The sequence below is a fragment of the Mytilus californianus genome, unplaced genomic scaffold (assembly GCF_021869535.1).
Source record: "Mytilus californianus isolate M0D057914Y unplaced genomic scaffold, xbMytCali1.0.p SCAF_10, whole genome shotgun sequence".
Lineage (NCBI taxonomy): Eukaryota > Metazoa > Mollusca > Bivalvia > Mytilida > Mytilidae > Mytilus > Mytilus californianus.
In genome coordinates this window covers 32735337-32874078 of record NW_026262582.1, presented here as the reverse complement: position 1 = coordinate 32874078, position 138742 = coordinate 32735337, and the positions used below count along the sequence as shown (strand labels likewise).

Sequence of the window (138742 nt, the reverse complement as noted above, 5' to 3'; positions counted from 1 at the left end):
ATGCAGGTTATGCTAATTTTAGAAGAACACACACACAGATTTTTGTAGAAAAGGGTGAAAATGTTGTCCTCAATTTTACATGCAGTCTGCATAATGAAAGTTCATGGTCAGGTCCAAAAATATCTTCAATTACAAAAATGGATAAATATGAGGAAGAACCTTATACGGCTGGCTTAATTCACAATCCGAAACTTAACGACTTGAACATTAATATTATTGGATATAATGAAAACGATGAATGCAGTTTGGTTGTCAGAAATTTCTCGGACTTAGGTGTGGGGAATTACAATTGCGAGCATTGGAAATCTGGAATAGTTTACATACTTGTATTCACCGTTGATCTAAAGAGTAAGTGTCAATATTTCTTTAAAGGTTTATTAGTTATACTACCTCTTTGGTCTGGTTCATAGAAAACTTATCTGATCGAACTCAACAAGATAGTTGCACTATCGGATACTAGTAACATTATTAAATTACACAATTTTACATTCACATTGTAATAATCAATTGGATAGAAGACATTTTTCTGTTTTCATAAACGAAACGACTTTTTGGGAAGTCACCAAATAACTACACATGAATAAACTTTGTTTTTTTTTCTATCATATAAGTCTGGATGACAATGATGCCTAAAAATCGACATTTTAAATTGGTCTCTACACCATCTAAACACTATTTTATTTTTCAAATGGTATTCAGACTTGATTTGTCTTATTTGTAAAGAAAAACATATTTGTAATTAGCATATTACATGTATTTACATGTATTTACAGCAATTCGTGTTTACACGAATGTGTTATAAATTATTTTATAATGTATATAGTTAGGTTCATCAAAAAAAGGCAAGTAGTATACCGCTGTTCGAAACTCATAAATCGATAAAGATAAAAACAAATCCGGGTTACAAACTAAAACTGAGTGAAACGCATCAAATATAACCAAACAACTTGACTTTCCTGAATACGTTTGGAAGGAGACACCAGAAACGTATTCGAGGAATCGCAGGACATAAACTAGATATAGTTTGTTCTGTAAACAGCGGTAAACCAACAGAAACTCTCTCTTTAACTGAAAACGGTTCAACCATTCAGAGCGATGCGAGTAGTAATATAGCACATTCGTTTGTTCCAAGTAAAAAGGACATTTTGAAATCATTTCAATGTTCTGCCGTCAGTACCATGTTAGAAAGGCCATTGACAGATACAGTTATACTGGATATTCGATGTAAGTATAGAACAATTTCGGAGAATTTTGAGCTTCCCTGGTTGACCTGGGGTTCAATTAGAGTAAATTGTGTCATTGATAATTCTGGTTGACTTACTGAAGAGTAATAACATAAATATTGTCACATTGAAAATGTACAGTAAAATTCAAGAATGTTGAAGTTGTCTATTTTGCAAAAATTTAATAGCAAAGCTTTTCTTATTCTAATTTTCTTTTCAATTTAGGAAAAACCCGTGATTAAAATAGTAAAAGATTAATTTTACAACATCATATTATGTTTTAAGTGTCAATTCTCTGATTTTCGATTGTGAAATTTTTATTGAGTAATATTTGCACTGCGATGCTTGAATGTCGGAGAAGGTTACCCTGTCGATGCATCCGAATATTCTTTTTTTCAAGTTCATTCGATGCACGTTTTGTTTTGTTTGATCCCTTAAATTGTCGATATAGTTATGAATATCTATTTACTTCTTTAATTTAAATTGAAGTTGACCATATTGACGCTGTCGTTCCTTTCGTAAAGATATTGCTTAAATCTATGAAGCTAATTTCCTAGCTAATCTGGTGCTGTTTCGATGTGTCTCCTTTTACTGTTTTTTCAAATTAGTTTATGCGACCATTTACGAACATAGATCTGCTTACCCTTCCGGTGAACCTGAGATCATCCCGAGTGATTGGTGGGATTTGTGTTGCTTAATCAAAAGTTTTCTATGTTGTATTTTGTGTACTATTTTTTGTCCGTTGGTCTTGTTTTTTAGCCGTGATGTTCTCAGTTTATTTTCTACTTATGAGTTTGAATACTGCACATATATATCTCGCTTTTGTTTTATAAGGTGAAATAGTGTATGTTTCCACGCATCACCTAAGACAAAATAGGTGTAGTGCCGCTATTGTGTGAGAAATGGTGAAACAAACTAAAACAATTTTTACATTTATTCACTATGAGTATGTAACTTTGAAATGGGGCATCATTGGAAATGAGTCAACGATCTATAGAACAAAGAAACAAATATGTGAACGTACAATTACAGGTAACTAGGACAGGAAAGAATTCATATTCATAATTTGGGTTTCAATTTATTTTGCTTCACGTCACAATGCCGGATTTTGATTGGATAATACGAGAGTGATGATTTATCATACCATATGGCTCAGCGGGAGACAATGTTTTGAATGTCACCCTCTCGTGCAGACCAATAGAAAATCGAAAATTTAAAGGACAATGAATTGGATTAACACGTATGAATTACAGACAATTAAACAGATCAAGGTTTACGTTTAGGCATCGAACGAACTTGTTCTTAAAATGTCATAATGAAAACAAAAATATCTTGCCTTCATTCTGTTTTTTTTTCTTTTAATAACTGGTTCTTTGTTATGTGCAAGACGTCAAAGTTAAACAGTTTTTTATATTAAATTTAACACATGAAGCCAATAATAATAAAACATTCAGTATAGTATATTGAATTCTATAAGACATAGCTGTGAGAGCTGATTGGCACCATTCGAAAAAGCATTGTCCACCTTGGTCATGCCTCAGTTGACAATGTTTCCGCGTAGTAAATATCTGCTCTATCACTCTCTCAGCTATGTGTTATTTTTATATTGGTATGACCTTATTTGAAAATGAGGAGCAAATGTAAATTGATCAAAGTCAAGCTAAATGAAGACAAAAAAAAATATGTCTTTCCAAAAAACTGCAGATACCACATCATGTTTGACATTCAGCCCAATCCATCGTACTAACACACGAATATATACATGTTCAGCTTCAAATGAAATTGGAACATCGGAATCGTATATACATATCAAGGTTCTGTGTAAGTTTTATTATTAAGAGGTATACTATGACAAAATATATAGGATTGTCTACATAAGTGTACTATATGCGATCTACTATCATATAATCCCACTTTTAAACAAAACAAAAGATTTCGCAAATCTTATGCATGACTGACATGACAATCTTAGTGTTTTAGAAATGTTGAAACCCAAATGCAAGATTTTATTAATGTCAATATATGCAGAAGTGTACGCAAACGAAATAAAAGTATCAAATCTAAACCAGGAGTTATTTTTTTTAAAATCTATCCCGTTGTAGTTGTAGCAGCAATAAACATATTTCTGAATGTACATTATTTGTAACTTACTATATTTATGAATGTACATTATTTGTTACTGACATTGCAGTAATTTGAACATTAAGACTTAATATGTTAACCTAGAAATATAATCATGATTTAAATAATATCAAATTATTAATATTTTACAGACCATCCATTAGTGAGTGTGTCGAACAGCATTATTGGTCAAACTATCAATATAAATTGTCATCCGAAGGGTGAACCTAACAATTACACCTTTGCAAAATGGTACTACCTATCGGAATTCAATAAAACAATTCGTAAAATCGAAGGAACTCAAACCGGAAGCCTTACGATAATAGCACAAAGCAATAAGACACTTCTTGAACATTTTGGCATTTACGTACATGTATGTAGAGTATCGAATGGTATAAAAGCTAGAAATGGAAATTTGTTTCAGGAAGGAGCAGTATCTGTTCAATATGAAGGTATATAAAAAAGAAGATGTGGTATGATTGCCAATGAGACAACTCTCCACAAGAGACCAAAATGACACAGCAATTAACAACTATAGTATATCGTACGGCCGTCGACAATGAGCAAAGTCCATACCGCATAGTCAGTTATAAAAAGCCCCGAAATGACAATGTAAAACAATTCAAACGAGAAAACTAACGGCCTTATTTATGTACAAAAAAATTAACGAAAAACAAATATGTAACACATAAAAAAAAACGACAACCCAACGATCCCAACCCTCCCCTAACCTGGGACAGTGGTATAACACTACAGCATAAGAACGAACTATAAAAATCAGTTAAAAAAAGGCTTAACTCATCAGATGGACAAAAATACAAGTGGACGTGGCCGGGTACTTGTACATCCCAACAATAAAAAGACACTAGGTACAGATCTGAGAGTACTCGCAGTTAACTGACAGCTAGTTGAAAGCCATTAACAACTAATAAAAAAATCATGCATCTTAGACTAAATTATCAATCCGTACACATCCAACATCAAATGGATTTAGTGTAAAGACGTCATAAACAGTCAGATAAAAACATGACCTTGTGCAATGCCAAGATAAAGGTATCAACAGATTGTAGATCCATGAATGCACATATGTATATAGCATACTAGTAATATTTAGTTTGCTTTTAATTTACTGATAACAAAATCAATATTTTTACCAAAACAAAACAGTATTCAATGATCTTATTACAGTGTTGAATTGGTAACCTTTTAGAATAAATTTATTTAAAGGAGCGATAAGTTTACAAGGATCATTTCTAAATTTCCGGGCACGGTTAACAATATTTCCGTAAAAATGAGGATGTGCTATCCCGTTTGATATACATTTTCTAAAGGTACAACCAAACTTCAAAACCAAATCTTTATATCTATGGAAAAATTTAGTAAAGGGTTTAAGTGATTTATGGTAACGAAATCCCAGGCTTAATAATTTACCAGTAATACATAGATTACGTTCGTTAAAATCAAAAACGTCACAACACACACGGTCATAGCGAACGAGCTGTGATATATAAACACCGTAAGATGGTGCCAAAGGAACATCACCATCTAAAAATGGAAAATTAACAATAGGGAACGAAAAATCGTCCCTTTTGTCGTAAATTTTAGTGTGGAGTTTCCTGTTTAAAACCGAAATATCTAAATCTAGGAAAGGAAAGTTATTACCGTTTAAATTTGATTTATTTAAAGTAAGTTCCTTGGGGTAAATGTCAGCAGTATATTGAGAAAATTCTTGATTATTTAACGAAAACATATCATCAAGATAACGGTTAGAGTTGTTGAATTTATCAATTAAATGCAATTTCGACGCGTCTTTACTGAGTTTAGTCATTAACCGTAATTCATAATAATACAAAAACAAGTCTGCTATTAAAGGGGCGCAGTTAGTGCCCATAGGGATATCTACAACCTGTCGATAAACTTTGTTGCCGAAACGTACATAAATATTATCAAGGAAAAAATTAACAGCTTTAATCATCTCAACACACCTCCAGTAAGTATATCTAGCATATTTACCTTTGTCATTAGAGAAGAAGGCTTTAAATGAGTTGCAGCAAATATATTTGCATTCAGATTTTCAAAACGACCATTTAATTAAATAGGAAAACTTTTATTAAATAAGATAGTGTGGAAGTGTAGTGTAAAGAGTAGAAAACTCAAAACTGTCAACAGAATCAAAAAGACAATCAAAAGCACGTCATTTATCTAAAACATCCAAAGACATTTTTTCAATCCAAAAATAGTTAATTCCGTTATGTTCATATATGTTATTACAATAGTTTATGATAAGCTCTTTAATAGTAGTCAGGGGTCGAAATTAGCGCTGGTCCAGTGGTCCGAGATCAGTAGAGTATGCGTCGGACCAGGAGATTTTGTCAGCTGGTTGTCCGGCGGACCAGTAGAAATTTGATGATAAAAATCACTGAAGGCATCGCAATCTCGTTTTGTTTACCAAATTTAACCTGCAAAATCAATTACAAGGTAATGGGGGTGTACTAAGTATAACAATTGATTAACTTAATTAATATCTCAGGTGAGCTTCCTTCACAACAACACAAAATGTTGAAATTTTTGGAAGGAGTTAAACCGCCGGATAAAAAAAATAAAATAAGTGACATTCAAAGGAAGATCGGAATAAAGGAGGAAACGTAAATATAAAAAATCCTGGGAAAAAGATCGTGAATGGTTAAATCATATAGTAGATCGCGATGTAATAAATTGTATTACATGTGAAAAATTTGCAGTGACAGATATAGATAAAAAATGTATTTTTGTAACGGGATCTTCAATTTTCAAGGTAGATTCTGTACATGCTCATGAACAATCAAAACAGCACAAAAAATCTACCATTTATATTAGCAATTAAGGACCAGTAGATTTGGAGCCGGACCAGTAGATTTTTTCAGTCCAATGGTCCGACTGTCCAGTACACAAAAATGCTTAAATGCGACCCCTGATAGTAGTTAAGGAACTTGTTAAAAGCACTGAAAGATTAGTTGTAGAACACTGACTAGAGGCCGAGATGAAACGATATTTAAATGTTTTTTTGTGTAGTTTAGGTAAGCAATATATATAAGGGACCTTCAAATGTTCAGAAGAAGCCTTAAGCTTTGATGTGGTTATGATATGTTTGTTTACTATATGACTCTCTGTGGAGCGCATGGACTTGAAAGTAGATGACTTTAAAATTTCATTCTTAAGAACGTCAGTGTAGTACATACCACCACCACATTGTTGGCTGCTTTGTCGGTCGGTACAAACACAAACCGCTTTGAAAGTTCTTGAAGTTGATTTCTTATTCTGGAAATAGACGTACTATGTACTCTATTATTTACTTCTAAATTATTTTCAAAATGTAATATTCTATTATCTACCACATTCATACATTTATTTAAAGAAGAATCAAGAGATTTTTTATCAGATTTTTCCCGTTTACACCACTTATTACAAAAAGAGGAGATATCATCTTTGGTGACTTAACGACACTCTTTCCAATCTATTTTAGATGGAGGACGATATGTTGTTCTTTTTTTTTTAAAAGTGTTAACCTCTCTGTCCTGGACGATATTGAGGTCCCCTGTAATAACATGGCCATATGGAACATATCTAAACTTCGACGATTCACAGTTTCACGTTAAGAGAGTATTATTTTCTACATTCACGTCTGATGTTACAGACGTATATCTATTTTTAACTTCATTTCCTTTTGTTTTCATATAAATATTTTTTCTTTGGTTAATGTGTTTTAGAAATCGAACATACCTAACATGCATTATCACCGAAAGAGAAAAGAAAGATACTAGAGGAACAGTCAAACTCATAAATCAAAAATAAACTGACAACGCCATGGCTAAAAATGAAAAAAGACAAACAGACAAACAATAGTAAACAACACGAACCCCACCAAAAACTGGGGGTGATCTCAGGTACTCCGGAAGGGTAAGCCGATCCTGCTCCACATGTAACACCTTTTGTGTTGGTCATGTTATTACACACCCAGTAAATAGTCTAATTAGGTAGGTCACATTCATGAAAAGAGATGGGGATTGTAGTTACGACGTAAGAAACATATCCGATATCATATGTGAAACGGTTATTCCATAACGGTCAATCTACTCGTGATGGCGTCCGTAAAGGGATGATTTGAACTTCACCATTTCGAACTCTTGGTTTTATAACTTCCTTGTGAGCAGCAATCCTCTATCAAGGAAATCAGGATAGGAAATACAAGTTCGGGAATATCGTATTAATCGGGAGATATATAGATCGTATGCAGGCGCTGCTTGGTTTAATAGCGTCCGTGTGAGCAGCAACCCTCTATCAAGGAAATCACTGAACTAGTAAACATTGTGTTAAGGGCCAGCTCAACCCTGCCTATGGATGGTGTAACACCACCATTGATTTTTCACCAAACGTCTTTGTTAAATTTGCACTTTTCGAAACTATTGTACTGTAATTCGGTGATACAATAGAAGACTTCTGTGATCAATAACCTGAATGATATTTTGGCCCTTGTTTAACTAGTTACATTTGTATGTCAAGCATTACTTAAGTTTTGTCATAATCAGTTCAATAGTTTTAGAAAAATCTAGTATACTTAAAGACGACATCTACAGCGATTTATTTAGGGTAACTTTAACACATTTTTTGAAAAAAATGAAATAATAAATGAGTAATTTAAGTATACAAGCTGACTGAACCATCCACATACAAGTTTACGGACTCCAAGAAGGTTTAAATCAGTCTTTACGTAAAACTGAAATTTATGCCACGTTCCAGAGAGGGATAAACACAGCTTCCCTTTAATTTAATAATGAGTTGTATCTGGTTAAAAAAGTAATTACATTAAAATATAAATGATTTGTTATTAAATTATTACTAAAGAACAAGTTTTCTATAATGGAAAAATATACGAAATAAGGAGACAAAGTCAGAAAAAGCTCCACAAAATGCTGAGTATGGCTTGCTATGTCTATTAATATTCATGGTAGAGCCTATTTCAAAGTAATGTTTTCATAAAATGTGTTTTTGAGACTCATTCCATTCAGAATATTTCATATTTGTAATAGTAATGAGTAAAGTTTTATCTGATCAAGTACTATAGACAACATTTCATATTATGTTTCATTGCCTATAAGAAAAAACATAACTAGAAGTTAACCAATCGGATTTCAACCTTTTTCGTCTTGTGTACATGCTTTAACAAACATGTGACCGTCAGTTTCCAAAATATTAAATAGAAACACCCAATTAAGAAAAAGTGGTGCTTTGAAACACCAACGATAAATGTTATCATGGTTATGACACATACTTCTTTCTACTGCAATGAATTCAAGGGAATATTATTGTCGACCTTTTTTACTATGCAACCGGATGTGACATACAATGAGTTTGTGGTATTTCTACTCTGGGTGTTGGGTTTCTCATTGTTGAAGACCCATTGGTGGCCTTAGTTCATTGTTTTTCCTTTAGTCGGGTTATTGTCTCTTTGACCGTGTCCTATTTCTTTTCTCATTTTTATTCTATTTAATGAAAAGCTCTAACTATATCTTATAAAGATTTTTTTTCTTGTAGTTTAGATAAACGTACACATTATTTTTTAATGAGAAATGAGGAATATGATTATTGTTTAGTCAAGACAATTTAATGAAGACACACTAGAAATAATTTTACTATCATATGAATTGCATTGTTGTTATTTTATTAGCACCGCCCATCTTCATTTCAACAAACAAAAGAGTGCAGTTTGGGATATATAGATGTGAACTGAATATTACTTTCATTTTGCACAGTGCACTTGATATTATAAGACTTAATATATCAAATCATAACAAGGTTCTACATCCAAGTATTACGACGAGAAAGGCGCATATTTCAAGTATATTTCATGGTTTCAAAATTATTGTACCTGAGATAAACAGTTGTTGTACATCTTGGCGTAGCGACTGAGGAAGTCTTTGTAAATTATACAATAGAGGCTTGTAACATAAAAGGGTGTAATTCATATACTGTTTACCTAAGATCAGCCAGTACGTATCTTTTATTTTAATCTTTGACTGTACATGTTCAACTTGCAACTTGTAATATGATAATGGAATATAAGAACAATACTAACTTATGATTATAAAGATAGACAAGGATATCCCTAAAATCTGTGTTTTATTGTAAAATATAATAATTGCATTTAAATCTAAATGTCAGTTCATTTATCAGTAGCAGTTTTCTAACTTAAATGTAGGTCCTTTATAATTTGACCAGCTCTGCCACTATTGTAGTATGTTAATGATCTATAAATGTATGGCCTGATACATGAATTACCAAAAGGCGCAACTAAACATGTTTGTATCATTAATGAATGACAATACTGACGTTCGATTCATATATATGTATATAACGGTTTACTTTTATAAATTGTGACTTTGATGGAAAGTTGTCTCATTGGCACTCATACAACATCTTCCTATATCTATATAATACAGTGTACATTTTGTTGTTGTGTTAAGTTGTAAATTGTTCTTACTATTAAGATAGACCAAGAATCCAAAAGACCTAGAAAAATATATTTGCAAGCTTTTTACTTTCTATTTATATCTATTTTTATGTTTATATCGCCTGATCAGGTCATATCATCGTCGGCAGTCTTCGAAGGTCACCGGCATGTTTAATAAGACGGCGTCTAGACTTAAATATACACAAATGTGGTATCTATGATCGAGTACATGCGTCGTTAATTGTCTATTTTATAATTTATATTGTTAGGATTTACGTTTGATTATATTATAATTAATTCTTGAATTTGGGTCAAAGCGGTGAACTTGAATTTGACAGTTAATGACTATTGTAATAGTGTCATAATTGTTACATTACCGTCTATTTAAGACTTTGCTAATTTGATATATAAAAATATTATTTTAGTAAAATAATCTAATATTTTGGTCACGTTTTTTTTCTCAAAATTCTATTCTGCGATTAACTTATGCATGTCTTGTTTGTTATTCTGATTTTTAAATTTGCTTGATTTTTATACATGTTATAATACAGTATACATTATGTTAATGTGTTAAGTTTAAAATTATTCTTACTATTAAGGTATACCAGAACCTCAACATTATAACAGTGGTTCAATACGAAAACCATATAATACTGTCATGGATTCCAGGTTTTAATGGCGGATTCAATCAATTATTCTTCATACAGTATCGAAATATTGACAGAAAATGGTGGACAACCACAGGTTCAATAAAAGATATATTGGAAAATGAAATAAAATACACTATATATGAACTGTTATCAAATAAACAATATGTTGTGCGCATTTTTTCTAGAAATGTAATTGGAGATAGTGAATATACAAATGTTACAGAAGCTAGAATTGTTGGTAAGTACATAATCGGGAAGATTCTGGTTGGCTAAGTGATCGACTATTATGATTCTGTGTAAATGCGTATCTGACTTAAGTGTAATTACTTGCTTAAAATATCAGATTTAATTTATTAGTTTATTATAGCGTGATCATATAAACTCAATATTGCAACAACCCCTAAAATGAAAGTTAAACAATCAAATTTGTAAAACATTTTGAGATCACATGATGAGACTCATAACTGTATTCGTAATGACTTTGACACAACTGCTAGATACCATAGTTGCCTATTGTTAATTTTCCCTTTTTTATGGTGATGTTGTCTGTTGTGACGTTTAAGATTTTAACATAATCTTTGTATTAGTCGTTAATTATTAAATCAGGGATTTCGTTACCACCAATTACTTAAAACTTTTACTAAATTCTTCCATAGATATAAACATTTAGTTTAGAAGTTTGGTTGTTCCCGTCAAAAATTTACCTCAAACGGGATAGCACATCCTCATTATTACGGAGATGTGGTTTACTGACCCCGGTAATTTAGAAACGATCCTTGAAACAAACAGTATTCTAAAAGATTACCAATTCAAGACTGTCATTGGATCTTTGAACATTGTTTTTTTCTAAGAAAAAAATAAAATAAAGTATTTCTATATCATTAATAAATATTGATTTTGTTATGAGTAGATTTAAATGAAACTAAATATTATTGTTATATACATATGCACTTTCAGTGATCTTCAATCTGTCGATTGCTGTATCTTGGCATTGTACACGGTCATGTTTTTCTCTGACTGTTTATGACATGTTTACACTAAATAAATTGTATGTTGAATGTGTACTGATTGATAATTTAATCTTAGATATATTTTTGCTTCTATAAGTTGTCATTGGCTTTGAACTAGCTGTCAGTAATTGCAAGTACTCTCAGATATGTAATAAGTGTCTGTTTGCTTGTGAGATTCACCCGAACCTGGCCAAATCCATTCATGTTTTTGTTATATGTTTTTCTATTCTTAGCCATCTGATGAGTTAAGCCTTTTCAACTGATATTTTGTTGTTATGTTGTATTGTTTCGCCATTGTCCCAGGTTTGGAGGAGTGTTTGGATTCTGCTCACACGTGTACTCCCGTCACATTCTGTGTGAATCAGCCTGCTTAAGTTAGGAGCCTGTAATTAAGTGGTTATCGTTTTTTGCTGTTTTACATATTAGTTTTTCGTTTATTTTAAATTAATTAGACTGTTAGTTTTCTCGTTTGGATCGTTTTACATTTGTGATTTCTGGGCCTATGCGGTTTGGACCTTTTTCATTGTTAAAGGCCGTACGATGATCCATAACTGTTAGTTTCTGTGTATTTTGGTCTCTTGTGGAGAGTAATCTGATGGGAAATCAAACCACATCTTCATTTTGATATATAATCAAAGGTTGCAAGAAAAACTCACTATAATATGTTTATATAATTGCAGTTTCTTTTTTATTATTTTATTAAAACGTATGCTGACATGGGCTCTTGTAACAATGAAAAATAGCCTTTAACACATATTCCATAACGGGACGACTATTTTATTTTTTGGGCGGGCTGCTAAATGAATATTCTGTCCTGTTTTGAACAAATGAAAACAAAATAATCTTGCATAAACTATGATGTATATGAATATTACTTGATCAAAACAATGCAACAAATTAAAATGAATAGCCAATCCGAGGAAAGCTGTCCTCCTACTACACTCTGGTTACCAAATGATAGTCTCCTAAAAAATACAATTGAAAATCAATATTTTGTTATACAACATGTAAAAGCATTATCCTTGCCAGAAAATCAATTGTAGTAAACTCGCTTGATAATCTCGTCTTACAAGTAGAATAAGTAGTAGTAACATTAAACTTTTTCAAAAGTTCAGTAAACTGACAATCAAACGTGCAAGAATTAAAAAGAAATTTTTCTTTTTTTCAGAGTATGAACTTATTACGCCTACTGCATACAATGGTTGCACGGTGGTTATTGGAACCATTATCGGAGGAATGCTTATATGCTGTATTGTCTCACGTATGTATTGCTGTTTGGTCGACAAAGCAGCTCCAATGCGATGGTGGAAATCACTTCAGAAGATCAATATGATGACATTGGTACAATAAATAATAATAATGTGATTGTTGATCCAATAAGTAACCAAGAGAACAATGACAATGTATCAAATGACGACGAAAGCAATGGTGTTTTGTCAAGAGTTGATGGAGAAAGCTCTAATGCAAGCTCTTTTATAGGACGACCTGGTGACAGTTATGAAAATGCCTATCAGACTTTAACTCTTTCAGTTATCAAAATGCACCAATACAGTGACATCATCCCAAATATTTATCAGAATACAATTACATTACCGACAAGCGCAGTAACAACATCTGCAGAGTACATTAATACAGCAATTGATAATCACACAAAGTCCTAGATTGTTATATACAAGATGATGCAATAAACCTGAACTAATGTACGAAAATAACTGCGTAATGCACTTGTTTTTCTGTACTGAGTTTTCTGAAGAAAGTGAATGATTAGTTCGATCTAAACAATTACTTGTTGGATAGTTTAAAAAATAAAAAGTAGTATAATCATGTATTTACACAAATGTGTACATAGATAAAGATTGTTGGTATTATTTTTCAATTAGAGTCATTGGGAAAAGTTCTAAAAGTTCAAATCAAAAGGTTCAAATGAATTTAAAAATACTGTTCTAAAATTAATATTGCATTGTGGAAATACAATAAGAACTTATTTCTTTTTGTACAGAGAATCATTCTTTCCATATTTAAATTCACATTTCAAGAACAAATTAGTAACTTCCAGTTTCTGAAGATCGTTTGAAACCGATCTAATGCCAAAAGCTAAAACTGTTTGACAAAAAATGAAAAGAAAACAACTTGTGGTCTATATCAAGAAAAATAATTGTTTTTTTTACTGATAGTTATCGACTGCAGTAAATTAAGTACTGTACAGTAGCTGTAAAAGCCAATCTAGTTTATTGTTGAGCTGTACAGGTAAATATCAACTACCGAATAATATGTTCATAACTAAGTGGATCTAAAAAGACTGCAAACAAAATTTAAAGCAGGACACAATTAACCGCAGTAATTAACATTTACAATCGATGATACATACTCAGTAAATAGTTTCAGTTTGAAAATTCCAAAACGAGACATATACCACCTAAAAAGCAAACAAAAAAAGTTAGTTCTTATTATTCAATGATGCAGCTTATTTGCTATTTACGGTTGACTTATTATTGTTATGTTCATTTTCTGTAAATCTTTGTTGATGTTATAATGACTTATTCAAAACATCAATGATTTTACACCAGACACCAAGTATTACATACATTCGATTTGGAATTCTAATTGTAGTGATCAAAGCGCCGATGAATTTGTAGCCGACACGAATGTCATGCGTACTGAATTATAAGCCTGGTATTATTGGTGAGTTTTACACAATGTTATTTCCTGTTTTATAGGACAGTTAAATATAAACTGAATTTAATTGAATAGTTTGCTATATCGTTTGTCTGATTGAATGATTTGCTACTGCCGGCAAATTCAAAGTAATTTAATTTTCGATATCAAACGATAAGTCATACCAAAATGAATCAAAAAAAAAACGCTTTCTTTGAACTATTCCATGAAATCAGTGCTACAAGATTTCTCTTTGTTTGTCGTTGTGCTACTATATGTTTTCAGTCTTTATATTTGTTACGTAACAATGTATTTATGATTTTGATTTTAAGTGCTTCTGGGGCAGGCGAATCCCGAGAAGCTATTTGGAGGCAGAAGCGTTTTTTTTTTTTCTCCATTTTGTAGTGTTATACAATTATATTAATATTAACTTGATTTGTATTTTATCAAGAAGGCGTGTGTTATATATATATATATGGTTTCTTTGTTTATATAAAAAAATACTAATGTTTTGATGTATCATTTACAAGATAAGGAACGGGATTGTGATTACGACATTTTAAACATTATAAAATTTCTTTTGGAGATCGTGTTTTACATATAATGTCCGATCAGTATTTTAGGTTAACCTGTCGTCATTTTTAATAGTTATATTGTCCAATATTAGAGAGGTAGACACTTTTTTAATTATCGAAGTATGAATTGATACCTTCGCGGAAATAACGAGTTTACCGGCATAAAGCAAATTGGATGTTAAATACTAAAAAAATAATGATTTTAACAAATTGAATTACTGTTAAAACAGTTCCCTAAATGGACATTTGATTTAAGCTTTGATACAATTTCATAAGAAACGACTTTACATCATGCATATTTTACATATTTAAAGTAGATTCATGGTATACCGCCATCTTTGATTGTACTATTGCAGTACACAATCGGTCTAGATATTTGCCCAAATCTATAAATGTGTAGACAGATATGCAATTGTATTGGTAAGACTGTTTACTTATATGAAGAAAAATTTGCTGATTTATTGCATTATCCAAAATATTTAAACAAACATACCAAACATCTGTGTTTTTGAATCAATTTTTCAACTGAGCCATTTAAGAGGAAATCACTCTTTTAGTAAAAAAAATATACTGGTCTGATAGGGATTTTTTTTTAACTTTTACTTGTAGCAAGAAACAAGTGCGGTGACACTATTTTTTTCTTTTTATTTTCTTAAAACATATTATAAAACATATCTTTCCACAATTTATTTCAAAATTTTATCTCATAGATTTCGTTTTACGCACAAAAATGTGGTTTATTTCATGATCATTCTAAGCAAATTAAGGCTATTTTCAACGACTCATAGCTTGAAAAAAAAGCACGGTGACCCATCCTTTTTATTATATTTGAAAAGAACATAGTAAAAACTTTATTTTAGCACAATATAAGAAAATTCTATCTCGGGAAACATATATCTATGATCTACCTTAAAGAAACAAAGATTGGTTATACAGCGTGTATGATAACTAGATTAAAACTAGGTTCGTGTATTGGTTTAATTATACATGTAGCTATAAATATTTAAACGATTCGTTCGTTTACAAAAAGAGTTCATGTTATGGTTATTCTGTCAACCGTTGTATTCAATCTAACAGCATGTATTTGATCAACTCATTTTGTTTTCCTTACTGCTATATATGCTTGATTGTGTATTAAAGATGATAAATAAAACCCGTTTGCATTTTGCGTTTATTTCACTTCACAATAAAACTAACGACTATGTTGATTTTCATCGTAATGTACATAAATAATAGTCAAAACAAGAAAATGACTTCGAATGCTTTCAATAAAACCTCAATTATAAAGCTCAATTGGTTTAGCGATGCAGAAATAACGACAACAAATAAACAATACACGTCATCAAACTACTTTAACATAATTGTTAACCCAACTTTATATCCTTGTTTAAAAATCTACATTTTTGCAGCCAGTTTGAAGTCAATTATCTGAATAAAACACTTGTCAATATCAATCAATCTTATCATCATCGTAATACTTGAACTACTTAGCAAACACTCAAGAAACAATAACTACTTACTATTTATTTATGAAAGTTATTGGTCACACTATGTAGTAACGGCCAAGTGATTGTTTACTATAAACACATGTCTGTGTTAATACTAAGCACGTGTTTCGTGTTAATGACCACGTGGACTGTTGTGAATTGGTTCCATATACAATGCTGCTTTAACGGCAACATGCAACCCGTGAGATTCGCATAGACCATGATTAAGTATTACTTTAGGGGTTGGGTGAAGCATACATATAAATGTATATAAATATGTATTTTTCTCTTTTTGCCCACTGTCCTCAGTTCCATAGACCATTTAATAACGGGGCCTAAAATTTCACTTGCTGACTAGTGGTTTGATTTAGAATATATTTCAGTTTATTATCAGAAAAGGTTTTGTTTTCAGTTTTTAAATCCTAAAAAAGGACATGTCTTAAATCATTATTTGTTTACAAATTTAAAAGAAATGGGATTCATCATCCAGAACTTTGCACTTATTACAGTCTTTGAGGGCGTGGAATATGTTTATATCTTCCAGTTTCAATAGCCATGGAATGGTCACTAATTCTAAATTTGCATTTAAGTTTTCGTGTATCAATATATAAGGGTATTTCAAATACAATTCTTCTTTAAATTCAGTTGTTATTTGCTTTAAACAAAAGAAGTTTGCCACTTTGGTCGAGAAATGATATCTTATTGTCAAATATTTCATTATATATTTGCTGAAATTCATTTTTATATTATTTTTTACTGAAATTATTAGAGTTTCTGTTTTTGTTTCAGTTTCATCTTTGGGATTACAAATATTATTGTCGGACCTAATATGATTTTCATATGAGTACCATGAGTATATACCTTGATTATGAAGTGATTTTGAAGAAGAGTAACACTCTTTAAGTAAATCAGATGAGTTTTCACTCAAAAGTCGGTCTTTATACAAAAGTGATTGTGTGGCAATGACATAACAAAGGGGGAATCTTCATAATTCAGATCAAAAGCAATACTACTAGCACATGTTTTTACTTCGAGTGTAAATTTACAAAACTTATTGTGAATTTTTTTAGGAGGATTCTTATTTATAAAACTAAGTTTATCCAAAGAAGAAATATATTTTCTGGCTCTAGCAATTGCATTACAGTATAATTTGTGCACATCAGTATACCGGATTTCATAATTGTATGTAAGAATAGGACGAACCAAAGAATCAAATAAACGAACAGCTAGATTTGCAGTTAATTCGTTTAGACCACTCATATATCTTTTGACGGAGTACATAACTTTAGTAGCTTTTTTCGAAAGTGCTACAGCAGAAGACAATAAGTTTCCATTTTGTGAGAGCAAGTTGCCCAAGAACTTATATTCATTTACTGATTCTTAAACAGTGTGCTTGTAATTACATTTTGTTTGTTGCGATATGTTATATGATGATAACCAATCACCATAGTCTTATTCTGTTTACAATAACAGTGAGTTGCGATTTATCACAGTAAGAAGACAATTTATTTATACTTTCCTGAAAACCTTCTTTTGATTCTGAAATTATTATTAATAAATCATCTGCAAACATTAAACTTCCAAAAAATAGAACTTTCTAAAGTTAGCGGTTGACAATCATTTCCTGAGAATAAATTTGAAACATCATTTAAATCAAAAGAGAAAAATTCACAACAACATTTATGGTAATGGATTTAATAATAATAAAAAACCATTATTGTCAGTCTAAACTCTATTTAAGTTAAATAACCAAACAGAGTATCAAACAATCTATACACTAGATTCTAGTCACCATGCTATTTGATTTCTCATACTAAGAGTTTTTTTGTTGTTGTGGTATTCTGAGAAAATATTTTATTACATCCATCTTGGTGTGTCATAGATAGTTTCATTCTGCCAACGGATCGTAGTGAACTATCGCCTTTAAAAGTTGTTGTTTGTCTTAATCGATGCCATCGACGTCACCTTTATGAAACAGCTGACTCCAATAAAAAAAGGGAAGGGGATTATTATTATCTGTTGTTCCTTTTCACATACCACTTTCAGAAAATAAGCACCGTCACATTAAATGCGTAAAATAAGTGGTGTTTTATTTTTCAAACCTTTTCTTGTGGAAATGCTAAGTGATAAAGTGTGATTATAAATATACTTATTATTACTTCTGAATTTCAAGCAAACTGTATATGAAAGAACAGCATTGTGTTATACTTAATTGATTGACTGGCACTTGCTTTACGTCCAGTAACAACTTATATTGGGAACCAATTGTGCCCTCTCCTTGTCGACTTTTTTTTATTATTAAAAGGCTGACTTCATACAGGAATTTCTTAGGAAGAAAGATAAGAAGTTAGCAATATCCTTTAAATTTACTTTCCGCTATATAGATGATGTTCTCTCACTAAATAATTCAAAATTTGTTGACTATGTTGAACGCATCTATCCCATCGAACTAAAAATAAAGGATACAACAGATACAGTAAATTCTGCCTCATATCGTGACTTACATCTAGAAATTGACAATGAGGGTCGGTTGAAAACAAAACTTTACGACAAAAGGGATGATTTCAGCTTTCCAATTGTGAACTTTCCATTTCTATGTAGCAACATTCCATAAGCGCTTGCATACGGAGTATATATCTCCAAATTAATACGATATTTCCTGGCTTTTCTTCCCTATCAGGATCTCCTTGATAGAGGATTGATGCTCACAAGGAAGCTATTAAACCAAGACTTCGAAATGGTGAAGTTGAAATCATTCCTTCGTAAATTTTACGGACGCCATTACGAGTTGGTTAACCGTAATGGAATGACCGTTTCACAGATTATATCGAATATGCTTCTTACGTCCTTACCCTTCCGGAGCACCTGAGATCACCACCAGTTTTTGATGGGTTTCGTGTTGCTGAGTCTTTAGTTTTTCTATGTTGTGTTGTGTGTACTATTTCCTGTCTGTTTGTCTTTTTCTTTTTTGGCCATGGCGTTGTCAGTTTATTTTCGATTTATAAGTTTGACTCTACCTCTGGTATATTTCGCCACTCTTTTATTACTAACTAAGAACTATATCGTGTAACACAAATTGATTGTTGAAAAATAATATGCTTTCTATTTTTTCTTATGGAATATCTTACAGTAATATGATCAGATATCAACATTCCTTACAAGTAGTAAAAGCATGGAAGAATATGCTTGCATTTATTATTGATCGCAACTTTAAATTATATTATTAATACAGGCACTTGCTTTAATGACATAATGCTATTTCGAACAAAGAAATAACGAATAAACAATCAACACCACAATAACTCGACACAATAGTCTTTCGCACATTTAAAAAGTACTGCAGCCGTTCTGCAAAAATACGTCTATTACTTTGCATTATCGTTCGACGTGGGGTTTTATGCTTTGAAGAGCCTTATTGTCAAATTCCTGCTGTCAGGATTACATAGTTTGCAAGATCTCTTAAACAAAATTGTTTCCAACAATAGCAAAGTATTCTAAGAATCATTAAGACGTAACAACTTAAGTATGCATGTAACGGTAAATAACAGGGATCGACAATCAGTATCAGTTCTTGTAAGTTAAAAAGAACATAAAAATATATAAGAAAAGTCTACAATTCAAGCGGTTCCTATCGTGTGATAGACAATAACATGAAAATAAAATTTCAATTTTGATGAAATAAGTTCCGTGCTTCAATACATTAAATGATTAAACATGTGTGTCATACTTGCATTGAATTTATTATAATTTTTGGATAGTTCAAGTTTGCGTAATAAGACCTTCTAACGACAAGGTTGTTGGACTGTTCAGTAAAGGCATATATCAACCTGTTCCGATACAGTGTTTTTTATATTGGTGTTCCTATAAAAAAGACAGAAAGCTAACATGCATAGGTGATATTTTTTAAGAATATAAAATACAAATGAATTCAGAAAGGCACTCAAAAATGTTATAATGATATTGAGGACAATACCATTAGTAGACAATTATAAATATAACTGTATCAAACAACATCTGAAGTATATGAAAACCTGCAAAAGATAGCTAATCATGCGATTTAGAGAGCACTCTCTGATTCTTTCCAGAATCGGGAGCAATGCATTTGAGAAAATGTTATACAGCAACGTTACAAACCATTAACGATAAATCAATGTTGTCCACTTGTTGATATAAGTCCCATAATTACAAGATGAAATGTCTACAATATAGCAAAAAAGGTAATGAAAAACGTCGAATAAGTTATAATGAACGTAAAGGTTGCATTTCTGTAAATATTGACAATGCATTTTCCAATAGGAAATCCCTTTATGGCTAAAACTGTACCACTTTTACTATGAAGTTTTGAAAAAAATCATATCCTAGAATGGAAAGTTCATATGCACTACTATTTTTTTCAAAGGTCAAAATATAGGGCTGTGCGGCATATTTTCAACGTTTATATGCCCCGAACTTCTAAGAGTTTAAACTAACACTAAATTTCTTAACTATCCCTGCCTCGACTGTAGGGTTACCATAGATTTCAATATAAACAATATTCACATGTATATTTTCTGGTAACTTTCCCAAGTTATGTCTCTATGAGATGCAACCTACAAATCAGAAGTGGGAACCAGTATGTAAACAAAATTAATTTTCTATGAATATTCTAAATCTCCCCAAAAGAGGCGTGGTTTGAGAAACAGCTGTATTTACAAAGTGCAACCTATACAAACATTTATTCAAATAGAAAACTCTCTAAAAACACTTTTTCTAACATAAATACTCACTTATCAGAATTATAGCCTTAAGGAAATCACTGAATATGTAGAGTTTACTTTTACTTTTACTGTACATTTTATACCTCCTCTCCTGTTTTAATTTTTTAGAGACTTTGAAAACAAGACTTTTATTATTGCCAGCTTACCCTATTTGCATGTTTTCTGACATAAAATGCCTAGAGCTGGTTTAAAACTGTTCTGATAACATATTGAAAGCATTTCAGAATACAGTAAATGTAATGTTTAGCAGTCAATCATTCCAACATTCAAGATTATATAAATTATCTAATCCTGCCCCTGTCTCCAGTCCACATCTTACTGTATGCCTATTTGTCAATAAAAGTTCACATTTTCTGCCTCAAATGGTTAGTTTAGAATTCTTGTCACAACAGTACCATCTGTAACCATATATCTGACACAATTTAGCTAATATATGAACTAGAAGCGTTAAAACAAAGCCATATTTGCAATAGTTGTATGTATGAAGATACCAGTCTGATGTATAAATTCACTTAAAATGTTATAGAGATGACTTCTAACATCTGATGTTGGCATAACTTCCAAGCACACTTATTGCTTTCTATATAAAGACCTTTAAAATCATAAAATCATAACATTTACAAGTTAAATTATTTGATTATGACCCAGTGGGTACGCAATTTTCTGTGTTTTCTCTCTGGGGCCTCAAATTTTCTAAATTGTTCTGCTGTTTTTAGCAATATGATATATTTAGTACATATTCAGGATAGAACACACTCTTGTAAGTGTTGTTGAGATATTTTAATATTTCTAGCTTGTATTTTTTATGCCGCGGTGACAAAAAAAAAAACAGATTTAGGTGTAACGGCTTACTTTTGGGTTATCGACAGGACAAAAACACCTCACTAATAATATTCAGGAGGTATCTATGAGTTTCAATGACTGCGAAGAGTAAATATAAGCACTTCTTAACAATTTAACTAACAAATATGCATATGTTATGAATTTATTTTGCATTCAGGCTTTTAAGTAAACTATGCATACTGTAAACTGTGAATGTATGCTGAGTCATCATATTTAAGGCCCAGGTTTTTATCAATCTTCATGAAATATTTATGAAACTTCATATTTGAGTTAATTTCATTAAAATCTGTGAGATAAACCAAATTAGGTTAAATTCTGTATCTTCTCTTATTTCACCCAATAAAGGTTGCATTTCTGTAAATATTGACAATGCATTTTCCCATAGGAACTCCCTTTACGGCTCAAACTGTACCACTTTTACTATGAAGTTTTGAAAAAAAATCATATCTTAGAATGGAAAGTTCATATTCACTACTATTTTTTTCAAAGGTCAAAATATAGGGCTGTGCGGCATATTTTCAACGTTTATATGCCCCGAACTTCTAACAGTTTAAACTTAGTCTAACACTAAATTTCTTAACTATCCCTGCCTCGACTGTAGGGTTACCATAGATTTCAATATAAACAATATTCACATGTATATTTTCTGGTAACTTTCACAAGTTATGTCTCTATGAGATGCAACCTACAGATCAGAAGTGGGAACCAGTATGTAAACAAAATAAATTTTCTATGAATATTCCAAATCTCCCCAAAAGAGGCGTGGTTTGGGGAACAGCTGTATTTACAAAGTGCAACCTATAAGCCGTAGAAATACATTACCGTATATACCATGGAAAACCACACTCCATTCATAACATCCAACCTTTTAATAGTTCTTTGGAGGTTTAATCATACACTCTTTATGATAATTACGGATAAATGTCAGATCAAAATTCGGCACGTTTCTTATTTCTTTACTGCCTTACCAGTTCTATTGTAACGGGTTGAGTGTTGATCGGGTTTTGAAAGATGACAATGATTTATTTTCTCTGTGAAATGCTCAATATTTGTTTTAATATTTGTCTTACAGTAATATAACCAATACTAACAGTTATCATGATGATATGAGAACCAAACGTGCGAATGTACAAGCGAACAAAACTTATTTAAGTCTTATATTAAAAGATTTTAAAAGAGGAATATAAAATTTCCTGACACAGCTAGTTTTTTTATGGTTAGTACTTTGCAGTGTATTTGGATGAATTGTAATTGTTGAATGGTTTCCTAATTTTTGCTTTCTGATACGCAAGAAGAAGTCCAAAATGATGCTCTAGAAAAATTTTACAATTATGAAGGATAATAAACCATAAAATATGATCCTTTGCTAACTCTCCAATTAGACAACCGTGACGATAAATCAGTAATTACTGATACCAATAATATTTAGACAAAATATTGAAACGGATGCAATCAAGCGAAGAAGTTTAGGAAAATCCTTATGAACCAATTAATCTTGTCTATGTTTAAATGTTATATTTCAAAACATTTGTATTCATTGTTTATTAAGTTGAAAAAAGTTTATATATCAAAATCTAAATGTACAATTTTGTATTCAATCTATATAATTTATGTTATTGACACCTTTAGTATCATGGATATACATAAAGTTGCAGTTCATCATTCTGTACCCGTTCATATTCACAGATTATATGATCAAGTTAAATATGTACAGTGCACAAAAAACTACAAAAGTAATTGAAATGGCAGTTAGTGTTACATTCGGTTAATATATATGTCAGTATGAAATTTAAATGGTACGTAAAAAAACTCTACAGATGTTAAGTTTACCTATAAATTTACATTAGGAATAACCATAATTATTTTAAATCAAACAAGGAAAGTAGTATTGATAATAGCCGGAAATTTTTAAAACAACAAAACCAATCGACCCCAGGAAACGATGGCACATTTTCTATTTGAATTGTTTCCGATATATATTACGGAAACAGGAAAATAAAAGGCATAAGCTACATTAAAAAATTTGGAAAACTAATAACACGAATTAGTCTGCACACGCCGGTTCATATTGAATATAATTTTTGACAATAACATTTTATAAATAAAGATTCTACCATTGCATCGAGTGTGATACGATATCGACGTCATAATCGAATTTTGACCAATGAAGAAATGAGATCAAACGATCCACACGTTGATTAAATAAAAATAATCAACATGTCAGGAAAGGGATAAATCGTGTAAGAATTAGATAAAGTGTGTTATTAGTCTTCTTAAGTGATAACTTTCGTCATGGTTCCTTACTAAATTATTAATTTTGTTTTTACTTATCTTTCGTAAACATTTTTTTTTTCTGACGCACCGAAATCGAGATCCAGATGTAAAATGTAAAATATAACTTGTGTAGTTTAAAATATTATACACTGTTGATGTTGTATGTAAATGTAAAATAAAATAAAAAATAATATTAAAGCTATATCGATTAATGATAAAGACTTACTCCAAAAGATTGAACATAAACCGTTCAAAAAAAATAGTAAAATTATAGTAAAATAACCAGGAGGGAAAAAAACAAGAACCATAAATATATCGAAATCGAATTGAACATATTATACAAAACCCGTATTAAGATTATTGTTGATTCTAATATGACGTGAATCTTTCGCTTTGTAACCAACACCGTGATAAAATTCTCGATATATCTATACTTAGCGCAGACTCACATATATACATAATAATGGCTGTTACAATATACTTCCCACGTAAATCCACATGTATTGGAACCTATTTGCAAACCCTTTGCCGATTTTATTGTTTTAAAAATTTTAATTAAAAAAAAGAAAAATAACTTTTTTTCTTATTCGGAGAAAGCAACAAAATACAAATAAAAATTAAATTCCGCGAAAGTCTATTAATGTTTTGGCGCATTTATGTCATTTCAAAACATGACGTCATACAAATGAAAACGCTAGAGTTGAAAGTTTTCTGTTACGTGAGCCATCCAAATTCATATAATATTGTATTTAAATTGATTTTTGAGGTAGGTTTTGTTTAATTTTCTATTGCATTGCATTATTCGAATATTTACTGATTTCAGCAAGTCAATATGGCGGCTCCTTAGTTACGAAATGTCAACTTTGGATTTGACGGTAGCTTACGAGAAAAACATGTAAATTAAAAATTGCAAATGTTGGGTTGAGAATTAAAAGAATTAAACAGATTTTTTTCTAGCGTTTATTCACGAAATAATCCATGCAAGCTATAGATTTATTAGAATGCTTGAGATTTATCTAACAGGAAGTGAAATAGAACAGCCACACACACAGCATACCCATTCTCGCTTATTTTTTTTATGACTGTATTTGTCCTATTAGAATCGAAATAATTCATGAAAGCCATAGATTGTTGGACATTTACACATGGCCTGGGCCGTGATATTCGTTAATTTTATCCCTCGCTAACGCTCAGGATAACATTCGAATATCACGGCCCTGGCCATGTGTAAATATCCAACAATCTATGGCTTCCATGAATTATTTCTTAAATATTACACATTCACTTTTTATAAAGAACATACGGTATGTCACTAAAGGAATAAAATGAAAGCGTCATACTAAATATAAAAGAAATTGTGTTTATTGAGACCCAATTTCCGATTTTCTATTTTTGTCGTGACCGTCATGCAGTTATTTAAGAAGGAAGTTTTTATGTTATTCAATAGTGTGGCTGTCAAGTAGTAATAGCTCAATAAATGTAATGTATTTTATTACCACGGGAGAAACACAATTAAGAATGAGAATACAGGTAAAGCTTTTTACGTATACAGTTAAAGTCAGAATCTTATATTTAGAATAACTAGAAGCAAGTACAAAATACCATATAATATAAATCTGTACAATTGATATACATTAAACTTAACCATTGGGTATTCTTCTTTGTTATTTTAGACATGTGGAATAGAAAGAAATTTATTTTTGTTTTCCTGAAAGTGTTGCAGGTTGCAGGTAAAATATTATTTTACTTAGTACAATAATCAGTCGTTGTAAGACGGAAAAAAAACGATCAGCGGTTGCCTAGGAACAAAAGCATCCTACTATCATGGTTGATACATTAAAAAATAGACATAAGAAATGGATACATATCGAAAAATGCAAAAAACTAGTTAGGTTGAAAGCACTCAGTTATACTTATAATAGTAAAACTGGTGAGTAAAAGCATTTCAAATCGAAACTTAATACGAAAGTTGCAAACTAAAAGCCTAAAAAGGGCCAAAAGTAAAACCATTCACATTTCAATGTATCTTCCTTCACCGTAAACAACCGACAGTAGCGTTATAGCAAAGACTGCTGACAGTTTCTGAAACACAAGCAGTCAACCAATCAATGAACTTGTTATCTCTTGATAGACATATCCCGCACAAATGCAGATATATGGTTATAAATGCATTTGAATTTAGAGCAAAATGTTCAAATATATATTATTTTTGTTTGCATGTTTGACTTCCAAAAGGAACTTAAGACGATTATCCCTGTATTCTATAGGAATCATACAAGAAGTACTCGTGAGAAGAGGTGATACAATTTTATTAAATTGTACATGCACCAGTCAAACAAATGGGCTCTGGAATGGACCAAATAAGTCAGCATCAAGAATAAACGATCTGGACGAAGAAAATTTAATGCCATATGCACAGGGGTTTCTGCTTAACCCAAAGTTAAACATGTCAAAATATTATATTGTGGGAAGTTACAAAAACAGAACTTGTAATCTAATAATTAAACATTTTTCGTCGACAGATGAAGGAAAATACAAATGTCAATACATAAAAAATGATACAACAAATAGTCGTGTTTACAGACTTATCATACAGAGTAAGTACTAATTACACGTTGATAAAAAAATTGCATTCAAGATATTTATCAAACGTTCATTAAAGAGGAAAAAATGCTGTGAACATGTTTACGTTTAAGACTATATTACATTTCGTGTTTCGTTAATATTCATTACAAATTCTGCTCTAGGGTAGAACAGTTTTACCTGACGTTAATTAAAGCAGCTATTATATCGTCATTAGGAACATGGTTAGTCAGCTGTAATTTCTCTGTGTTATATTTTGAATAAGGAAAGCGAAATAAGCTACACTAACACACAAGTATTCAATGTATTTTTGGTTCTGTTATACGTCAATATTTCATAGATTTTAAACTCAAATATTTTATATATAGTAAACATTAGCTGTGTATATTTACGTAATTATCATAAACCGGACTAATAATATATTTTCTTTAGAAATACATTGTTGCCGGTCTATACAGTTCTAGTTTCATTACTATTTTGATCTGAGCGTAACTGATGAGTCTTATGTAGACGAAACGCGCGTCTGGGGTATTAAATTATAATCCTGGTACCTTTGATAACTAACAACTAGAAACACTACTTATTTTCAACACTACTTAACAATACGTAATTATTGAAAATAGACAACAACAAAAAACACGAATAAGATTAATATAACAAAATAGAGAGAATAACAAAAATTATAATAGATATGTTAAATACATTTAATAAATGAATTAATCAAATTGGTTAATATAATTCAATAAATAACTATATAGAACGATTAATCTGTTGAAAACTGTTCGAAAGAAGTGAGAAGAACTGGTCTATGAACTGTTGTAGAACATTCATAGTGGTAGCTTCTGAGAGATTTGAACTGATTCCAACTGTTCCTATACTAATTCATTTCGACCATGTATGTTTGTAACACTTTGCATTAGAAGTAAATAGTTGTCTATTACACGAATTGTAATCAAGATGTTTGAGTTCATGATTGACAACATATGTGTTATGTTAGTAGGACGTGTTTTTAAACAAACAGTTGGCATTCTGACGGGAACCAACTGTTACCTTCTTCTTGCCGACTTGTTTCTTTGTTCGTATAAGGCTGGCTTCATACATGGATGTCTACTGAAGAAAGAAAAGAATTTTCCGTTAATTTCGCGTTCCTCTATGAAGATAGGTGTTCTACAGAATTAGACATAACACCGGGTTTGTATTTTCATGATTTGCACGATAGATGTTACATATGGAGCAGGATCTTCTAACCCTTCCGGAGCTCCTCAGATTACCCCCTTCCCCCGCCCCCAGCTCTGTGTTGGGTTCGTGTATCTCAGTCTTTGGTTTTCTATGTTGTCTTGTGTACCATTGTTTGTCTGGGTTTTTTCTACTGTTTTAGTCATGATGTTGTCAGCTTATTTTTAAATAGTAACTTTGATGTCCCTTTTGTACCTTTTGCCTCTCTTTTGTAAGTTATAATACATTGTGATTGCAACCAACATAATATTCCTGCAATCAGATATTGAATTAAACGCACCTGTGCCTTCTTTTAATTATAACTGTACAATTGAATGAAAATTGCACGATAACAAAAGAATATACGTCAGCAACCAAATAGCTCAAAAGTTCTTAAAGGGCCCAATCCTTAAAATGTGATCTTCAACAATTATCAAGTGCCCTATTGCTATGCAAATATTACAATTACCGAGAGTTCAAAGAGAGCGCAGATTTTAAACTATGTCTACAGATACAACCGATTTTGCAACTTATTGTATCCTCATTATTCTTACGCAGTGTTCATTTGAGATAAATTTGCTTCAAGTGTTGATACATTTGAGTAATGAATATTCGATAATAGCAATTGATGAAAACAAAATATTAAAATGCGTATACTGAGTGATTATGATGAAATGTGTTTTTTTGTGAAATCGGAATACCATATTTATTAATTGGAATTAGACGTCATATATTTTTTCCCTAAACATATTGCTTGAAGTAGGAATAACCATACAAAAGAATTAAATATCAAAATATAAATCCAAACAAATCTTTTCATTACCATTTTCTTTTGGTTAGCTCCGCCTGTTGTCTCAACAATTACCCCACAAGTAGAAGATTCATACCTTGAATGCAATATTTCCGACGATTCTGTGTCATACACTTTAAAAGATTGGGAACATAAATCAGAATCGGGTAAACATATACGATATATAAAAAACACGCAAGACGGTACACTTGTACTGAAGAAAGACAATTTTCAGAATAGCGGGATATATATATGCAGAGTGAATAATGATATCATTGATATGGATAGAGAGCATTATCAGCAACATCAAGTCCTGGTACAATATGAAGGTAAGCATAAACAACATGTACAAATTGTTTCTAAAATTTGGATTTTATGTGTATTATACCATAATCAATTGCAATATGCAAGAATCCAATTAACTATAAGGATATGTATACTTGTAAACGTACAAATGAGCTTTATCAACCGAAAAGCGCAAATCATAAAATACCTTTTCGGGTTAATATATAATGACAACCCTGATGTACAATGATTCAATTTATCGAGCTATTAATTGATTTTGATAATAACCATCATGTGAACAACACATTTGTGACATAATGTTTGTCAAATCATTTTTGTCTCGTCTGCAACGAAAGTTTTCGAATATGAAATAAATGAATTACAAACAGACGCTATTGTAACTTTTTTTTTATAAATGTTTGTATGCAATTTGGCTTTCAAGGTTACAAGTATAAGACGGACATCATCAACCAAAACCTTATTATGTTGAACGTTAAAGACGTCCTTAATAGCATTAATTTTCATAAAATCATGTAAACATTGCTCTCTTCTATAAAATGTTTTTTGATACATGTATCGATGAATCATATTATGATTTCTTGGAAATATCTAATTGAAGATATTTAAATTCCGAAATCAAGAGCGGTTGAAGAAGGGGAACTCGATTTTCGAATTTCTCTTTCTAATTCCAATTCCATGAATTCCTAACTTCAATAATTCGTGCAACGAAATTGGTTATGAGAATACCTGTTTTTAGTCTCTTCCACGTTTCCTTATTTTCCCATAGTTCAAAACTCACAAATCCTAAGTTATCTTATCCCAATGAAACCCCTATATGTACATAGTTTAACAGACGATCACTTAGCAATAGACTTGATTGTTTTCGATTTCATTCGAATATGAATCTTATACAACCAAACTTTTCTCCTCGGATAACTCTGACGTCAACAAAAGTCAATTTAAGAATGTTGAAAAAAAATGATTTTTGAAGTTTATGACGTAATATCAAACAGAACACAGATCAAAGGAAAAGATAAAGGTGACGCTGGACACGGATTTGTGCCGAAAAAATAATACTAGCTAAATTTATAAAAAAAAATATTAATACCTAATACATACGTCTATGTTTTCAGATGAAAAAAAAATACCTTGTCATATATTTTGTCACATCATAGAATTATTCCAAATTCAATATGTTATTTTCTTTTTCTTTATTCATTATATAACAGGGCCACCGGTGTTTTTTTTAAACAACAGCAAAACCTGGTTTAGACAATGTCATGGAGATGTAATTGTTACTTTAAGAGTCTTTACTTCATCCGATATCACGAGTGAACCAATTCTTAAACTAGAGGAAAAGAGTGAAGAGAGGCAATCGCCTGAAGTGATAGGTTCCTTGATGAATTCGACGTGTAGAGATTATTTGGTATTCTATAATGTCAGTGTTAAAGTGCCGTGTGTCGAAGTGACATTTTATGTTAAAACTGTGAAAGACGAAATTAGGAATTATTCTGCAAATGTGTGTAATACATTTGGGTGTGAGCTCTTTGACGTTAATGTCATTTCAACAGGTACGTATATTTGTTAAAACCCACTTGCTGCTACTAATTTATTTTGATTGTATTTAATGTGACAGAAAATTCGACATCTCGAACTGTTTGTTGTCAAATGCAAAACAATGACGTCTTTCGATATATGAGGGCATCCTCTAATGACACAACATTGACGACCCATTGAGGAAAAATATTGCACAATATAATCTTATAATAGTAATTGTAACGAGATACATGAATGAACGAATGAATGGTGATGCATGAATTAAAATATGGTCATATGTGTCCATCCAAATTAAGAAGGTTAAGAGTGAGTTGTTTTATATTTTTATGTTTAGAAGCGCATTTCGAGTATAATTATGGCAACCCTTTAGATAAATGAGATAAAGAAATATTCACAGATGAATGTGTAGCATAATTGGCTGTTATGCTTTTTTCTTTTCTTTCATAGTTTAATACGGTTTGTATTTTTATGTTGTAACGGATATCGAAAACTTGTGATGGTTTGTGTCTAATATTGCATTCACGTATTTCACAATGCCAATCAATAAAATCTAAGTTTGTATGTATTGCTATGGTTTCTGCACCTACTTTAGAATTACGATTACATTTCGACGGTCGAACATTAATCAGTTACAAAAACCTGAATAGTGCTAAACAGAACATTTCAACTCAGGCTTCTCCTGAGGGGTTGCAAACATTCATAAGTGTATTGCACTGATAAGAAAATGTATGGAGAATACAATGATTTTTTCCCTCTCTAAGTTTAGTTTTTTTCCCCGTTCTTTCGATGCTACATGTATGTTAGTGCGAGTTTTAAATAAATCAAGACACTGAAATTTAGACTTTAACTCTGACACAACATAGAAAAGAACCTTGCCGTTAGGGTAAATGTTTAAGATATTTTGTAGCAAAATATATGTTTGGGAAGGGTTTGACACATATTCAAATGCCTTTAACAATATTTAAAGTTATGGGCAGTTTTGTTTTAAACAACTACATGATTTCGGTGAATCTGATTCACTAGAGCAAATGTGTACGACATATTTGAAAAAATATCAATACCTATTTATGAGAGATTATTTATTTCGTGTTATTGTCGTATATAGAGCCAAAGTATATCCGTCTACATCATGTACATGTTACAATACCTTCATTTCATAGTCATAGTCAGCAATGTCATTAAATCACATGCACAACGAAACACTAGCAACTTAAAGAAATGCACTGAAATATATATCCGTCAACTTACAGCGATAACCAAACAGTGTAACTTATGAACAAACATCATGCATAATAAAAAATCATGACTACATAAAAAAATGTTAAACAAAGATAGGTAAATAAAAAAGGTAGTTGTACATTCTTTTAACATAACAGAAAAATATGTTTATTTTCCCCAACTTCAGGTATTCTAGAACCACCATCAAATATTTCCCTGATAAGTGACGAGACCAACATATTCATGAAATGGCATCCGGGTTTTAAAAGAGGTTGTAGCCAAAACTTCTTTATTCAATACCGACAATCAACAAGGACAACCTGGACGAATATAGGTCCTATACAGGATCATAAGGAGAAAGATGTTGCATTTACTTTATCGGACTTACGTCCTGATACACAATACGAAATTCGAATGTATGCTAGGAATAAGGCTGGATTTAGTGTTAAAACAAATATTACGACCATTCTCACAAGAAGTAAGTGTTGCAGGAATTTACTTTAATAATAGATATACTGATTCAACGATTTTTATATTAAGTCAAAGTTTGTTTACAGCATACAAAAGGCTGGCACTATATAAATTTCAGACTGATTTCTTCCTTTAAAAATATTTTTAAAGATAAATTAAAAAAGAAATTCTCTCTTCTGTACTCAGTGTTACACATGACCTTCAAGATCAACATTTTTTTGGATACATTTGTGATCGTATGTACTTCTTTTAATTCAATTATCTCCTATTTCGGATAAAGTTCATTTTCGTTTTTTATTTCGTGCCAACCGATGTTTGGTAAACTAATGACGGGTTTTCGTTACTCAAATATTACTGTCTAATCATATATCTGGAGATTTTATTGTATATTCATTCGTAGCTGTTTGAACAAAATTTTATAGTATTAAAATTCAAAACAAACATTAAAATACTGTCTGTAATTTAAACAAAAGTAAAAAACAACGAAGTCCTTACTAACAGAAGTTTTTTTTCGATATATTACATTTTCATTATGTTTTTATAGTTGTAAAACTGATATTGACTGTTATTCAAATGTTGTTTTTCTTTTCGTAACTGAAGAATTGAGAGAAGACGGGCAACGTTTCTTGGAGTGGATTGTTATTTCTGTAATGATAGTATAAGCTTTAATTTGCTATGGTTTGGTGTTTGTAGTAGTTAAAATAAGAGGTAACAAATCGACTATAGTGATAGGATGGAATCTTAAGTATTGTCAATATTATTTTACACTTTTTAACAGACTGATATTAATGCATTTTTCGGTTAAGCTAAGTTTTGTTGTGAATAAAACTTCATTGATTCACAATGTGTAGTAAGAGTATTTAGATATAATCCCATTTCATTGTAAATTGTGGTAATACTATCGGCACTGCAGCAGATTGATTCGAATTTCCACTCTTAATGTCTTTTCAATGACGCTCAATCTCACAAATATTCGAAAAATCTGAACCCGGAACAACACCGAAATCCAAGATCCCTCCCAAACAATCTTATATTAAAAATATTCTTTTCTCATCGGTACTTATATAATATTTGTGTAACGGTAAATAGTAACCAGTAAATTCGTTGAGCGGTATTATAAATTCATATTTTTTTTATAATCCTTCGTACATTATAGTAATATGATATAATATAATATATAATAAAGTATTTTAATCAACCAATTGCCTTAAACATGTCAAAGTGTAAATGATTAATCGGATAGAGAAAAGAAAGCAGTGTCACAACATAAGGTAAACTGTTATTTTTTTTTCTTTTTAACAGCATGCTTTATTTATCTTCTTGCATGAAATGTATGGATGTAACATTGGTCTGTTTTTTTTATATTTATATAAACTTTACTGATGTAGCTTATTGTATTTAGGCTTATTGATTTTCAAATGTGCATATTAATCCAGAAAGGCACTTCGGACGCTCGAAGTTAATCAAGTGTTTACTTCATATTTAACAGTGTTGGGTAACATACATTTTAGATATGCATACATGTATGATGTCAGTTGCACGTGCTTGCGAAGATTATTTAACAGTGCGTGCTGTTATTGGTACTATATGTGCACACAAAAAAATTATTACTAAGTAATTATATTTTACTTAAATTAAGTATTCTTTTTTATTACTCATTACCAGGAATTACTAACCAATTACTCACTATTACTAGCAATTACTTATGTTTTGCTAGATATGAAAATAATTACTTGAAACAAGTAATTGTTTTACTTAAATTAAAACAAATACTAATAATGATTTTACTCACTTGCGTAAATGAATTACTTAGTCCTTATTTAAGTAATAACTTACTGTTTTTAGTAAAACGAAATTACTTAGATTAAGTTATATATTAATGAACTACACATATTTATTTTTTTTATTTATACTAAAATGCAGTATGAAAGTTACTGGAATTACTTCTGATAACTTTGATATAAAACTTGTTTTTACTAAGTAGGCTTAGGCACTACATAATGTTGTTTGCTTGCATAAGGCTTGTTACATATAATAATAAATGCTTTCTATGAAATTTGACTCCATAATTTAACAATTTCAACATATGTAGGTTTCACAGTCTGAAAATTGCATAAATTTGGATAACTGTTAAAGCAATTTTCTTTAAACAGGCTATTATTTCAACTTGGAATTATCTAATTATGGAGTTTGCATAATTTCTTGTGCTTGAATTTTTTTTATAAATTCCATGTTTATTCTGTATTTTAATGTTCTGTGCGGCGCACAACACTTTGTATTACAAAGAAGATAACACATTTTCAATAGAATGCATGCACTGTGCCGCGCACAACACTATCTATAAAAAATACATTGTATTGAAAGTATAATGGAATGCTAAAAAAAATTATAATGCAGAATAAACATGGAATTCATTAAAAATTTCAATCACAAGAAATTATGCAAATTCCATAATTAAAAATAATTCCGAATTGAAATAATAGCCTGTTTTTAGATAATACTTTGAAATGCTTTAAAAATTTGATTGGAATTACTTAGTATCAGAATTACTAGTCATTACTTAATTTATTTTCATATCAAAATATCTTCAAATTATCATTATTAATTTTTGATATAATTTTTATAATGTAAACTTACATGACTTAGACTTACTAAAATTTAAAATTAATTATTTATTTTAAATATACAAAATTATATCATATTTCCTGTATTTAATAAGAAGTTTTTGATTTGAGACTGATACAATATTCAACCAATCAGAATTAAGGTTTCATTTGACTTTGGTAAGCTATTTTTGAAAATTGGCTGGAACTCATTCAGATTTAAATTTGAACAAAAAGTATACTGAGTTTGTTGAAATACTTGCACGATTGACAAGCATGAAAGGAAAGGAGAACCTTACAAAAAGGACACTTTGTGGGTATTTATGTTTCTAGCTACTCTTTGTGTACTAATTCAATTAAATGAAAATGTAACTCAAAGAGTTGCTCGGGAGGTAGCCCATGTTAACTTACAACAAACAAGAATAGAAATGGATTATAACAAAGGATATAGTATATGATAATTCTTTAAAAAGGTATGTTACTTTTTCAAATTATATGCATTTATGATAAAACCATGTAGAGTTTTTATTTTAATATTTATATATACAATTTATATGTAAAAGAATTACTCAAAACCTACAAATAAATTTACTGTTGCAAGTAATTGTATTTCCAGAAATTATTTGCCATAACTAAAAAAGTGGTACACGAGTTACTAAGAGTATTAAAAGAAATGCTCGATAAATATTAAAAGAATTACTTACTATTGTTAAAAGAAATACTTAATGTGTATTAAAAGAATTACTTACTTTTATTAAAAGAATTACTTACTTTTATTAAAAGAATAACTTACTTTTGTTAAAAGAATTACTTACTTTTATTAAAAGAATTACTTACTTTTATTTAAAGAATTACTTACTTTTAATAAAAGAATTACTTACTATAATTAAAAGAAATACTTAATGTGTATTAACATGATTAAATGAATTACTTACTATAATAAAAAGAATTACTTATTATATATGAAAAACATTACTTAGTATTTATTAAAAGAATTACTTAAGATACATTGAAAAATTACTTAAATTTAATTACTAGGTAATTACTTATAATTACTTGGCATTACTAGCAATTACTCATTTTTTGACAAACATTTTTACTTGTTTTTTTTACTTGATTTGAGTAAAATCAATACTTGTTTTAAGTAAATTCAAGTAATTTATTTTTTTGAGTGTGGGTGTAATACGCTAAAGTTATTTTACCAGATTTGAATGTAATGTCGTGTTCTTCTTGTACATTTGACACAAATATTAAGAAAAGAGGTACATTTCTTAAATGAAAAAAAATCCACATTTCCAAAGTCACAAACCACATCAGGGTTTATTTTTTTAATCAGTTACCAGTATTTGTTTTACAGGAGATGATAATTAAGTTATCGGTTTCTCGTCGGTTATACTAATTAACAACCTGTTTAAAATAGTAGCAATTTTGAGTTTGACATCTTACAAAGACGCTTACATATACATTTGTAATTCATGCCAATGTTTGTTGGTTTTTTTTCTAAAGTTGTAAGCCAGTACTCAACTGTCAACCCCAGCTTACTTCCTAATATACCGTTAAACACGATAATCTGATTCTTTTTTAAGTGAATTCTGTTTTTGAATTGTTTTTGCTATGGGTATAAGATGGTCATTTCAGAAGAAGATACATTGTATTTTCAAATTATTCTTCGTCATTTGTTAATAGCGGTATGGGGGTTTATTGTCTTCAATTCAATATTTGCATTTTGTCATTCAGTTGTATCCTTAAAATATATCAATTTTAAAATTGATATCAGAAAGCATCGCCTCTTTAACTCAGTAAGATAGTGCGAAATTTAAATATGTTTATGTATCTATAATTTTGCTTGTAGACTTGCAGACCTGGAAATGAATATACAAGGTACATATTAGTACAATATGAACAGCGGTATACATGGTATAAAAAGTCAAATCACAAAAATACTGAACTCCGAGGAAAATTCAAAACGGAAAGTTCCTAATAAAATACTACTGTTGCATTTATTTACCAGAATGTTACATTTTTGTTCATGTCTTTAAGAACTAGAAATGTGCACATTTGCACTTTATTTTTCACTCACATTTTGTTATACTTTTAATAATATTTAAGATATGCATAGACACCAATCAATTCCTTCGTTAACTGAAGTTTTCAGTTTGTTAATATAAGTGCGTAAATTAACAAATATAAGAGAAAATTAAGAGCAACGTTAAATTTATTATATATATATATATATATACGTATACACACTTATTATTTATTTACACGTACCTATATCAAATAAACGCATCATAGATACCAGGATTAAAATTTCATATTTGCGCCAAAATGACTAAATGTGTGTATAGAGTGGTTAAAAACCTGTTCTCGTTAGAATTTGATACATTCATTTGGCTTTATTCACATGATTTTAAATCGAAAACAATAGATATAGACATCAGTGAAACAAATATATTACGATCATTATAAGTGATCGGTTAATTCAAATCTTTAAACATATGTTCCATAAGTATTTCGAAAATGATTTTGAATTACCATATCATAATCAGTAAATTATTAATTCGATATTTTGAGGGAGGAAATTATTCATAGAAAAAGGAAATGTTTTTGTCAGGATATTCGACTAGCATTGTTTATTCAACAAGTTATGTCAAAGCAATGTAAATGCATAATACATATAATATTAGGACATAATTTTTACTACGACAACAGAAATATAGCCGTAGAAATCTTGTTTACAATTGTGGCAACTTCCTTTACCATATTTGCAAAAAGTATTTGCGTCTTCATTTTTCTGTTGTTCTTTCTTTTTCTTGTTTGGTCCATTAAGAATTTGCACCTACAATGTAAACAGTTTTGTATATTGTATCAATTAATTTGAAATTTCACTTACATGCTTTGTAGGTTATTTGTACTTTTAACATCTTCACTTGGTTTAGTAATAAAACATGTCTTGTCTGATATATTAGTAATGTTTTTCATTATAAATTCATTATTCAATTTTGCGATGTATGATAATCCTCATTTATGACATTAAGATCTTAACTGTCTTTGTTTTCCCCAGTTATTTTCAAAATCTTAAATATTTGTAATTTTCTAGAGGGTATGATGAGAAATTCTATTCATATTTTCATTTACTTTATAAAAAAAGGCGTTCAAAACAAAATATGTGTGTAGTGAAATTATTTAAAAAAGAATTGAGAAATACATGTGGTGTGAATATGACGATCATGTGTAACAAGTACAGTATTTTATTTACAATTGTTTTCTGTTTTCCTTGATCAGGGGAGTCAGTTGACAATCGTTTATACCTGTCAACAGACTTTCGTCAATCAAATTCTACTAGATATCAGCAAGAACTAAATGAAATGGGAATTCAACCTATAGGACAGTCAAGTTCAGCTTTAGATAGTCGTATGTTTATCACGTATATGACAATAATGAAATTTGCATTTGCAACGTACTTTGAAAAATAAAGTATTGCCGTTATTAGGATGAGGCTTATTTGCACACAAATTGATTAATTGGTTGATGTCTTTGTGTCTAACGTCAATTTCAGTACTTTTTAAATATTTTTCTATTTCGTGATGTCAATTTTTATTGGTCGAGAAAGCTGGAGCACACAAACGGAGCAAATATTCAAAGAAAGTGAAGGGTACTTCTAAAACTTGTCAAAATTATTTATCATCATTTAATAGAGAACTGAAAGCAATCGACATTTCATTTTTCTTTTTTTTTTGTATTACTTTCAGAGTATCAAGAAGAATTGATAGAAGAACAAAACGCTGTTCATGCCGACCTAAGCATTCAAACACAGGTAAAAACGTTTAACGCATAGAATAAAAAAAATATCTATTTTAAATGAAAATTTAATTGAAGTCTAAATCGACATATTTCGTAATACTTATCTATGTTACTCTTATCTAATGTGATGACATGTTAAATAAATATTCCAGACAATAGGAGCATTTGGACCATACAGGAATGGTCATGATCATATCTGTATATACTCATATAGTCCCATGTAAGGTCAGACATAACATAAACTTATCAAGAACTTTTTCTGACATTAAAACGTTCCATAATGCGATAGAAAATTTCAAAGGTTTTCACTTCAGTTATGCATTATTTTATAGTTACTACTACATTTTACACATTTATTTTGCAGCATACTGAATCTAACCTTAACTATGCTGAAGTTATATTTGAAGCAGGGCCTTCAACAAGCACGAGTATTGTCCATGGCAAAGAAGACAGAACTATTTATTCCGAAATAGATTTGTTGTGCCATGCAGATGCCATTCCGTCTAGCAGTGAAAGTGACGATGACTTTATGTATGTGGATGGGATTGAGAATTACAACAAACAAACATGCCTCTGAATTTACAATATCGTCATTGATTGTGCAGATGAATGTATTTATTTAAACGTCACTCCTTCCGTCTTTTGTATAAAAATACATGTTGCAAATACTTATGATGTTTTACTTTTTTTCAATTTTCTGTTGTTATAATATTATTGATCATTATTGTAATCAATGCAAATTTATAAATGAATGATTTTTATTTCTCATTAACTACAAATTACATAGTTAAAGAGAATATATATGTATAAACAATTACATTAAATATTAAAGCACATGTGAACAACACAACCATAAACATTAAATTACAAACTAACCAGGAGGAGTGACCCCCACATTTATAATTTTTATAAATCTACATAGTTTTTCAAGAACAATATAATTATTAGAGCTCATCAATTGTTGATATTTATAAATAATTGGACGAAGAGTACAATAGTATGGTAACAACCTCTCTCTTTATTGATTTAGAGCATTACATGACATAACATAATGATATTCATCACCTATGTCTCTTGATTCGCAAAGATTGCACAACCTATCATTTCTGGATATGTTATTCCACCTTCCCATCTCGATAGGTAATCGGTGACTTCCACATCTAAATTTACACAATAAAAATTGATTATATATATATTTAAGTATGTAAATACTTTATAAGGTGTTTTACGGTTTTATTTCCTGTAGTTATAATTGTAATCAATGGAAATATAAGAACACTATTAAACACTTGCGTCTCAAATTGAAAATTGAGGTGAAACTGAACTGATTTGTTAAATCGTTTGATTGAACAGGCATTCATTGTGTTCCATCCTTTTGTTCCGTTCTTTACCCTCTCTGCTAAATCGTTATATGCTTCTCTCATGACTTTCTCTGCCCATATTGTTTCACTTCAACAGGGCGGCTAAAGGAAAAAACTTTGACAATGTCTTGCATCACACAACTGCCAAACCATTTTATAACCAATAATACGTTTGGTTTCTATCATTTCTAGCACTGTAGTTGAAGAGTTGTCACCGTCAATTTTAATTTGACGGTCGCATTTTCGGTGTTCCGACGCGTAGCAAGATGTAAATATTTTTTATCTAAATCAACGAAGCACAGGCGCTTTGTGGACTTACTACTCCATACCAGAGTCTCCAGAACAACGGCGTATGTACGCAAGATAGGAATTAAGTTCTAGTAAACCGAAATAACTGCGTTACCAATACTTTTGTCCATAATTCATAGAAACAAAACGCATAATAAACAAATCACAAGAAACAATAACTATATAAATTTTACAATTACAGTTACATTGGTTGGGATAAGAACCCTTTATTTACAATATATAGTATATATAATTTTGTCAATAAAATGTTTAAAAAAATATTGTACTTTGCTATCGCAGTGGTTCAGGTGCGATAGCAAAGCACATCCAACCTATCTTTTCATTTTTTATAAAAGTTACAGATAATTTACATAACAAATCTTGAACAAATCATTTGAACGATATTTTTATAATAATATTAATATAGATAAGAAGATGAAGTACATCTATATCGCTGTGAATGAGACAACTATCCACCAAATTCAGTTATAGATCACGCTGAAGTACGTCCATTATTCATTTTTTATTATTCAAAATTCAATAATGAATAATGAAATAGTTCACTATTCACTATTCAATGTTAAGTGATGAATAATGAATAATGATATAGTTTATGTTTCATTATTCAAGTTCAAGCGGTGAATAGTGAAATACAAAAATTTGACTGTGACACTATAGCTATATCTCTTATTTCTAAATTCGTCATTTTGCTGCTATCTAACAAAGATTCAAATTAATATCAGAAAGAAAAAAAAACACTCTTTAATTTTTTTAACTGATTATAGATATACACGTCGACTGTGCAGCAATGACCATTAGAGGGGTTGAGGAGGACCTTAATATCAAAAATACGCGTGAAAATTAAGAAATAGCCAATTTTGAATAATGAAATGGATATTTTGAAAAATGGAATGGACTGCTGTTAAAATAACCTCCCAAACACGTGATCGCAATGTCCAATGAAAAAAGTGGAATCCTACACCATATGTAATATACATATATATATTACATATGGTGTAGCATTCTACTGTTTTCATTGGATATGACGATCACGTGTCTCAAAGATTATTTTACGTATCTGACGCCTTGTTTCTATGTTTACGTATATTGACGCTATGTTTCTATTTATATGTATATTGGTGGTCAATATAAGAAAAGTGTTGCTAAATTTAGATTTATGACGTCATGACGTCACACAACCACAGAGGAAGCGCCGCATCAGAAAATAAAATTTGCAAGTTTATCAGGAGATTTCAAGAATTTTCTGTTAAATGCAGGCGATAAGAATACAAGAATGTTAATGCAACAAGCTATGATTTTGTTAAAAAAAATATATTTTCAAGAACATGTTAAAATTCTTGCAAAATACAATTAAAAAATTACAGAAAGAACAATGAACGTCGTTTTCCTAATAAATTATTTACATATGTAATATAGAAATTAAGGACTTCCACTCATTCAATACGTTATATATGGACCTGTTAGATTATATTGACACTCGGACTTCGTCCTCGGTCAATATAATCTGAACAGGTCCATATATAACGTATTGACCTCGTCAAAAGTCCATAATTGATAAATATATATATATTATCCTTTTAAAAAATATTTCAAGATCCTGTCTACTCAGTCAACATTTCTATTTATATAGTATCCTAATCTTAAGTTTGTTAACCTTGTGCAAAATATCAAATTACAAATGTATGTGTTCAACTAAGGGGAAATAATTCCTGCTAACTTACATTAATTATTACATCTTTATCTCCCTTTCGTCAACAGTTTGTCTTTATATTGGCTTTAGATTATAACCCAAAGGTGTGCACAACATATGATTAACATATCGAATTTCATAGCCATCAAAAGATATAGTGAGGGCAAACCGTAAAAAGAAAATTCCTCATCTCTTTATAATTTTATAGGGAAAAAATGTCGCCTGTTTTTGTGGGATTTGAACCCACGCTTCAATGACGGCGTGACAACTCCAACTGAACGGTGTCCAGCATGCTATATATTATTAAGAACACTTTATATTACACTAGTAATGTCTTGGTGAGAACCGTTCTCCATAACGTAAACTGGAACAGCTATCTGATTGGAAAGTTAGATGGGTTTTACCTGTAAAAAATATTTTAGATAAAGAAAAAATTAAAAAGATTAAGTATAGTAACACTAATAAAGCCTTCCATGGGTGTATGTATAAGCTCTATTTTCGCCAGGTTGATATACATAAATGTCCAATTCATAATACATGAGGTTATATTATGTACTTTTATTGTTTGAAGGTTTAAATGAAGATGTGGATACGGATATACAGAATAGAGAGTAATTGGAAAATAGTACATGTTAAAAGAAAAGAGAAAAATTGATACAACAAAATAGACAATAATTAGGTGCTAAAATATAAAGAATAGACAATAACGGGTCTAAAAATCAAAATACAGAAATGAAGGACACCCCCCCCCCCAAAAAAAAAATCCAGAACCTCCTAAATTTTAACGGAGGGAATTTTTCGTTTTTGGTTTTCTTTAATTGTTTATTTTGATATACCAATTTTGTCTGGACTTTATTTATTTAGTCCATGATTATTCAGTACTCTTTGTATTTTAGAACCTCATAATTCTCTATTCTTTATTTTCCCCCGTGATTTTTCTCTCTTCTTTATTTAGTCGGCAATTTATTCCGCACTGCAAGCCCATTTTCTATTCTGTATTCTGTAAAATCCACGCCGACCTTCATGTGTCCTTAAAATTTAGAAAGACAGCTGAACATTACGGATGTTTAAACCAGATAAAAATTCCAATAACACAGTGATCGTATTTTTCTAGAGGATTGTTTTGATATCCGGTATTAAATGTACCTGACATCATAAATATTATATTCTTATGTAACTATGCATATATATGATTTCGTACTTGTTTCGCACGTTAATATTTAAAAAAAGGTCATACAGTTAAAAACCTGAAAATAGTTAAAAACATTTTTAAAATTACCAATACTAAATAATAAATTAATCATGAAACGATATAAAAAAATGAAAAACAACAAAGAAAAAACAAAGAAAAACAATTACACGAATAAAGTACGAAAATAAATAAGTAGTCAGAAAAACTACATTTTGGACAGTCGTTATTCGAAAACAGTCCTTCCGGCGATGAAAGCTTTGTTGTGCTGAGCCGGCGAAAAGTAATCACCAATCAATCAAAATAAAACAGTCCTCCTCGGAGTTTTCGATGAATTCGGGGTTAGATCTGATCTGGATGTGATCTCAACTGGACCTTTGATTTGATAAACTTGTTGATTCATTGTTCAGTGTGATTGAATTGCCAGTCAAATCTGAAGGAACGTTTAAATCTATTCTAGGAAAGGAAAATAAAACTAACAATAACAACAAATATTATCACTTTCAGGTTGTAATTTGTTATCTCGAATTGGTTTCCTTTCGTTTCTAAAAATCCCCCAAAAAATCAGGAAATTCAACGGTTTGGGAAAAAATCCACTCCCACTCTATTTGAATGCAGGTCAAGTACAATATGTGCGTATTGTTCAGTTCCTATTAAATTTCATTTCATATTTAATAAGTGTTGTTGAAATGTAGAAGTATAAAAACTTGATGGAAATTTTAGTATCGATAAGCTCACCTGGACAAAGGCAAACTTTTTCTCCGAGAACAACTTCGAATACAAACATAGACGCGTGCGCATGCAATATGAACGTTCGATGTCAAAATATGTACTTATATTGTTTTTATAACTTTGTTATTTTCGTTGAGACAAAACACGATTTTTGCTCATTTCCGTAGCTATTCTTTTGAATTAAGCGAATATAGGCCTATATATGTCTTCTAACGGCACAGTACGCAAATTTCACCCAGTATCAAAATTGCACCCATTTTACTAAAAAAGAAATGGAAATCTAAATATCAAGTTTTCTTAGAGACTAAACAATTTGTATCTGTATGCTGCAATGCTGCTACACTTAACATATAAAATGAAAAGATTACATTGAGAATGTTAATGCCATCTCCTTATTAAGAGGGCACATAACTTGAAAGGGATCTAACTTTTTATAAATTAACTGAACGTTTTAATTTTATACTGTTAGTAAAGAGAAATCAAGCTTTTCAATGTTCAAAACTAAATTTAGTATTTGCCAAACTGGTACATGCAGCTGTAAAATCGTTTTACATTACAACAGCTATGCTAGATCATGGTCAAAGTAATGATAATAACGTGGGTGTAATAACTCAAAGTGTACCCCTTCATTCCTTTCGTCAGTCATCATGTCAGCAAAATGTTCAGCAAGCCAAAACATCTAAGACGTACAAAACAAAGGGAAACGGTGAAACTTTAACCCTTGCGCCAAACGCATCTCTGGGACAAACTCCAAACCAAGTATATAATCTATAATAAAAGCATCTGCTCGACCTTTTTTTTCCGACTCTCTATCTGAAAGAGCTAGATCTGGGTTGCGTTCAATATCGTAGCAGTTACATAGGGCTACGTAGATTTATGATTATTAAACGTGTAGCCAGCCAAGCTGCTACATAGATATTGATAGAAGCTAGGCTAGCTACTCTTTCAGTAGACAAAAATCTACGTAGCATTACGTAGCCGCTACGATATTGAACGCAACCCTGTTCTTGATTCATTCCAACTTCAATCTTCAGCTACCGTTTTCTCATATATAAGTGGTATATCCTTTTCTCAGAAGTCACTACATTTAGAAGATATTACTAAGAATTTTATGATATCTAAAATGCTCGAAGGTTGATATAGAAGAAACCCACAAAAAACACATGGCCCCGCGACCATAGTCATTACTACGACAGATCACAAATGTCCTTCCTAGTATTTTTACATCTTCTTATGTTATTATTTAAATCCTAATTTATTCTAGCATTTTTCGCTATATTACGTGTGAGTGAGTTTACACAAAACATAAATCAGATTCTGCTACTGTTGGATGTGGCCTTAATTGTCAGATCTTTTTTTAACTTATATTAATGACATTGTTAAAAATATGAGTAATCATATTATATTATTTGAAGATGACACCCCTTTATAATATGCCATCATTGATGATGGCTATGATACTGTTTCTAGGTCTCTGACTGATGTTATTTGGAGGACAAAAACATGGGCTGAAAACTTGGCTGTTACCTTTAATCCCTCCAAAACAGAAACCCTTTTATTTTCTAGAAAAGACATAAATCCTCCTTTCTTTTTATTTTTACATTAAGGGGATCAAATAAAAGAAGTTAAAAGTCACTGTCACATAGGTCTCAACTTTGAGAGTAAGGCTAGTTTGAAGTTTATAAAAAAAGCATGTTCTAGATTACATTTATTAAGACAAGTAAAATATAATTTGGATTGAAATGTACTTATTACAATTTATACAGCATTCATTCGCCCTAGTCTAGAATATGCAAACATTATATGGGATGATTGCACTTTACAAGAAGCTAACTTATTGGAAAGTGTTCAAATTGAAGCTGCTCGTATTATTACTGGTCTCCGACGTACAACTTCTCTTAAAAATTCATACACTGAAATCAGTCTTGAAAAATTATCAGACAGAAGAAAGAAGCATAAACTTACTACATTTTACAAAATAAAAAATGGATTTTCTCCAAGTTATATGATAGATTTATTAGAACCTTGTCTTCCCACTTTAAATGATTACAACGTACCTTACGAGAGAATCTCTGAATTATACCATCCCAAGGTGCAGAACAGTTTCATATTACAGAAATTTCATACCATGCATATGTTGTTAAACTCTGGAATGAATTAGTTACTAATTTAAAAGATTGTTACCCTTTATTAATTAATTTTGACGGGTCATCTCTTAACTAATTTTTAATAACAAAAAATAATGTTAGATATTTCGTTCATGTGGGGATCTGTATTTTTGTGAAAATTTGTATTTTTATATCAACAGAGTTGATATTTCTGCAGTTTTAAAAATAGAACTATATTTATACATGAGCTACAATAGGATCTACGTTACCGATTGCAAATTAAAACAATTGGTTTGCTAGTGTGTACATCAGATTTGTAGCTTAGTTTCCGATTTGGAAAATTAAACATTCAAACAATGGATTTAATAAAATCAATCTAGTTCGGGCAGATTTTGATCTATCAGTCGTACTGTGTGATCCCGACCTGTAACCTGATCAGGTCATCTGAAAACTACTGTGTTAATGAAGCGTTATAATTTATTATAGCCTTTAAAGAGTCTGGTGATATTTAGAAAAAGAAAAAGAATTGGCATGTTAATTACTAGTATTCTGATTGGTTGATGTATTGATGGTTAGCGACACTTTCGGCACTGTTTTCTATTTCGTAGAAGCCAGTTTTTATTTGTGAATGAAGCCTGAGTGCCTGAGAGAGAACAACTAGCCCTCGACAAGAAAACTTGCCAATCCTAATTAATTCAGATGGGAGTCAAAGAAACTGCCACATGAGGGACTCACAACCTCGGTGTTAATAGGCTAGTTGTACTGTAATTGGAGTAATTAGACCACTCGTCCACCAATGCCCCCATGATACATTTAAGTTCAAAGTTTAATGGGGTTTTTTTCGTGGTTGACATGCTTTCAGAAAGTCAATAAATTTATTTGAAAGCAAAAGCAAAAATAAATTCAGCAAAAAATATTTAGTTACCAGTCAGCTATATTGGGTTCACGTATTGCTTTTCTTTTTTAAAGAAAGTAACTTGTTTGTATTTAGTTAATGACTTTGCATATATGTTCCGGACCATATGAGTATTTGGACCATACGCGTATGGTCATGACAGTATGGGTATATACGCATATGGTCCGACCATACGCGTATGGTCGGGGTAATCAACAAGTTTACAATGAATACTTTTAACTCTTCATAAGGTATGACCCTTCTAGTTGTAACGTCATTAAAAAGACGATATCAAAGGTCATTTTATTATATTATAATGATAAAAAGATTAATTAAATAAAAATAAGCAGTTCCACGCATTTGATTTTACTTACTAGTCACAACTATAGTAAACACATTTTATACCTATGGTCTTTATCGATTTGTTATTACGCTAGAATGGTAACATGTCGACTTGGGACGATATTTTTCAAAATTTCTCAAAGAACTGTTATGGAATTCCCAAGAACTCGGTATCACTGCACGAAGCTGCTAAGAAGGTTAACTTTCCACTCGAAAGCAAAAAGTTTAACTGCGAAGGATCGTGCACAACCAAGACGTGCAAATGCAGAAAAGCTATGGTACCGTTACTACTGTGTGGAAATAAATTTCACCCTACGCATAAATACAAGAATACAATTAGCGATGAAAACTAAATATATATATGGCATCAATATTTAATGTTTATGTAGTCTTTGAATCATAAAGTTTATTGTATCATTGAAACGGTTCTAATGCATATTTGAAAAAAAATATCTATATGGTTCAAATACTTATATGGTCCGGCCCGTTAATAGTCAAACGAGTATATACTCATATGGTCCGACCATACGCGTATGGTCGGACCGTATGAGTATACGCATGTGGTCATGACCATACGCGTATGGTCTAAATACTCATATGGTCCGAAACATATACAAAACTTAATGAATAATTCAAATCAAAATTGGTGCGTTTTTTTGCAAACATAGGAACACATATTAAAAAAAAGTGTGTGGCGCTAATACGCTTCCGTACAAATAAATGTCTATTCGATAAGATTTCCTTCACTGTCCTACATGTATACCAGAGCTTTCACGATCCAATAGTAATACTTGACCACCGTTCGGTTTATCTTTCACGATAACATTTTTTCGATTTACCGAATGACACCCGTGAATTGAATTAATCTTATTGTTCAAAGATTAGTGAATTGTAGTCTGTATCTTTACATGATAGTTATGACTTGTAAGTATAGTAATTTTAAAATATTGTCTATCGCATAAATAGATTCAAAACAATAATAATGGTCTACCAATATTCATAAAAACGCATTTCTGATGTTAAGTTTATACTTGAAATAAGGGATTTTATTGTCAGTGAATTATTAAAATTCCTCAATTTTCAGAGGTTTAGCAAAATCCCTTATACAAATGCACTCTATAAATGAGAGTATCCTGAATCCTGAATAAAATTCATAACATGGTTGAGGGATAGGTTTTTATTTCATTATCTGTATTCTTTACTGATGTCATATTTTGTTTGGATTTTTTTTTTCTTTATTCTTTACTTTTCATATTTTCTAATCGTTAATAGTTGCCATTTTTGTATTCTTTTTTGTGTCCATCATTTGTGACGGGTAACCATGTTAACAGCAATAATTATCGTAAAATCTTAACAAAAATCGATTTTTTAAAAACATTTTTTGCTAGATTAGATATTTATTTGATTGTCATTGTTCATGTTTAATCCATTCCTTCCTCAGTGTGTCATCAAAAAGCGGGCGAAAATCAAACAGGTACAAAGTGAAAGCCGTGACGATCATTCTCTTGCTTTAAGTTTTCTACATTTATCTGTGTTTATATCTTATAATCTTTTCCACTGACAACAATGAATTGAAAACTTGAAGATCTTTATCTATTTTATTCGAAGGCGGCTATTACTGGGGGTAGGCCGGTTTATAGCTTTACCACGCCTATTTCTGTATACACACAACTTCACAAAATGTATAAGTTGAATAACTTTTTCATGATCGAAAGGATTTTTAAAAGATGTAAATGAGATTTAATCCAATAACAGGTTAGCATTTAAACGTGTAGCGTAAGAATTGGAAAAGATTGTTTATTCAGATGGCGCGCTTTTAATCACATGGAAGGAATATTTTCAGTTGAACATCCAAACTGTGGAGGTAAAATACCTTTTTTTTTATATACAACTAATATTGCATCATATTTTGGTCAACTAGTACATTTTTAAGTTACCAATTTGAACTTTAGTTTCTAATTCAATAATTGTAAAATTGATAAATGACTGAATGATTAATTGACTGATGGTGTTTAGCGCCACTTTCTGCACTCTTGTGTATATCAAAGCGCACAGTTTTATATGATATATAAAGAGAGGGGGATGACTCTTTTATGGAAAACAATAAAATTTTTAACGTAATACTAATAGATACGTTATCATAATTACACATGGTGAAGCATTCCACTATTTTCATTGGCAATTGCGATCACGTGTTTGAAAGGTTATTTTACGTATCTTACGCCTGGTTTCTATTTTGACGTAGGCCTATATTGACGCTATGTTTCTATTTATACGTATATTGGTGGTCAATATGAAAATGTTACTTAATTTAGACTTATGACGTCATGACGTCACACATAACAACCATGGAGGAAGCGCCGCAGAAGACGAAAAGAAATTTGCAAATTGTCAGAAGGAGATATCAAAAATTTTATATTAAATGCAGACGCTGAGACTACAAGAAAGCTAACGCAACAAGCTATGAAGTTGTTTTATGTATATTGAGATTTTTAAGATCATGTTAATTTTTTTGCAAAATACAATTTAAAAATACATGCGCCATTTTCCTAATTACATTATTTAGATATAGGAAGAAGTGGTATGAGTGCCAATGAGACAACTCTCCATCCAAGTTACAATTTATAAAAGTAAACCATTATAGGTCAAGGTACGGCCTTCAACACGGAGCCTTGGCTCACACCGAACAGCAAGCTATGAAGGCCGGCCCCCTTATATAACGTATTGATCTCGTCAAAAGTACATAATTGATAAATATGATAAAAACATATAAATGAACTTCATACAACAACAAAACTAAATAGTCACAAAACTTTGTTAAATGTGATATTCGTGCTGCAATTCTAGTTTATAAACTAGTTTTGTCCCTTGGTCCACTCGATTTTATTATATGTATTTAATCAGGATTAGTTAAATAAAGAAAGCCTTTTTCACATTTAAATTATTATTCCCCCGTTTGGTTTGGTTCAAACTGTGTACTATAAACGCTCTTTGTTGATATATTGAAGTATTTTATGGACCAAATTGTCTACAAATTGAAAATAATGTTACACAATTGAATCTTTAACAAATAATGAAAAATATTTTGTTTATTTAGTTTAATTCTAATAACGGTATAATAGTTTAATATTGTATTAGTATTTTTATTATTGAGTTAATGCCATATTTGTAGTTTTAATTTCGTTTTAGGACATCGTAACTTTTAGACCTATGTATATATCCTAACTTTAGGACCAAATATAGGACATATCTTATTTTAGGAGACTTTCGTTAACCTGACTTAGGAATAAGACGTGTCCTAAGACCATCCTAAGACATGTCCTAGTCCTTGGACAGCTTCGTTGACACGGTCCCAGGAGTATAGTCGATTGCATGATACAGTAAAATTGTGAGACATACATGTACCAATGTTTCCAAATGTGTTCCTATGCATTGTTGTAACTGTCACGGAAAGCACGTGTCTTCGTGAATGAATTTACATGGGGAAATAATTATTTTCTTATTGCATGTATGTTTCATAAGAATTATACTTTTGATTGGCTGACAACAAACGAGAAGCATTCCAAAATCAGATTGTATTTCCCAACATTCGTGGGATTAGTTATTACATATTCTTATGTCTATGAAATGTAATGATTAGTAATATATATGATTATAAAAAATCATTGCAACACATTAATTTGTTCACCATGGGCCTTTTGATTGGAATACAAATATCTTTTCGTATCTTATCCTATAAAGATAAGATATTTTATAAAACCTAACTAGGCGAATTTATCGTCAGATCCCGCAAAACACACCTTGCTCGTGTCACTTCCTTTGCATGGAGATACACTGAGTGTACAGCTTGTTGTGTCGATTGTATGCTGAGAAACGAAAATTTTTGAAAGAACTGGTTGATTGGTTGTTTGAATAAGTGTTCCTTGATATTGTAAACATTGATGAGGTACGGGTAATCAAGGAATGAGTACTACATTCAAATGGTTGTGGCCTGTCATCTATTCCATGCACGAAGATATGTTGCTTGTATCTCACTGAACGGGATGCAATCCTGCAAAGAGTCTCGTAATTGCGACATTCCCATTGGCTTTTCGTTAAGTAAATGATGAATGTCAAAGGTCACAACGGACTACTCCCCCTGTTTTCCCTCCCACATCGTTGCAACGGACATTTGTGATTACTTTAATAAAATGCAAAGCACTCACATGTTTCACCAGTAGCGGACTAATGATGGCAACCTGTTGAGGTGCAAAAGACAAGCACGATATTTCGCAGAATTTTTATTTTTCACACACAAAAATATATTCAATAAGAGAAACAACTCGTGTGAGAATTGGATATCGTTTCATATCAACTCTCGTTACTTTAATTCAATTGTAACAATAATAAACTTGCCAAAAGTTCTCACTCCTTATGAAATCTATAATTGTTACACTCATTGAAAACCGGTAATAAAAAATCGTTTTGATCATTGTATAGATAAAACCAGTAAATGTTCAAGGGATCTAAAACAGTGTGTACACAGGCGCTTTTGGGCATTGCCTCCTTATCTATTATTCTTTGTGTTTAATATTCTTTTGTAAATATTGTTCAATATTTTAACTTATTTTCACAATTTAAATATGTACTTGCTCTTATCAATAAGATGACAGAATACCAGTTTATACACTGTAAACGTGGTGTTTAGATGCTAAACACAATCCTGAACACTTTTGTGTGCACTTTTTTACACGGTCGGGTCTAAAAATGTCTCAGTTCTAACCATGTTTAAGTTGACAATGTGTTTAGGGTCGTATTTAGCTGGGTAATTAGTGTTTTAGTTCTAAGCACAGTCACTTTAATTCTAAAACACATATTAAAATGTTTATATTCAAGACGTGTACATGTAATGTGCTTTTTTTTTTTTTTTTTTTTTAATTACACCACTGTCCCAGGTTAGGGGAGGGTTTGGCGCCAACAAACTAGTTTAACCCCGCCACATTTTGTATGTGCCTGTCCCAAGTCAGGAGCCTGTAATTCAGTGGTTGTCGTGTGTTGCTATGTAACATATTATTTGTTTTTCGTTCATTATTTTGTACATAAATTAGGCCGTTTGTTCTCTCGTTTGAATTGTTTTACATTTGTCATTTCGGGGCCATTTATAGCTGACTTTCGGTGTGGGCTTTGCTCATTGTTGAAGGCCGTACGATGACCTATAGTTGTTAATTTCGGTGTCATTTGGTCTCTTGTGGAGAGTTGTCTCATTGGCAATCATACCACATCTTCTTATTTTTATATTTACTTAGAAACGTGTTTATATATTAAACATAATCCTAGACACGTTTAGAACTAAACATGGAATACAAGTGTTTTTAAGCACGATTTATGTATATGTTACCACACAATTCTTTACGTTGAAAAATGGATTATAGTGGCAGCATATAAACAACTGTTATTGTAATGTCGTAGGATACGAGCAAGAACACATCAACTATGTGAAAATAAGTCAATTTGTAAATATGAAAGAATATTTACCAAAAACAATAAACAAAACAAAAAGAAAAGAAAGAGAAAGAAAAAAAGGGAGTACATGTCCTAGTCGACTCTGAGTATGACGTTTTCTTTTGTGTGTGTGCATAAAATTGAAAATTTGGTAATACAATGTACATATGAATATGTTTAACTTATAACCATAGTCATTGACCTATTTTGAGTCGTAAAGCGTTGAATAATAATTAAAAATTTGGTTTAATGACAAAAACAAAATCCGAAATTGTTTTGCAACGAAAAATCATTAAATGAACTTATAATATATAGGTTTTATGATCTTTCAATCATGACACTTTCGGTAATATCTGGCAAACTTTGGAGCTAGTTCACGAAGGGTTAAAATTGGACCTAGGATTTTGATGTATTTTCAATCAGGGCAAAATACTACAAGTTTCCCCTAGAAATAGTTGTGATAATACTATTAATACAAAATAACTTCATTTTAGCACATGACATTAAAAATGATGAAGTTTTGACTTCTTAAGTATGCATTATTTGTGTTGTAACGGCAGTTTTGGTCAAATTTTCAATAATTCTTAACAGTTTTAGGCATAATTTACTTTGGTACCATGATCCAGAAAGTTTTCGTGTCTAGGGATTCAATATCATCATTGATAGCTTTTGGTTACAGAAAATTTTGGATCCTAGGTTGCGGCCAAGGGTTTTACCAAGCTTTTAGGTCCGAAAAATCCACAAAACCATCGTATTTTGACAATATATGCAAAATATGCTGATTTTGAAGCCAAAATTATACTTTTATGAAGAGATTTATTTTAACAAAGAAGTAAGGCTTTTGAAAAAGATGCATTTAAGAACTATATTATGGCCATTTTGAAATTTTATGATTAAGTTGAAATTCAAGGCCATTTTTGGCCTTTCGTGAACTTAGCCCAACCAATTTATTAGAGTTAGTCAGTTTTGTTATTATTAGTGACAACAACTCTTTTGATATAAGGCTACATGTCTTTTGATGTATGCACTAGTGTATTACACAATGTAAATATATTCAGATTGACGTTTATTTTTACCTGTTAATTTGTTACAGAAGATGGAGTTGATGAGCCTGTTACATTGGATTGCTATATATTTATTCGTAAATATTAAATCAAGTGTTATCTCAGAATCACGTAAGTATTTGCTGTGTTTTACTCGTTATTAATAATTACGTTTTTGTAAAGTTACATTTTAGCTTGAGTTCGTATACAACCATTTCTATATAAAAAATAACAAGATGTGGTATTATTGCCAATGAGACAACTCTCCACAAAATACCAAATGACGTAGAAGTTTACAACTATAGGTCACCGTACGGCTTTCAACAACGAGCAAACCCCATACCGCTAGTAAGCTATAAAAGGCCCCAAGAGGACAAATGTAAAGACTTCAAACGAGATGTATCATTCTACCAAACAATTTACGAAAAACAGATATGATATACAGCAAAAAACGACAACCAATGAATTACAGGCTCTTCACTTGGGAATAGGCATATTCAAAAAAACGAAAGACATAAACTATACAGATCTGAGAGTACTTTCAGTTACTGAAAGCTAGTTCAAAGCCAATAACAGCTACTAAAAAGTCATGTATCTCTTGAAAAAAGGGGTATCAATTGCATGGTGTCATGATTATAAGAAAGTATATGAATTCAAAATAAAAGTATTTTTGTGTGAGACCAAGAAAATAGATACGATGTTTTATGCAGGGTTGAGCGTAAGCAATTTTTAAATTTGATTAAAAAATGAAAAATACACCAGTAAAATGGAAATGTACACAATAAAGAATTTGATCCAGGGATAACATTTAACAATTTATAGAAAATCTATCTCAACCATTGGAAATTTTGTTACAGTAGGGAATGAATAAAACTTGTCAAAACATGCTGAAATTCAAAATATCAATTGTAATAATATAGTAACAAATAAAAATGTTCACCATAGAGAATAAAGAATAGTTTAGAATTATGGACGAAAAAAAATCCATGTGCTTGTTTTTGAAATGCAAGTTTTTGACACAGCTTTTGGATAAAATAGATTTGTTTTTACAGCAAAAATGTGCCTCTTGTAATTTTTATATGAAGTAAATACGTACATATTACTTTTTTATCACCTAGTATCAAGGCCTGGCACATATAGTTATGCGCGTACAAAATGTATAATTAGTGATGCATATCGCAAGCATGTATTGCAAAAGAAATTATTCTTCATTTAGAATTAATCAGATATGTTGATGTGATGAAATGGATGATAAACTTACGAAAATTGTGTAGAAGTAATATGAATTAAACAAATGAAATGTCAGAATTTTTTTTTGAGACTTATTTAGAAATATAGATAATTGCTGAGAAAAATTGTTAATGCATTTTGCACAGACAAAAAGCCAAGGGTGTTAATAATAGAAACACATAAATGGAAAAGTGGAAAACATTTGCAGGTAACCTCATTAAAAGCCAATCTCAGTTAATTGATATTAACCTTATTATTTCGTATGCTTCTTAGAACTTTGATGTTTTTTTTTACTTTGGAAGGAGTAATGCACAGTAATTTTCATATCGGTACTGGTATTATCCCGTAACTTCAGCTACAGCTAAGGTTCCGATATTGGTCGGGGGATGATACCAGTGTTGATATGGGAAATCAATGTACAAAATGTAGGCCTTTAGAATGATCTATATTTATCACCTACATGTAGTTAACCTATTTAATTGGAAAAAGGAAATAGAATATAAATATAATGAAGCTGATTTTTTTAAACAATTTTTATTTCTTCGGTTTTTGTTTAGAAATGAATACATTTATTTAACAAAATCCTGAATATAATGTGCATTGTACAACCCAGGGAAGCATATTCACATGGGGCCCTGTGTTTACAATGTTCAGTCGCTCAGGAATAAACGGTGGACTCTCTTATAAAATAAATACTTTCTGTATCTAGTATATCAGTAACATTCTTATTTATGGCACATAAAAATAAACTGCCAAACAGTGATTAATCAAATTAATCAAATACACCAAAAGAACCGCTACAATCTTATACACTTTACCTTTACTTATAGTTGATATTTACATTTTGTAAATTCTTTGTATTTCTGTTATCAGTATTTATTATACGTATACTGATATGACGTTGTCAGCGCCGTCGTCGTCGTCGTCCGAAGACATTTGGTTTCAAGACAATACCTTGAGTAGAAGTTTATGGATCTTTATGAAATTGTACCACAAGGTTCCATACCGCAAAAGGAAGATTGTGATTGATTGTGGGTAGTTTTGTTCAAACTGTTCAGGAATTAGGGACCAAAGAGGGGCCAAAAACAAGCATTTTTCTTGTTTCAGGACAATAATTTGTGTATAAGTGTATGAAATTATACAACAAGGTTCCATACCTCAAAAGGAAGGTTGGGATTGATTTTGGGGGTTATGGCCCAAACAGTTTAGAAATTAAAGGCCAAAAAGGGCCAAAAAACTAGGATTTTCTGGTTTCCGGACAATAACTTAAGTATAAGTTTATGGATCTCTATGAAATTGTACCACAAGGTTCCATACCAAAAAAAAAAAAAGATTGGGATTGATTTTGGGGGTTATGGCTCTAACCGTTTAGGATGAAGGGGCCAAAACAATACGTTTCTAATACTTAAAGTTTGACTTAATGGATAATTTCTAGACCAATTTCAATGGGGTTCAATTCAAAGTGTTGAATTCTTTATATGTTGAATCTAACCGTTGATTTAGATGTTGGGCCCCTTTTTTAAATTAGTCCACATTGAGGTCCAAAGGGTTCAAAATTAAACTTTGTTTGGTTTCATAAAACATTGAAATATTGGGGTGTTTTGATATGCCTAATCTAACCATGTGTTTAGATTTTAAATTTTGGGGCCCGTTTTCAAATTGGTCAACATTAAGGTCCAAAGAGTCAAAAATTAAACTTTGTCTGATTTCAACAGAAATTGAATTCTTTGGATCTTTGAATCTGACCATGAATTTAGATTTTGTATATTGGACCATAATAGGTAAATGTCCAATTTCAAACTTTTAAGTTCTTAGACCGCATTCATTCTCTGTCAGAAACATATTCTGTGTCAAATATTTAATCAAAATCCAAATTCAGAGCTGTATTAAGCTTGAATGTAGTGTCCATACTTGCCCCAACTGTTCAGGGTTTGACCACTGCGGTCGTTTCAAGCTGCGCCCAGGAGGTTTTTTATTGCATTTTATTTTCACATAATATTGCTTTGCAATGTTGTAATACTTCCACGGAGAGCATCAAACACGTAGTAAAATGTCTCCATTAAATGTGAATTATATTGGGTCGCATAACTTCAATTCTTATATAAAAGTGTTATCAATTATCAGTATAGAATTCAGGTTTTGGCAGAAAAACCAGAAAAAACAAATACCAACTCAATTGCCAATATCGCATGAAATCAAATTTTTTTAGTACTTATCAAATTGGCACTTTTCGCTTGTATCTTCACGAAATGATTACAATATACGTCGGATATAGTACTGAGTAAAGTTTTTTTTACCGAGACCTGGGCTCTCGGTCATAAAACTGTACTCAGTACTCGGAGTACAAAAATTGTGCTTGAAACACCAAATCCAGTCAGGCCTTGCGGTCATAAAAATTTCGAGCACGATTATAGTACTCAGACTCAGAAATCAACCAATCAAAATACTGGATTTGGTATTTCGAGCACACATTTTGTACCCCAAGTACTGAGTAAAGTTTTATGAACGAGACCACAGGACATCAATACTAATAAAATAGTATTGTTAGGTATGTGTTTAGAAATAGAACGTCGAATATTCAGAGCAAATTATAAAACATAAAATATCGAGATCCTGTACCAAAAAAAACCGAGCCACTATGAACGGATTTTATAATACGAATATGTGTCTGATCAATAACCCCTTTCCACAATTATTACAAAATATTGTACATACTAATGCATATACATGTATATTTATTGCAGTAACATGTTAACGTGAACCAGGTATAATGAGAATCGGCGAACCAGTGACTTTGACATGTACCGTCCTTGGTGTACATACTATTGACCATAACCTGACACGCCAATGGTCGAAGGGGACAGAATCAATTGTATACAATGGCCATTTGGATAAACCATCAAAATATAAGGAAATATTAACCAGGCATAACCAGTTTAAGCTGTTGATCAGAAACCTCACAGAGTCAGATTTGACATCTAATTATCAATGCCGGTATAACTTCGACACTTTATCGAAAAAGTTACAAATAAATGCAGAGAACTTCGAATGTAAGTACGTTCTTTTTTTTTTAAATATAACCCTATCGGGAAAATATTTTATTTAGTTGATCGACAGTCTCTCTACTGGATGGATGAAAAAACTAAAATATATATTGATAAATATTAAAATAATTTGATTATTTAAAAAACTTTTCTACTATACTACATTTATTTAGATTCTATTTTTGAAAGTGCGTATTTACATTTGCACCCCCCCCCCCCCCCCCCCCCACACACCCTTCCTGGCATTGGTTAATGGAAATAAAAACATGCTAACAATATCAACACGACCATTATTTCTGTTCTTCTTTATTATATATTCAAGTTCTGTAACGTAATAATGTTTCTTACAAACGTTCAATGTTGAATATTATGCTTTTTACGACAAAAAATATTAAACTGTTTTGGCTGATTGAAGTATTATTGACTAGTATGTGAATATGAAGTGGACCTCAATAATCAGTACACCATTACACCTTTCATCAAGTGTTGTTGTGCATTTAAAGTGATATTTATCTTTAAAGGTATCCAAACAAAACGTAATATCTGTTGATATAAGACTCTTATGAAACTTTGCAGCTGTCACATTTGAATACAGCTTGATATCAAGCACGTCACATCTCATTGAAACTACAATTGCACCTGCTTTAATTCAATACTTCATTGTCATATAAATCATGTACAGATGTGTGACATAATACATAATAAACATACCTCCCCCTCCCCTCGAAAAAAAAAGAAGAAAAATGAAAACATATCCAAGGAGGTATGAAATCAAAAACAATCTATTCATATAAATATAAACAAATTAGGGGTCCCTTGTCCTCAGTTCTAATTCCTTCTTGAAAAAGGACCCTATAAGCATTCTACATCTCTGGAGGTTGATGAACGGAGAAGTATGTAATATTAAAGAAAGACAAATATTTTTTTAATTTTTCACAAGTAAATCCAAATATACATATCAATACCCTTTTTCTAACATTTCCCAATGTATGCATTCCTTAAACAGACTCGTTCGTCGCAGGGACATACATGTATTTTTTCCGTATGTGTCTGGCTTACGCCTGTGAAAGGCTTTGTTGTAGAATAATTTTGTGTCGGAAGGCCCAGAAATTTGAGGAAATTCTCCAACCTGGGCCTTCGCTGATAGAAAACGGTTCATGTATCTAGCTGAAAAATGCCGTGATGCATTGGCCTAGCGTTCGTCGATGTTTACAATTGCGTCTGGAATGATTTAGAGTCGATCATTAATTCTGTAATTTATAGTTTAAAACAAGATTAAACTATGACTTTCACAGTTTCACGTACTAAATATATTCCGGAGTACAGCCACCGACATTAGAGTATGACAAGGCGAGATGCATTATTTCAGTAACTTTCTTTCCGTAACTGCGAGTATTCATATGTATCCAAATTAAGTAGATGTACGCAAGTAGAGATCACCATACAGCCTTCAATAATTAGAAAAACCTATACCGTATAGTCAGACATAAAAGGCGCCGACATGACAAAACGTGAATCTTTTCGACTGAAACCAACGACAACCACTGACTTTGGACAGACACAGAAAGAATGTGGCGGGGTTAATATCTACTATACCGTACGGTTGATTTTGTTTCTGTATTGGTTTTTATTGTACTTTATTTTGTTAACTTTTGTTATAACACTATTTCAGAAAAAAAAAGAAAAAAAAAGAGGTGTTCAGATTAAAAAAAAAACATGTGTTACCCCGCTACATGTTATGTACCTGTCCCCAATCAGCGACTGTCCTTTGTGGTGTGTTTTGAATTTTCCTCGGAGCTCGATATTTTTGTTATTTTAATTTTTTCTTCATTATACAATGTAGGGAATTTTGTATGATTTGTAGATCTGTGAAAGCGTCTGTAAAATTTGTTCACAAAAGAGATCAACAGATGATTGCTCCTTGTTGAAGACCGTATGTTGCATGTTGACCTCTTGGTGTCATTTTGATTTTTGTGTCAATGAGTTTCAATCTTCCTTTTGTTTGGCGTATACCCAACATGTTCGTGTATTAAGAGTATATCTAAATAGTAGCTCCACACTTCATACAAGTACATCTGTGTGTTAATAAGTGTACCTGCATGTATAATATGAAAGCGTTTAATATCGTAAGGCTACAACTAATTTGGAAACAAATGAAAACAATCGAATTTCTCACTTTTATCTCTTTTTTTCCCATCTATAAAAGAAAGCTCTACCTTTCTGTAGTTTAACTTCAACTAAATTATATCCAATTCAATTCAATTCAATATTTTATATAAGTCTTATCTCTCAATAATATATAATACAACATTTCACTTAGTTTAAAAACATATAGATATAAAAATGAGAACCATTCTTTACAGAATTATAAGAGAGTATAACATAATGATTAAAAAATTATAGAAAATTAGTCTATTATAAAACATATATATATATATATATATATATATAAGTATATTATTTACAGTATAAAACATTTCTACGTCTATTTAAAATAAGATAACAGGCTTTGGCACAGCTACGAATGTTGTATTTTTTTAACACGAGGTCACATACACATTACACTTTTCATTATACACGACTTTTATTTCATTGCAGATCCTTCCACTATTGAAACAACAAATCTTGTGTATAACACTTCTAGCAGTGGAGACATATATATTCATCTTCATTTCGCCAAAGTTTTTCCATTGCCAAATTGTACTCTAGAATTAGAAGTAAGTATGTTAAGTTTACATGATTGCATACTTTGTACATATATTTTCTTTGGCTTAATAACAAACTTGTTATACTGTCATGGTTAATATTATGAAGGTAAACTCTACCTAAATTTTAATACAGAAATAAACGTGAGCCTTGCTTAAAAAGTTGGCTAAATCAATAGATAATAATACAAAAACAGTTTGGTACGTGAATGAAATACTACACAATAATTAAAAATCATAATAACTAATTAAATTAGAGGTAAGTAAAAGTTTAAAAAGATGGTTTTCAAAGATGTCGAACATGAATGATATGTTACGGAGAAGGTATATTTAATAAATTGTTCAGTAAATAAAATTTGGTTTAGAGTGAGTGCATTGTATTTGTCTTAATAACTGAGTGTGCGAGACTAACATGGTTAGTCGAGATCAATGAACATACCCGCAATGTCTTTCAGCTTTTTAATGATTAACCAAGATGTGCACCAATCTTTTGAATTCATTATTGAGTCATGTTTAGCATTTTTATTTGATACCTGATAAAAAAAAACACAACATACATTGTAATTTAACTATAAACTAATAGGTCACACAAAAAGCTGCATTACCGTTAATTTAAGATTTGTTTTAATTTCATAGTTAGTAGATTTATAGAGTAGGATTGGATTCAATTTCTTTAACAAAATATCCCTTTGTAATGTGAAATATAGACAAAGAAGTTTCTGAATAATTTCAATTGTATTCTCAAACATGTTAAACGAAATAATTTGATATTTAACGACACAATCAGAATACACCAACAACAAATTGCGATTGACTTTTTCCAGGGTTCCGAGCTGCACCCCTTCATCATGTGGAAAATCGACAAATATCATGTGCCCTGAGGAAAAGAATCAGTTGTCAGTTCTTCGAAAAGCTTTATTCGAGACCCTAACTTTCAGAACTTCTCTTCGTACCAAATTTGGTCCAATGCATGTTGTATGTATATATGGAATCAGATTGTATCTTAATTTACGATCTTTTCAAACATCATCATAGTAATGAGGATGTGATATTTCGTGTGTTAATATATTTCTACGGATACACCCAATCTTCCTTACCAAATATCTGTCTATGACCAAAAAAAAATTGTTGTAACGAAATCACTGACTTAATAAGTCACTGGTTCTAAGTAGATTACGTTTTTTTAAATCACAAAACGTCATTACAAACACGGACATTGCGGGAATGGGTCATGAAAAGTATTCTTTTGAATAAATGCTACAGATAAAAGAAGTTGTCGTCGAACACTTCGCAGATACTGCAAATGCTGACCATTTTGTTGAACGTAATTTGGTACCAAGTTGAATATTGGTAAACTTCACCGTATGACACTTTCTCGGATTCGTTAAATATCTACTTCTTTTTTTTTGTCTCATACATATATTTTCTTACATATCGATGCACGTTTAAGAATATTATTAACTTTTGTTGCATCTTTATCGCAACTACTTGTCAAAGTGTATTGATATTTCATATACAAAACTTTATATCGGTAGGTTTTTCGGTATGATACATTTTTAGATTCTATACTAACCTAGTCTTTGTTTGCCGGAAACGTGTATGTTCTCTTCATCGGTGCATGTATAAGAAATGTCCTTTGCAGTTTTCTGAGTCTCTTGATATAACTAGTCCACCAAAAGTTAAGCACCACCTAAATATAACTGTCAATATTTTTTTAACTCTTGCGAAAAGAATATTTATGTTTGGTGTTATTAATTGCCTATAGCATACACTAAGAAAGTTCATTACGACCAAAAAAAATAAACTCCGATATACCCGCCAAGCAACCTTTTATTAAAGGTCATCTGCACCTTTACAAATACACTGTTTCGATGCCTTTAAATCATCTTCCTACTATCCCGCGTACAGGTGAAATTTGACCTTCACCAAGTCACTGTGAAATATGGTAAGCGGTAAGTTATCTGTGACTGAACGTTGACAAGCAATTGACATGGCAAATGCCGGTAGGAGCACTGGGAGCATTGGTAACCATTTCAATGTTAATCGCACCGTCATTGTCAGATTTTTACAACGTCATATTGACACAGGAACTGTAAATGATAGACCAAGGTCCGGAAGACCCCGTTTAACTACCTATCGTGATGACAGACTACTTATTGGTCGTGCTAAAGCCAACCCATTTACTCCTGCCTCATAGCTTAGACACCACTGGCCTCCAGGTGGTCGTGTTAGTGTTCGAACATTGGTCCGTCGACTTCATAGAAGCTACCTAAGAGCACGTCGTGTTGTCAAAAGACGTACCCTAACAGCCAGGCACCGTATAAGCAGGTTTCAAAGGGCTAATGACCATCGACGATGGAACATGAGAACCTGGCAAAATATTCATTGGTCAGATGAGAGTTGGTTTCTGTTACGACCAATAGACGGCAGAATACGAGTTTGGCGGGGAAATAAAACTGCCTATCACCAAAACAACAATTGCCCAACGACAGCAATCGTTGATGGTGGTGTTACAGTATGGGGTTCTTCTCATACTGTTGTAAACTGGGTATGCATATTTTGCAGGGTAACATGAACAGACAGACATACAGGGATTCGGTGCTTAGAAACATTGTAGTCCCTCATTTTGAGAATCCCCGACTTGCGTCAATACCCTCGTACATGGACGACAACGCTAGACCACACAGGGCAAGGATTGTAACCGATTACAAAGATCAAGAAGCCATTGACACTATCTTTTGGCCTTCCATGTCTCCAGACCTGAACCCTATCTAACATGTCTGAGATGCCATTGGCAGAAATCTCAATCGCAGAGATTCACCTTTGCAAAATCTTGGCGATTTAAGAGGGGCAATTGTTGATGAATGGAATAAATTTGCTCAACTAAAGTTCAGAAGGCTTGTACAGAGTATGAGACGCCGTGTTATGGAACTGTACCGAAAGAGAGGTGGTTTCACATCCTATTGACTTAAATATTGACATTAAATTTGCCAAATATACCAAAGATTATTTGTAGAGACTTTTACTGATTTTGGGTGATTAATTGTTGTAAAAAAATAAAATCAAAGTAAAACTTAAATTCCGTTTCTGATTTGTGTAATTTTCACTATTTCTATGAACGCAAAATTCAAATGCATAGAACCTGCATCAGTGACCAAACTTAAGTTTATGGTTTGTTTATGGCATATGTTAGCAAAATTGCTACATGAATATTTTCTCTTTTTCGAGGATTAACTGGTTTTTTTAAATGACAAAAATTTCGATGCAACAAAGATAGGTGGTGCTTAACTTTTGGCGGACTGTATATGGCACCAGGTTTAATAATAATGATCTACCTGTTGTTGTCTGCGTCCACGTTATCTGGTATGTGTATTTCCTTTCACTCAATTGCTAGAGAAGCTCACTTAGTTTCGATTTTGCATTAATAAATGCGGTATTTCAAACGAAGGTTTGCCTTTTGTCTAAGCAAGTAGCAAGCGCATAGAAATGTGATGAAAATTGCTACATCTATGTAGACAACTACACGGCCTTCAAAAACACCGTAGAGTAAGTCATAGAATGGATAAGTTATTAATTATATAATTACTATGTAAAAATAAGATCATGATAGCCCGTTTATAATTAGGTTTTAGGTACAGCCAAACTCCAAAACAGCCATCTGTATTTTTCTGAAAATATGCAGGTGATTATTTTGTTTGTATTTCAGAATGAATATTACCAATGCAAAAACTCATCTATAGCTAAACATAGCGTTTATTACGAGGTCTTCTTGAACTGTGAAGTTAACAACTGTAACACCAAACCGCAGATACGATGTCATTTGATTAAAGAATATCTGATACCATGGACGACGTTTCAAGCTTGTAAAGGTATACACTTAAATTTGACAGAGTAACCTATTCAGTTTCGAATTATTCCAGTTTGAAAAGACTGGATACTATATAGGTTATAATATATTAAAGACAATTCTTTCTCATATTTCTGATGTAAGCAATATTGTCTTTAATAAATGTTTAAATATCACAAATAATTATATTGACCGGTGACTTTTTTTGCCAAACCATATGCATTCAATTACAGTAACTATCCATTCTATTTGAAATAAATGAGTGCTGAATAGGTTTATAATATTTCAAAAAATTGTACAGTTGTATGCAATGACCGTGAGTTATCTCAATTCCTCATTTCAAGGCGAAAGAGATTTTTATATGAAAATAAAACAGTGATTCCCAGTTGTTTCAGTATTCTGAACTATTACTCTATTTTAGTATATCTTTACAATGTATTCTAAAGAGTCATTTATGTAAAACTTAATATCCATCCTTTATTGGTAAATGTTGAAGTTTGTAATTTGAATGCACTGTTCTGCTTTACAGAACAGGCTGAGGCAGATAGATTTCGACCGTAGCTATAGAAAAATGTAATCTTTAGTAGGGTTTTGTGTATATCTCTTCCTTCAAGATGCAAGTGGTATATTTGTAAATGACATCTGTGGCATTTGGAGTATTATATTGGACATCAGTGTGGGGGTATTGCGCGTCTATTAAATCAAGATATGCAATTGGGTATACTTTTTCATGGTATCAATGACAGTTACAGATTTATTCGGGATCCCATTGTGATGAAACTAATACGATTCCTTAATGCATGGTCATTTTATGAACTATATCGGTTGTAAAGAAAAAAGGACCTCGCTTTTCATAATCGTAGCTTCGACATTGAGTGGACACTTGCCGATAATATTCATGTGAGCAAGTCAGAATACTTGTAATAAATGATAACTGAAATGTAATTTCGAATGCTTAATCTTTTTGCAAAAAAATATGTCAAGTTTTGTTCTGACTATTTGAGTCATGATGTTTACACATAGATCCATTTTCCTCATGTTAAGTTTATGAACGATGTTTTTAAGTAGTACAATTTTAGATCTTGATTGCTACATTTAGTTTTGTTATGAGAACAAGACTAAGTTATTATCAGTATTACATACGTCAATCAAATTCTTTGCTAAGAACAATATCCCTGACTTATTCTCGATTTTCACTCGATATCCCCATTATTATTTTTCTAATCATTTCTCACGTTTTGATCGTTATTAGATGAAACAAGCTTTTATTTCCGTCAAGTGTTTATGAATGACAATTACAAGATTAAAAGATAATACGAAACTAGTATAGTAAAACAATTGAAAGGGTTTTTTCCCCCATAAAAGTCCGTTATTTGAATTTGTATTCTTTACAAACTATAATTTGATATGCGACAATCATACCTACTTACACTTTTCTCTTTTCGTACCTAATGACCCTACCCACCTAAATTTTCGAGATCGGAAGTATGATATTTGTAATGTAGACTTAATGACCATTCATTTGATATGCGACAACACCATCTAGCAAGTTTGATATTTTGCACTTACATGTAATAACCATATCCAACTCATTTTATGGGAACAGGAATTTAATATTTGAAATATACATATTACATCCTTTCATTTCATATGCGATATAAACATTACTTCCGAAGACAATTCATTTTTTGCACTCAGTGACCCCACCCAAACCATTTTTAGGTGACATAAATTAATTTTTGAAATGTACGCTTTATGAACTTTCATTTGATATGCGACAACCTTACCATCTTAGAAGATTAATTTTTACACTTAGTGACCCCACCCTTCTTTTTAGGATGAAACATGGGGTTAAACATTTTCATTTTTGAATCGAGCTCATTTGGATGTTCATTTTCATATGTTGCATGACCTTATTTGGCAAAGTCCAAAAAATGATGCAATATCAATTATACAAATAGAACTTATGCAACTTACAAAGTCCGTGTAAAACATGAAAATTTCAAACTGCTAAGTTTTCTTTGTTTTTCATCAAATGTTTCAGAAATTTGAACTTGTCCGCACCCGTTCTCCAAAACCGCTTGTCAGATTAACTTATGGTTTCATAATATGTTAGACTAACATGTCTAGTGGTGCAATCAGGGTTTTGTTTGTGCAATGGGGTTTATAAAGGGGTACTTTGAGGGGCAAAAAGAAAAGAGGGTTTTACTATAGAACCCTATGGGATTTTAGTTAGTCCCCAGGCATCATTAATGCATATAACTTTACTGGACCAAACCAATTTTCACTGGACTTTGTCCGATGTCAGGCGACCCTGGGAATTACGAATTATGGGAGCTTCGTCTGTTACAATCATTTCTTGTTAAATATACGATGTTATACCGAACTTGAGAACCGGAAGTTGTAGAGACTTAGGACTACCACTATTCAACTTAGGAACAAAAGTTCAAAAGGTCAAGGTGGAATTTCCTTATGATATTGACCTCAAACTGAAGGTCTTAAAATACTTTTCATTTTTGCAGTTGATACATGTAGTAGGTTGATAATAGTTACCGTTTCAAAGATATACACAAAACTACACTTCAAGGAATTATCTTGTTGTAACTTGTTAACGGATTGTCGGACATTTTTTGAGTCTATGTACAAAATGTTCGAGAGAAACATGTTATAAGCTGAGTATGCAGCTATCTCTTATCTTCGACCTTTGACGTTGGATGCAAATGAAAGGTCAAATGAACTCCAGATTTTTGGTGAAGGTCCCATATCTCTACGACTTGCGGTTCTCGAAATATAATTATTTTAAATTGTGTATAATATTTCAAGGGAAATAACTCTTATAAGGGTTGATAACAAAATAATTCTTTATGTTTATTAACATTGCCATCTGTTCCTGTACATGTTGCCATTTTCAAATCGATTCTATTTGTAACATTTTTTTAGATATATGCAAATAAAAGAAATTGTTTCAAGGGGATATAACTCTTAAAGAGGATGCTAAAATCCTATGCAGCCTCATCTGGTAATTCTTCATGATGAGATATATCTATTGTCCAAATAAGGTCGAAAAAAAAACACAATAAAATATAAATAACTTCTAAGGGGATGATGAAATCCTAAATAGCGTCATCTGGTCATACTTCATGATGAGGTCTATCGATCGTCCAAATTTGGTCTTGATTACTTCAATAGAAACGGTGTGAGGTCATTTCAAATAAATGTTGGAAGAATGAAAAGAAAAAAAAACATTAGAAAAACAATAAGATCATGACCAAGATAGTAATAGTAAAGACCTTAATTAATAAACGTTATGTGAACTGTACGAATAATACTGCTACAGATAACCAAACGTTTACATATTTTTCAAAGGTATTATAAAACTTGCATCATGTATAACAGAAAGCATGATTTTTTTCTTAAAATCAATAAAATATACTTTTCCTTTGACAATTGCAATGCATGATGTTGCACTATATTTTGTTAATTTAAATTGAATGTTGAAGCGTAGACTTGTGTAATGCAACTCCCATTTTAATTTAAACAGGATCTTTGTATGCCCCCGCCGTGGCGGAGGGAGCATTAAGTTTTACCCTTGTCCGTCTGTACGTCCGTCCGTTTGTACGTCCGTACGTCCCATAATTAGTTTTCGTTCTCTAACTTCAGTTTGCATCATCCAAATGTTATGAAACTTATACACAATGGTTATTACCACAAAACACAGATCAAGTTTTAAGTTTGGTGGCGTCACTTCAACCGTTCTAGAGTTATGCCCTTAACAAATGAGAAAATTGCTGATTTTTTTGTTTCCGTTCTCTAACTTAAGTTTGCTTCAACCAAATGTTATGAAAATAATACACAATGCTTATTACCCCAAAACTCAGACAAAGTTTGAATTTGGGTGGCGTCATTTTTACCGTTCTAGAGTTATGCCCCTTTACCATGGAAACATTGCTGAATTTTTCGTTTCCGTTCTCTTACTTAAGTTTGCCTCAACCAAATGTTATGAATCTTATACACAATGCTTATTACCACGAAACACAGATCAAGTTTGAATTTGGATAGCGTCACTTTTACCTTTCTTGAGTTATGTCCCTTTATAACATTATATGCAAGCGGGGGCATCATCTGTTTCCCATGGTCACGTTCCCCATTTATCTGCTGTTATATTGTGCTCGCAGGTTGAAACATTTGACCGTAATATATCCATCTATATATATATATATAATATCAATGTTTTTAATTACACCCATAAACAATATACTGAAGCAGCATCTATGTGAGATACATGTATTACAATACAATACATTATCAAAACCCTGGCAGAAGATACAAAAGGGAGAATGAAAACTCACAAGTCAAAGACAGATCGACTTATAATCATGATCAAAAAACAAAAAGACAAAAAGACCAACAATTTTAACAGTCTAAAAATCACTACCTTAAAAATTAAAGATCGACTAGAACACACCCGCGAAATCGCGGGCATTTAGATCGTGGTTGAAAGTACGTAAACTGTTGTAGGATGAATTTTTGTAACAGATTTTATGACTGGATAATTTCAGGAAAGATAACAAAAGTCATAGGTACTTGTGGACTGGACATTTTTTTAGCCCCCCCCCCTTTTTTTTTAAATCTGTTATTTTTATGTTTTCTATTAATTTCAATTATTTTACGCGTTTTTCTGTATACTATGAAAATAATCTCTATATAATATTATATGACCGCCGTTGATAGTAAACTTGGAATTGATAATAAAAAGCAAATACACTTTATTTATAGTATATGTATGTTCATAGTATAATAATTTTCCTGTCCCCAAGTACCTATGTATATATATAAAATATATGTGTGATTTCAAAGGGAAAACGGTACTATTACATTTTCCCGGTATTAGGTTGGCCTTTTGTGTACCCAAGGCAGGTGAAGGAAGTCAACATAGGAGCGCTGTGATTGGATGTTAGGGTACAATATATTTTTTTATTTATCTATGAATAACTGCAGTGTGTATTTTTACAATATAAATTTTGAAACCTATTTAAATATTTTCTAGAGAATTATTCGAAAAGACTTCAAAAATTTCATAAATTTGGTGTTAAATGACGGTGGACATGTATAACATTAACAAGCTCCATTGGAAGTTGGTCATGATACTATTTGGCTTCAATTTTCAAAACAGAATAATAAAGTACTAACACCACACATAACTGTTTTATCGGGGTTTTTATTATAAAAAGTGGTAAATTTAGAAAATGTTAGTATTGTCGCCTATGGCAGAACAAATAGGACCGTTTTCCCTATACCGAAGATAGCAAGGGAAAATCAAAATCAATCAGACTTCAGTTAAAGTATACTATTTTAAAGCTTTTGGTTAGTACATTTGATTTTTATCACAAAGAATAGAATGTTTTCACTGAGAACAATACTGTGTTGAGAAAAGTGCTGAGTCATCATAATAAGTCAAATTGATGGGTACTGATATAAAACTTTATTCTAGGATTTCCATATTAACTATATTGTATAAAATGCACCAAACTATAGTTCTTTTGTATTTGTTTTCACCTTTCGCAATGATTAATTCAATTGGAAACACCAGAATTCAAGTCGCGACAAATATTTTTAACTGAAATATTTGCCTTTTTTGCTGTTTAATTCCCTAAATGTATCACTTTGGTATTTCTGTAGACATAATCTATTAAAATGGGAAATTGTCTGGTTAAGTTTGTACTGTTTATGGAGTAAGGCAATATTTGGTCATACTAGAAGCATTTTCAGTGTTAAAATTGTCCATCTAAGAAAAAAAGAGGCCCACTTGAGGCTAAATTTAGATAGAATTTATACTCTCCTGTGTAAAGAATTGGTCATATTCTTGGCAATTCATGCAGCAAATATTTCAAAATTGCTTCATTTTGTAGTTTCTATCTTTTATTATATCAGGCATATATAAATTTTCATTTTCTATTGTTTGAAAGGACTTTTGTTGGAAGTTAATACTCCCAAGGGACATAATTCAGCTTTTTCATAGATTAATACAGGCAACAAAGGCAACTTTACAGCTGAGTATTTTGCATATCTAATGTTGAAAGTGTCTAATATCTATGTTTTCATCATCTCAAGACAGAATAATGGATTTTATAACAAGCACTGAAATTTTGAACCACTATATGGCATATACTAAAGCATGGAATGGAGATTAGTATGAAAAATCTTGAGTTTGTGCTTATGTTGTAATTTGTGGGTGAAATGAATACAAATTGAATGGAACTGTTATTTTTATCTGTTTAAATGGAACTGTTTATTATTCTTTTTAAATAAGATAAGATATGATTGGATACAGGTTGTTTATTAAGCCTTATCTCAAAGAAGTAGAGAAAGAGGTAAACCAGCATGTAGGGATTGGGACATTAAATGATCCATGTTTCTTTAAGTAATGGGATCATAAAAGTATTTATTATAGCCAAGGTTTTCACAATAACCAAGTATTGCATTAATGGTGTCATAAGAATTCTTTATATCTTTATGTCACAGCCCTACAAAAAAAAAAGTTGAGGGCCAGTTGACGGCCATGTGGCAGACAGTTGAGGGCTAGCTGTTTTAAGCCAAATAGTTGAGGGCTAGGTGTTGAGCATCTTAGCTCAACTCAAACCTGGCCAAGCACTGTATGTTGGATATATGTCGCTCAACTGGCCCTCAACTGAAGCTGGCCATTAAGTTGAGCAAAAGTTGAGCTTTCAGACTTTGATTATTTTGTAGTTGAGGAAAAGTTGAGCAATTGATCTTTGATTTTCATGTAGTTGAGCAAAAGTTGAGCATTCTGACTTTGAATTTTTTGTAGTTGAGGAAAAGTTGAGCAATTGATCTTTAGTTTTCATGTAGTTGAGCAAAAGTTGAGCGTTCTGACTTTGAATTTTTTGTAGTTGAGGGAAAGTTGAGCAATTGATCTTTGTTTTTTTTTGGTAGTTGAGGAAAAGTTGAGCAAATGATCTTTGATTTTGTATGGAGTTGAAGTATAATTGAGCTTAAGATCTTTGTTTTTTTTTTGTAGTTGGGAGAGAACTAAAGCATGCTAAGTAACTTGATTATAATGGATAGAGTTGGTCAAAAACCTTGTATAGCATTTGTTTTGAATTCTGTACTGTATAGATTGTTGGCCACTCTAGAGAAATATATTGGGACTTAGACAATTTTATCTATACAGATAATCAGACTTGGAGTTACCTTCAATGACACGGTTAAAAGGCAATTAAAGTGCTTTTTCAATACCTTAATTCATAAATATGAGTAAATATCAAAATTAACATTTAAAACCTTGGTTAAACTGTCAGTCTGATGAACATGACACTAAATAAATGATTGATTGCATGAGTATTTTAATGATTTAAACATGTTAAACTAATATATTGTAACAGCAAAATCAATTCAGAATCAAAGATTTATGTCGTACTTGTTTGGTTCATCACATACAAATACATGTGAACCATTATCAATACAAACACACAAAGATAAAATGTTCTCTATTGGAATGATTTCTATTTTGTCAGAAGTATTGTTGACGGCCAAAACATGGATGTGTTTCAGTGAAAGTCCTAAAAAGTTATCAATCAGAGGTTGATCAGTTGATTGTCCAAAGTGTTGCAGTTTTGCACAATTCAATTTAGTTACACAACAGATCACCTTACTATTTTCCTCAATTTCTGTTGTGTGCTTGGCATACCAGCATACATATCCATAGCTAGCTTCTCCAATTTCATCAATGTACAAAACGGTATATGAATTCCTCACTTGGACACAAGTGTAATCAGTGGAATGATACACTTGACCCCTCAAAGAGATTCTGCTATAGAATGTTATAACATCTATTTGGTGCCCTAAAAAGTTTATTATACCTTGATGTTCTTCTGCTGTAATATTTTTAGCGCATCTTTTACCTAGGAACCGATAACAGGATGTGCGATTACTCTTTTGGAGATCATGATTTCTCATCTTGCAGACAAACTTATATACCTGTGAATCATTCTCAATATCTGAAGTTAATAAAAGCAGAGTTTGATACACATTTATAGCTCCAACAATCTGAAGATCTATGTATTGTGTTCCATGAAACAGCTTGAGCAGTTCACCATTGGCATTTTCAAATGGAAAAGAAGAATGTGACCAAAGTGGTCCAATGTCTCTTACACTGTCACTTAAATGAAGCAAAGAGTGCAAGTTAAGAGTATAATATCTTTCACCATATAATGATTCAAACATGTGAACAAAGAAACACAATAGTTTGTGTGACTTTTCCAAGTCTTCCATGCTTATACTATCACTAATCAATAAATAAATGGCTTCCACAAAGGCAGAGTAGTGATAAAGATGCATAGTGCTCATAACATCCATAACAATTGAAACTGAATAGAATAATAACCATGCACGCAATTCTGATGCTTTCCAATATTTAAAATGTTGTGAAATTGATCTTGGCATTCTGGATATTGTTGAAGGAGGTTTAATTTTTGATAACCGTAATCTACCACATCTACATAGGAATACAATGAAAATGACTCATCAGAATGTGTTGATCCACACCAGAGTGATATCATTAACTTTGATATTCCTTGTAAAACACAGTGCATGTACATGATGTAGTCAATACTTACTGACTTAACAAAGTCAAATGATTTAATGGCCATAAAAAATGAAGGTCCTTTAATACCTTTAATTGTTGAACCTGTGGTATATGCTTCATGTCCACTAACCATACACATTTTTTTGGTTCGTTTATGACCAGTAGGATCATTCTCATCATAAGGAAATACGTGAATACTGCCACCTTTTGCAGATTTAAAAGTTTTTCCTTTCTGTGTACACCTAAACAGCTGTATTGTCCGTTATATGAATAGTATTTAATATTGCACTTTTTGTAGGTAGATCAGCTGTTAAACTTATCAGGTAAGCACTGCAAGTTTCCATTTTATTATCAACAGGAACGGAGATCCCTTTTTCTAATACATGTAGACTTTTCAGGAGAGGCTCTGTAAAACTGTGCATAAAAGGCTTAGTATCGCCAAACCATAATCCACATAAAATCATGTTTTCTCTTTGTTTACGAATTTTAAATGGTAGTTCATTGATCATCATGTATAAGGGCCATATGGACATTTTTGAGCTTTTAAATACAGAGACTCTATCTGTGTTTAAAGTAAAAGAAATGTTATAAGGATATTTTTGTGACAATGGACCATCGTTGACTACTAAACACCTATACACTTCACTGTCATAAATATCTTCAATGTTGTCTTCACATTTTTTTATCCTGTTGAATCGTTTACTGAGATTATGAACAAATGTGTCTCTTTTAAACAAATTTTTAATTTGTGTTTCAACAGGAACTTCAAGAAAATATGACTTGCTTGATTTCTTTGACAGATCTTTCAAACAAAATGTATTTGGGCAAACTTTCACATTTTGTTCAAGGCTTGTCATGCAAGAACTACACTAAAAATGTTTTCTCAAAGGAGACTTCATATTTGCAAAATATTTTTTTAACATGTATACACTCTTTAAAGCAGGATGTGGAACTAAACAGTGAAATCCAATAAGTGTTAACGTATCAGCCAACTGAGCTACTGTGCTGCAATGGTTTATAACATACATCCATATTAATAATACACTCATTTTAACTGTCAAATAATGTCCTGGGTATATGACTTCTTCACTTGACTCCTGTTCAGTCACATATTCTTTACTTAGTAAGTCTGATTCAGCAGCAACATCTTCATTATCCAAATCAAGCTGGTTAAACCAATCATATGTGCAGAAATCATCATCATCATCATCATTATCATTAAATTGAACTTCAATGTTCTCTCCCTCTGTGTGGTTATTACATTCCTGTGTGTGTTTCATATCAAATACATCTTCTACCCTATGATTGTTAATTAAATTCTGTATATCATCTTCAATATTAATATCTGTCAAATAATCAATGGATTGAGATTCACTATGTTCATGCAAATTCATAACCGCAATAAAATCATTATCTGATTCTGATATGTGCAGTTCATCAACTGTTGAATGTCCTATATCTTGTTCAATGGTATTTGGTGGAGAAAAAACAGCTGTAAGGGCAGTGAAATCATTACCGGTATCTGCATCTGATGTGTGATCAAATGCATTATGTTCTAAATTTTGATCCCAGATATTTGTTGCAGATGTACTTGGTTCTGATTTGTTCGCAAACTTTGAATTGTATGATTTTGGTCGAACATAACCTAGTTTGTTGACTTTTTTGGCAGGCATTATTTCACAACTGTTCTTTCTACCTGAAAGATATATCAAATATTTAAAAAAATAAATGAATATATATATGCACATGTTAATTTTAAAAAAATTTGTCATGTTTATACATCCGTAATGTGACCAAAGTGGTCCAATGTCTCTTGGTCAAGTTAGCTTCAACACTGTGTGATATATTTTTCTCATTTAAAATTTAATATTTGGCATCTAGCAACATGTCATGGCTGTTGGAACCCCCCCTTTTTTGACGATCAATGCATGTAGTTGGAACCCACCTTTGTCCTGGGTTAGGAACTACCCCCCCCCCCCCCCCCTTTTTAAAATGGCTGGATCCGCCCCCAATTCTGTACATGCCTGTCCAATTTAAAGCCTAGTCCAAATAATTATGACATCTTGAAAGGCTAATATTTTTTTTTGACGCCTTACATCGACAGGAAAGTGTCAAAGTAAAACTTTAAAATAGCCTTCCAAGTCGTCATAATTATTTAGACCATCAAAAGCCATGCATGACCCTGTATTTTCAGTCGATTTATAATGTCAACTAATTGTTATTTAATTTGTTATCTGTTTTTTATGTATAACACTGTGTTTGTTTTTGGATTTGTCTTCAAGTTCTATAATCTAAAGTAAAGCTGCCAACCCCCCTCTTTTGTGGACAAATTTTGGTTGGATACATAGGGAATCACTGAAGCGTGACGGGAGCGGCCCCCTCTAAGGCAGCCAGTGGGCCCCCACTTATGAAAAATTCTGGATAATTCTGGATCCGCCACTGTAATTTACCATGTCTGTATTATAATCATCTCTGATTTACCATAATAGACAAATGTTATACCTTCTACATTATTTTCTGAACCATGTTGACTCCGTTTCATGTTTACAAGCGCCTCTCGGGAGCACGATCTTGATCTTCTCCAGAAAACGTACGCAATCTTTGGCGCCCGATTTGTGGAACACTGAAAATGGCAGAACAACCGAACGCATTATTGTCCAAGTTAAAAGACCATTCTGACCTTGATAAAGTAACAAAAATTGCACCAGATGAAGGACTTCCAGACAATGACTGGTTAGTGATATTTTGGCAAGATCTACACTTCGGAGTGGTTAATATAGACAGCACATACAACGGAGCAAATGTGGAACTGAAATCAGGACAACCATTGTCATTTGAAAAAATTTGCATGCTTTATATGGACCAGAATTGTTACAGGCGATATTTATAACTCATGATAAATATAGATTTTTTTAAAATTTTATTATAAACACGGAATCTCGTCTTTCTGTTCTTTCCTCCAAATTTGGAGCACCCGTTCCTCCGGAACATATATTATCTTTTTTACCATTGTACAGAATCGATAAGACCCGAAGAGTATTGAATGGCCGTATAATCACGTGACTGACTTTTGAAAAACAATGATGAAGTCATTGGAAGGTTTTCCCGAATTATTTGAATTGTCGTAAAAAAAAGGTCTGTTTCGATACAATTTAAGCATTTTAAACTATTAATACATACATGTTATAAAAGTGAATATATAACTTGTTAATGATATTTCAGTAAAAATGTCGTATAACAGGACGATAGGGAAAAAGGGGGAGACACTTGGTTGCCACATAACCGAAGGTTTTTCTTGTAATTATTTTAACTGAAGTAAGGGTCTGTTATAGTATAGAATAAGCTCATGTCTGTCTAGGAAACATTTTAAACTGTTGCCAAAGGGGGAGGGGGTTACAGAACACAAGCCATCCCCAGTGTCAACATGATAAACTTTTTGACTTCCAGGAACAGACATGAATTTAATTAACTTACATTATACAAACATATCAACAGGATGACCATGAAAATGTTTTTTTTATAACCCTCGGCCTGTTTCAAAATGCATCGGTCATTGGGACCGGCACTAGCCTTCAAAATACTGGTCCGCGCCTCATTTTGACCGATAGGACCGACTGGACCGACCATTTTCGCGAACTCTATCTTCAGATAAAATTTCAAACAAGTGCAAATATTTACGTCTAAAATATACTATATTTATACAACATGTATATATATATATATATATATATATATATATATACAATGTATGTTTACAAACTACTTTTGGCTTGTTACTGGCAAACATTTTGATAATATGAATGAATTAACATGTTCTGTAATTATTTCAGCTGCCGAAGAGAAAACAAGTTTTGAGCTGGCCAAAAAGCTGATTTCAGCTAAAAAAAGAAAAAGAAAAGCTACTACTGCAAGGAATGTGAAAGTACTTTAACTGTATTTTCTCAAGCTTCATAAATATATGGCAATTGATTTTCCTTTTTCCAAAACCAATTTAAAAACTGCAAAAGCTAGCCTCTGAATTGATGTACGTGCATATAACTGTCAACATTAACACTTCTCTGAAACAACTGACAAGAATATGACAAAATTTGTATGAAATGATCCTTACATGGTCCTGACCACGTGTTGTTACTTTTAAAATCCAAGATGGCAAACAGAACTCTGATTGGCAGAGACTTTTGAAACTTCTACTCCAAAACAACAGAATTAAAAGAATTTGATAAAACTTGTCGAAACAGAAAAAGTTCTCATTGTGCTCGATCAACAATTAACTTTCCATCAATTTTATTTCCACCTTAATGGCCAGTGTTACTTTGGTTAATCATAACATTTTCATTCTATTACAGGGCAAAATAATAATGAAGAAGAAGAAAGTGTTAGTGAAACTCTTGATGACAACTTAAAAGTCAAGAAAAAAGGTAATTGGGAAATTGCATTGAAAAATCAGGTTAAAAGGAATTACTGGAAAAGCCCTTAATTACTAAAAGAATTCCCCTGGCAAAGGTTTCTGTAATCTCTTATCACTGACCAGAATATGACAAAATTTGTATGAATTGATTCTAACATGGTCCTGACCGCTTGTTGTTACTTTTAAAATCCAAGATGGCCAACAGAACTCTGATTGGCAGAGACATTTAAAATTTCTACTCCAAAACAACAGAATTAAAAGAATTTGATCAAACTTGTCGAAACAGAAAAAGTTCTCATTGTGCTCGATCAACAATTAACTTTCCATCAATTTTATTTCCACCTTAATGGCGAGTGATACTTTGGTTAATTAGGACATTTTCATTCTATTACAGGCCAAAATAATAATAAAGAAGAAAAAAGTGTTAGTGAAACACTTGATGACAACTTAAAAGTCAAGAAAAAAGGTGAGGGGAATTGCATTGAAAAATAAGGTTAAAAGGAATTACTGGAAAAGCCCTTACTAAAAGAATTCCTCTGGCAAAGGTTTCTGTAATCTCTTATCAGTTGACGTCTGGTGTCAGAGACAGCCTTGTACAATTAAAACTTATCAGAATGATCAAACTAAACAAAGAATGAACAATATTTTTTTATTAGGCCCAAAAAAAATATATGTCTGTTTAAGGTTACATACTTTAAAAAAATAGGGTAGGTAGGTCGGTATTTTCATTTTATTTTATTTTTTGTGACATGATTTTGAGTCATGCCGTTTCGACTTGTCGTGGTCCGAGTTGATCATGGGCCGAGTTTACCCGTATTTTTGATGATTGGATTATTTCCCTTGGAAAAAAATGGCGGCAAAGTGTTAATTTCATCACACGAGTTGCGAATTTCCTTAAAACAGCTGTCATATTCACGATTGTGAACATTGGGATGTATCAGGCAATTGATTTATATCATTTGCAACACTAACTTCGCTTTTGACACGAGTTCAGTTTATTTTTCACTTTACGACGGAAATAAAATGACTTAGGGTCGGCGCTTAAAAGTAGGGTAGGTCGGGTAACCGTAAACAGACATATATTTTTTTTTGGCCTTACAGTAAATCAAATATAAACATAATTGGCATTATTCCTAAACTTTGTAAAACGGTATTTATAAATGGGTAATTGGGCTATTACAATAAAATATTTTTTCAGATTTAATTATGTATATTGCAGTGTTTGAACAGTTTTATCCTGCCACATTATTTTTACTTGTCAGCTAGCCCTGACAAAATTGTAACGGTAAAAAAAACTTAATGAAACTTTTTTTTCAGTTATCAGGGAAGAGAATAAAAAGAAAGTTGAACTACGAGGAAAAGTGGCTTATGAAAAAGCAAAAAGCATGTTCTCACAGATCAGGAATGTGCATGATCAGCCTCAGGTAGATAATACAAACCCTTCTAATTCTGATAACCTGTCTGAAGAACATGCACCTAGTGAAATTAACAATCCTATTATTAGTTCGCAACCATCCCCCAGCAGCCAGTCTAAAATAATTTCCTCTAATCCAGAACATAACAAGCAACCTGAAGTAATCCTTCCTAAGAAAGTGTGTCTAGCTTCCCAGAATGCAACTAACACCCAGACTGAGCTTGAAGAATCCAATCTTAACAATCTGTTAGTTAATTCAAATCCAACATCTAACATCCAATCTAACTTTAATCCTAGCATGCAAACTAACCATCTACACAGACCTGTAAGTTCATATCCTTACCATCAGAACTCCATGTTTAACCAGTATAACAACAGAGACTCTTTTGCTAATAACTTCCAAACCAGTTATCCTAGTTTTCCACCATACTGGCAAAATTCTTCTATTCTAAGTAATCCATACCAAGGGAACACTTTTTCAAACCTGCATCATCCTCAGCCAATGAGACCCACAAGCACTTGCAGTCTATATAACCCTTTCAAAATTATGCACGAAGTTGAAATTCAAAATGACCAGTCGCTTACTAATATGAATGAAAGCACTAACACTAGTGAAATTGATGTATCTGTTTGTCATGATTCTGACTCTGTTATAGAAGATCCTGGTGACCTCCATTCTAACTCTGTGTTGAGCACAACTAATACAAGTAGTAATGTTAATTATAACTGCACTCTTTGTCATGCTAAAGAGGAAAAAATTAAAGTTCTTACAATCCAACTAGCCAATGCTTAGCAGGAAATTGCGAACATGAAACTGGACACTGACAGTAACAAAGGTGCAGGTAATTTTTCCTATAAACAATTCTCATTAGTGCTCCTGTGCTATGCATGCACACATGTGGTATATCAATTTGAATATTGGAAGAATATTTATACAAGTTTTATGCTTGATACTCTGACAAAACAGTGCTGTTTTGATCTTGCTTGTCTTGTATATTGAATTTGCTATAGTGAAATTAAATCTTATTATAGGAATATTTTTTTTGTCTATGAAGAAATAACATTAAAAAATGTGTTCCACACTGAATAACCTGCGTAGGGTGTTATTTTAAAGTGTGCACCCCATTTTTATGTTATTTCAAGTAGGCAGGAATAACATTCCAGTCATTTCTTATAACTTAATTCTTAATTCCATTTCAAAGCGGAGTAAATCATGAAAAAACTTTGATGGCGTCACGGTCACATGACAAAATTATGTCTATGAGCTGGTAAATAATTAAAACCACGTCAGCCTATCAGAAGACGTGTTACATCCAAAATTAAATTATTCAAGAAAACATTTGAAGAACTCCTAGTTCTAATATAATAAAATGCAACAGATACACATTTCAAATTCCTACGTCTCATCAGTGTAACTGTTGCTAATAAATTAATTAAGCCATATAACATACATGTATGATTTTGCTTTTTATAAGATTCAAAATAATTTTGTCCTGGAAGAGGAGAATAAATTGATAAAAGCATGACCTATATTCACACCATTTCTTTATATCCCTTGAACTGTATGTTACATGTATGACAACATAAATGAATACATATCAAAATGTGTATTTTTTCCATACATTTTCAAATATGCTGACATTACACAATTATGTTCATGATGTTCTACATAAAATTTTAAAAAATATCAAAATCAAAGATAATTGGATTCCATAAACTGGTATGACAATACCAACACTAATTTCATAGGTGTTGATTTTAAAATTTATCAATTTTTACAGTTGCTAGACCTCTGGAGCCATTGGAAACAAATCTCATAAATAAACGGATGAGGGGTAGACTCTGCACTACAGAATACAAGGTATATCATTAATTTTTTTATGCCATTTAAATTGTTTTGCTTATGAAAGCCTATTATATATTGAGCTTGCGTCACTCATCAGAGTCTCACCTTTAAAGCCATTTTTGTCTGGAATGACTGGTGATTGACCAAGCTTATTTTAATCTATAATCCATTTCCATTCTCAATTTTATATGTAAAATATATGCATGGATAACTTTTTAGCTCACCTGGCCCGAAGGGCCAAGTGAGCTTTTCTCATCACTTGGCGTCCTTCGTCCGGCGTCTGTCGTCCGTAAACTTTTACAAAAATCTTGTCCTCTGAAACTACTGAGCCAAATTTAACCAAACTTAGCCACAATCATCATTGGGGTATCTAGTTTAAAAAATGTGTCCGGTGACCCCGCCCGCGAACCAAGATGGCCGACATGGCTAAATATAGTACATAGGGTAAAATGTAGATTCTGGCTTATATCTCTGAAACCAAAGCATTTAGAGCAAATCTGACATGGGATAAAATTGTTTATCAGGTCAAGATCTATCTGCCCTGAAATGTTTAGATGAATTTGACAACCCGTTGTTGGGTTGCTGCCCCTGAATTTGTAATTGTAAGGAAATTTGCCGTTTTTGGTTATTATGTTGAATATTATTATAGATAGAGATAAACTGTAAACGGCAATAATGTTCAGCAAAGTAAGATCTACAAACAAGTCAACAACACCAAAATGGTCAGTTGACCCCTTAAGGAGTTATTGCCCTTTATAGTCAATTTTTAACAATTTTTCGAAAATTTTTGTAATCTTTTACAAAAATCTTCTCCTCTGAAACTATAGAGACAAATTTAACCAAACTTGTCCACAATCATCATTAGGGTATCTAGTTAAAAAAATGTGTCCGATGACCCCGCTTTCGAACCAGGATGGCCGACATGGCTAAAAATAGTACATAGGGTAAAATGCTTTATTGGCTCATATTTCTGAAACTTGAGCATTTATAGCAAATCTGACTGGGATAAAATTGTTCATTAGGTCAAGATCTATCTGCCCTGAAATTTTCAGACCAATCAGGCAACCTGTTGTTGGGTTGCTGCCCCTGAATTGGTAATTTTAAGAAAATTTTGCTGCTTTTGGTTATTATCTTGAATATTATTATAGATAGAGATAAACTGTAAACAGCAATAATGTACAGCAAAGTAAGACCTACAAATAAGTCAACATGATCAAAATGGTCAATTGACCCCTTAAGGAGTTATTGCCCTTTATAGTCAATTTTTAACAATTTTCATAAATTTTTTAAATTTTTGTAAAATTTTTACAAAATATTTTCCACTGTAACTACTGGGCCAAGATCATTATAGATAGAGATAATTGTAATCAGCAAGAATGTTCAGTAAAGTAAGATCTACAAACACATCACCATCACCAAAACACAATTTTGTCATGAACCCATCTGTGTCCTTTGTTTAATATGCACATAGACCAAGGTGAGTGACACAGGCTCTTTAGAGCTAGCCTCTAGTTTTAAAGCAAAACAACAAATATTTAAGACAATAACAAACACGTACAGAGAGACTTTAAGTGACAATATTTGACAATAAACACAAATATTACTAGTACATGTAAAAGTATATTTGAAAGAAACTCCATGACATCATGTCAGCATTTCAATGTTAAAGTTGTTATGTTAAGCTTTTCCAACTATTTCACATATTCAAGACAATAAATTATTCAGTCGTATATAGTTATTCAAATTTGCTGTGTCCTAGCTGTGTATAGACGTATTTACACTTGTATGCAAATTTGTCCGCCATTGCATATAATCACTCAGGTTCCCGTAAACTTTGACATCATAATTCAAAACATTTGACGTCACAACTAAAAAGTGATTGTTGCTTGACGTTAAACGGTTATTTGGAGGTGATATAAGGTCATTCGGAGGCAAAATACAGCTAAATACCAAAAGTGTAAATACGTTTATTGTTTACACCATGAAACAATGTATAAAATGCAAATGTTGTGTACTGTCTGGACAACTGGCTGATTTATCTCCCTTGAATATGATATCAGTCATGCCCATATTACCTATATAGCAAATAATTTGAAGTAAAAATCTTTATACAAACATGTTTTTATTTTTTAGATTTTAGATGAGAACTCGCCTATGCCATCTGGCTACCAGTTTTTGGTAGAAGGTAGTCCACTAGCAGTACCAACAGATTGGTATAAAAACACACTATACAGTCTCAGAAAGAAAGATCGGCCATGTGCTTTGAAAATGATGGTCGACTGTTTTCTGACCCCAGAGCAATATGGAATAAAAGGAGGCACTTCTGCCTTCTCCAAAACCCCACTAGGTGGAGTCATGACAAGTGTTGAAAGTAAGTTTCTTTGACCTTTTATATCTGATGGGATTTACATGCCTAACAAACTTTCAGTGTACATGATATACTTTTTAAAACACAGGCCAATTTATATCCTGTTTTTGTAGTTTAAATGGTACAAAGTGCTTAAATTAAAAAAGAATAGCTTAGTTTATAAGCATGCTGAAAACCAAAATTTGTTTTGGTTTGTTTGATAGTTTTAATCCAATTTTCTAGTTTAACAACACTTTCTGTTACTGTTAGTGTATTTTTGCAATGTGCCCTTTGAATACCCCTCTTTGTACTGACCTGTGCTATTTTGGTTTATCAAGGGGAGGGGTTGAACCTTTTAAGGAAAAAAATTGTTTTATGATTAAATGAGCAGGTACAGTACCTAGAGTAAACGAAATTTTATGAAGACCTTAAACTATAATTAAAAACAATTTTGCTTAGATATAGCTAGAGCAATTTTACTAGCCTCTTGTTTAAACTATAGAGTGATCAATCATGAAGACATCATTCTGAATTTAAAAGGTCTTAAAGGGAATTTAAAATTAAACTGGAAGAAATGACTGCAATATTTTTTCTGTCTATTGGAAATAATATTAAAAATGGGGTGCACACTTTAAAATAACCTGCTACGCTACACGGGTTATTCAGTGTGCACTACATTTTTTTATCTTATTTCTTCATAGACAGAAGAAATATTACAGTCATTCCTTATAAACTTTGCTTACCAGATTAAAATAGTGGGTAAAAATAATTTCATACCATTTTTTTTTTTCTCAAATAGTGAAGCAAAGTATCAAAAACCTTCTAGTCATGTATTTATCCACATTTGTTTTGTTTAATTGATTTGTATAATTGGTTAAACATAGGCAATACAGAACAGACTTTTAATGCAAATGATAATTTAATAAAAAAAAATTATATGATTACCGGTATGTCGTCTTATTAATTTTACAGTGTTTTATCACATTTTTAGTTATCATATTTATATATATATATAGGTTTAATTTCTTTTTACTTTCAGACTTTGGTCTTATCCATTTTAAGATGCTGCCAACAGATGTGACAAGAGCAATAAATGAGAAAATGGACAGCGGCAGAAAAATAATGAAAAAGAATGAAAAGAACATTTAAGCATATTTTCATCATTAAACAATGTTTCAATATATATTTAACTTCTTCTTGCATAAAAATTAATATTGCTGCAGGGTTAACTAGATTTAATTTACTAGATAACTTTTAAAAGGCAAGGATAAAGCTGTCATGTAGTCTGTTGTCGGTTTAGATCTTTCAGCAGTATTTTGGCTATATAAGACAATAACAATCAAAACCAAGGAGTAAACAAAGACTCATAAACCAAAAGACATTTACATCAACAGTTAAAAATCATAAATAAGAAACAACACGAACTCCACTAAAAACCGGGAGTGAAATCAGGTGCTCCGGAATTTTTTCTACAATTTGTAGTCATCAGTTGAATTAGCAATGACCAGCTAATGCTCAACCTTTAAAGACCTGGCCCTCAACTATTGGCCACCTAGCCCTCAACTTTTAATTATATGGCCCTCAACTTTTGGCCACCTAGCCCTCAACTTTTAATGATGTGGCCCTCAACTATTGGCCACCTAGCCCTCAACTGATGGCTAGGTAGCCCTCAACTCTAATTGCTCAACTATTGGACACCTAGCCCTCAACTGCTTTACTTTGTTCAACCTTGCTCAACTAATTTGCATAAAGTTGAGCAATTGATAGTTGAGGGCTACCTAATTTGCATGGCAAAAACCCAGGTAGCCCTCAACTCGCCCTCAACTATTTGCTCAACTGATGGCCAGCTAGCCTTCAACTGGCCCTCAACTGTTTGCTCAACTGGCGGCCATTTGAGCAATGCAGTTGTCCATCCTATCATTTTTTCTGTATGGGAGTATACTGAAGATAGCAAGGGTAATCGAAATCAATCAGACTTCAGTTAAAGTATACTATTTTGAAGGTTTTGGTTAGTACATTTGATTTTTATCACAAAGAATAGAATGTTTTCACTGAGAACAATACTGTGTTGAGAAAAGTGCTGAGTCATCATAATAAGTCAAATTGATGGGTACTGATATAAAACTTTATTCTAGGATTTCAATATTAACTATATTGTATAAAATGCACCAAACTATAGTTCTTTTGTATTTGTTTTCACCTTTTTCAATGATTAATTCAATTGGAAAGACCAGAATTCAAGTCGTGACAAATATTTTTAACTGAAATATTTGCCTTTTTAGCTGTGTAATTCCCTAAATGTATCACTTGGGTATTTCTGTAGACATAATCTAATAAAATGAGAAATTGTCTGGTTAAGTTTGTACTGTTTATGGAGTAAGGCAATATTTGGTCATACTAGAAGCATTTTCAGTGTTAAAATTGTCCATCTAAGAAAAAAAGAGGCCCACCTGAGGCTAAATTAAGATAGAATTTATACTCTCCTGTGTAAAGAATTGGTCATATTCTTGGCAATTCATGCAGCAAATATTTCAATAGTGCTTCATTTTGTAGTTTCTATCTTTTATTATATCAGGCATATATAATTTTTCATTTTCTACTGTTTGAAAGGACTTTTGTTGGAAATTAATACTCCCAAGGGACATAATTCAGCTTTTTCATAGATTAATACAGGCAACAAAGACAAATTTACAGCTGAGTATTTTGCATATCTAATGTTGAAAGTGTCTAATATCTATGTTTTCATCATCTCAAGACAGAATAATGGATTTCATAACAAGCTCTGAAATTTTGAACCACTATATGGCATATACTAAAGCATGGAATGGAGATTAGTATGACAAATCTTAAGTTTGTGCTTATGTTGTAAATTTTGGATGAAATGAATACAAATTGAATGAAACTGTTATTTTTATCTGTTTAAATGGAACTGTTTATTATTCTTTTTAAATAAGATAAGATATGATTGGATACAGGTTGTTTATTAAGCCTTATCTCAAAGAAGTAGAGGAAGAGGTAAACCAGCATGAAGGGATGGGGACATTAAATGATCCATGTTTCTTTAAGTAATGGGATCATAAAAGTATTTTTTACAGGCAAGGTTTTCACAATAACCAAGTATTGCATTAATGGTGTCATAAGAATTCTTTATATATTTATGTCACAGTATACTGAAGATAGCAAGGGAAATCAAAATCAATCAGACTTCAGTTAAAGTATACTATTTTGAAGGTTTTGGTTAGTACATTTGATTTTTATCACAAAGAATAGAATTTTTTCACTGAGAACAATACTGTGTTGAGAAAAGTGCTGAGTCATCATAATAAGTCAAATTGATGGGTACTGATATAAAACTTTATTCTAGGATATCAATATTAACTATATTGTATAAAATGCACCAGACTATAGTTCTTTTGTATTTGTTTTCACCTTTCGCAATGATTAATTCAATTGGAAACACCAGAATTCAAGTCGTGACAAATATTTTTAACTGAAATATTTGCCTTTTTTGCTGTGTAATTCCCTAAATGTATCACTTGGGTATTTCTGTAGACATAATCTATTAAAATGGGAAATTGTCTGGTTAAGTTTGTACTGTTTATGGAGTAAGGCAATATTTGGTCATACTAGAAGCATTTTCAGTGTTAAAATTGTCCATCTAAGAAAAAAAGAGGCCCACCTGAGGCTAAATTTAGATAGAATTTATACTCTCCTGTGTAAAGAATTGGTCATATTCTTGGCAATTCATGCAGCAAATATTTCAATAGTGCTTCATTTTGTAGTTTCTATCTTTTATTATATCAGGCATATATAATTTTTCATTTTCTACTGTTTGAAAGGACTTTTGTTGGAAGTTAATACTCCCAAGGGACATAATTCAGCTTTTTCATAGATTAATACAGGCAACAAAGCCAACTTTACAGCTGAGTATTTTGCATAACTAATGTTGAAAGTGTCTAATATCTATATTTTCATCATCTCAAGACAGAATAATGGTTTTTATAACAAGCTCTGAAATTTTGAACCACTATATGGCATATACTAAAGCATGGAATGGAGATAAGTATGAAAAATCTTGAGTTTGTGCTTATGTTGTAATTTTTGGATGAAATGAATACAAATGGAATGGAACTGTTATTTTTATCTGTTTAAATGGAACTGTTTATTATTCTTTTTAAATAAGATAAGATGTGATTGGATACAGGTTGTTTATTAAGCCTTATCTCAAAGAAGTAGAGAAAGAGGTAAACCAGCATGTAGGGATGGGGACATTAAATGATCCATGTGTCTTTAAGTAATGGGATCATAAAAGTATTTATTATAGCCAAGGTTTTCACAATAACCAAGTATTGCAGTAATGGTGTCATAAGAATTCTTTATATCTTTATGTCACAGTATACTGAAGATAGCAAGGGAAATCAAAATCAATCAGACTTCAGTTAAAGTATACTATTTTGAAGGTTTTGGTTAGTACATTTGATTTTTATAACAAAGAATAGAATTTGTTCACTGAGAACAATACTGTGTTGAGAAAAGTGCTGAGTCATCATAATAAGTCAAATTGATGGGTACTATTAAAAATTTAATTCTAGGATTTCAATATTAACTATATTGTATAAAATGCACCAAACTATAGTTCTTTTGTATTTGTTTTCACCTTTCGCAATGATTAATTCAATTAGAAACACCAGAATTCAAGTCGCGACAAATATTTTTAACTGAAATATTTGCCTTTTTTGCTGTGTAATTCCCTAAATGTATCACTTGAGTATTTCTGTAGACATAATCTATTAAAATGGGAAATTGTCTGGTTAAGTTTGTACTGTTGATGGAGTAAGGCAATATTTGGTCATACTAGAAGCATTTTCTTTGTTAAAATTGTCCATCTAAGAAAAAAAGAGGCCCATTTGAGGCTAAATTAAGATAGAATTTATACTCTCCTGTGTAAAGAATTGGTCATATTCTTGGCAATTCATGCAGCAAATATTTCAATAGTGCTTCATTTTGTAGTTTCTATCTTTTATTATATCAGGCATATATAATTTTTCATTTTCTACTGTTTGAAAGGACTTTTGTTGGAAGTTAATACTCCAAAGGGAAATAATTCAGCTTTTTCATAGATTAATACAGGCAACAAAGGCAACTTTTACAGCTGAGTATTTTGCATATCTAATGTTGAAAGTGTCTAATATCTATGTTTTCATCATCTCAAGACAGAATAATGGATTTTATAACAAGCTCTGAAATTTTGAACCACTATATGGCATATACTAAAGCATGGAATGGAGATTAGTATGAAAAATCTTGAGTTTGTGCTTATGTTGTAATTTTTGGATGAAATGAATACAAATTGAATTGAACTGTTATTTTTATCTGTTTAAATGGAACTGTTTATTATTCTTTTTAAATAAGATAAGATATGATTGGATACAGGTTGTTTATTAAGCCTTATCTGAAAGAAGCAGAGAAAGAGGTAAACCAGCATGTAGGGATGGGGACATTAAATGATCCATGTTTCTTTAAGTAATGGGATCATAAAAGTATTTATTATAGCCAAGGTTTTCAAAATAACCAAGTATTGCATTAATGGTGTCATAAGAATTCTTTATATCTTTATGTCACAGTATACTGAAGATAGCAAGGGAAATCAAAATCAATCAGACTTCAGTTAAAGTATACTATTTTGAAGCTTTTGGTTAGTACATTTGATTTTTATCACAAAGAATAGAATTTTTTCACTGAGAACAATACTGTGTTGAGAAAAGTGCTGAGTCATCATAATAAGTCAAATTGATGGGTACTGATATAAAACTTTATTCTAGGATTTCAATATTAACTATATTGTATAAAATGCACCAAACTATAGTTTTTTTGTATTTGTTTTCACCTTTCGCAATGATTAATTCAACTGGAAACACCAGAATTCAAATCGCGACAAATATTTTTAACTGAAATATTTGCCTTTTTTGCTGTGTAATTCCCTAAATGTATCACTTGGGTATTTCTGTAGACATAATCTATTAAAATGGGAAATTGTCTGGTTAAGTTTGTACTGTTGATGGAGTAAGGCAATATTTGGTCATACTAGAAGCATTTTCAGTGTTAAAATTGTCCATCTAAGAAAAAAAGAGGCCCATTTGAGGCTAAATTAAGATAGATTTTATACTCTCCTGTGTAAAGAATTGGTCATATTCTTGGCAATTCATGCAGCAAATATTTCAATAGTGCTTCATTTTGTAGTTTCTATCTTTTATTATATCAGGCATATATAATTTTTCATTTTCTACTGTTTGAAAGGACTTTTGTTGGAAGTTAATACTCCAAAGGGACATAATTCAGCTTTTTCATAGATTAATACAGGCAACAATGGCAACTTTTACAGCTGAGTATTTTGAATATCTAATGTTGAAAGTGTCTAATATCTATGTTTTCATCATCTCAAGACAGAATAATGGATTTTATAACAAGCTCTGAAATTTTGAACCACTATATGGCATATACTAAAGCATGGAATGGAGATTAGTATGAAAAATCTTGAGTTTGTGCTTATGTTGTAAATTTTGGATGAAATGAATACAAATTGAATGGAACTGTTATTTTTATCTGTTTAAATGGACCTGTTTATTATTCTTTTTAAATAAGATAAGATGTGATTGGATACAGGTTGTTTATTAAGCCTTATCTCAAAGAAGTGGAGAAAGAGGTAAACCAGCATGTAGGGATAGGGACATTAAATGATCCATGTTTCTTTAAGTAATGGGAACATAAAAGTATTTATTATAGCCAAGGTTTTCACAATAACCAAGTATTGCATTAATGGTGTCGTAAGAATTCTTTATATCTTTATGTCACAGTATACTGAAGATAGCAAGGGAAATCAAAATCAATCAGACTTCAGTGAAAGTATACTATTTTGAAGCTTTTGGTTAGTACATTTGATTTTTATCACAAAGACTAGAATTTTTTCACTGAGAACAATACTGTGTTGAGAAAAGTGCTGAGTCATCATAATAAGTCAAATTGATGGGTACTGTCTAAAACTTTATTCTAGGATTTCAAAAAATAAATATATTGTATAAAATGCACCAAACTATAGTTCTTTTGTATTTGTTTTCACCTTTTGCAATGATTAATTCAATAGGAAACACCAGAATTCAAGTCGCGACAAATATTTTTAACTGAAATATTTGCCTTTTTTGCTGTGTAATTCCCTAAATGTATCACTTGGGTATTTCTGTAGACATAATCTATTAAAATGGAAAATTGTCTGATTAAGTTTGTACTGTTTATGGAGTAAGGCAATATTTGGTCATACTAGAAGCATTGTCAGTGTTAAAATTGTCAATTTAAGAGAAAAAGAGGCCCACTTGAGGCTAAATTTAGATAGAATTTATACTCTCCTGTGTAAAGAATTGGTCATATTCTTGGCAATTCATGCAGCAAATATTTCAATAGTGCTTCATTTTGTAGTTTCTATCTTTTATTATATCAGGCATATATAATTTTTCATTTTCTACTGTTTGAAAGGACTTTTGTTGGAAATTAATACTCCCAAGGGACATAATTCAGCTTTTTCATAGATTAATACAGGCAACTTTACAGCTGAGTATTTTGCATATCTAATGTTGAAAGTGTCTAATATCTATGTTTTCATCATCTCAAGACAGAATAATGGATTTTATAACAAGCTCTGAAATTTTGAACCACTATATGGCATATACTAAAGCATGGAATGGAGATTAGTATGAAAAATCTTTAGTTTGTGCTTATGCTGTAAATTTTGGATGAAATGATTACAAATTGAATGGAACTGTTATTTTTATCTGTTTAAATGGAACTGTTTATTATTCTTTTTAAATAAGATAAGATATGATTGGATACAGGTTGTTTATTAAGCCTTATCTCAAAGAAGTAGAGAAAGAGGTAAACCAGCATGTAGGGATAGGGACATTAAAGGATCCATGTTTCTTTAAGTAATGGGAACATAAAAGTATTTATTATAGCCAAGGTTTTCACAATAACCAAGTATTGAATTAATGGTGTCATAAGAATTCTTTATATCATTATGTCGCAGTATACTGAAGATAGCAAGGGAAATCAAAATCAATCAGACTTCAGTTAAAGTATACTGTTTTGAAGCTTTTGGTTAGTACATTCGATTTTTATCACAAAGAATAGAATTTTTTCACTGAGAACAATACTGTGTTGAGAAAAGTGCTGAGTCATCATAATAAGTCAAATTGATGGGTACTGATATAAAACTTTATTCTAGGATTTCAATATTAACTATATTGTATAAAATGCACCAAACTATAGTTCTTTTGTATTTGTTTTCACCTTTCGCAATGATTAATTCAATTGGAAACACCAGAATTCAAGTCTCGACAAATATTTTTAACTGAAATATTTGCCTTTTTAGCTGTGTAATTCCCTAAATGTATCACTTGGGTATTTCTGTAGACATAATCTATTAAAATGGGAAATTGTCTGGTTAAGTTTGTACTGTTTATGGAGTATGGCAATATTTGGTCATACTAGAAGCATTTTCAGTGTTAAAATTGTCCATCTAAGAAAAAAAGAGGCCCACTTGAGGCTAAATTTAGATAGAATTTATACTCTCCTGTGTAAAGAATTGGTCATATTCTTGGCAATTCATGCAGCAAATATTTCAATAGTGCTTCATTTTGTAGTTTCTATCTTTTATTATATCAGGCATATATAATTTTTCATTTTCTACTGTTTGAAAGGACTTTTGTTGGAAATTAATACTCCCAAGGGACATAATTCAGCTTTTTCATAGATTAATACAGGCAACAAAGGCAACTTTACAGCTGAGTATTTTGCATATCTAATGTTGAAAGTGTCTAATATCTATGTTTTCATCATCTCAAGACAGAATATTGGATTTTATAACAAGCTCTGAAACTTTGAACCACTATATGGCATATACTAAAGCATGGAATGGAGATTAGTATGAAAAATCTTGAGTTTGTGCTTATGTTGTAAATTTTTTGATGAAATGAATACAAATTGAATGGAACTGTTATTTTTATCTGTTTAAATGGAACTGTTTATTATTCTTTTTAAATAAGATAAGATATGATTGGATACAGGTTGTTTATTAAGCCTTATCTCAAAGAAGTAGAGAAAGAGGTAAACCAGCATGTAGGGATGGGGACATTAAATGATCCATGTTTCGTTAAGTAATGGGAACATAAAAGTATTTATTATAGCCAAGGTTTTCACAATAACCAAGTATTGCATTAATGGTGTCATAAGAAATCTTTATATCTTTATGTCACAGTATAGGGAAAACGGTACTATTACATTTTCCAAGCATTAGGTTGGCCTTTTGTGTACCCAAGGCAGGTGAAGGAAGTCAACTTAGGAGCGCTGTATTTGGATGTTAGGGTACAATATATTTTTTTTATTTATCTATGAATAACTGCAGTGTGTATATTTACAATATAAATTTTGAAACCTATTGAAATATTTTCTAGAGAATTATTCGAAAAGACTTCAAAAATTTCATAAATTTGGTGTAAAATGACAGTGGGCATGGATAACATTAACAAGCTCCATTGGAAGTTAGTCATGATACTATTTGGCTTCAATTTTCAAAACAGAATAAAAAAGTACGAACAACAAACATAATTGTTTTATCGGGGTTTTTATTATAAAAAGTGGTAAATTTAGAAAATGTTAGTATTTTCGCCGTTGGCAGAACAAATAATACCGTTTTCCCTAAACAGTCCTAAACGGAAGTCTTGTCTTTGACTTAAAAGTCCGTCCGATGACGGAAACAATATCTGGACGCCTTTATTTTCGTTGTCCACCCAAAATAACCCAAACGGAATAATCATAAGCGAGGATGACAAATGCGACTATGCATGGTACCTACAGGACACACAGGCATAATGAATAATTTATTGTGGAAAGAAGAGAAGCGACACACAAAATGAGGTCTTCTCATTTAATAGTATAGATTTAAACGAACGCAACAAAGACTGTGGTTGATCTCTGGCATCAGCAATTGAATAAATTGAATAAGTTCATTCACTGACATCTGATTGTCTTTATTGAACTTGGATGAATTTTCCCCTCACCAGAACAACGGCTGAGTTCGATAACATAAACAAATCTTGAATAGGTACCATTTTTGTGGGAGAGGGATTTGTAAAATAAAACTAACCCAATTTAAATTCTTGATAATTATAAAGAATGGAATTTTATAATTTGTAGAATTGATAAAATCTTTTATTCATTCAGCGAAAGCAGAAGGTAATTTGTCAGATTTATGTGAAAATAAATGCAATCATTCGCAGTCTAGAAGCAGTCATATGCCATTGCTTGGATTTCTGGACAATCATACTTACCTTTTGCAATTAGGTATCGTTAATATTTATATATTGTGAAATGGCAAATTGTATAGAGATTCTATCCGCATAACAGTATTTGTTTGAGAAGATTCTATTCAGTCTACCGAAATCATGTTAAAATCATTCTAGCAAAACAAACACATGATTGTTGTTGTTTTTGTTTTTGTTTTTTTTTTTGCTTTGTTTTTTTGTTGGTTTTTTTTTGTCTATCTTATATGCCAATGTTGCATAGACTTACGCAAACTTATCTTATTTTTCTACATATAAAAATAAGGAGATCAGGTATGATTGCCAATGAGACAACTATCCACCAAAGTTCAAATACAGTGGATGTAAGCAATTAAAGGCAACCGTACGGCCTTCAACAATGAGAGAAAAAACCATATAGTTTACTATAAAATGCTCAGACATGAAAAACATGAAACAATTCAAATGAGAAACCTAACGACCTAATTTATAAGAAAGCACTTAACGAAAAACAAATATGACAGACAAGAACCAACGACAACCACTGAACTACAGGCTCCTGACTTGGGACTGGCAAATACAGAATGTGGCGGGGTTAAACATGCTTGTGAGCGCTCAACCCTCCCCAACCTGAGACAGTGGTGTAACAGTAAAACATAAGAACAAACTATAAAAATCAGTTGAAAAAGGCTAACTCATCAGATCGATACAAAGCAGAAACAACATCAAATAAAAGCAAAAACCGGACGTGGCAGGGTATTTATCCATCCCTCATCTCTAACAACAAAAAAGACACTAAGTACAGATCTGAGAGTACTCGCAGTTACTAACAGCTAGTTCAAAGCCAATAAAAACTAATAGAAAAATTATCTATCTAAGATTAAAATATCAATTAGTACACATTAAACATCCAATGGATTTAGTGTAAAGACGTCATTAACAGTCAGAGGAAAAACATGACCTTGTGCAATTCCAAAATAAGGGTATCAACAAATTGCAGTACCGTTAATGTGCATATGTGTATAACAAAACTATTTAGCATGATTTTAATTTACTAATAACAAAATAAATATTTATACCAATAAAAACAATATTCAAAGATCTATTTACAGTGTTGGTTACTTTTTCAGAAAAGGATCACATGTTAAAGACCATATTGATAGCAAGTATAATTCCAACGGGCTGCCTATTTATTGTTATTGTTATTGTTATAGTGTTTTGCTATAAACGAAAAACGAAGTCCTCAACAGGTACATTATTATTACCTTTGCATTAATTGTAAGCATTTTAATGAAACATACAAAAAGTAAGTTGTCAGACATCATACGGGTGATAATTTTATTGCGAATGGAAATTTGAAATAGATGTTTCCTACATGAAATGGAGCACCAAAATGTTCAATAAGATTACTAATATTTTACCTCCAGCAATGAACAATTAACTTCTGCCTGGCCATTTGATCTATTGCAATCACTAGACATGTGTCGTTTGGTGTATGCGATCCGTTAACATTTCACAAATTGCTCTATGAATACACATCCGTTTCACCTCCAGCAATGAACAACTAACTTCTGCCCGGCCATTTGATCTATTGCAATCCCTAGTCATGCGTCCTCTGGTGTCCGTGATCCGTTAACATTTCAAAAATTGCTCTATGAAAACACATCCATTTTAACCAATTGACAATCGAGGAAAGATGTTTGTCTTCTAAGTATCCTTAGATGCTACCAATAGACATGAATTAGGCGACAGTAGTTCATCGATGTGCAAATCGCACGAATCGATTAAGCATGTTGTCATCTCCTTCACTGACTTGTTGGTCACGCAATATCAGTAAAGAAGATGAACACATGAATATATGTCCAGCTACAATGGGATAATATATAAATGACTGTTTATAGATAATCATCATCATTTTAGTGTTATAAAACATGACCGTCTGAGACATTTTTATACGACCACAAAATTGTTGCAGTCGTATAATGGTATGGCGTTGTTGTCGTCGACGAAGTCGTTCGAAGACATTTTGGTTTCCAGACAATAACTTGAGTATTATGAAATTGTACCACAAGGTTTCATACCACAAAAGAAAGGTTGGGATTGATTTTTGGGGTTATTGTCCTAACCGTTTTTGAATTAGATGACGAAAACAAGCATTTTTCTTGTTTCTGAACAATAACTTGAGTATAATTCTATGGATCGCTATAAAATTGTACCACAAGGTTTCATACCAACAAATGAAGGTTGGGATTGATTTTGGGGATTATGGCTCTAACTGTTTAGGAAAAGGGGCCAACACAATACTTTTATAATACTTTGTATAAATTGATTATTTCTTTACCAATTTCAATGGGTTATAATTCGGTTTCATTCAAAGACTTGAATTCTTGGGGTTCTTTGATATGCCGAATCTAACTGTGTATTTAGATTTTTTTATGTTTGGACCCCGTTTTCAAATTGGTAAAGGTTAAGGTCCAAAGGGTCCAAATTAAACTTTGTCTGATTTTTAACAAAAATAAAATGCTTGGGATTCTTTGATATGCTGAATCTAAACATGTATTTAGATTTTGGATTTTGGGCCCCGTTATCGAATTGGTCCACATTGAGGTAAAAAAAAGGTTCAAAATAAACTTTGTTTGATTTCAACAACAATTTAACGCTTGCGGTTTTTTTATTTGCTGAATCTAACCATGTTTCGTTCATATGTTGTTATGTTACGCCAATGTCCGAGGTTAAGGTGGGGGGGGGGGGGGGGGGGGGGGTGGAGGCGCCCAGAAACATTTTATTCTCTGCCACATTCTGAATGTGCCTGTCCTAAGTCAGGAGCCTTATATTCAGTGGTTGTCGTTTGTTGCTGTATATTTTATTTGTTTTTCCGTTCATTTTTTTGTACATAAATCATACCGTTAGTTTTCTCTTTGAATTGTTTTACATTTGTCATTTCGGGGCCTTTTTTGCTGACAGTGCAGTATGGGTTTGCTCATTAAAGGCCGTACGGTGAAATACAGTTGTTAACTTCTATATCATTTGGTCTCTAGTCGAGAGTTGTTTCATTGGCAATCATACCACATCTTCTTATTTATATATATATATATATTGGATATTGGACCCTAATAGGTAAATGTCGAATTTCAATTTTTTAAGTTCTTAGACTACATTCATACTGTGTCAGAAACCTTTGCTGTGTTTATTTAATCACAATCCAAATTCAGAGCTGTATCAAGCTTGAATTTTTTGTCCATACTTGCCGGAACTGTTCAGGGTTCGATCTCTGTGGTCGTATCAAGCTGCGCCCTGTCGAGCATTTTATTCTTTCTTCTGATTGGTAAATATTAAAAAAATGTATCTGAGAACAATAAGGCCACATTCTTAGAAACTTCGCTGAACTGATGATTTTTACGTGATTCTAGTTTAAAAAAGTAACCGGTTTTGAATAACGTTTTATCTGAAACCACGAAATATTTCAAAAACACATCTGCTTTGATACTTTGGTAGACTCTCATCAAATTTCGTGTCCTAGTATAGGTACCAGTAACTTATGGACCAATCAGATCGACAAAAAACTGCCGTTCCCACAACAAAACACTAATAATAAGTCCAATGTACCAGTGAACAGCAAACACGAACACTTGTGTACAAGATACTGTGTATTACTTTCATAGATGCCATACTTTTCAGTACTTAGTATTCAAAGATGAACTGATTCTCAAAATAGCATAAAACAAGAAACTGCAAAATACAGTCAAAGAAGGAGATATGACAAGAACCATTATTTAGCCCCTGAAATTGCAAAAATACTAAATTTAAGACTTTCAAAATTATGTTGATTTTGTGGATAAATGACCAGGAATCTTTGAATCGTTGTTGCAACTACTAGGTCGATGCCACTGCTAATGGGCGTGTTATCTCCTAGGGTACCAGAAGCTCAGTAGTTTGTTCTTTTGTGCTGTGTTGACATGAAATATCCATGATGTTTTCATTTTCTGTAAATTTACCGATTATACAATGTTAGATTATTCGTAACTCTGGGGATTATCTAGATTACTTGAGCAAAATTTGACACAACTTCTCAGACCTTTTGATCTTTATTGCTTCTCATCTTCGAATTTGAATTGGCCTTCCATCTCTTTTGAATCGAGCGCCACGGTTGTGTCTAATGTTGACGGAACGAGAGGCTGGCGTACCCAATTTTTGGCCTGGTATCTTTGCGTTTTTATAACATTGAAACTTTGGTGTAGAAAGATCACTTGCGTTGTCACGATGATGTCATAAACATATTTAAATTTACATATTATACAAAAAATTACCATTTTGTGCATATTTTTGGGATAAAATGGATATGAGCAAAAGCTTTACCAAAAAAGACATTTTACCGACATTTACATATCTATAAAAAATTATTTTGTGGCACAATTATGTCTGTTGGTGTTAAGCTTTTGTTTTTATCTTTAGTAATAATAACAGGGTCACAAAATGAGGCCGTTTTGGCAGTTTTTATACGACTGCAAAGTTTTTTGCGCTCGTTTTATGTTATGGCGATTTCGGCGTCCGAAGACATTTTGGTTCGCAGACAATAAATTTAGTATAAGTGTATGGATCTCTATGCAATTTTAGCACAAGGTTCCATACCACAATAGGAAGGTTGTGATTGTTTTTGGGGTGTATTGTCATAGACGTTTTGTAATTAGAGGCAAAAAGGGGCCACAAAGAAGCATTTTTACTGGTTCATAGACAGCACATTGGTTTGCAGACAATAACTTGAGTATGAGGGTATGGATCTGTATAAAATTTTAGCACAAGGTTCCATACCACAAAAGGAAGGTTGGGATTTATTTTGGGGGTTATTGTCGTAGCTGTTTAGTAATTAGGGACCTAAAATGGCCTACAAAAACAATTATTTTTCTGGTTCACAGACAATACATGTAACTTGAGTATAAGTGTATGGATCTCTGTTGAATTTTAGCACAAGGTTCCATACCACAATAGGAAGGTTGGGATTTATTTTGAGGGTTATTGTCGTAACTGTTTAGTAATTAAGGGCCAAAATGATGCATTTTTCATGTTTCAGGACAATAATTTGTGTATAAGAGTATGGATCTCTATGAAATTTTACCTCAAGGTTCCATAGTTCAAAAGGAAAGTTGAACTTTCAAATTTTTCAGTTCTTTGACCACACTCATTTTGTGTCACAAACCTATGCTGTGTCAAATATTCAATCACAATCCAAATTCAGAGCTGTTTAAGCTTGAATGTAGTGTTCATACTTGCCCCACCAGTTCATGGTTCGACCTCTGCGGTCGTATCAAGCTGCGCCAAGCGAAGCATTGTATTGGAGTTATGCTCTATATTTAGGAATTTTGAAGCCTTATTTCATATATTTAAGACAAATTCGATAATATAAATAACGATACCTGTTAAACTAATGTCGTTTGTACATCTAAAAACTGGCAAATGCTAGGTTTATAATATTATTTTCATATTTGAATTAAAGGGGAAAACAAATGGCATTTTCATACCTTCTCTTTTCATGCTATTTGATTATTAGTAATCACATAAATTTAACTGGAAACAATATGTAAGGTAACAATACATGGACATTTCAATACAATGCATGTCAATTATCATTTAATAAGTACCTTACTAATAGGTAACTTTAATTGCAGCTGGAGAGAAAATGCTTAGAACTGAGACAGGAGTACCTGAACATTCATAATAGCCATTATGTCAGATACGGTATGCTCAGTTGTAAATGAAGGTAAGCAACAGGTTACTTTCCCTTTTGTTTTAAAGTTTTTGTTTCTATCCTTTTCAGTACATTTAAATACTATTCAGACATACAATTTGTAAATGTTGTATGTATTTGTAGAATTGGCCTTGCAGTTAAAACAGAACATAAATTAATAAAACTGCAAAAGAATTGATTTCGTTGTGACATTGGTGGGTGGTTTTTTGTTGGATTTCTGTACGTATTCATTTCTGAGAGAGAAAAAAATAATGTAAGGTGATGAATAAACCCTACATTTGAATCATTATACTTGATGTTATTGTATACCGTCTACGAATGAAAGATATTACATAGAATGATATTAGTTTTTCCATCTTTTGACCCGTTTGTTGTCATACTTTCTCTGAAGATATTTGATTTGATAGGATGTAATATATTGTATCAAATAGAGTGCACTTTGAAATCTGTGTGTGAATTCAAGCGATATCTGATCTAATGAATAGTTAGATATTAGAATCAAGAATTTCAACAAAAACAAAATAATTTCCCTATTAAATGTATTTATTGAAGCAAGGTGTGTTGTAATAGTTTAGATTTGAATCAGTGAAAGATTTCTCCTTTTCCCTCCTATTTTTGATATCATTCATTCAATAACTAAATTATAATAATACCATGCACTATGCTATATTTATTAACATTTATGCACAGCTCCCGTAGGTTTACTTTTGAAAAATTAATTGAAATGCACCTTTAAGAACGTATGTACTAGTATTCGATTTCATGATGACAAAATACTGGTTATATAAAAATAAGAAGAAGTGATATGATTACCATTGAGACAACTCTCCACCAAAAGACTAAAAGACATAGAAGTTAACATGGCGTTGTCAGTTTATTTTCGACTTACGAGTTTGAATGTACCTTTGGTATCTTTTGCCTCTCTTAAACAACTATACGTCACCGTACGGCCTAGATCATTTGAACTGCACATTTTATGCTAAGAAACAAAATCCAATTTATTTATTCTTTTCAACATCATTATCATATTGCCAATGAGGCAGCCATATAGGCGTATTGGAACTGTCTGCCTGTCCGACCGAATTTTTACATATGTCCTTTGATAGAAGCGTTTTAGTTGCCATCAGTCCCTTGACTCTTTTGGATTTTTTGAAATCTCAGAGCTTTTAAAGGATCCGTAAAGAAATTTGAACTTTTTGGGCAATTGTAATTGATTTAAATTACATCCCATTTTTTAGAATTTTTTTTTTTGATTATTTTAAATTTCAAAGCTTTCAAAGGATCCGTATATAAATTTGAAATTTTTTGGCAAATGTGATTGATTAAAATTACATTTATTTTTTTTTGTGATGTTTTACTCCTTTACAAATGTAGATTAAAATTAGATCTCAAAAGAAGTTATTTTTACCAGTATCTGAATTGAAACAAACCCAATTAAGGAAAATTTTAAGCGTGTGTATTTCTGTTGCATAGGAGAGTATACTATCAGTTATTGATTTTCTCCAAGAACAGTTTTCTGAAATTTAAAATCTAGCTTCATATGAGCATGCTGTACTGTGTGGTGTGTTTTCACATCCATCGGCCCTCAACTACCTGTTCACCGGATACTTATATATTCCTACACATAATGGCCATAGGTGACAGTTACGTCGCAATTGTCTGAAGAACTGCAAATCACTGCTTCCTGAATTCTGGTATCAAACCTTATGTAAGCATACTCAACCGTATGATGCGTCTTCACATTCATCGTTTATCAATTTCCTCTATATCGAATACTAATAGCCGGGATATCATAAGTTAGTAATTTCTCGCACTTCATCGTGTAAAGTTACATTGGTTGCATGAATTCTCGTGATTTCTCAGTATAAAACAAACCGATAATTCTACAAAGGATTTTTACCCAGGCACAGATAAACTTGACCGTATTTGGTAATGTTTTTTTTTTTAATTAATGGTCCTCAATGGTCCTCGTACTTGTATTGGCATTGTAACTGTGTTGACTCGAGCGTCACTGATGAGTTTTATGAAGACGAAACGCGCGTCTGGTGTACAACATTATAAGCCTGGTATTTTAGATAAGTTTCACTATATGAAATAAATCCGATTAGTTCAGTCATCTGACGTCATACAACACTGTGTGCTGTAAGGCTTTGTTACTGACGTTGCAGCAAAACGAAGTGTTAATACGTAGGAAAAGATACAAATGTAGTTCCTTGCATTTTCTTCTTAGTTTCCATTTGAAAATTCCATGAATTAATCTTTGACATAACATTTTGTCAATTTTTTTATTAGGTTATATTCGACTGTAAGATGAAGGTTAGAATTTGCTGTCTGGCCCAAAATTTTTTTTGGAGTAACTCATCAGAATTTAGATTAAAAGAAAGATTTAACATGGTGAAAATGGCAGTCTGGGGATGACTTGTAGATACCAATGGTAATGTAGTGTGTTTATAAAGGCCACTGTAAAAATAATTTGACACAAGAATGAAAAATACACATTTATCTTTTATTCATATGCTGTTTGTACTTTTTTTATTGCCACGTTTGTGTTCACTAAGCTTTTCTCGACACCTTTGTATTTTTGTCTAGTCATGGTACACATCGCTTTGTTTTAAAAACAAAATTCTGTATGACGTTTTCCCTAAAATTACCACAGACCTCGAATGTTTCACTTTACAGAAACCAGAAAACTGGAGTTTCAAATACTCTAACTCCATGAACATTTTCATTCACCCGAATAATCTAGTCTTTTCATTGATACAGTTTTGTTTCTTTTCATTAGAAATATTCTTTCCCTCTGTTATATATATATATATACGTATGTCATATTATAAACCATATATAGGATCATCTAAAACAGTACTAAAAAAAAAAATATGTCTCAATGTCCAGTCATACTTTTTTTGACAAAAACGCAAAAATGCACAACAAAACTACATTGTTTAGTTTAATGACACCTTTATTCTTTGTTTCATTTGTAATCATAACACAATTGTGTACTGGATATCAAAATGTGAGATTAAGATATTATCTTACCATATTGAATGGTTCAGTGGTTATACCACGAAAATACTTCATCGTCAATTTAGTGTTTCAATAATAATACTTATACAGCATTTTAACACATAATATTAATCTTTAAACAGACACAAACAAGCTATTGATTTTGCATAAATATATTTTAAAATGATTCTTGAAGCCTACCATACATGCATTTGTTCAATCCATTAAAATTAGTTATCTATTAGTTAAAACTGTTTTTCTTTCTATTTTGTATATACGTTTGTAGGTTGCAAATCTGTAAATACAGACAATGCAATTTCCCATAGGAACTCCCTTTGCGGCTAAAACTGTGACACTTTTACTATGAAGTTTCGTGAAAAATAATATCCCAGAACGGAAAGTTTATATGCACTACTATTTTATTCAAAGGTCAAAATATAGGGCTGTGCGGCATATTTTCAACATTTATATGCCCTGAACTTCTAAGAGTTTAAACTTATACTAAAATTCTATACTACCCTTACCTCCATTTTTGGACCTCCTAAGAATTACAATTTAGCCGCTACCATGTTTTTCTATACTGGTTACATTCCCAAATGATGTCTCTATGAGATGAAACACAGAGATCATCAATGGGAACCAGTACATTAACAAATTAACATACCTATGAATATTAAATATCTCCCCAAAAGAGGCGTGGTTTGAGAAACAGCTGTATTTACAAAGTGCAACCTATACAAACATTTATTCAAATAGAAAACTCTCTAAAAACACTTTTTCTCACAACAATACTTATTTATCAGAATCATAGCCTTTAAGAAATCACTGCATATACTCTAAGTCTCCTTTTACAGTACATTTTATACCCCTACCCCTGTTTCAATTTTTTAAAGATTTTGAAAACAAGACTCTAATTATTGCCAGCTTACCCTATGTGTATGTTTTCTGACATGATCTGTCTAAAACCTGTTTGAAACTATTCTGATAACAAATTGAAAGCATTTTAAAATACTATAAATGTATTGTTTAGTAGTTAAGCATTCCAACATTCAAGATTATACAAAGTATCCAATCCTGCCTGTGTCTCTAGTCCACATCTTACTGTATGCCTATTTGTCAATGAAAGTTCACAATTTCTGCCTCAAATGGTCAGTTTAGAATTCTTGTCACAACAGTATCATCCCTAATCATATATCTAACATAAGTTAGTTAATATATGTCCTAGAAGTGTTTAAACAAAGCCATATTTGCAAAAGTTGTATTTATGAAGATATCAGTCCGGTGCATAAATTCACTAAAAGTTTGATTGAAATGACTGCTTACATCTGATTTTTGCATAACTTCCTAGCACAGTTATTGTTTACTTTATAAAAGACCTTTAAAATAAAAAAATCATAGCATTTACAAGTTAAATTATCTGTTTATGACTCAGGGGTAGGCATTTTTCTCTGTGTTTTGCCCCTGGGGCATCACATTTCCTAATTTTTTTCCCTGTTTCTGGCAATGTTGAATATTTACTACATATTTAGGATAGAACACACTATTGTAAGTTTTACTGAGGTCTTTTTGTAATTCTAGCTTGTACTTTTTTATGCCGCAGTCACAAAAAAACACATTTAGGCGTTACGGCTTACTTTTGGGTTATTGACAGGACAAAAACACCCCACCAGAAATATTTAGGAAGGATCAATGAGTTGCAATTACTGCGAAGAGTAAATATAAGCACTTCTAAACAATTCAAATTACAAATAGGCATATATTATGAATTTATTTTGAATTCAGGGCTTAAAGTAAACCATGCATACTGTAAACTGTGAATTTATGCTGAGTCATCATAGTTAAGGCCCAGGATTTTCTCAATCTTCATGAAATATTTATAAAACTTCATATTTGAGTTAAATTCTTTAAAATCTCTGAGATAAACCAGATTTTGTGAAATTCTGTATGTTCTATTTTTTAACCCTATATACAAACATTTATTCAAATAAAAAACTCTCTAAAAACACTTTTTCTCACAACAATACTTATTTATCAGAATTATAGCCTTAAAGAAATCACTGCATATACTCTAAGTCTCCTTTTACAGTACATTTTATACCCCTACCCCTGTTTCAATTTTTTAAAGATTTTGAAAACAAGACTCTAATTATTGCCAGCTTACCCTATGTGCATGTTTTCTGACAGAAACTGTCTAAAACCTGTTTGAAACTATTCTGATAACAAATTGAAAGCATTTTAGAATACTATAAATGTATTGTTTAGTAGTTACGCATTCCAACATTCAAGATTATACAAAGTATCCAATCCTGCCTGTGTCTCCAGTCCACATCTTACTGTATGCCTATTTGTCAATGAAAGTTCACAATTTCTGCCTCAAATGGTCAGTTTAGAATTCTTGTCACAACAGTATCATCCCTAACCATATATCTAACATAAGTTAGTTAATATATGTCCTAGAAGTGTTTAAACAAAGCCATATTTGCAAAAGTTGTATTTATGAAGATATCAGTCTGGTGCATAAATTCACTAAAAGTTTGATTGAAATGACTGCTTACATCTGATTTTTGCATAACTTCCTAGCACAGTTATTGTTTACTTTATAAAAGACCTTTAAAATAAAAAAAATCATAGAATTTACAAGTTAAATTATCTGTTTTATGACTCAGGGGTAGGCATTTTTCTCTGTGTTTTGCCCCTGGGGCATCACATTTCCTAATTTTTTTCCCTGTTTCTGGCAATGTGGAATATTTACTACATATTTAGGATAGAACACACTATTGTAAGTTTTACTGAGGTCTTTTTGTAATTCTAGCTTGTACTTTTTTATGCCGCAGTCACAAAAAAACACATTTAGGCGTTACGGCTTCCTTTTGGGTTATCGACAGGACAAAAACACCCCACCAGAAATATTTAGGAAGGATCAATGAGTTGTAATTACTGCGAAGAGTAAATATAAGCACTTCTAAACAATTTAAATTACAAATAGGCATATATTATGAATTTATTTTGAATTCAGGGCTTTAAGTAAACCATGCATACTGTAAACTGTGAATTTATGCTGAGTCATCATAGTTAAGGCCCAGGATTTTCTCAATCTTCATGAAATATTTATAAAACTTCATATTTGAGTTAAATTCTTTAAAATCTCTGAGATAAACCAGATTTTGTGAAATTCTGTATGTTCTATTTTTTAACCCTATATACAAACATTTATTCAAATAGAAAACTCTCTAAAAACACTTTTTCTCACAACAATACTTATTTATCAGAATTATAGCTTTAAAGAAATCACTGCATATACTCTAAGTCTCCTTTTACAGTACATTTTATACCCCTACCCCTGTTTCAATTTTTTAAAGATTTTGAAAACAAGACTCTAATTATTGCCAGCTTACCCTATGTGCATGTTTTCTGACAGAAACTGTCTAAAACCTGTTTGAAACTATTCTGATAACAAATTGAAAGCATTTTAGAATACTATGAATGTATTGTTTAGTAGTTAAGCATTCCAACATTCAAGATTATACAAAGTATCCAATCCTGCCTGTGTCTCCAGTCCACATCTTACTGTATGCCTATTTGTCAATGAAAGTTCACAATTTCTGCCTCAAATGGTCAGTTTAGAATTCTTGTCACAACAGTATCATCCCTAATCATATATCTAACATAAGTTAGTTAATATATGTCCTAGAAGTGTTTAAACAAAGCCATATTTGCAAAAGTTGTATTTATGAAGATATCAGTCTGGTGCATAAATTCACTAAATGTTTGATTGAAATGACTGCTTACATCTGATTTTTGCATAACTTCCTAGCACAGTTACTGTTTACTTTATAAAAGACCTTTAAAATAAAAAAATCATAGCATTTACAAGTTAAATAATTCGTAATTCCCAGGGTCGCCTGACATTGGACAAAGTCCAGTGAAAATTGGTTTGGTCCAGTAAAGTTATATGCATTAGTGATGCCTGGGGACTAACCCTGTATATCTTTCAAATCATCTTGGCATGACAAACCAGAATATATATGGTTTAGGGGTGGGGATCTCGACCATTTACAAGATACTAGAACATTGGGGGTGGGGGGAACCCCTGGGGACTGACCCTAAAAGTCATTCAAATGTTCGAGACATGACGAACAGGAATATATATGGTTTAGGGGTGGGGATCACGACCATTTACAAGATATTAGAACTTTCTCAAATGACAGGGGGTCGGGATGACCCCTGGGGACTAACCCTGTATATCATTCAAACCATCTTGGTATGACAAACCAGTTTATATATGGTTTAGGGGTGGGGATCTTGACCATTAACAAGATATTAGAACTTTCTTAAATAGCAGGGGGTGGGGGTGACCCCTAGGGACTAACCCTGTATATCATTCAAACCATCTTCACATGACAAACCAGAATATACATGGTTTAGGGGTGGGGATCTTGACCACTTACAAGATATTAGAACTTTCTTTAATGGCAGGGGGTGGGGGTGACCCCTGGGGAATAACCCTGTATTTTATTTGATGTGCTTTATCATGAAAAACCAGAATATATATGGTTTAGGGGTGGGGATCTCGACCATTTACAAGATATTAGAACTTTCTCAAATGGCAGGGGGTCGGGGTGACCCCTGGGGACTAGCCCTGTATATCATTCAAACCATCTTAGCATGACAAACCAGAATATATATGGTTTAGGGGTGGGGATCTCGATCATTTACAAGATATTAGAACTTTCTCAAATGGCAGGGGGTCAGGATGATCCCTGGGGACTAACCCTGTATATCATTCAAACCATCTTAGCATGACAAACCAGAATATATATGGTTTAGGGGTGGGGATTTTGACCACTTACAAGATATTAGAACTTTCTCAAATGGCAGGGGGTCGGGTGACCCCTGGGGACTAACCCTGTATATCATTCAAACCATCTTAGCATGACAAACCAGAATATATATGGTTTAGGGGTGGGGATCTCGACCATTTACAAGATATTAGAACTTTCTCAAATGGCAGGGGGTCGGGGTGACCCCTGGGGACTAACCCTGTATATCATTCAAACCATCTTAGCATGACAAACCAGAATATATATGGTTTAGGGGTGGGGATCTCGACCATTTACAAGATATTAGAACTTTCTCAAATGGCAGGGGGTCGGGATGACCCCTGGGGACTAACCCTGTATATCATTCAAACCATCTTAGCATGACAAACCAGAATATATATGGTTTAGGGGTGGGGATCTTGACCACTTACAAGGTATTAGAACTTTCTTAAATGGCAGGGGGTGGGGGTGACCCCTGGGGACTAACCCTGTATTTCATTTAATGGGTTTTATCATTTAGAACATTTTCAATTAAAAAGATTGTGTCTATCACAAATGGTTTTCAAGTTATAATCATTTGAAAATTTCAAAAAATAAAATCCCATAGGGTTCTATAGTAAAACCCTCTTTTCTTTTTGCCCCTCAAAGTACCCCTTTACAAACCCCATTGCACAAACAAAACCCTGATTGCACCACTAGACATGTTAGTCTAACATATTGTCAAACCCTAAGTTAATCTGACAAGTGGTTTTGGAGAATGGGTGCGGACAAGTTCAAATTTAAAAGCGGCGGAAGAGGAAGAGGAAGAGGAAGAAGAATAATAATAATAACAAGAAATGATTGTAACAGGATGCTGTTACGAAGTCTCCCAAACGAAGCTCCCATAATTCGTAATTCCCAGTGTCGCCTGACATTGGACAAAGTCCAGTGAAAATTGGTTTGGTCCAGTAAAGTTAGTGCATTAGTGATGCCTGGGGACTAACCCTGTATATCATTCAAATAATCTTGGCATGACAAACCAGAATATATATGGTTGAGGGGTGGGGATCTCGACCATTTACAAGATACTAGAACATTGGGGGTGGGGGGAACCCCTGGGGACTGACCCTATACATCATTCAAATGTTCGAGAAACGACGAACAGGAATATATATGGTCTAGGGGTGGGGATCTCGACCATTTACAAGATATTAGAACATTGGGGGTGGGGGGAACCCAGTGGGGACTGACCGTATACGTCATTCAAATGTTCGAGACATGATGAACAGGAATATATATGGTTTAGGGGTGGGGATCTCGACCATTTACAAGATATTAGAACTTTCTCAAATGGCAGGAGGTCGGGATGACCCCTGGGGACTAACCCTGCATATCATTCAAACCATCTTGGTATGACAAACCAGAATATATATGGTTTAGGGGTGGGGATCTTGACCACTTACAAGATATTAGAACTTTCTTAAATAGCAGGGGGTGGGGTGACCCCTGGGGACTAACCCTGTATATCATTCAAACCATCTTATTATGACAAACCAGAATATATATGGTTTAGGGGTGGGGATCTTGACCACTTACAAGATATTAGAACTTTCTTAAATAGAAGGGGCTGGGGGAGACCCCTGGGGACTAACCCTGTATATCATTCAAACCATCTTCGCATGACAAACCAGAATATATATGGTTTAGGGGTGGGGATCTTAACCACTTACATTAGAACTTTCTTAAATGGCAGGGGGTGGGGGTGACCCCTGAGGACTAACCCTGTATTTCATTTGATGTGCTTTATCATGACAAACCAGAATATATATGGTTTAGGGGTGGGGATCTCGACCATTTACAAGATATTAGAACTTTCTCAAATGGCAGGGGGTCGGGATGACCCCTGGGGACTAACCCTGTATATCATTCAAACCATCTTAGCATGATGAAACCAGAATATATATGGTTTAGGGGTGGGGATCTTAACCACTTACATTAGAACTTTCTTAAATGGCAGGGGGTGGGGGTGACCCCTGAGGACTAACCCTGTATTTCATTTGATGTGCTTTATCATGACAAACCAGAATATATATGGTTTAGGGGTGGGGATCTCGACCATTTACAAGATATTAGAACTTTCTCAAATGGCAGGGGGTCGGGATGACCCCTGGGGACTAACCCTGTATATCATTCAAACCATCTTAGCATGATGAAACCAGAATATATATGGTTTAGGGGTGGGGATCTCGACCTTTTACAAGATATTAGAACTTTCTCAAATGGCAGGGGGTCGGGATGACCCCTGGGGACTAACCCTGTATATCATTCAAACCATCTTAGCATGACAAACAAGAATATATATGGTTTAGGGGTGGGGATCTCGACTAAAGATATTAGAACTTTCTCAAATGGCAGGGGGTCGGGATGACCCCTGGGGACTAACCCTGTATATCATTCAAACCATCTTAGCATGACAAACCAGAATATATATGGTTTAGGGGTGGGGATCTTGACCACTTACAAGATATTAGAACTTTCTTAAATGGCATGGGGTGGGGGTGAACCCTGGGGACTAACCCTGTATTTCATTTCATGTGCTTTATCATGACAAACCAGAATATATATGGTTTAGGGGTGGGGATCTCGACCATTTACAAGATATTAGAACTTTCTCAAATGGCAGGGGGTCGGGATGACCCCTGGGGACTAACCCTGTATATCATTCAAACCATCTTAGCATGACAAACCAGAATATATATGGTTTAGGGGTGGGGATCTCGACCATTTACAAGATATTAGAACTTTCTCAAATGGCACGGGGTCGGGATGACCCCTGGGGACTAACCCTGTATATCATTCAAACCATCTTAGCATGACAAACAAGAATATATATGGTTTAGGGGTGGGGATCTTGACCATTTACAAGATATTAGAACTTTCTCAAATGGCAGGGGGTCGGGATGACCCCTGGGGATTAACCCTGTATATCATTCAAACCATCTTAGCATGAAAAACCAGAATATATATGGTTTAGGGGTGGGGATCTTGACCACTTACAAGATATTAGAACTTTCTTAAATGGCATGAGGTCGGGGTGACCCCTGGGGACTAACCCTGTATTTCATTTAATGGGTTTTATCATTTAGAACATTTTCAATTAAAAAGATTGTGTCTATCACAAACGGTTTTCAATTTATAGTCATTTGAAAATTTAAAAAAATAAAATCCCATAGGGTTCTATAGTAAAACCCTCTTTTCTTTTTGCCCCTCAAAGTACCCCTTTATAAACCCCATTGCACAAACAAAACCCTGATTGCACCACTAGACATGTTAGTCTAACATATTGTGAAACCCTAAGTTAATCTGACAAGCGGTTTTGGAGAACGGGTGCGGACAAGTTCAAATTTAAAAGCGGCGGAAGAGGAAGAGGAAGAGGAAGAATAATAATAATAATAATAAGAACTGAGCAAAAACAATAAGTCTTCCCAAACTTCGTTTGGGAGACTTAATAAGAACTGAGTAAAAACAATAAGTCTTCCCAAACTTCGTTTGGGAGACTTAATTATCTGTTTTATAACTCAGGGGTAGGCATTTTTCTCTGTGTTTTGCCCCTGGGGCATCACATTTTCTATTTTTTTTCCCTGTTTCTGGCAATGTGGAATATTTACTACATATTTAGGATAGAACACACTATTGTAAGTTTTACTGAGGTCTTTTTGTAATTCTAGCTTGTACTTTTTTATGCCGCAGTCACAAAAAAACACATTTAGGCGTTACGGCTTACTTTTGGGTTATCGACAGGACAAAAACACCCCACCAGAAATATTTATGAAGGATCAATGAGTTGTAATTACTGCGAAGAGTAAATATAAGCACTTCTAAACAATTTAAATTACAATTAGGCATATATTATGAATTTATTTTGAATTCAGGGCTTTAAGTAAACCATGCATACTGTAAACTGTGAATTTATGCTGAGTCATCATAGTTAAGACCCAGGATTTTCTCAATCTTCATGAAATATTTATAAAACTTCATATTTGAGTTAAATTCTTTAAAATCTCTGAGATAAACCAGATTTTGTGAAATTCTGTATGTTCTATTTTTTAACCCTATATACAAACATTTATTCAAATAGAAAACTCTCTAAAAACACTTTTTCTCACAACAATACTTATTTATCAGAATTATAGCCTTAAAGAAATCACTGCATATACTCTAAGTCTCCTTTTACAGTACATTTTATACCCCTACCCCTGTTTCAATTTTTTAAAGATTTTGAAAACAAGACTTTAATTATTGCCAGCTTACCCTATGTGCATGTTTTCTGACAGAAACTGTCTAAAACCTGTTTGAAACTATTCTGATAACAAATTGAAAGCATTTTAGAATACTATGAATGTATTGTTTAGTAGTTAAGCATTCCAACATTCAAGATTATACAAAGTATCCAATCCTGCCTGTGTCTCCAGTCCACATCTTACTGTATGCCTATTTGTCAATGAAAGTTCACAACTTCTGCCTCAAATGGTCAGTTTAGAATTCTTGTCACAACAGTATCATCCCTAATCATATATCTAACATAAGTTAGTTAATATATGTCCTAGAAGTGTTTAAACAAAGCCATATTTGCAAAAGTTGTATTTATGAAGATATCAGTCTGGAACATAAATTCACTAAAAGTTTGATTGAAATGACTGCTTACATCTGATTTTTGCATAACTTCCTAGCACAGTTATTGTTGACTTTATAAAAGACCTTTAAAATAAAAAAAACATAGTATTTACAAGTTAAATTATCTGTTTTATGACTCAGGGGTAGGCATTTTTCTCTGTGTTTTGCCCCTGGGGCATCACATTTCCTAATTTTTTTCCCTGTTTCTGGCAATGTGGAATATTTACTACATATTTAGGATAGAACACACTATTGTAAGTTTTACTGAGGTCCTTTTGTAATTCTAGCTTGTACTTTTTTATGCCGCAGTCACAAAAAAACACATTTAGGCGTTACGGCTTACTTTTGGGTTATCGACAGGACAAAAACACCCCACCAGAAATATTTAGGAAGGATCAATGAGTTGCTATTACTGCGAAGAGTAAATATAAGCACTTCTAAACAATTTAAATAACAAATAGGCATATATTATGAATTTATTTTGAATTCAGGGCTTTAAGTAAACCATGCATACTGTAAACTGTGAATTTATGCTGAGTCATCATAGTTAAGGCCCAGGATTTTCTCAATCTTCATGAAATATTTATAAAACTTCATATTTGAGTTAAATTCTTTAAAATCTCTGAGATAAACCAGATTTTGTGAAATTCTGTATGTTCTATTTTTTAACCCTATATACAAACATTTATTCAAATAGAAAACTCTCTAAAAACACTTTTTCTCACAAAAATACTTATTTATCAGAATTATAGCTTTTAAGAAATCACTGCATATACTCTAAGTCTCCTTTTACAGTACATTTTATACCCCTACCCCTGTTTCAATTTTTTAAAGATTTTGAAAACAAGACTCTAATTATTGCCAGCTTACCCTATGTGCATGTTTTCTGACATGATCTGTCTAAAACCTGTTTGAAACTATTCTGATAACAAATTGAAAGCATTTTAGAATATTATAAATGTATTGTTTAGTAGTTAAGCATTCCAACATTCAAGATTATACAAAGTATCCAATCCTGCCTGTGTCTCCAGTCCACATCTTACTGTATGCCTATTTGTCAATGAAAGTTCACAATTTCTGCCTCAAATGGTCAGTTTAGAATTCTTGTCACAACAGTATCATCCCTAATCATATATCTAACATAAGTTAGTTAATATATGTCCTAGAAGTGTTTAAACAAAGCCATATTTGCAAAAGTTGTATTTATGAAGATATCAGTCTGGAACATAAATTCACTAAAAGTTTGATTGAAATGACTGCTCACATCTGATTTTTGCATAACTTCCTAGCACAGTTATTGTTTACTTTATAAAAGACCTTTAAAATAAAAAAATCATAGTATTTACAAGTTAAATTATCTGTTTTATGACTCAGGGGTAGGCATTTTTCTCTGTGTTTTGCCCCTGGGGCATCACATTTCCTAATTTTTTTCCCTGTTTCTGGCAATGTGGAATATTTACTACATATTTAGGATAGAACACACTATTGTAAGTTTTACTGAGGTCTTTTTGTAATTCTAGCTTGTACTTTTTTATGCCGCAGTCACAAACAAACACATTTAGGCGTTACGGCTTACTTTTGGGTTATCGACAGGACAAAAACACCCCACCAGAAATATTTGGGAAGGATCAATGAGTTGCAATTACTGCGAAGAGTAAATATAAGCACTTCTAAACAATTTAAATTACAAATAGGCATATATTATGAATTTATTTTGAATTCAGGGCTTTAAGTAAACCATGCATACTGTAAACTGTGAATTTATGCTGAGTCATCATAGTTAATGTCCAGGATTTTCTCAATCTTCATGAAATATTTATAAAACTTCATATTTGAGTTAAATTCTTTAAAATCTCTGAGATAAACCAGATTTTGTGAAATTCTGTATGTTCTATTTTTTAACCCTATATACAAACATTTATTCAAATAGAAAACTCTCTAAAAACACTTTTTCTCACAAAAATACTTATTTATCAGAATTATAGCTTTTAAGAAATCACTGCATATACTCTAAGTCTCCTTTTACAGTACATTTTATACCCCTACCCCTGTTTCAATTTTTTAAAGATTTTGAAAACAAGACTCTAATTATTGCCAGCTTACCCTATGTGCATGTTTTCTGACATGATCTGTCTAAAACCTGTTTGAAACTATTCTGATAACAAATTGAAAGCATTTTAGAATATTATAAATGTATTGTTTAGTAGTTAAGCATTCCAACATTCAAGATTATACAAAGTATCCAATCCTGCCTGTGTCTCCAGTCCACATCTTACTGTATGCCTATTTGTCAATGAAAGTTCACAATTTCTGCCTCAAATGGTCAGTTTAGAATTCTTGTCACAACAGTATCATCCCTAATCATATATCTAACATAAGTTAGTTAATATATGTCCTAGAAATGTTTAAACAAAGCCATATTTGCAAAAGTTGTATTTATGAAGATATCAGTCTGGAACATAAATTCACTAAAAGTTTGATTGAAATGACTGCTTACATCTGATTTTTGCATAACTTCCTAGCACAGTTATTGTTGACTTTATAAAAGACCTTTAAAATAAAAAAATCATAGTATTTACAAGTTAAATTATCTGTTTTATGACTCAGGGGTAGGCATTGTTCTCTGTGTTTTGCCCCTGGGGCATCACATTTCCTAATTTTTTTCCCTGTTTCTGGCAATGTGGAATATTTACTACATATTTAGGATAGAACACACTATTGTAAGTTTTACTGAGGTCTTTTTGTAATTCTAGCTTGTACTTTTTTATGCCGCAGTCACAAAAAAACACATTTAGGCATTACGGCTTACTTTTGGGTTATCGACAGGACAAAAACACCCCACCAGAAATATTTGGGAAGGATCAATGAGTTGCAATTACTGCGAAGAATAAATATAAGCACTTCTAAACAATTTAAATTACAAATAGGCATATATTATGAATTTATTTTGAATTCAGGGCTTTAAGTAAACCATGCATACTGTAAACTGTGAATTTATGCTGAGTCATCATAGTTAAGGCCCAGGATTTTCTCAATCTTCATGAAATATTTATAAAACTTCATATTTGAGTTAAATTCTTTAAAATCTCTGAGATAAACCAGATTTTGTGAAATTCTGTATGTTCTATTTTTTAACCCTATATACAAACATTTATTCAAATAGAAAACTCTCTAAAAACACTTTTTCTCACAACAATACTTATTTATCAGAATTATAGCCTTAAAGAAATCACTGCATATACTCTAAGTCTCCTTTTACAGTACATTTTATACCCCTACCCCTGTTTCAATTTTTTAAAGATTTTGAAAACAAGACTCTAATTATTGCCAGCTTACCCTATGTGCATGTTTTCTGACAGAAACTGTTTAAAACCTGTTTGAAACTATTCTGATAACAAATTGAAAGCATTTTAGATTACTATAAAAGTATTGTTTAGTAGTTACGCATTCCAACATTCAAGATTATACAAAGTATCCAATCCTGCCTGTGTCTCCAGTCCACATCTTACTGTATGCCTATTTGTCAATGAAAGTTCACAATTTCTGCCTCAAATGGTCAGTTTAGAATTCTTGTCACAACAGTATCATCCCTAACCATATATCTAACATAAGTTAGTTAATATATGTCCTAGAAGTGTTTAAACAAAGCCATATTTGCAAAAGTTGTATTTATGAAGATATCAGTCTGGTGCATAAATTCACTAAATGTTTGATTGAAATGACTGCTTACATCTGATTTTTGCATAACTTCCTAGCACAGTTATTGTTTACTTGATAAAAGACCTTTAAAATAAAAAAAATCATAGCATTTACAAGTTAAATTATCTGTTTTATGACTCAGGGGTAGGCATTTTTCTCTGTGTTTTGCCCCTGGGGCATCACATTTCCTAATTTTTTTCCCTGTTTCTGGCAATGTGGAATATTTACTACATATTTAGGATAGAACACACTATTGTAAGTTTTACTGAGGTCTTTTTGTAATTCTAGCTTGTACTTTTTTATGCCGCAGTCACAAAAAAGCACATTTAGGCGTTACGGCTTACTTTTGGGTTATCGACAGGACAAAAACACCCCACCAGAAATATTTAGGAAGGATCAATGAGTTGCAATTACTGCGAATAGTAAATATAAGCACTTCTAAACATTTTAAATTACAAATAGGCATATATTATGAATTTATTTTGAATTCAGGGCTTTAAGTAAACCATGCATACTGTAAACTGTGAATTTATGCTGAGTCATCATAATTAAAACCCAGGATTTTCTCAATCTTCATGAAATATTTATAAAACTTCATATTTGAGTTAAATTCTTTAAAATCTCTGAGATAAACCAGATTTTGTGAAATTCTGTATGTTCTATTTTTTAACCCTATATACAAACATTTATTCAAATAGAAAACTCTCTAAAAACACTTTTTCTCACAACAATACTTATTTATCAGAATTATAGCCTTAAAGAAATCACTGCATATACTCTAAGTCTCCTTTTACAGTACATTTTATACCCCTACCCCTGTTTCAATTTTTTAAAGATTTTGAAAACAAGACTCTAATTATTGCCAGCTTACCCTATGTGCATGTTTTCTGACAGAAACTGTCTAAAACCTGTTTGAATCTATTCTGATAACAAATTGAAAGCATTTTAGAATACTATGAATGTATTGTTTAGTAGTTATAAGCATTCCAACATTCAAGATTATACAAAGTATCCAATCCTGCCTGTGTCTCCAGTCCACATCTTACTGTATGCCTATTTGTCAATGAAAGTTCACAATTTCTGCCTCAAATGGTCAGTTTAGAATTCTTGTCACAACAGTATCATCCCTAACCATATATCTAACATAAGTTAGTTAATATATGTCCTAGAAGTGTTTAAACAAAGCCATATTTGCAAAAGTTGTATTTATGAAGATATCAGTCTGGTGCATAAATTCACTAAATGTTTGATTGAAATGACTGCTTAAATCTGATTTTTGCATAACTTCCTAGCACAGTTATTGTTTACTTTATAAAAGACCTTTAAAATAAAAAAATCATAGCATTTACAAGTTAAAGTATCTGTTTTATGACTCAGGGGTAGGCATTTTTCTCTGTGTTTTGCCCCTGGGGCATCACATTTCCTAATTTTTTTCCCTGTTTCTGGCAATGTGGAATATTTACTACATATTTAGGATAGAACACACTATTGTAAGTTTTACTGAGGTCTTTTTAGTAATTCTAGCTTGTACTTTTTTATGCCGCAGTCACAAAAAAGCACATTTAGGCATTACGGCTTACTTTTGGGTTATCGACAGGACAAAAACACCCCACCAGAAATATTTAGGAAGGATCAATAAGTTGCAATTACTGCGAAGAGTAAATATAAGCACTTCTAAACAATTTAAATTACAAATAGGCATATATTATGAATTTATTTTGAATTCAGGGCTTTAAGTAAACCATGCATACTGTAAACTGTGAATTTATGCTGAGTCATCATAGTTAAGGCCCAGGATTTTCTCAATCTTCATGAAATATTTATAAAACTTCATATTTGAGTTAAATTCTTTAAAATCTCTGAGATAAACCAGATTTTGTGAAATTCTGTATGTTCTATTTTTTAACCCTATATACAAACATTTATTCAAATAGAAAACTCTCTAAAAACACTTTTTCTCATAACAATACTTATTTATCAGAATTATAGCCTTAAAGAAATCACTGCATATACTCTAAGTCTCCTTTTACAGTACATTTTATACCCCTACCCCTGTTTCAATTTTTTAAAGATTTTGAAAACAAGACTCTAATTATTGCCAGCTTACCCAATGTGCATGTTTTCTGACAGAAACTGTCTAAAACCTGTTTGAAACTATTGTGATAACAAATTGAAAGCATTTTAGAATACTATGAATGTATTGTTTAGTAGTTAAGCATTCCAACATTCAAGATTATACAAAGTATCCAATCCTGCCTGTGTCTCCAGTCCACATCTTACTGTATGCCTATTTGTCAATGAAAGTTCACAATTTCTGCCGCAAATGGTCAGTTTAGAATTCTTGTCACAACAGTATCATCCCTAACAATATGTCTAACATAAGTTAGTTAATATATGTCCTAGAAGTGTTTAAACAAAGCCATATTTGCAAAAGTTGTATTTATGAAGATATCAGTCTGGTGCATAAATTCACTAAATGTTTGATTGAAATGACTGCTTACATCTGATTTTTGCATAACTTCCTAGCACAGTTATTGTTTACTTTATAAAAGACCTTTAAAATAAAAAAATCATAGCATTTACAAGTTAAATTATCTGTTTTATGACTCAGGGGTAGGCATTTTTCTCTGTGTTTTCCCCCGGGGGCATCACATTTCCTAATTTTTTTCCCTGTTTCTGGCAATGTGGAATATTTATTACATATTTAGGATAGAACACACTATTGTAAGTTTTACTGAGGTCTTTTTGTAATTCTAGCTCGTACTTTTTTATGCCGCAGTCACAAAAAAGCACATTTAGGCATTACGGCTTACTTTTGGGTTATCGACAGGACAAAAACACCCCACCAGAAATATTTAGGAAGGATCAATGAGTTGCAATTACTGCGAAGAGTAAATATAAGCACTTCTAAACAATTTAAATTACAAATAGGCATATATTATGAATTTATTTTGAATTCAGGGCTTTAAGTAAACCATGCATACTGTAAACTGTGAATTTATGCTGAGTCATCATAGTTAAGGCCCAGGATTTTCTCAATCTTCATGAAATATTTATAAAACTTCATATTTGAGTTAAATTCTTTAAAATCTCTGAGATAAACCAGATTTTGTGAAATTCTGTATGTTCTATTTTTTAACCCTATATACAAACATTTATTCAAATAGAAAACTCTCTAAAAACACTTTTTCTCACAACAATACTTATTTATCAGAATTATAGCCTTAAAGAAATCACTGCATATACTCTAAGTCTCCTTTTACGGTACATTTTATACCCCTACCCCTGTTTCAATTTTTTAAAGATTTTGAAAACAAGACTCTAATTATTGCCAGCTTACCTTATGTGCATGTTTTCTGACAGAAACTGTCTAAAACCTGTTTGAAACTATTCTGATAACAAATTGAAAGCATTTTAGAATACTATGAATGTATTGTAAGTAGTTATAAGCATTCCAACATTCAAGATTATACAAAGTATCCAATCCTGCCTGTGTCTCCAGTCCACATCTTACTGTATGCCTATTTGTCAATGAAAGTTCACAGTTTCTGCCTCAAATGGTCAGTTTAGAATTCTTGTCACAACAGTATCATCCCTAACCATATATCTAACATAAGTTAGTTAATATATGTCCTAGAAGTGTTTAAACAAAGCCATCTTTGCAAAAGTTGTATTTATGAAGATATCAGTCTGGTGCATAAATTCACTAAATGTTTGATTGAAATGACTGCTTACATCTGATTTTTGCATAACTTCCTAGCACAGTTATTGTTTACTTTATAAAAGACCTTTAAAATAAAAAAATCATAGCATTTACAAGTTAAATTATCTGTTTTATGACTCAGGGGTAGGCATTTTTCTCTGTGTTTTGCCCCTGGGGCATCACATTTCCTAATTTTTTTCCCTGTTTCTGGCAATGTGGAATATTTACTACATATTTAGGATAGAACACACTATTGTAAGTTTTACTGAGGTCTTTTTGTAATTCTAGCTTGTACTTTTTTATGCCGCAGTCACAAAAAAGCACATTTAGGCATTACGGCTTACTTTTGGGTTATCGACAGGACAAAAACACCCCACCAGAAATATTTAGGAAGGATCAATGAGTTGCAATTACTGCGAAGAGTAAATATAAGCACTTCTAAACAATTTAAATTACAAATAGGCATATATTATGAATTTATTTTGAATTCAGGGCTTTAAGTAAACCATGCATACTGTAAACTGTGAATTTATGCTGAGTCATCATAGTTAAGGCCCAGGATTTTCTCAATCTTCATGAAATATTTATAAAACTTCATATTTGAGTTAAATTCTTTAAAATCTCTGAGATAAACCAGATTTTGTGAATTTCTGTATGTTCTATTTTTTAACCCTATATACAAACATTTATTCAAATAGAAAACTCTCTAAAAACACTTTTTCTCACAACAATACTTATTTATCAGAATTATAGCCTTAAAGAAATCACTGCATATACTCTAAGTCTCCTTTTACAGTACATTTTATACCCCTACCCCTGTTTCAATTTTTTAAAGATTTTGAAAACAAGACTCTAATTATTGCCAGCTTACCCTATGTGCATGTTTTCTGACAGAAACTGTCTAAAACCTGTTTGAAACTATATCTGATAACAAATGAAAGCATTTTAGAATACTATGAATGTATTGTTTAGTAGTTAAGCATTCCAACATTCAAGATTATACAAAGTATCCAATCCTGCCTGTGTCTCCAGTCCACATCTTACTGTATGCCTATTTGTCAATGAAAGTTCACAATTTCTGCCTCAAATGGTCAGTTTAGAATTCTTGTCACAACAGTATCATCCCTAACCATATATCTAACATAAGTTATTTAATATATGTCCTCGAAGTGTTTAAACAAAGCCATATTTGCAAAAGTTGTATTTATGAAGATATCAGTCTGGTGCATAAATTCACTAAATGTTTGATTGAAATGACTGCTTACATCAGATTTTTGCATAACTTCCTAGCACAGTTATTGTTTACTTTATAAAAGACCTTTAAAATAAAAAAATCATAGCATTTACAAGTTAAATTATCTGTTTTATGACTCAGGGGTAGGCATTTTTCTCTGGGGCATCACATTTCCTAATTTTTTTCCCTGTTTCTGGCAATGTGGAATATTTACTACATATTTAGGATAGAACACACTATTGTAAGTTTTACTGAGGTCTTTTTGTAATTCTAGCTTGTACTTTTTTATGCCGCAGTCACAAAAAAGCACATTTAGGCATTACGGCTTACTTTTGGGTTATCACTACAAACCAGTAAAAGTCTGAAATGGCCTATATCTGTACTCGACTGTACTGATTTTTACTCGACCAGTCTGAATTGGTCTGAATTTTACTTAATATTACTCGACCCAGTCTTAACCATACTCGACTGTACTGATTTGTACTTGACCCTTATCTTTGCTATTGAAAATAGTCTAAACTATTAATCGACCAGTCTGAAACAGTCTTAACCCAGTCTGGACCAGTACTCGACCAGCTCTCGACCTATTTTTTCAGTCTGAACCATACTCGACCAAAGGTCTGAACAATACTCGACCAGTCTGAACCATACTTGACCAAATAACCTCTTCTTTATAATTTTGATTGTTGAAATAACTTTCTCTTTAACTTACATGACAACAGCCACAATTAAATAAAGATATATATAAAAACATTTTTTACATTCTTTAATAATACATGATTCTCTTAGATTTGGCAAATCGAGATAGTTAAATTATCTAATTTTAAAGTCTGAGTCTTGTTAAATAAAAAACTTTTTTACCTGAAAACCACACCTATACTGAGGGTAATAAAACCTTATTAAAAATAAGGTGCTTTTTGTTTGGCATGTGTTTTTTTTTTAAAACAAAACTTGATTTCCCTAAATTCCTAAATAAAAACGAATGTAGGACAGAAAGTCACAGGACAAAAAGTCACAATTCAGTTTCGAGGTAATTTTTCTTTGAACAATAGAACACTTATTTTTAAAAAAACATTTTTGTATTTTTCTTGAAACAATATCAATAATGATCAAATAATTGTTAAGAAAACAAAATGTTACAATGTCTTGGTACTTAAATGGCTTCATGGTGCCAAGAAATATATCCTTTGCATGATTAAAATTTTATAAATCTTTATTTATCAAATTAAGTCTTATGAACAATTTCCTAAGCTGTAAAATGAATATGTGTCATAAAAAGTGAACATTTCAAGATCTTTCTCATAAATATTCAATCAATTGTATACAAATTATTTGTGACTTTTTGTCCTATCAAATTTGTGACTTTCTGTCCTGTGACTTTTTGTCCTGTGACTTTCTGTACTTAGGTTTCATGGTTATATACAAGAGTTATATAACTATCTTTTTAATGAGGTAACAACAGCCAACAAAATCACTGACATTGTTTAACCTTATATCAGAAATATATCTATTCCTATTCATAATTTGGGATATATATATATTTTAAAAGGGATAAAAAATTCAAGAAATGAATAAAATTTTTCTTCTGATTAGGGGTAAACTATAAAGTAATACATCCTGCTTGACGCACACTGATTAAAAAGATCACACCTGGTCAGAGAGTAATAAATTTTAAATAACATCCATTGAAAATTACAACATCCTGTAAAACTTAAATAACAAGGCCTTTGAATTCACTAGATAAGTAATACACGAGTTTAAGAAAAATATGGTTTTCTTTTTACCTGTAAAACACCTGTACTGAGGTAATTAAACCATTAAACCTTATTACACTGCTTCTTGTATGCCATGTCTTTAATTTTGACAAAACGTATTTAAATTTAATTAAAATAAATTTCTACTGCAACTTTGGAATACATTTCCTTTTTTAAAAGGTTATCAAGGATAAAAAGATGAAAGTTTTATTATTATATTATATTAAATTTTTGATTTTACAAAACAAAGGTGTCAATTCTAACATTTATAAAGTTGCTTTATATACTATTTTATATATATTTTGATAAAAAAAAAATTGAATAACATTTAAGATATTTGAATAATGGTTGAAAGTTATAGTATTTTTGATGCATAAATCAATGTGAACATGATATCATGTATATGAAAATTCATTTAACGAACTTAATTTATTACATGATATTTTTTTAATCCAACCAGAAATTTGATCACCTTGTTTTATTTTAATTTTAAATGTGATATACATTTTATATATATATATATATATATATATGAATAACAGTTCCTAAATTAATGAAAAAATAATAAAGATAGATACAAAAAATAGGTCTAGGTTGGTTAAGACTTGGTCGAGTATGGTTCAGACTAGGTCGAGTATGGTTCAGACTAGGTCGAGCATGGTTCAGACTTGGTCGAGAATGGTTAAGACTATGTCGAGTATGGTTCAGACTCGTATAAAATGGTTAAGTACTGGTCGAGTAAAGGTCGAGTACAAGTTCAGACTGTTTAGTATGGTTCAGACTACAGTCGAGTAATATCAAGTAAATTTCAGACCAATTCAGACTGGTCGAGTAAAAATCAGTTCAGTCGAGTACAAATATAGGCCATTTCAGACTTTTACTGGTTTGTAGTGTATTGACAGGACAAAAACACCCCACCAGAAATATTTAGGAAGGATCAATGAGTTGCAATTACTGCGAAGAGTAAATATAAGCACTTCTAAACAATTTAAATTACAAATAGGCATATATTATGAATTTATTTTGAATTCAGGGCTTTAAGTAAACCATGCATACTGTAAACTGTGAATTTATGCTGAGTCATCATAGTTAAGGCCCAGGATTTTCTCAATCTTCATGAAATATTTATAAAACTTCATATTTGAGTTAAATTCTTTAAAATCTCTGAGATAAACCAGATTTTGTGAAATTCTGTATGTTCTATTTTTTAACCCTATATACAAACATTTATTCAAATAGAAAACTCTCTAAAAACACTTTTTCTCACAACAATACTTATTTATCAGAATTATAGCCTTAAAGAAATCACTGCATATACTCTAAGTCTCCTTTTACAGTACATTTTATACCCCTACCCCTGTTTCAATTTTTTAAAGATTTTGAAAACAAGACTCTTATTATTGCCAGCTTACCCTATGTGCATGTTTTCTGACAGAAACTGTCTAAAATCTGTTTGAAACTATTCTGATAACAAATTGAAAGCATTTTAGAATACTATGAATGTATTGTTTAGTAGTTAAGCATTCCAACATTCAAGATTATACAAAGTATCCAATCCTGCCTGTGTCTCCAGTCCACATCTTACTGTATGCCTATTTGTCAATGAAAGTTCACAATTTCTGCCTCAAATGGTCAGTTTAGAATTCTTGTCACAACAGTATCATCCCTAACCATATATCTAACATAAGTTATTTAATATATGTCCTAGAAGTGTTTAAACAAAGCCATCTTTGCAAAAGTTGTATTTATGAAGATATCAGTCTGGTGCATAAATTCACTAAAAGTTTGATTGAAATGACTGTTTACATCTGATTTTTGCATAACTTCCTAGCACAGTTATTGTTTACTTTATAAAAGACCTTTAAAATAAAAAAATCATAGCATTTACAAGTTAAATTATCTGTTTTATGACTCAGGGGTAGGCATTTTTCTCTGTGTTTTGCCCCTGGGGCATCACATTTCCTAATTGTTTTCCCTGTTTCTGGCAATGTGGAATATTTACTACATATTTAGGATAGAACACACTATTGTAAGTTTTACTGAGGTCTTTTTGTAATTCTAGCTTGTACTTTTTTATGCCGCAGTCACAAAAAAGCACATTTAGGCGTTACGGCTTACTTTTGGGTTATCGACAGGACAAAAACACCCCACCAGAAATATTTAGGAAGGATCAATGAGTTGCAATTACTGCGAAGAGTAAATACAAGCACTTCTAAACAATTTAAATTACAAATAGGCATATATTATGAATTTATTTTGAATTCAGGGCTTTAAGTACACCATGCATACTGTAAACTGTGAATTTATGCTGAGTCATCATAGTTAAGGCCCAGGATTTTCTCAATCTTCATGAAATATTTATAGAACTTCATATTTGAGTTAAATTCTTGAAAATCTCTGAGATAAACCAGATTTTGTGAAATTCTGTATGTTCTATTTTTTAACCCTATATACAAACATTTATTCAAATAGAAAACTCTCTAAAAACACTTTTTCTCACAACAATACTTATTTATCAGAATTATAGCCTTAAAGAAATCACTGCATATACTCTAAGTCTCCTTTTACAGTACATTTTATACCCCTACCCCTGTTTCAATTTTTTAAAGATTTTGAAAGCAAGACTCTAATTATTGCCAGCTTACCCTATGTGCATGTTTTCTGACAGAAACTGTCTAAAACCTGTTTGAAACTATTCTGATAACAAATTGAAAGCATTTTAGAATACTATGAATGTATTGTTTAGTAGTTAAGCATTCCAACATTCAAGATTATACAAAGTATCCAATCCTGCCTGTGTCTCCAGTCCACATCTTACTGTATGCCTATTTGTCAATGAAAGTTCACAATTTCTGCCTCAAATGGTCAGTTTAGAATTCTTGTCACAACAGTATCATCCCTAACCATATATCTAACATAAGTTAGTTAATATATGTCCTAGAAGTGTTTAAACAAAGCCATATTTGCAAAAGTTGTATTTATGAAGATATCAGTCTGGTGCATAAATTCACTAAATGTTTGATTGAAATGACTGCTTACATCTGATTTTTGCATAACTTCCTAGCACAGTTATTGTTTACTTTATAAAAGACCTTTCAAATAAAAAAATCATAGCATTTACAAGTTAAATTATCTGTTTTATGACTCAGGTGTAGGCATTTTTCTCTGTGTTTTGCCCCTGGGGCATCACATTTCCTAATTTTTTTCCCTGTTTCTGGCAATGTGGAATATTTACTACATATTTAGGATAGAACACACTATTGTAAGTTTTACTGAGGTCTTTTTGTAATTCTAGCTTGTACTTTTTTATGCCGCAGTCACAAAAAAGCACATTTAGGCATTACGGCTTACTTTTGGGTTATCGACAGGACAAAAACACCCCACCAGAAATATTTAGGAAGGATCAATGAGTTGCAATTACTGCGAAGAGTAAATACAAGCACTTCTAAACAATTTAAATTACAAATAGGCATATATTAGGAATTTATTTTGAATTCAGGGCTTTAAGTAAACCATGCATACTGTAAACTGTGAATTTATGCTGAGTCATCATAGTTAAGGCCCAGGATTTTCTCAATCTTCATGAAATATTTATAAAACTTCATATTTGAGTTAAATTCTTTAAAATCTCTGAGATAAACCAGATTTTGTGAAATTCTATATGTTCTATTTTTTAACCCTATATAGGTTGCAATTCTGTAAATACAGACAATGCAATTTCCCATAGGAACTCCCTTTGCGGCTAAAACTGTGACACTTTTACTATGAAGTTTCGTGAAAAATAATATTCCAGAACGGAAAGTTTATATGCACTACTATTTTATTCAAAGGTCAAAATATAGGGCTGTGCGGCATATTTTCAACATTTATATGCCCTGAACTTCTAAGAGTTTAAACTTATACTAAAATTCTATACTACCCTCACCTCCATTTTTGGACCTCCTCAGAATTAAAATTTAGCCGCTACCATGTTTTTCAATACTGGTTACATTCCCAAGTGATGTCTCTATGAGATGAAACACAGAGATCATCAATGGGAACCAGTACGTTAAAAAATTAACATACCTATGAATATTAAATATCTCCCCAAAAGAGGCGTGGTTTGAGAAACAGCTGTATTTACAAAGTGCAACCTATACAAACATTTATTCAAATAGAAAACTCTCTAAAAACACTTTTTCTCACAACAATACTTATTTATCAGAATTATAGCCTTAAAGAAATCACTGCATATACTCTAAGTCTCCTTTTACAGTACATTTTATACCCCTACCTCTGTTTCAATTTTTTAAAGATTTTGAAAACAAGACTCTAATTATTGCCAGCTTACCCTATGTGCATGTTTTCTGACAGAAACTGTCTAAAACCTGTTTGAATCTATTCTGATAACAAATTGAAAGCATTTTAGAATACTATGAATGTATTGTTTAGTAGTTAAGCATTCCAACATTCAAGATTATACAAAGTATCCAATCCTGCCTATGTCTCCAGTCCACATCTTACTGTATGCCTATTTGTCAATGAAAGTTCACAATTTCTGCCTCAAATGGTCAGTTTATAATTCTTGTCACAACAGTATCATCCCTAACCATATATCTAACATAAGTTAGTTAATATATGTCCTAGAAGTGTTTAAACAAAGCCATATTTGCAAAAGTTGTATTTATGAAGATATCAGTCTGGTGCATAAATTCACTAAATGTTTGATTGAAATGACTGCTTACATCTGATTTTTGCATAACTTCCTAGCACAGTTATTGTTTACTTTATAAAAGACCTTTAAAATAAAAAAATCATAGCATTTACAAGTTAAATTATCTGTTTTATGACTCAGGGGTAGGCATTTTTCTCTGTGTTTTGCCCCTGGGGCATCACATTTCCTAATTTTTTTCCCTGTTTCTGGCAATGTGGAATATTTACTACATATTTAGGATAGAACACACTATTGTAAGTTTTACTGAGGTCTTTTTGTAATTCTAGCTTCTACTTTTTTATGCCGCAGTCACAAAAAAGCACATTTAGGCGTTACAGCTTACTTTTGGGTTATCGACAGGACAAAAACACCCCACCAGAAATATTTAGGAAGGATCAATGAGTTGCAATTACTGCGAAGAGTAAATATAAGCACTTCTAAACAATTTAAATTACAAATAGGCATATATTATGAATTTATTTTGAATTCAGGGCTTTAAGTAAACCATGCATACTGTAAACTGTGAATTTATGCTGAGTCATCATAGTTAAGGCCCAGGATTTTCTCAATCTTCATGAAATATTTATAAAACTTCATATTTGAGTTAAATTCTTTAAAATCTCTGAGATAAACCAGATTTTGTGAAATTCTGTATGTTCTATTTTTTAACCCTATATACAAACATTTATTCAAATAGAAAACTCTCTAAAACACTTTTTCTCACAACAATACTTATTTATCAGAATTATAGCCTTAAAGAAATCACTGCATATACTCTAAGTCGCCTTTTACAGTACATTTTATACCCCTACCCCTGTTTCAATTTTTTAAAGATTTTGAAAACAAGACTCTAATTATTGCCAGCTTACCCTATGTGCATGTTTTCTGACAGAAACTGTCTAAAACCTGTTTGAAACTATTCTGATAACAAATTGAAAGCATTTTAGAATACTATGAATGTATTGTTTAGTAGTTAAGCATTCCAACATTCAAGATTATACAAAGTATCCAATCCTGCCTGTGTCTCCAGTCCACATCTTACTGTATGCCTATTTGTCAATGAAAGTTCACAATTTCTGCCTCAAATGGTCAGTTTAGAATTCTTGTCACAACAGTATCATCCCTAACCATATATCTAACATAAGTTAGTTAATATATGTCCTAGAAGTGTTTAAACAAAGCCATATTTGCAAAAGTTGTATTTATGAAGATATCAGTCTGGTGCATAAATTCACTAAAAGTTTGATTGAAATGACTGCTTACATCTGATTTTTGCATAACTTCCTAGCACAGTTATTGTTTACTTTATAAAAGACCTTTAAAATAAAAAAATCATAGCATTTACAAGTTAAATTATCTGTTTTATGACTCAGGGGTAGGCATTTTTCTCTGTGTTTTGCCCCTGGGGCATCACATTTCCTAATTTTTTTCCCTGTTTCTGGCAATGTGGAATATTAACTACATATTTAGGATAGAACACACTATTGTAAGTTTTACTGAGGTCTTTTTGTAATTCGAGCTTGTACTTTTTTATGCCGCAGTCACAAAAAAACACATTTAGGCGTTACGGCTTACTTTTGGGTTATCGACAGGACAAAAACACCCCACCAGAAATATTTAGGAAGGATCAATGAGTTGCAATTACTGCGAAGAGTAAATATAAGCACTTCTAAACAATTTAAATTACAAATAGGCATATATTATGAATTTATTTTGAATTCAGGGCTTTAAGTAAACCATGCATACTGTAAACTGTGAATTTATGCTGAGTCATCATAGTTAAGGCCCAGGATTTTCTCAATCTTCATGAAATATTTATAAAACTTCATATTTGAGTTAAATTCTTTAAAATCTCTGAGATAAACCAGATTTTGTGAAATTCTGTATGTTCTATTTTTTAACCCTATATACAAACATTTATTCAAATAGAAAACTCTCTAAAAACACTTTTTCTCACAACAATACTTATTTATCAGAATTATAGCCTTAAAGAAATCACTGCATATACTCTAAGTCTCCTTTTACAGTACATTTTATACCCCTACCCCTGTTTCAATTTTTTAAAGATTTTGAAAACAAGACTCTAATTATTGCCAGCTTACCCTATGTGCCTGTTTTCTGACAGAAACTGTCTAAAACCTGTTTGAAACTATTCTGATAACAAATTGAAAGCATTTTAGAATACTATGAATGTATTGTTTAGTAGTTAAGCATTCCAACATTCAAGATTATACAAAGTATCCAATCCTGCCTGTGTCTCCAGTCCACATCTTACTGTATGCCTATTTGTCAATGAAAGTTCACAATTTCTGCCTCAAATGGTCAGTTTAGAATTCTTGTCACAACAGTATCATCCCTAACCATATATCTAACATAAGTTAGTTAATATATGTCCTAGAAGTGTTTAAACAAAGCCATATTTGCAAAAGTTGTATTTATGAAGATATCAGTCTGGTGCATAAATTCACTAAAAGTTTGATTGAAATGACTGCTTACATCTGATTTTTGCATAACTTCCTAGCACAGTTATTGTTTACTTTATAAAAGACCTTTAAAATAAAAAAATCATAGCATTTACAAGTTAAATTATCTGTTTTATGACTCAGGGGTAGGCATTTTTCTCTGTGTTTTGCCCCTGGGGCATCACATTTCCTAATTTTTTTCCCTGTTTCTGGCAATGTGGAATATTAACTACATATTTAGGATAGAACACACTATTGTAAGTTTTACTGAGGTCTTTTTGTAATTCGAGCTTGTACTTTTTTATGCCGCAGTCACAAAAAAACACATTTAGGCGTTACGGCTTACTTTTGGGTTATCGACAGGACAAAAACACCCCACCAGAAATATTTAGGAAGGATCAATGAGTTGCAATTACTGCGAAGAGTAAATATAAGCACTTCTAAACAATTTAAATTACAAATAGGCATATATTATGAATTTATTTTGAATTCAGGGCTTTAAGTAAACCATGCATACTGTAAACTGTGAATTTATGCTGAGTCATCATAGTTAAGGCCCAGGATTTTCTCAATCTTCATGAAATATTTATAAAACTTCATATTTGAGTTAAATTCTTTAAAATCTCTGAGATAAACCAGATTTTGTGAAATTCTGTATGTTCTATTTTTTAACCCTATATACAAACATTTATTCAAATAGAAAACTCTCTAAAAACACTTTTTCTCACAACAATACTTATTTATCAGAATTATAGCCTTAAAGAAATCACTGCATATACTCTAAGTCTCCTTTTACAGTACATTTTATACCCCTACCCCTGTTTCAATTTTTTAAAGATTTTGAAAACAAGACTCTAATTATTGCCAGCTTACCCTATGTGCATGTTTTCTGACAGAAACTGTCTAAAACCTGTTTGAAACTATTCTGATAACAAATTGAAAGCATTTTAGAATACTATGAATGTATTGTTTAGTAGTTAAGCATTCCAACATTCAAGATTATACAAAGTATCCAATCCTGCCTGTGTCTCCAGTCCACATCTTACTGTATGCCTATTTGTCAATGAAAGTTCACAATTTCTGCCTCAAATGGTCAGTTTAGAATTCTTGTCACAACAGTATCATCCCTAACCATATATCTAACATAAGTTAGTTAATATATGTCCTAGAAGTGTTTAAACAAAGCCATATTTGCAAAAGTTGTATTTATGAAGATATCAGTCTGGTGCATAAATTCACTAAAAGTTTGATTGAAATGACTGCTTACATCTGATTTTTGCATAACTTCCTAGCACAGTTATTGTTTACTTTATAAAAGACCTTTAAAATAAAAAAATCATAGCATTTACAAGTTAAATTATCTGTTTTATGACTCAGGGGTAGGCATTTTTCTCTGTGTTTTGCCCCTGGGGCATCACATTTCCTAATTTTTTTCCCTGTTTCTGGCAATGTGGAATATTAACTACATATTTAGGATAGAACACACTATTGTAAGTTTTACTGAGGTCTTTTTGTAATTCGAGCTTGTACTTTTTTATGCCGCAGTCACAAAAAAACACATTTAGGCGTTACGGCTTACTTTTGGGTTATCGACAGGACAAAAACACCCCACCAGAAATATTTAGGAAGGATCAATGAGTTGCAATTACTGCGAAGAGTAAATATAAGCACTTCTAAACAATTTAAATTACAAATAGGCATATATTATGAATTTATTTTGAATTCAGGGCTTTAAGTAAACCATGCATACTGTAAACTGTGAATTTATGCTGAGTCATCATAGTTAAGGCCCAGGATTTTCTCAATCTTCATGAAATATTTATAAAACTTCATATTTGAGTTAAATTCTTTAAAATCTCTGAGATAAACCAGATTTTGTGAAATTCTGTATGTTCTATTTTTTAACCCTATATACAAACATTTATTCAAATAGAAAACTCTCAAAAAACACTTTTTCTCACAACAATACTTATTTATCAGAATTATAGCCTTAAAGAAATCACTGCATATACTCTAAGTCTCCTTTTACAGTACATTTTATACCCCTACCCCTGTTTCAATTTTTTAAAGATTTTGAAAACAAGACTCTAATTATTGCCAGCTTACCCTATGTGCCTGTTTTCTGACAGAAACTGTCTAAAACCTGTTTGAAACTATTCTGATAACAAATTGAAAGCATTTTAGAATACTATGAATGTATTGTTTAGTAGTTAAGCATTCCAACATTCAAGATTATACAAAGTATCCAATCCTGCCTGTGTCTCCAGTCCACATCTTACTGTATGCCTATTTGTCAATGAAAGTTCACAATTTCTGCCTCAAATGGTCAGTTTAGAATTCTTGTCACAACAGTATCATCCCTAACCATATATCTAACATAAGTTAGTTAATATATGTCCTAGAAGTGTTTAAACAAAGCCATATTTGCAAAAGTTGTATTTATGAAGATATCAGTCTGGTGCATAAATTCACTAAAAGTTTGATTGAAATGATTGCTTACATCTGATTTTTGCATAACTTCCTAGCACAGTTATTGTTTACTTTATAAAAGACCTTTAAAATAAAAAAATCATAGCATTTACAAGTTAAATTATCTGTTTTATGACTCAGGGGTAGGCATTTTTCTCTGTGTTTTGCCCCTGGGGCATCACATTTCCTAATTTTTTTCCCTGTTTCTGGCAATGTGGAATATTTACTACATATTTAGGATAGAACACACTATTGTAAGTTTTACTGAGGTCTTTTTGTAATTCTAGCTTGTACTTTTTTATGCCGCAGTCACAAAAAAACACATTTAGGCGTTACGGCTTACTTTTGGGTTATGGACAGGACAAAAACACCCCACCAGAAATATTTAGGAAGGATCAATGAGTTGCAATTACTGCGAAGAGTAAATATAAGCACTTCTAAACAATTTAAATTACAAATAGGCATATATTATGAATTTATTTTGAATTCAGGGCTTTAAGTAAACCATGCATACTGTAAACTGTGAATTTATGCTGACTCATCATAGTTAAGGCCCAGGATTTTCTCAATCTTCATGAAATATTTATAAAACTTCATATTTGAGTTAAATTCTTTAAAATCTCTGAGATAAACCAGATTTTGTGAAATTCTGTATGTTCTATTTTTTAACCCTATATAGGTTGCAATTCTGTAAATACAGACAATGCAATTTCCCATAGGAACTCCCTTTGCGGCTAAAACTGTGACACTTTTACTATGAAGTTTCGTGAAAAATAATATTCAAGAACGGAAAGTTTATATGCACTACTATTTTATTCAAAGGTCAAAATATAGGGCTGTGCGGCATATTTTCAACATTTATATGCCCTGAACTTCTAAGAGTTTAAACTTATACTAAAATTCTATACTACCCTCACCTCCATTTTTGGACCTCCTCAGAATTAAAATTTAGCCGCTACCATGTTTTTCTATACTGGTTACATTCCCAAGTGATGTCTCTATGAGATGAAACACAGAGATCATCAATGGGAACCAGTACGTTAACAAATTAACATACCTACGAATATTAAATATCTCCCCAAAAGAGGCGTGGTTTGAGAAACAGCTGTATTTACAAAGTGCAACCTATACAAACATTTATTCAAATAGAAAACTCTCTAAAAACACTTTTTCTCACAACAATACTTATTTATATATATTTAGGATAGAACACACTATTGTAAGTTTTACTGAGGTCTTTTTGTAATTCTAGCTTGTACTTTTTTATGCCTCAGTCACAAAAAAGCACATTTAGGCATTACGGCTTACTTTTGGGTTATCGACAGGACAAAAACACCCCACCAGAAATATTTAGGAAGGATCAATGAGTTGCAATTACTGCGAAGAGTAAATATAAGCACTTCTAAACAATTTAAATTACAAATAGGCATATATTATGAATTTATTTTGAATTCAGGGCTTTAAGTAAACCATGCATACTGTAAACTGTGAATTTATGCTGAGTCATCATAGTTAAGGCCCAGGATTTTCTCAATCTTCATGAAATATTTATAAAACTTCATATTTGAGTTAAATTCTTTAAAATCTCTGAGATAAACCAGATTTTGTGAAATTCTGTATGTTCTTTTTTTAACCCTATATACAAACATTTATTCAAATAGAAAACTCTCTAAAAACACTTTTTCTCACAACAATACTTATTTATCAGAATTATAGCCTTAAAGAAATCACTGCATATACTCTAAGTCTACTTTTACAGTACATTTTATACCCCTACCCCTGTTTCAATTTTTTAAAGATTTTGAAAACAAGACTCTAATTATTGCCAGCTTACCCTATGTGCATGTTTTCTGACAGAAACTGTCTAAAACCTGTTTGAAACTATTCTGATAACAAATTGAAAGCATTTTAGAATACTATGAATGTATTGTTTAGTAGTTAAGCATTCCAACATTCAAGATTATACAAAGTATCCAATCCTGCCTGTGTCTCCAGTCCACATCTTACTGTATGCCTATTTGTCAATGAAAGTTCACAATTTCTGCCTCAAATGGTCAGTTTAGAATTCTTGTCACAACAGTATCATCCCTAACCATATATCTAACATAAGTTAGTTAATATATGTCCTAGAAGTGTTTAAACAAAGCCATATTTGCAAAAGTTGTATTTATGAAGATATCAGTCTGGTGCATAAATTCACTAAATGTTTGATTGAAATGACTGCTTACATCTGATTTTTGCATAACTTCCTAGCACAGTTATTGTTTACTTTATAAAAGACCTTTAAAATAAAAAAATCATAGCATTTACAAGTTAAATTATCTTTTTTATGACTCAGGGGTAGGCATTTTTCTCTGTGTTTTGCCCCTGGGGCATCACATTTCCTAATTGTTTTCCCTGTTTCTGGCAATGTGGAATATTTACTACATATTTAGGATAGAACACACTATTGTAAGTTTTACTGAGGTCTTTTTGTAATTCTAGCTTGTACTTTTTTATGCCGCAGTCACAAAAAAGCACATTTAGGCATTACAGCTTACTTTTGGGTTATCGACAGGACAAAAACACCCCACCAGAAATATTTAGGAAGGATCAATAAGTTGCAATTACTGCGAAGAGTAAATATAAGCACTTCTAAACAATTTAAATTACAAATAGGCATATATTATGAATTTATTTTGAATTCAGGGCTTTAAGTAAACCATGCATACTGTAAACTGTGAATTTATGCTGAGTCATCATAGTTAAGGCCCAGGATTTTCTCAATCTTCATGAAATATTTATAAAACTTCATATTTGAGTTAAATTCTTTAAAATCTCTGAGATAAACCAGATTTTGTGAAATTCTGTATGTTCTATTTTTTAACCCTATATACAAACATTTATTCAAATAGAAAACTCTCTAAAACACTTTTTCTCACAACAATACTTATTTATCAGAATTATAGCCTTAAAGAAATCACTGCATATACTCTAAGTCGCCTTTTACAGTACATTTTATACCCCTACCCCTGTTTCAATTTTTTAAAGATTTTGAAAACAAGACTCTAATTATTGCCAGCTTACCCTATGTGCATGTTTTCTGACAGAAACTGTCTAAAACCTGTTTGAAACTATTCTGATAACAAATTGAAAGCATTTTAGAATACTATGAATGTATTGTTTAGTAGTTAAGCATTCCAACATTCAAGATTATACAAAGTATCCAATCCTGCCTGTGTCTCCAGTCCACATCTTACTGTATGCCTATTTGTCAATGAAAGTTCACAATTTCTGCCTCAAATGGTCAGTTTAGAATTCTTGTCACAACAGTATCATCCCTAACCATATATCTAACATAAGTTAGTTAATATATGTCCTAGAAGTGTTTAAACAAAGCCATATTTGCAAAAGTTGTATTTATGAAGATATCAGTCTGGTGCATAAATTCACTAAAAGTTTGATTGAAATGACTGCTTACATCTGATTTTTGCATAACTTCCTAGCACAGTTATTGTTTACTTTATAAAAGACCTTTAAAATAAAAAAATCATAGCATTTACAAGTTAAATTATCTGTTTTATGACTCAGGGGTAGGCATTTTTCTCTGTGTTTTGCCCCTGGGGCATCACATTTCCTAATTTTTTTCCCTGTTTCTGGCAATGTGGAATATTAACTACATATTTAGGATAGAACACACTATTGTAAGTTTTACTGAGGTCTTTTTGTAATTCTAGCTTGTACTTTTTTATGCCGCAGTCACAAAAAAGCACATTTAGGCGTTACGGCTTACTTTTGGGTTATCGACAGGACAAAAACACCCCACCAGAAATATTTAGGAATGATCAATGAGTTGCAATTACTGCGAAGAGTAAATATAAGCACTTCTAAACAATTTAAATTACAAATAGGCATATATTATGAATTTATTTTGAATTCAGGGCTTTAAGTAAACCATGCATACTGTAAACTGTGAATTTATGCTGAGTCATCATAGTTAAGGCCCACGATTTTCTCAATCTTCATGAAATATTTATAAAACTTCATATTTGAGTTAAATTCTTTAAAATCTCTGAGATAAACCAGATTTTGTGAAATTCTGTATGTTCTATTTTTTAACCCTATATACAAACATTTATTCAAATAGAAAACTCTCTAAAAACACTTTTTCTCACAACAATACTTATTTATCAGAATTATAGCCTTAAAGAAATCACTGCATACACTCTAAGTCGCCTTTTACAGTACATTTTATACCCCTACCCCTGTTTCAATTTTTTAAAGATTTTGAAAACAAGACTCTAATTATTGCCAGCTTACCCTATGTGCATGTTTTCTGACAGAAACTGTCTAAAACCTGTTTGAAACTATTCTGATAACAAATTGAAAGCATTTTAGAATACTATGAATGTATTGTTTAGTAGTTAAGCATTCCAACATTCAAGATTATACAAAGTATCCAATCCTGCCTGTGTCTCCAGTCCACATCTTACTGTATGCCTATTTGTCAATGAAAGTTCACAATTTCTGCCTCAAATGGTCAGTTTAGAATTCTTGTCACAACAGTATCATCCCTAACCATATATCTAACATAAGTTAGTTAATATATGTCCTAGAAGTGTTTAAACAAAGCCATATTTGCAAAAGTTGTATTTATGAAGATATCAGTCTGGTGCATAAATTCACTAAATGTTTGATTGAAATGACTGCTTACATCTGATTTTTGCATAACTTCCTAGCACAGTTATTGTTTACTTTGTAAAAGACCTTTAAAATAAAAAAATCATAGCATTTACAAGTTAAATTATCTGTTTTATGACTCAGGGGTAGGCATTTTTCTCTGTGTTTTGCCCCTGGGGCATCACATTTCCTAATTGTTTTCCCTGTTTCTGGCAATGTGGAATATTTACTACATATTTAGGATAGAACACACTATTGTAAGTTTTACTGAGGTCTTTTTGTAATTCTAGCTTGTACTTTTTTATGCCGCAGTCACAAAAAAGCACATTTAGGCATTACGGCTTACTTTTGGGTTATCGACAGGACAAAAACACCCCACCAGAAATATTTAGGAAGGATCAATGAGTTGCAATTACTGCGAAGAGTAAATATAAGCACTTCTAAACAATTTAAATTACAAATAGGCATATATTATGAATTTATTTTGAATTCAGGGCTTTAAGTAAACCATGCATACTGTAAACTGTGAATTTATGCTGAGTCATCATAGTTAAGGCCCAGGATTTTCTCAATCTTCATGAAATATTTATAAAACTTCATATTTGAGTTAAATTCTTTAAAATCTCTGAGATAAACCAGATTTTGTGAAATTCTGTATGTTCTTTTTTTAACCCTATATACAAACATTTATTCAAATAGAAAACTCTCTAAAAACACTTTTTCTCACAACAATACTTATTTATCAGAATTATAGCCTTAAAGAAATCACTGCATATACTCTAAGTCTCCTTTTACAGTACATTTTATACCCCTACCCCTGTTTCAATTTTTTAAAGATTTTGAAAACAAGACTCTAATTATTGCCAGCTTACCCTATGTGAATGTTTTCTGACAGAAACTGTCTAAAACCTGTTTGAAACTATTCTGATAACAAATTGAAAGCATTTTAGAATACTATGAATGTATTGTTTAGTAGTTAAGCATTCCAACATTCAAGATTATACAAAGTATCCAATCCTGCCTGTGTCTCCAGTCCACATCTTACTGTATGCCTATTTGTCAATGAAAGTTCACAATTTCTGCCTCAAATGGTCAGTTTAGAATTCTTGTCACAACAGTATCATCCCTAACCATATATCTAACATAAGTTAGTTAATATATGTCCTAGAAGTGTTTAAACAAAGCCATATTTGCAAAAGTTGTATTTATGAAGATATCAGTCTGGTGCATAAATTCACTAAATGTTTGATTGAAATGACTGCTTACATCTGATTTTTGCATAACTTCCTAGCACAGTTATTGTTTACTTTATAAAAGACCTTTAAAATAAAAAAATCATAGCATTTACAAGTTAAATTATCTGTTTTATGACTCAGGGGTAGGCATTTTTCTCTGTGTTTTGCCCCTGGGGCATCACATTTCCTAATTGTTTTCCGTATTTCTGGCAATGTGGAATATTTACTACATATTTAGGATAGAACACACTATTGTAAGTTTTACTGAGGTCTTTTTGTAATTCTAGCTTGTACTTTTTTATGCCGCAGTCACAAAAAAGCACATTTAGGCATTACGGCTTACTTTTGGGTTATCGACAGGACAAAAACACCCCACCAGAAATATTTAGGAAGGATCAATGAGTTGCAATTACTGCGAAGAGTAAATATAAGCACTTCTAAACAATTTAAATTACAAATAGGCATATATTATGAATTTATTTTGAATTCAGGGCTTTAAGTAAACCATGCATACTGTAAACTGTGAATTTATGCTGAGTCATCATAGTTAAGGCCCAGGATTTTCTCAATCTTCATGAAATATTTATAAAACTTCATATTTGAGTTAAATTCTTTAAAATCTCTGAGATAAACCAGATTTTGTGAAATTCTGTATGTTCTATTTTTTAACCCTATATAGGTTGCAATTCTTTAAATACAGACAATGCAATTTCCCATAGGAACTCCCTTTGCGGCTAAAACTGTGACACTTTTACTATGAAGTTTCATGAAAAATAATATCCCAGAACGGAAAGTTTATATGCACTACTATTTTATTCAAAGGTCAAAATATAGGGCTGTGCGGCATATTTTCAACATTTATATGCCCTGAACTTCTAAGAGTTTAAACTTATACTAAAATTCTATACTACCCTTACCTCCATTTTTGGACCTCCTAAGAATTAAAATTTAGCCGCTACCATGTTTTTCTATACTGGTTACATTCCCGAGTGATGTCTCTATGAGATGAAACACAGAGATCATCAATGGGAACCAGTACGTTAACAAATTAACATACCTATGAAT

The 138742-nt window shown here is 31.8% G+C and overlaps 1 protein-coding gene and 3 long non-coding RNA genes across 9 annotated transcripts; 3 read left to right on the top strand and 1 right to left on the bottom strand.

The window, feature by feature from the left end:
* Positions 1–25489: 25489 nt before the first annotated feature.
* Positions 25490–39562, top strand: LOC127717954 (uncharacterized). Of its 5 annotated transcripts, none has more exons than XR_007989485.1 (12): positions 25490–25612; positions 25756–25812; positions 26605–26679; positions 28721–28999; positions 30185–30526; positions 31918–32208; positions 32802–32909; positions 33445–33472; positions 36657–36685; positions 38090–38218; positions 38557–38621; positions 38973–39562. XR_007989485.1 is itself a non-coding variant. In XM_052223832.1 (5 exons), the coding sequence occupies exons 2-5, from the start codon at positions 36673–36675 to the stop codon at positions 39183–39185; spliced, it is 420 nt and encodes a 139-aa protein (XP_052079792.1). In that variant the 5' UTR covers positions 34696–35277; positions 36657–36672; the 3' UTR covers positions 39186–39562. The 5 variants fall into 5 exon arrangements, 2 of the variants coding, with proteins under 2 accessions (XP_052079793.1, XP_052079792.1); XR_007989483.1 differs by having other exon boundaries at positions 26350–26679; XR_007989484.1 differs by lacking the exon at positions 38090–38218 and having other exon boundaries at positions 26350–26679.
* Positions 39563–48978: 9416 nt separating this feature from the next.
* On the top strand, positions 48979–102103 carry LOC127717966 (uncharacterized). The gene is made up of 8 exons (XR_007989491.1): positions 48979–49098; positions 53809–53890; positions 57733–58038; positions 60631–60749; positions 64444–64606; positions 94681–94800; positions 99214–99305; positions 101586–102103. It is a non-coding gene; the product is annotated as an uncharacterized LOC127717966 (long non-coding RNA).
* On the top strand, positions 77026–84320 carry LOC127717973 (uncharacterized). Its single transcript, XR_007989499.1, has 6 exons — positions 77026–77607; positions 77992–78063; positions 78915–79021; positions 80793–80872; positions 82991–83228; positions 84244–84320. It is a non-coding gene; the product is annotated as an uncharacterized LOC127717973 (long non-coding RNA).
* Positions 85209–92044, bottom strand: LOC127717971 (uncharacterized). 2 transcript variants are annotated; one of them, XR_007989496.1, is made up of 3 exons: positions 91792–92044; positions 86634–86883; positions 85209–85404 (listed from the first exon to the last, which is right to left on the bottom strand). It is a non-coding gene; the product is annotated as an uncharacterized LOC127717971 (long non-coding RNA). The 2 variants fall into 2 exon arrangements; XR_007989497.1 differs by lacking the exon at positions 91792–92044 and adding an exon at positions 90572–91141.
* Positions 102104–138742: the final 36639 nt, after the last annotated feature.

Excerpts from the sequence above, each read along its gene's own strand:
- LOC127717954 (XM_052223832.1), top strand. Across the intron at positions 38,219-38,556 it reads AAGTTCAGCTTTAGATAGTC|AGTATCAAGAAGAATTGATA; the intron begins GTATGTTTATCA and ends TATTACTTTCAG. Across the intron at positions 38,622-38,972 it reads ACCTAAGCATTCAAACACAG|CATACTGAATCTAACCTTAA; the intron begins GTAAAAACGTTT and ends TTTATTTTGCAG.